Raw genomic sequence first — 144,179 nt, 5'->3', positions numbered from 1 at the left:
TAGTTTGATTTACCAAATCTAATGCCTCACACTAATCCAAACTAAACTCCATCTGCCAGCCCACAGCCCAGTGTGTGATATTACCACCTCCTCACTCTCCCCCTTTAAAATATCCTCCCCATCTCCAGGATACCTGCACACTCCGGCCTTGAGTTTCACAAAGAACCTGAGCTTGGGTTGCCTTGTGTGGTTTGGGGGAGGAGGGACAGATTGCAGACACAGTCAGTGGGGAGGATAGGCTGGACAGTAATCAGCGGCCTCGTGTCATTTCATTGTTTTAGGAAGAGGGCAGTTGCACGTTAGAGGTGGGTAATAGTGATCGATGTTTGGGACCAGAAATTATGCTTTTTCGTTGTCTGTGGTGTTCAGTGATAACATCTATTCGAAACCCTTCATTGGGCAGACTGTGACTGCAGGATTTCTTTCCTTAATATTGTAGATTACAGATAATAGCGATTGAAGACGTTCATAGTTAATTTCAGTAGCACAACACGTACACTCAATATCCTACAGTTGAGACAAATATCTTGCATTTATTTAACAATACAAAGTGTTTTGTGTAGTTCAGTAATGGTAAGCTGATTATAATAAATCCACACCGAGCAGAAAGCTGGCACTTAAAATATGACCCAAGTCTGGGTATGGTAGTGTAGTTGGTAGTGTCCCTGGCTCTGAACCAGAACTCTGGATTTGATCTTAATTCCTGAACTTGTGTGGTAGTGTTCCTAGCTCTGGACTAGTAGGACTGCATTCAAGTCCTGCCTGTTGCAGAGGTATGTCACAGCATGTCAGAACAGGCTGATGAACAAACACACAGGAGAATACTGTTACAGCTTTATGGGTATTGCCCAGTGATGCTAGTGTCCCTACCTCCGAGCGCAAAGGTCTCGGTGTAAATCCCACAGAAGTGTTTCATGATATATCTGAACAAACTGATTAAACTGGTTGTAGAATTGTGATCTGATGGAGAAAGAAGTGTCAGAATTGAATTTCAGAATTTAGGCTCAGAATGACTGAAAGCACAGCTATTCGTGTTGATTGGAGTCACATCTTGCAGCAGTAGAGGTTTATAAAATCAGAATGGTCATGGATAGAGTGAGTAGCTCGGGGTTTCCCCCAGGTTAGGGGCGTTCAAAACTAGAGGGCATTGGATGAAAGTGAGAGGGGAAAGGTTTTGAAGAGGCCTAAGAGGAACCTTTTCACGCAGAGGGTGGTGTGCATATGGAATAAGCTGCCAGAGGAAGTGGTGGAGGCTGGTACAACTACAGCATGTAAAAGGCATCTGGGTACTGACAGGCCTGCCGAGGTTTTCCAGCAATTTCTGTATTTCTTAAAATGAATGCATTTTTTAAACACAGGTATTCTAAATAAATTAAATATTTTATTTTTGTAATGACGCAGGGGCATATAAACATATTTTCAAATTGACCAAGACCATTTTCTGCTCAGGGTATGTAAGAGATGGCAACAATGATGCATCGACATGGAAAAGGGAATGTGATGGAAACATAGTTTGGACATTATACAAGGAGACCTCACATGATCCAGTTTGGGAGAGGATGACATTATTGTGTGATTCAACTCAGAGAGGGAGACAATGTCATCTTCCTGAGAAGGAATGGCCTATCACACGCTCTCTCTCCCTCATTATTCCTCATCACAGCAATGTGTGTGAGCTAAAAAAAAACACCTATACAGTCATTACCATTCTCATTTTTAAAGAATTCGTGCAGTGTGGAAGCAGGCCCTTCGGCCAAACATGTCCATACCAAACAGTAATCTTGCCAGTCCCGTTCCCTGAGATTTAATTCTGACTAATGCACCTAACCTAGAAATCCCTGAATACGACAGACAACTTAGCATGACCAATCCACCTAATGTACACAGTTTGAGCTGTGGGAGGGAACTGGAGTACCTATTAGAAGCTCACGCAGTCAAAGGGAGAATGTACAAACCCCACACAGATAGTCGCCCGAGGCTGGAATAGAACCTCTGTTCCTAGTGCTGTGAGGTAGCAGTGCTAACCACTGAGCCACTGTGCTACCCTTTGGGTGATTACTGACCAGAATTCATTGGAATCTTCTCACTGCCTAATGCAAAGTGAATTCAGCCAAATCCAACTGTCCCAGGATGAAATCCCATTGCTCGCAGCTTGTGTGAGTAGAATATCTTCAGAAGCTGAATCACATTTTGGACAATCTCTCAATTTTTCATTTTGTCATAAGTTACATAAATATTTGGACAAAGTTCTTTCAACTTCAAATTGCAGAGATTATGTGTGTGTGTGTGTGTGTCTCAGCATTTTAAACAGGGAAGTTTTGATTTTATATTTGCAATACTCAAAAAGTTAGCCATTCATCTTTCCATCATAGTTTGAGTAACATTGCTCTGGATCATAAACGTTCTATTTGAGCAGATTAAAGAAACTAGCCTGACTTGTTCCTAAAACTGACCCTGACCCAGTCTAAGACCTTTATCATCGGCCATATCACCAACCTGGTCACATTTAACATTTGTTGTGAGCAGTGGAGGGGTGGGACAAGAAAAGGAAACAGTGACCTAAAATGTCGGGGAACTATAGACCGGTGAGCCTGATGTCAGTGGTGGGTAAGTTGTTGGAGGGGATTCTGAAGGATAGGATTTACATACATTTGGGAAGGCAAGGGGCTGATTGGGGTAGACAACGTGGCTTTCTGCATAGGAAATCATGTCCCATTAATTTGGTTGAGTTTTATAAAGAGGGAAAAAAGAAGATTAATGAAGGCAATTTGGTAGACATTGTCTATATGGACTTCAGCAAGGTATTCATAACATTCCAAATTGGTAGACAGATTAAAGGTTCGGTCACATGGGACACAGAAGAAGCTCGTCACAATTGTCTTGAAGGAAGAGGGATATTTTTCAGACTGGAGGCTTGTGACCAGCAGTGTGCTGCAAGAATCAGTGCTCAGTTCACTGCATTTCATCATTTATGAAAAGAACTCAGATGTGGATATCGGGGCCATAGTTAGTAAGTTTACAGATGACATCAGAAATGTGGTATAGTAGATTATCTCAGAGTACAGCGAGACCACAATTAGATGGGACTAAGAGGCAAGGAGTCACAGATGAAGTTTATTTAGATAAATATAAGCTTTTGCATTTTAGGAAGAAATTAAACACTTAATGGCAAGGTGCTAGGGAGTGTTGTGGAACAAAGGGACCTAGGGCTGCAGGTACATTGTTCCTTGAAAGTGGAGTCGCAGGTAGACAGAGTGGTCCTGAACATATTTGGCACATTTGCCTTAATCAGACATAGCATTGAGTATAGGGTTTGTGGTGGCATGTTTCATCTGTCCACCGTGTTGGGAAGGCCATTTTAAGAAAAGTGCATACAACGCGGTTGTCTGCTGAAAAGATTTACACTGATGTCCCAGGGAGAGGTTGATTAGGTTGCGGTGTTTCTCCTTGGAGTGTCAGAGGCTGAAGGGTGACATTATAGATGTTTATAAAATCATCAGGAGAATGGATATTCTGAACAGCCACGTTCTGCTCTTCAGGGTAGAGGAGACCAGATTCAGAGGAATAGGTTGAAGGGGAGAGGGCGAATGATTTAGAAGGGACCTGAAGGTAAATGTTTCACACAGAGAGTGTTGTGTGTACAGAAAGTGCTGTCAGAGGAAGTGCTGAAGGCGGTTACGATCACACATTTAAAAAGTATCTGGAAGAGGAGAGATATTGGCCAAATGCTGTCAAATGGGACTGGATCAGATTTGATATCTGATCGGAGTGAAAAAGGTTGGACTAACGGGTCTGTTTCTGTTCTGCATGACACTCTGATTCTCTAAGAGGAACGAGGAAAAATTCTAAAATTACCTTTCAAGTGGGAATGCTCTTCACTGGAAGTTTATCATGCCTCTATGTTCACATTGATTGAAAGCTGCATTACTAAATATTTGACAGGGAAGTAAGTCACGGATATTGGGATACAGACAGGAAAGTAGGGCTGAGTCCACAACTTGATCAGCCACAATCGTAGTTCCTGGTGGAGAAGGCTCAAAGTATCTAATGTTCCACTCCTTCTCCTCAGTCCCATGTTTCTGTGTTCCATTCAGCCCCTCATATCTGCTAGACAGTTGGAGGCCACTCACTCCTATAATCTGGTGCACAGAAACAGAGGAGACCATTCAGCCTCTCAAGACTGTCACACACGCTTTGAAGTGATTTGGGAAATGTAATTGGAAAATCCAGGCACAGGTATGAAAGAGGACCCTCATCTCTCCTCACAGAGCTTCCCCTCTCTGCAACTTGGGCTTCATTTGTTGGTCATGCTGTCGACGCAGACTGACTCTGAATACAGCCCATATACTCACCAGAGATGGCTCACAAAATCATCTGGTCTCCCTGACCGCAATATTCAGTAATTGCATATTTATGACAATAATACTCACTAACTTTCCAATAACAGAATGTAAGAACATCAGAAACAGGGAAAGGTCGTTCACTCCCTAAGCCTGCCTTGCCCTTCACTAAGATCATGACTGATCTGCTGTTGGTCTCAAATCCTCTTTTATACCCAATTCTTCATCGCCCTCAACTCTCTGTCAGGTCCATACCCATCTACCTCTTCTTCAAATACTTTCAGTCGTCTTGCTCCCTAACATTCTTGAGAAGAGAAACCCTGACATTCAATACCATTTGTTTGTAGAAAACACGTGTTGTTCCTATACCATGGCCTATTGATATGGACAAAAGAAGTTGGCTCAAGGGTTCAGGTAAAAATGACTGGCCCAGATATCAAGGCAGTGGTTGGCTTTTGTTGACATCAAGGAGCTTAACAAATCTGGACTTAATGGGAATCAGAGTAACCTCTCCAGTGTTTGGAGTCAAACATGGCACAAAGGAAGATGTTCACCATCTCAGTCCTGAGTCACCTCTGTGCGAAATCCTCAGGGTAGCTTCCTCTTCACAAACAGCTTCAGCTGCTTCATCAATTTCTTCCCGCCCCCACCCTTCGCAAATTAAGATCAGAAGTGGGGATGGTCACTGAAGATTCCACAATGATCAGAACATTTGTCGCCTGTCAGCTCCTGAACCAGTCTCTGTCCATGTGCAGCAAGACCCAGACACCAGTGAGGTTTGTGCTGTTAAATGGTCTGTAACATTCATGTAACAGCACTGCCTGGCACTGCACATTGCCACAATGAAATAGAGTTCATTCAGCAGCTCACCCTGGTTTCACAGGAATATGTGGAAGTCATTCAGCCCATTGACAGTATTAGAGTAGAACAGGGACAGCACATTCAGTGCCTCCAGCCTATTACTCAGGAAGAGAAGGAGTCTAGAGACGGACCACACCAGAGCCCCTCGAAAATATTTGAAGGCGGTAGCCGAGACTCTAATGTTTTCGTATTTTAAAGGATACATGAACTGTCTGTTCCAGATACAATGTGACAGGTCAAACTACTCCGTGTAAAGCAAACGCCATTTAATTAAACACGGAAGATAAAATGAAACCAAAGAAAGAGGAATCTAGAATAACGTAATTCCATTGGGTAACTTAACAGAATAATAGACCGCGGAGCTATTACTAATGAACTCTTCCAATATAGGAAAATCCCATAAACACAGCCCTTGGCAAAAAGGAATATTCAGACACAGATCGTCACGAACATTTCTCCAATCCAGGAATTAACAACAGCAGCAAGAGAAAATTCAGAGAGAGTAGCAGCCAAGAGATAGTCACTGAAGCTTTCAACTCAGTGTAGGCCCGAATATTTTCTGATGTTACTGAGAAAGCAAAACCCAGAGATCCTAATCTGTGAGAGTTGGCCACACCCATTCAAGCTGCATTAAAATAAACCCAAGGATTCCCTTGCTGTTTACCCAGTGATCTTAACTAGCCAACTCGTTCAATCTCTCTCTTAAAAGAAACCAGGACAAAATAATCTCTTAAAGTTGCAGCAACATCACACTTGTCAGCATATCGAGCTGTCAAACAGGAACCAAGGGTAACTCAATCCGGCCCTTGGCCATGTCCAACCAGACAAGGAAGAAGTCATTCAGTCCTCTGAGTCAATTACACAGAAACAGAATGAGGCCCTTCAGCACGTTGAGCCACTTATACAGGAACAGGTGGAGGCTATTCAGTCAGTTGAGCCACTTATATAGGAACAGTAGGAGGCCATTCCCACCTCAATGCACTGACACAGGGGCAGAATAGGGTAATTGATGCTGATCCGGATGAATGGGTTATGCACAAAACGTCGACTCTCCTGCTGTGCTTTTCCAGCCAACCACTGTCTACTCTGATCTCCAGCATGGGCAGTCCTCACTGCCTCCTAATTGATGCTCTAACATGATGAACAATTGGAGCAGAGGCTGCACAGACAGACTGCTCCACGTTGCACCTCGTGGCGCCATCGCTCATGATACACACATGGGACTTTAACGTGGTTTACTCGCGGTGAGGAAGGAAGCCATATGTCTTGTGTGAAGTCTGACCTGCTGTGCTTTTCCAGCAATCGAGGTTCTACTCTGATCTCCAACATCGGCAGTCTTCAGTGTCTCCAGATTGATGCTCTAATTTGATGAACAAGTGGAGCAGAGGCTGCACAGACAGACTGCTCCACGTTGTTCCTCTTGGCTCCGTTGCTTATGATACACATGTGGGACTTTAGTTTTCTAGTGGTGAGGAGGGAAGCCTTATGTCTTGTGTGAAGTCTCAAGAAGGCATCTTCCATCTCCGAGGCGACAGCCTGGTGTTATCTATGTAGGGCGGAAGCTGGTGAGAATAGCTACCTGTTTCAGATGGAAGGTATTGTGGCTGCTGTTGGGGATTGTGAACAGTTTAACGTTCAGTACGGGTTCACACGCCGATTAGATTAGATCACTTACGGTGTGGAAACAGGCCCTTCGGAGCAACAACGCCACACTGAACCGCCGAAGTGCAACCCACACTGACCCATTCCCTACATTTACCCCTTCACCTACCACTGCGGGCAATTTAACTTGGCCAGTTCATCTAACCTGTACATGTTTGGACTGTGGGAGGAAAGCGGAGCACCTGGAGGAAACCCACGCAGACACGGGGCGAATGTGTCAACTCCACACAGAGAGTCGCTTGAGGCGATAATTGAACCTGCGTCTCGGGCGCTGTGAGGCAGCAGTGCTGACCACTGTGCCACCGTGCAGACTTCGCTTGGGGAGAGTTAATTAAGGCATATAAACTATTAGGAAAGTCACGTTCGTCTGATGAATGGACTCTCTAAGTTCAAAAAATGCTGATCTTATTCATGTTGATCTTGTCCAGTGCTTGTCCTATTCAGTGTAACCTGTGTGCCTTACTCTGTCCAAGTCTATTTCCACCCTATGATCTGTCTGGCCATGCTTACTATGATCTGCCTCCACTGCTCATAAATAAAGTGTTTCCCTGTACTGAGGTACACGTGACAATAAATCAAACCAATCAATCCTGGGTAAAGTATGGAATTTCTCACCCTATCAATGTCTCTTTTTGAAATAAGTGATCGCTGCCACTCCTCATGTTTCAGCATCACCATTTCTTCGTCTCTCACAGCTCGACAGATTAAACACTCAGCCAATGTGCCAAAAGCCTTTTTCACTGCCCTGTCGACCTGTGACCCCACTCTTAAAGAACCGTGCACTGAACACCAAGGTGTCTCTGCCCACTACACACTTTAAGACCCTTCCATTCACCATGAAACTCCTATCTTGATTTGAGTTTCCAACATTCAAGACCTCACACGTCTATATTAAACTCCATTTGACATTTCTCAACTTACATCCCCACCTGATAAAGGTCAAGCGGCAATTTCTGATAAACGACCTTCAGCTGGCATCTGTGGCTGTCCTTTCTATTCAGAAAAACCTGTTCTGTCTTAAAGTGACCGGACATGATTTCGGCTTCATAACACCTCCCCCATTCAGGAAAAAAAACATGAAACAGCAGAATGAAAAGATGGCTTCATTTCTTTTCCTCTAATTCTTAATCCCATTATTATGAATTACAAAAGTATTAATCTCGGCTATACCATACATATTAACTCTGCACACATAACTAACATTGCAATAAGTCAAATCTTATCTTAACTTTTTCCTTTAAATCTGCGATAACACAACTGCTATCACATTTTAGGAAACACAGCATGTACATTTTGTAAGTTTAAAGTCGGTAAAATAAGACTCCAATGAAATACTCTCAGATTCTGTTTTTTAAATATTCAAAAAAATGCGAGAGGTTTGTCGTTGTCCACGATCATCTCTGACAATTTGTTTATCATATAAACATTAAAATATTGTCAGTCCAGTGCGAAACTTAATCATTCTTTTTCAATAATGTAGATGTTGCATTTTCTTCTGGTGGATATTGAGTTTTTTTCGGCAAGTAGCTAATTGGCCATTCAATTCCATCATCATCTTACTGTATCAATACATCTCCGAGCCCTATATCCCGAGCATCAAATGCAATTTTGAAAGGGTTTGAAAATATTTGGTTCAGCTAAAACTGGTGCGGTGATTAATCCTGCTTTAAAATTCTCATAGCCTCCTGGCATTGTTCTGTCCACCACAATTCTGTGTTCTTCTTTAATAAATCCAGCAGTGGTGCCAATACGCTGCTGAATTTTGGAACAAACTTTCGATAGAATCCACACGGTTCCAAAAATTGAAGCACCTCTTTCTTCGAGGATGGTCGTGGAAATTCCTCAAAGCCCTTCGTCTTTGTGTTCCATGGGGTCAACCTTCCATGTCCAATGTAATGTCCCAAGAACGTCACCTCTGCCTTCAAGAATTCTGTTTTCTTTAAGTTTATTACCAAGTTTCCTTCTTGTAATCGTTCAACATGGTCTGCCAACTGTAACATGTGAGCTTACAATCACTTGCTAAAGAACACTACATCATACAGATAAACTACACAATTTGTACGTCTGGCCACAACTCTGTCCTTGAGTCTTAAATGTGTCTGGAGCATTATTCATTCACATGACGTACTCTAACTTTTTTTGTCATCTCCGGTATCTTTACCAGATAGTTGAACTGACTCAACACTTTTTTTATTTAAAAGGAGCCACTAAACCTGGCTTTGAAGGGATTTCCTACCACTGGTGGCAATACTAACACGTCATCCCCACGGGAAATCGTCAAAGTTTCAGAGTTTTTATCTGCCACCTGCTTCATTCCATGCTATGTCCTCTTCAAGTGCTGTTTAGCTAACTCACCTACTCCATCTAATCTCTCCCCCACCTCAGATACATAATCCTGGTCTGAGATTTCCGATTTCGGTCCTATCAGTTTATAGTTAATTAATTTCAAAGGACCTCTCACTTCATGTACGAATATTAACTCAAAGCAAGTAAAGTGAGTATCTGGGGCATCTCTTTTTTTTTACAGACATTTTTATAAGAGATTTAACATTTTTACAAGTTTACAAAAATAAACAAAACTCTCAAATACAAACATTGATATACAATTAAATCAAATATACAATAGCCAAAATTTAACAAAAGAAAAAATACCGAAAAAGGAAAAAAACAAAACTCAACTATCTACTAATCTAACCTACAACTAACAAGAGTGTATATTTAAGTCTCTTACATGCTCGGAATGTGTTAACATCAAATGTAACAAAATCCGTATTCGTGCGTGATTCCTCTTCTAAGAGGCCCCGGACCAGCCAGGTTTGTATTTTCAATTAAATAAAAGCCCTTGTTAGGATAGCCGAAAGATCTGTATTTAAGTAATTCAGGAAGGGCTGCCATATTTTATAAAATAACTCGGTCTTTCGGTGCACCATATTTGTAAGGATGTCAAGGGGAATACATTTCATTATTAATCTGTGCCAATTTGAAAGTCCAGGGGGGCCTTCAGCCACCCAGTTCACCAAAATATTTTTCCTTGCACAGAAAGAGAGATTAGAAAATCGTCTCTTCCCGTACATGTCCAGGGAGGGAAAGTTCGAAAAGCCCAAAAGGAGAGATACAGGGTTCTCTTTAATTTCCGTTCCCAAAATTTCTGTCAGGGTACTTGCTACTTTAGTCCAATATCTACGCATCTTATGAAAAGTCCATAGGCAATGTACAAGAGTACCCATCTCTATTTTACATTTGGGACACGTTGGAGATGCTCCTGCCTTAAATTTTGCCAATCGAACCAGTGCTATATGGGCCCTATGAAGTATCTTCCACTGGATAGCCTGGGTTCTGTTACAAATAGTCATTCTTCTAGCGTTTTCCCAAATATCATTCCATATTTCAATAGAGATTTCTAGTCCCAAATCCTGATCCCATGTTTTTAGCAGATTATCCATAACTCCCGATACTTCATCATGTAGTAATAGATAAATAGTACTGACGGAAGATACCCCCACTGGTCGTCGGACACTAAATTCGCTATCTGATTTATAAAGACTGTCTAATAACGTAGTCTTCTTCTGTATATAATCTCGAATTTGAAAGTATCGAAAGAGGTCTCCATTTGATTATCCGAATTTCTGACGCAGCTGTTCAAAAGACATCAGGACCCCATCTTTAAATAGGTCCCCTATACATGAGATACCCCTGGATCTCCAGAGTTTAAAAGCGGCATCTGTAAACCCCGGTTGGAATTCCCATGCTCCCACTATCGGTGCATAGGGGGATGTTTTATGTGAATTACCCTCATTTTGCCGCATTATATTCCAAGCATTAATTGTGTTTAGTATTATTGGGTTTTTACAGTGATCTGTAATGAATTTCCTCTTGTCTGAAAATAAGAGATTAATAAGTGGGTATTTTACTTGAGAGGCCTCGATGTCCAACCAGATTGATTGTGGATCAGACAAGACCCAATCGGCTTTGTAACATAATAGGGAACTTAACTGATATTTCCTAAAATCTGGGAAGTCCAATCCTCCCCTTGCCTGTGGAAGCTGTAGCTTCTTCAGCTTAATGAGGGGCCGTCTATGATTCCAGATAAAGGAACCCAGCCAGCCATATAATTTACATAGAGCCAGCCTCGGCAGCATCACCGGAAGCATTCTCATAGGATACAGGAGACGGGGCAGGACATTCATTTTAATTAGTGCTATTCTACCCAACCAGGAAATTGGAAGGTCACCCCATCGCTGGAGGTCATGCCTTATCCTTTCCAGTAAATGCACAAAATTAGCCTTATATAACTGACCAAATACTCGGGTAATAAAAATGCCTAAATATAAGAAGCCCTCCAGGGACCAACGAAAGGGAAAATGGGATCCGTCCACTAAGTGGGGTGTCATAGCAAGGCCACCCATTGGCATAGCCTCCGATTTTGAAAAATTAATTTTATAGCCTGAGAATGCGCTAAATGTATTAATAACTTGGATTAGGCGAGGTAGGGACATCAGAGGATTACTGAGGAATAGAAGAACATCATCCGCATAAAGGGTAATTTTATGTTTACCTGTACCAATCCTCGGGACTGTTATATTAGGATCAGCTCGTATAGCTTCTGCTAGTGATTTAATTATTAACGTAAATAACAATGGCGAGAGAGGACATCCCTGACGGCAGCCCCTACCCATTATGAAGCTATCCGAACCTAATACATTGGTAACCACACTGCTTTTGGATCACTATACAATGGTGAGAGCCATTTGATAAATACCTGTCCAACGCCAAACCTTTCCAATGTGTAAAATAAATATGACCATTCAACCCTATCAAATGCTTTTTCCGCGTCTAATGAAACTAATACTCCTGGTATCTTTCCCTGATGTCAGGCTTGAATCATATTCAAAACCCTTCTAATATTACTGGATGATCTACGGCCCTTAATAAACCCCGTTTGATCCTCCTTCATAATATGTGGCAGTACCCTTTCTAGTTTTAATACTAACGTTTTAGAAAGGATTTTAAAATCTACATTTAGCAAGGATATTGGTCTGTATGACGTGCAATCTTCTGAATCCTTTCCGTTTTTAAGGATAAGAGAGATATTTGCCTCTTTCAGCGAAGGCAGGAGACAGCCCTGACAATATGCATAGTTATACATGTCCATAAGTAGACCAGCCAATATTTCTGTGAATTCTTTATAGAATTCAGCTTGAAAACCATCTGGGCCCGGTGCCTTACTGCTCTGAAGTTGCCTAATTGCATCAAGTATTTCTTGGACTGTTAGAGGAGCATTTAGGACCGATACCTGTTCCGGAGTTAGGCCCGGAAAGGTCAAAATTTTTAAAAATGACTGCAGCCTCCTCGTCCTGTCTTCACAATCCTGCGATTTATATAACTCAGAATAAAATTCTCTAAAGATCGCATTAATCTTTTTATGATCTTGAGTCAAAATACCGGTACTTTCCTTGATAGACGTAATAGTCTGAGGGGCCTTTTTTTCCTTTGTGAGAAATGCTAATTATCTACCCGGTTTGTCGCCATATTCATATAACCTTTGTTTTGCAAATACTATTTCCCTCTTAGCCATTTGAGTAAGAGTAGTGTTTAGAGCTGCCTAACAGCCGTAATCATTTGCAATTTAATAATAGAAGGTCTATCAGTGTATGCTGTTTCAGCTGCTTTTAAGCAAGCTTCAAGCAGACGCTGTTGTTCTTCCTTCAATTTTTTCTGGGTCGCTGAATAGGAGATGATCAAACCTCGCATGTAAACTTTGATGGTCTCCCACATCATTGATGAGTTGCTAGCCGTACTTGAATTAATTTCTAAAAAAGTTCTAAATTCTTGAGAGAAGTACTTTGCAAATTTACTATCTTTCATTGGGAAGGGGTTCATACGCCAATGCCGAGGGGATGTCCCATTGTTCCTCGCCCTAGTTTCCATATATACAGCAGTGTGGTCGGAAATTGCTATACTGCCTATTTTACAGGATGATACGGAATTTAAAAAAAATCGAGGGTGCAAAAAACATATCAGTTCTGGTATGACATTAATGTGGATTGTAGTAGAAAGAAAAATCTCTGCCCTGTGGATGAAGACATCTCCATCGTAATTCTCTGTTCAGATCGACCAATTTTCTAGATCTGGGAGATACTTCTGCAGTACTGTTGGGAATCCTATCTATTTCCGGATCCATAACACAATTAAAGTCTCCCCCTATAATTGTATGACGGACACCAAAAGCCATCAATTTTGAAAAGGCTTCCGTTATAAATTTAAAGGGATGTGCCGGGGGGCAGTACAAATTTAAAATCCCATATTCCTCTCCATTTATAAGGGCTTTAATCAAAATATATCGTCCAGGTTCATCTTTTATCTGATTTAGGATTTTGAAAGGGAAATTCTTCCGAACGAGAATAAAAACTCCCCTGCTTTTTCAGCTAAAAGAAGAAAAAAAGGCCTGATCAAATCGACCCTGTCGTAATTTCAAGTGTTCTTTATCCGACAGGTGTGTCTCCTGTAGGAGAGCTATATCAATTCTCTCCTTCTTAAGATTTGATAATATTTTCTTCCTTTTGACTGACGAATTACTCCCCTTGACATTCCCGGGGCACCACTTAAACGACTGATGAGCCATAATCATCCGGGCAAATCCGAGACCCCTCGGGAGGGGAAACCCTATCCAGAACATCCCGAGCATAGAGCATATAAAATTTACAAAAATAGAGGCTCTTTAATACACTCACAACAGTATCCTAAAAAGCTATTTCTAAATAATAAAAAAAATTAAATCATATTTAAGTGGAGATATTCCCCCTTGTGCCCAGGGGGTGTCACTTCCTTTCCAAAAGGCCATCATGTCTTCTCCCAACCAATGCCCCACCGTTGACCCAGGCGCTCCTCAATAAAATGAGGAGAAAAAAGAAAAAAGTGGTTGGAGGGGATATAAACCAAAGCGGGGGGAAAGGCAAACTAACATCCATTATCTCTTACAATTTATCTAAGAGAGTCCAAGAATTCCTTAGCCTTTTCTGGCGATCCGAAGTTATACACGGATCCTTCATTGTTAAAGCACAGCGTCGCTGGGAAGCGTAAGGAGTATTGAATATTTAAGTCCCTTAAACACCTCTTCGCCTCCTCGAATGCCTTCCTCTTTCGGACCAGAGCTGGGGAAAAGTCCTGAAATTACATGATCTTGGATCCTTTATCGGTCATAGCTTGGGGGTCCTTTCCAAGATTTCTAGAAGCCTCTACGAGTATCTGCCTCTCCCTATAGCTCTACAGCCAGAACATGACCGAGCATGGGCGCTGGTTCGAGCTGGGCCCGCGAATTGCGACCCAGTCGGCCCATTCCACCCTTACCTGGTCTGATCCAGCTTCAAGATTTAAAAGCTGTGGTAGCCACTGCTCGAGGAATTTGGTAAGCTGGCCTTGCTATTCCCATTCGGGAAGGCCCAGCAAAGGAATATTTTTTCAACGACATCGATTATCGAGGTCGTCAATGTAATTCTGTAATGTCCGGACTCGCTGTTCCAGAGCTCGGACCTGATCCACGGCCGATTGTACTGTAGTTTCGGAGGTCGCGGCCTTTAGCTCTGCCCCTCCTATCGATTCGGCGCTCGATTTCCTTAATGTCTTGGTCGTGCTTCTGCAGCGCGGCCGAGAGTGAGTCCCATCGATTTCGGGACTCCTCGCTAAAAGCGTCGATCTTCGCATCCAGCTTGGAGATCATCTCCACAAGGCTTGTCATTGTAGGTAAGTCCCCCAGGGCGGCTGTGGACGCCTCAGCTACAGCTGAGGAGGGTAGGGGAGGGGTTCCTGCTTGCTGAGAGCTGCGGGTCCCTTCCCTTTGGTCATTTTTACTAAATATTAGTCTGTTTAAATGTAATACTTAGCAACTAATTGAATTAAACAGCTATTATGAATGATTTGTTGAGTGTGGTGGGGGTGGGTGACCCACTTTACTCAAGTCTTGGGAAGAGCACTATAGACTCAGACTTGCTGGATCGCCGCCATCTTGGTTCCACCATTTGGGGCATCTCTAATGGAAAACAATATAATGAGACACCTTTATTCCAATCATTCTCTGCACCGTGAGAGTGTCAGTACTGATGGAGTGCTGCCCTGTCAGAGGGTCAGTGCTGCGGGATTGTCACACTGCCAGAGGGTCAATACTGAGGGAGTGCTGCACTGTCAGACGGTCAGCACTGAGGGAGTGCTGCAATGTCAGAGGGTCAGCACTGAGGGAGTGCTGCAATGTCAGAGGGTCAGTACTGAGGGAGTGCTACAGGGCCAGAGGGCCAGTAATGAGGGAGTGCTACACTGCTGGAGGTTCAGTAATGAGGGAGTGCTACACTGTCAGTACTGAGAGAGTGTTGAAATATAAAAGGGTAAGTACTGAAGGAATGCTGCACTGCTAAACGGTCTGTACTGAGGGAGTGCTGCAATGTCACAGGGTCAGCACTGTGGGAGTGCCACACTGTCAGAGGGTCAGTACTGAGATAGTGTTGCTCTGTCAGAGGGGTCATTACTGAGCGAGTGCCACACTGTCAGAGTGTCAGCACTGGGGGAGTGTCACACTGTGAGAGGGTCAGCACTGAGGGAGTGCTGCACTGTCGGAGGGTCACATTGAGGGAGTGCTGCACTCTTAGAGGGTCAGTACTGAGGGAGTGCTGCAATGTCAGCGGTCAATACTGAAGAAGTGTCACACTGTCAGAGTGACAGTATTGAGGGAGTGTTGCACTGTGAGAGAGTCAGTACTGAGGGAATGCTGCACTGTCAGAAGGTCAGTACTGAGGGAGTGTGACACTGTCAGAGGGTCAGTGCTGAGGGAGTGCTACACTGCCAGAGGGTCAGCACTGAGGGAGTGCTGCACTGTCAGAAGGTCAGCACTGAGGGAGTGCTGCGCTGTCAGAGGGTCAGTACTGAGGGAGTGCTGCACTGTCATAAGGTCAGTACTGAGGGAGTGCTGCGCTGTCAGAGGGTCAGTACTGAGGGAGCGTTCCACAATCAGAGGGTCAGTACTGAGGGAATGCTGCAGTGTCTGAGGGTTCAGTACTGAGGGAGTGCTGCACTGTCAGTGGATCAGTATGCAAGGTGTGCAGCATTGTCTGAGGGTCAGGACGGAGGAAGCACTGCAATGTCAGATGGTCAGTACTGAGGGAGTGTTGAAATGTCAGAGAGTCATTACTGAGGGAGTGCCACACTGTCAGAGGGGTCAGTACTGAGGGAATGGCACACTGTCAGAGGGGTCAGTACTGAGGGAGTGCTACAATGTCAGAGGGGTCATTACTGAGGGAGCGCTGCGATGTCAGAGGGTCGGTCCTGAGGGAGTGCTGCAATGTCAGAGGGTCAGTACTGAAGGAGTGCTGCACTGTCAAAGGGTCATTACTGAGAGAGTGCAGCACTGTCAAATGGTCATTACTGAGGGAGTGCTGCACTGTCAAATGGTCATTACTGAGGGAGTGCTGGACTGTCAGAGGGTCAGTACTGAAGGAGTGCTGCACTGTCAGAGGGTCAGTACTGAAGGAGTGCTGCGCTGTCTGGGGGTCAGTACTGAGGGAGTGCTGTGCTGTCAGGGGGTCAGTAATGAAGGATTCCTGCAATGTCAGAGGGTCCATATGGGTGCAGCGTTGCACTGTCAGAGGGTCATTACTGAGGGAGCGCTACACTGTCAGCGCATCAGTCTGTGGGATACCTGCATTGTAAGAGAGTCAGTACTGAGTGAGTGCCACACTATCAGATGGGCTGAAAGACCTAGTTTCTGCTCCCATGTCTTGTGGTCTAAGAGGAATATCTGAAATTGTTCAGTATATTTCTGCCTCTGCTTCCTACATACCCTGCTCAGCAATGATTCCCACGTCCAGATTCCAGAGACTATGTTCAAATAGAATATCTTTAATTGGTTATTGAACCTGAAGAGGTACCACCCTCTTTTCGCAGGGATCGAGTTTTTGTTTTATTCCTCAGTTTCCATGTGCTTATCCCAAATGAATCCCACTGCTCCACACACAGCACAATTGTGTTCCTTATTTCTGAGCTTCCCAATGCTAATCCACATCCAGAATGACATCCCACACTCTTCCAAATCGTATCGCAGGCTAATTGCTTGGGAGAGAGGAGTGCTAAGAGGGGAAATAGAATTCTGAAAGTACCTTACAGTGACATTAAGGGTGAATTGCTAATGAGAGAAACACAGTGAGAATTTGTGCATGGACCCAGAGGCTACAGTGAATGGATGCATTTTGTCAATGCTCATTGGGACAGGGTTGATGTGAAATCGTGGAGATGCTCTGTGATACAATTAAATGAATTAGCATATATATAGAGAGAGATGGTTCTGAGTGGTCTGGCCTTCTTAAAACACAATAAATCTCCAAAGACGGTGGAAATCTATCTCAGTTTACCGAATGAGGTGATGGAGGAAGTAGCAGGTACACTTGCAAACATTTTCAAATCCCCTCTGGCCACAGGAGAGGTGTCGTCGGACTGACCATGTGGTACTGTTATTCAAGAAGGAGCATGAGACATACCAGGCAGCTACAGGCCAGTCAGGCTAATATCGTGGGTGGGACGTCTGTTGGAAGCAATTTTGGGAGAGAGAATTAATCAGCATTTAAAGAGACTGGAGTTCATGAAGAACAGTCAGAATGGTTGTGTTAAGGGGAGCTCAGGTCTGACCAATGGGATTGCACTTTTTATGGAGGTGACCAGGTGTGTAAATAAGGGCCATACTTTCCTGTCCCCTGCTTGGATGTCAGTAAGGCTTTTATCAGGATCCATATTGGAAACTGATAGTGAACATAAAAACTCAAGATCCAATGAATTTGGCGCAGAATGCTGAGTGGCAGGAAGCAGACAGTGATGGCCCAATTAGAAATCTCTGTCTGTTCATGTCTCACTGTTGGGGTCTTGCTGATGTGGTTGATAAAAAAGATTTCGATTTGAATGGTGGATGGTTAATCATTGGGTTCATGAATGATATGAAGATTGCTTGGGTGATAAATACTGAGGAGGATAGCCTTAGATTACAGAAGGATGTAGATGGCCTTGTCTGATGGACCGATCAGTGGCAACGGGTGAGGTACCTGAAGACTGGAGGGTGATTAATGATGTGCTATTATTGAAGTAAGGCTGCAAGGAACAGCCATTGAACAATGGAGCTGGGAGCCTGATGGCAGTGGTGGGTAAGCTGTTGGAGGGCATTCTGAGAGACAACTTACATGCATTTGGAAAAGCAAGGATTGATTAGGGATGGTCAGCTTGGCTTTGTTTGGAAATGATGTGTCCAACTTGATAGAGCTTTTGAACGGATGACCAAGGAGACAAATGAGAAGGTTTCACATTGGAGGTTGCTTCGTAAAAGTTAGATGAGTTGGCATCCAAGGAGAGAGGACAGCACAGTGCCTCAGTGGTTTGATTCTAACTCCCGGTGATTGTCTGTGTGGAGTTTACACATTCTCTCTGTATCTGTGCGGGTTTCCTCCGGGTGATACAGTTTCCTCCCACCGCCCAAAGATGCCATGGGAAATGCAGCATTACAGGGACAGAGTAGAGGATGTGAGTCTGGGTGCAAAGCTGTTCAGACAGTAAGTGTGGAGCTAATGGACGGAATGGCTTGCTTCGACACTTTAGGAATTCTAAAATTAATCGAGAGAGACAAGTAATGTTCTGGGGACCTGGGCTCCAATCTTGGACAGGGGTGGATGTGGGTCCTTACAGTCTGAAGGGGTTTGAACGCAATCTGAGGGGGGAGCTGGGCTGAGCCCTGAAGTGTTGAGGATGTGAATGTTTTGTGGAGCTACTGTCTAAGGGGCTTTGGGGGTTAAAAACAACAAAGTGATGCTTTCTTCGGTATTGAGGGAGAACTTTCTGAGGTACTGAGGGAGCACTTTCCGAGGTATTTAGGGAGTACTATCTGAGGTACTGAGGGAGCACTATCTGAGGCATTGAGGGAGCACTTTCTGAGGTATTGAGGGAGCACTTTCTGAGGTTTTGAGGGAGCAATATTTGAGATATTGAGGGAGCACTTTCTGAGGTACTGAGGGAGCACTTTCTGAGGTACTGAGGGAGCACTATCTGAGGAATTGAGGGAGCAATATCTGAGGTACTGAGGGAGAACTATCTGAGGTATTGAGGGAGCACTTTCTCAGATATTGAGGGAGCACGATCTGAGGTACTGAGGGAGAACTATCTGAGGTATTGAGGGAGTACTATCTGAGGTATTAAGGGAGCACTTTCTGAGGTATTGAGGGAGAACTATCTGAGGTATTGTGGGAGAACTATCTGAGGTATTGCGGGAGCACTATCTGAGGAACTGAGAGAGAAAAATGTGAGGTACTGAGGGAGCACTTTCTGAGGTATTGAGGGAGCACCATCTGAGGTACTGAGGGAGAACTATCTGAGGTATTGAGGGAGCACTTTCTGAGGTATTGAGGGAAAACTATCTGAGGTATTGAGGGAGTACTATCTGAGGTACAGAGGGAGAACTATCTGATGTATTGAGGGAGTACTATCTGAGGTACAGAGGGAGAACTATCTTAGATATTGAGGGAGAACTATCTGAGGTACTGAGCGAGCACTTTCTGAGGTACTGAGGGACCACTATCTGAGGTACTGAGGGAGCACTATATGACGTATTGAGGGAGAACTATCTGGGGTAATCAGGGAGAACTATCTGAGGTATTGAGGGAGCACTGTCTGAGGTACTGGCGGAGCACTATCTCGTGGTACAGAGTGCAGAGGATAGAAAGGAACAGATGCAATTCCCTGATCATTTCGTCACAGTCCCTGAGGCGCTCTGGTGTCGTAATTTGAAATGGAAGCCACTCCCCATTTCAGAAGATTCAGATCATTTTAAATAATCAGTGAAAAATAACAGCAGCATGTGTCTGAAACATGGTTTGGGGGAAAACTTTCATCAATCTATTGTCAATTGTTGCTTGGAGACGTTTTAGAAAAGCAGGCACCCAAACAGACTAACGCTGTCGATGCAAGAGGTGGTGGACAGGAAGATCCAACAAGTCATCTGTAGCTGCTGTCTGTCTCCCTGGAGCAGTCATCATGTGAGATCAGGGTTCAGTCCTCGGAGAAATCATTTCTTCATCAATACCTCAACCATGCCTTTACAGCCGTGTGTGTGTGTGTGTGTGTGTGTGTGTGTGTGTGTGTGTGTAATACGAGTGAGGGTGTGTGTGAGAGAGTGTGTATGTGTGTGAGAGAGAATGTGTCTGTATGTCTATGTGTGTGTGTGTCTGTGTGTCTATGTGTCTGTGTGTCTTATGTGAGAAATAGTGTGAATGTGTGTGTGAGAGAGTGTGTGTCTGTGTGCATGTGTGTGTGTCAGTGTGTGTGAGAGGGAGAGTGTGTGTCCATGTGTGTATGTGAGAGAGAGTGTGTCTGTGTGTGTTTGAGGGAGCGTGTGTCTGCGTGCGTATGTGTGTGTGAGAGAGAGTAACTGTGTATTTATGTGTGAGTGTGAGAGAGTGTGTCTGTGTGTCTGTCTGTGTGTATGTGTGTGAGAGAGAATGTCTATCTGTTTGAGAGACAGAGTGTGTGAGAGAGAGAGAGAGAGTGTGTGCGTGCGAGTGAGTGGGTGTGTGATATAATGAGAGAGTGTGTGTGAGAGTGTGTGTAAATGTGAGAGAGGGTGTCTGTGTGAGAGAGAGTGTATGTCTGTGTGTGCGTGAGAGAGAGAGTTCTGTGTGTGTGAGAGAGACTGTGTCTGTGTGAGAGAGATTGTGTGTCTGTGTGTGCGTGAGAGAGTGTGTCTCTGTGTGTGTACGTGTGTGTGAGAGAGAGAGTGTGTGTCCGTGTGTGTATTTGAGGGAGCGTATGTCTGTGTGTGTATGTGTGTGAGAGATATAGTGTGTGCTTGTGTGTGTATGTGTGTGAGAGAGTTGTGCCTGTATGGATGTGTGTGTGATAGTGTATCTGTGTTTGTGTTTGAGGGAGTGTGTGTGTGTGTGTGTGTCTGTGTTTGAGGGAGCGTGTGTCTGTGTGTGAGAGAGCCTGTGTATGGCGGGGTCCTTTGTTTATGTGTGTGTGACAGTGTGTGTTTGAGGGAGTGTGTGTGTGAGCGTGTCTGTGTTTGAGGGAGTGTGTGTGTATGTGTGTGTGATTGTGTCTGTGTGTGTTTGAGGGTGTGTATGTGTGTGTATGTAAATAACCAATCTTATTGGGTGCTCATGAATATAAAATCCAACTGCTGTTTCGGGTGAATTGGTCCTTGTGTCTCCAAAGACACAAAGGCTGCAAGAGTGAATTAACTGGGGGAAAGAGAGTGCTGTTCATTCCAGTGGGGATTCATCCAGTAAACCTTCCCCACACACTAACATCCCTCTGGCAATGCAGTGACTAGTCCTGCACACTGAGCTCTAGGTACAAACCAATGTAATGTTACCGTAGTCTTACCAGAGCATGGGACAGCTCCTCATTACAGAGCGGTGTCTGGTGTGGGAATTAAACACACGCTATTGGTTTTACTCTGCATTATAGACCAACTGTCCAGCCAACTGAGCTAACTGACTTCACTCCAGGGGCATGCCCTCTATAAACCAATCATAGCCAGCCTGCACCTCAATAAGAGCCAGGAGCAAGGCCATTCGGCCCCGACTCTAACCCAGAAGGGAGAGCACGGGAAGCTGATGAAGGAAACAAGCCCCTCCTATGTGGCCTTCTGAAATGGAGCTGGAGGACATGGCAGACCTGGCCTGCTGTTTGCTTCCCTGAGACTGGCCTGCTCCACCTTACAGTGAGAGACTGAGGGGAACCTCAAGGAGATTTCACTTCTCACTGAGAGGCTGCAACTCCAATCCAAATCAGGCTGGTTCCCTCCGAGACTCACGGAAGAGTGCAGCACTCTACAGATCAGGGCCTTGTGGAGTCATAACCTCCAGTGTGGGGGCCAAGAGCTGGGAGGTAGTGTTAAGAATATAAGACCATCCGAAATAGGAACAGGAGCAGACCATTCAGCCCCTCGAGCCTGCTCTACTATTCAATAGGATCGTGGATGATTTAGCATTTGATTTGGGATTGAAACCCGGACAGTAGAGAGACAGAGAATCAAATTATTCTGCTATACGGAATCATCAGGCAGGAGCTGGAACCAGAGAGAGTGAACACACACACACACACACACACACACACACATTGTGGGATTCAGGCTGTCTGGGAATTTTACCACAAGATGTGAGCTCTACACTGAGGAGAGACAAAGGCACAAAATGCTAGAATGGGCAGCTGCACAGTCTGATCCCACCGATCTCACTGCTTCCCACTCCCATGAGAGCTCTTATGTATATTTCTGTGTTCCCAGCTGTATCTCCCACATTTTCCCTTCAATCCCTATCTCACACCATCCTCCATATCTCTGCCCTGTTGCCATTTCCCTGCAGATTCCCTTCCTCCAACACTCTGCCCCTTTCACACCCCATCTTGTTTTTCAGGAATGTTTCATCATTCAATCTTCCCCAAAACCAACACCTTGCTCATCTCTCTCTGTATCTTTCTCTCAGCTCTGGGGGATCTTGCCGTTCTTGTCTGTAAATCATTCTCATTGCATCACAGCAGCCCCCCCCCGCCACACCCCCCACTCCACTCTCTCACCTCTATGCTGCTGCTGCAACTCCTCTCTCTCTCGACCCTATATCTCTCCCTGGGTTTTCACTCTTTTGCTGTCTATTTGACCTTCACTCCCTGTCTTTGCCTCCCCTTTTCCCCCTTGTATCTGTCTGACATTGTATTTCTCTTCCTGGGGTTTTACACTCTCTCTCTCGCCCTTTCTCTCTCTGCCTCTCTCCTGCTCTTTTCAGTTCTTCTCACTTTCTCTCCCACCTTCTGCCTGCCCGTCTTTCTCTTATTCTCTCCCTCCCTCTCACTGTCTGTCTACCCATCTCTCTTTCTCTCTTGTAGTTTCTCTCCCTCTGTCTCCCTAGACCTCTGTCCCAGTGACTGGGGAAGGGACATGGGAAGAGTTTGTCTCTGTGTCCTTGGATGCTGTACAGTTAATGCGGGGGATCAACCTTTTCCTGTTCTCTCCCGAACGTTACCCCGACTGTGGGGAGGGGGTTAGTGTAAGGGACATAAAAGTACTTTTCTCATTGAGTCTGAAATGAAGAAAAAGAGAAGGGGAGGGTGACAAAAAGAGAAAGAGAGACATGGAGAGAGTGGGGATGGAGAAATTGAGGAGAGAGAGAGAGATGGACAGTGAGAAACAGGGAGAGGAAGAAGGACACATATGAAGGGAAAAGGACAGTGTGTGTGGCTGGGGAATGGTTGCAGAGTGGGATCTTTCTGTGCATGACAGCAGTCAGTCAAAAGGTGTGTTAGTCTCTGAACCATGTCCTCCAGCCCAGGAGCTGTGGGTCTACATGGGAAGGGGGAGATTGGGAGACAAGGGGGGAGTGGGACAGCCAGAGATGGGAGACTGTTTGATGGGGTTTTGGGGTTGGTGGAGAAAGGAGAGGCTGCTTTGAGAGACAGAGAGATTGAGGGAGGGACAGCATGAGACGCAAAGTCTGAGACAGGATGGAGAAGAGGTGTTCAAAGTTTGTGAGAAGATTTGTAGCTCGGGTGCTCGTTGTTGTGATTCTGTTCACCGAGCTGAGAATTTGTGCTGCAGACGTTTCGTCCCCTGTCTAGGTGACATCCTCAGTGCTTGGGATCCTCCTGTGAAACACTTCTGTGTTGGTCTCTCCGACATTTATAATGGTTTGTCTCTACCGCTTCCGGTTGTCAGTTCCAGCAGTCCGCTGCAGTGGCCGGTATATTGGGTCCAGGTTGATGTGGTCAACAAAGTCAGACTAAGACTGAGGAGTTAAAACATGGACAGACTGAAGGGGTGACACTCGTTATTGTGTTTGTTAACACAGCAGACAGCTGGAACTGACAACCAGAAGCGGCAGAGGCAAATCAGTATAAATGTCGGAGGAAACAGCACAGAAGCGCTTCACAGGAGGCTCCCAAGCACTGAGGATGTCACCTGGACAGGGGACGAAACGTCTGCAACACAAATTCCCAGCTCGGCGAATAGAACCACAACATGGAGAAGAGATCTCCACAGAAAGGATAGTCAGTGAGGCCATTCAGGAGACAATCCTGAGGATCCTGAACAGGACCAGGATCATTTAATGGGGGAGGGGGGGAATGTGCAGAAAGGACTCCATCTGTGGTATAAGCCTTCTATAATTCTGGGACTGGGATCTTGCTGTGCATTTAAACAGCGACAGGCCAGTCAGTCTACCCAGACTCATTTACCTGCGTGAGAAAGTGAGGACTGCAGATGCTGGAAAGTCAGAGTTACAAAGCGTGGAGCTGGGGAAGCACAGCGGGTCAGCCAGGAGAGTCGACGGTTCTGGCCTGACCTGCTGGGCTTTTCCAGCTCCACACTTTTCCACTCATTTCCCTCTGCCCCAGGGAGTGGGGCTCACAGCAATGTTGGGGGCAGCAAAATATTTGAGGGGAGCTAATTTGGTGAGGTAATTATTTGGGAGGGAAGATATTTGGGAAAGGGGATAAATTTGGGAGAACAGTGAAAATGAAGGGCATAGTATTTTTGAGGGGGGACAAAATTGGATGAGATCTTTAAGGTGATAAATAGCGAAAAACAGAAAGGGAGGGTGAGAAAAAGAGAGAAATGGAGAGTGGGGATGGAGAAGGGGATGGGAGAAAGATGGGCAGAGGTAGATAGGGAGAGGGAGGGAGTGAGAGAAAGAGTGTGTGTGAGAGAGAGACACGGACAGAAGGACAGAGAGAGGGAGAGGAGGGGAAGTCAGACTATGACTGAGGAGTTAAAACATGGACAAACTGAAGGGATGACACTCGTTATTCCAGTTGGTTCCAACTCTCTCTCTCAATGGATTTTCACATTCCCTCTCTCCCATGCCCCTGGGTTTTGCTTCAGCCTGTCTCTCTCTCTCTCTTTCTCTCTCTCTCTCTCTCTCTCTCTGATTCTGCTTCTGGGTCTGCAAAACTGTTATCTCTCGCCCTCTCTCTCTCTGGATGGTCAGATGGTCTCTGTCTCTTGCCATGCTGGTCTCCTCAGAAGGCCTCCAGAGATTCAGGCAATCAGTCTGCAGATAAACCCTGTTTTTGTTCATTTCTGGATGGTTTTCCGGAACATTCTATGTTGTGGCCAATTAGGAGAATCCGTTAATATTTTGAAGCATTGCCAATCATTTGGATGGCTTGTTGCTGTTAGTTTCTTTGTGTAGCCGGTGCCTTCCTGTCTGGGCCCTCATTTGTTTGGTGGATACGTCTGTCCAGAATAACTGTTGCCTTTTACATTATGCTGTGTTTGCGCTGTGCCTGGTGTGTGGGTTTTGTGATTTGGGAGATTTCCTTGGCCAATAAAACATGGCTGTCTCTGTGTGTTTTAGCCAGGAGGTTATGACATCTCCCCCAACTCATCCACTTGAATGGAAAGACAAGAAGCTTATGCAATAAATTACAAACCTAATTTTAAAAGCTGGTTATGCTTGTTGTCAGAGTAGACAGCTGTCTGTGCAAAAGCAATTGTGTACGTTTTCCAAACTGATGGTCTTATAGCTGATAAGTGATATCATAAAATCTTGACAGAACAGAATCAGGCCATTCGGCCCACTGAGTCCACAATGACCCTCTGAAGAGATTCCAACTCAGACCCACTCCCCCAATGATATCCCTGAAACCCTGCATTTCCTATGGCTATTCCAGCTAGCCCGAATATCCCTTGACACCATGGGCAATTTAACATGGCCAATCTGTCGTAATGGCAACTATGGGCAGGAAATCAATACTGGCCCAGCCAGCAACACTCAAACACTGCAAATGAATGAAACTAAGGTGATCACCCGGGGAGTTCCATCTACCTTCCAGCCCCTGGGGGGTGTATCCAGGCATTATTCACCATGATCGTACCAATCTGTTAGAGCCTGCAATCCTAACCACCGGTATCCCGAGATATATCAAGGTGAGTGCGGTTAGGACCACAGCTGATGTGAGAGGAGCCGAATTCTTGGATAACAGACTATGGGAATGTCATGGTATGACCTGGTCCTTCCCATTTACGTAAGTATGGTCCCTGTCAATGTTCCCTCTATCTCCACAATAAGTGGGAGGTAATCATGGTAGCCCATCCAAATACATTTTTGATACAACTCCGATAATTTGGACTTCGTCCGACCTTTGGTCACTTGGGTTAAGTGGAATCCCTCATACCAAGCCCAGGTGTCCCACCGACAGTGTCCTTACAGCTGTTATTAACCCAGCCATTGGTGAGCTGCTGTCACTGATAGTGAGAGACGTTGGTGTGGGTGTTCTCCTGGAACAAATATTTATGCTGTTTGTCAGTAACCCGGGATGGGACTTTCCCTTGGCTGGCCTGCCTGAGCTCCTCCCTCAGCTGTTCCATCATCCCGTTACTGCACAGGGTGTGGTTTCACTGCTCACCATAATCTCTGAATGGGCCGTGGATTATCTGGTTAATCGTGTTGGCGTGACCCTCCAGTTTGGTCACGAAGTGATGGTTAGCCTGATTCTCCACGAGTTGTCCCATGATCTCCTCTGGGTTTTCTGTATTAAGTCTTTCTCAGGCTCATTAGAGAGTTGTTGGGTCAGGATCCTGAGTTTATTCTCCAAATTAGCCAAGTCAGCGTACTGACCAGTAACACTCCTGCCCTGGGGGTGGACTCGTATACTGTGGTTCAATCATTAAGGAGTTCCCTTTTCTTTTGTCTGTTAATTACTTTTCTGGGTTCTGTGTTTTCCCTCAAATATCCCTGTCTTTTGTCCCATTATCCTGTGGGTCAGTTGGGAACATGACTATTTTAATGGGGAAGGACGCCAATCTGATTACTGTATCCCTGATACATTCATTATGATTAGTGTCAGTTTGTGATAAATGTTCGTGAACAAGGAATTCCCTGTGAGTTTAATGCCTAGTCCATTGTGAGAGCCTGGTATGTGTGGGACAAGCTGGGGGAGGAGCCTTCCCTCCTGGTCACAGCCCGTTTTAAATTTTGTTTCTGAGGAATTCTCCCTGGTGGGCTTCCTTGGATATCACTGTCTGAAAGTGACCCCGAGTCCAGGCAGGGTGCTTGGTATCCGACTACCATTCTCAGGCACACCCTACCAATCGCTTCTGATCCCTGAGCTCCTGTCACACAATGTGGAAATCCCTAAAGTCTATTTCGTATTCAGCAATTATTTAGCAGAGAGCCCAAGCCTCATTACGGGCGCGATATTGGGTCGAATCCCAGGTGTCCCTCCTCCTTTCTGAGACATGGGAGACAAAGGGTCTGGCCCTGTTTCTCATCGCTAAGAGAGGTGCAGGTCATAACCCCAAAAATCCAGACAAATTGGACCCAGAGTCTCCGGGTGAAGCTGACCGTGGGAGGGGAGGGGCATTCCCCTGGTTGTTGTTCTGCAGTTATGTAGCGCCTCTGCAGGATATGCCTTATCCTGCCCTCGAGCAGTGAGGATCGCTGCTTTCATCTCATCTTGGATGCCCCTCCCAAGCTATTGGCCCTCAGGGAGGGCTGAATGGCCTGCTGGACTAAGGCACATGGCGATTCATTTGGTTTGTCCCTCAGCGTCCACTCTGTGTATGACAGACTGTCAGTCAATCTCATCCAAACATGTATCTGGGTCAGAGACGGGATCTTTTTTGTGCTGCCCACCAGCTGGGTGGCTGGAATGGCTGTTGTGTACGGAGTGAGACCATAAGCTGCTTTACACTAGGTAACCACATGATTCATGGAATCTGAGTTCAGCTGTGGGTCAGGGCTGGGGACAAAAGGTGCAGTTACCTGGGAGACAGGCAGTTGGAGTCCCCATCTGTGAGCAGGTGTGGATGTGTCACTGTGGGGCCTGTCATTATCTCCCTGGGGAGGTAGAACCCCAAAAGCACACATTATCCCATTCTGGGAGGAGTCCTAATTCCCTAGGGATTGTATTTGCTCCTGGCACCTCCTACTAGGGCCTGATGTGTGTTGCTCCATGTTGCAGGTGTACAGGACCCATGCAGCTGCTTGGAGCTCCATACACTGTCCTTCCAGTTTGTCAATGTATCCTGAGGCTGCCTCCCCATCCCCAGAGACCCTCCTTTCACTGGATTGGGCTCTGCCCAATTGGAACCGGAGTAGTCCCATGTGGGTGAGATTTTCCTGCACCCTTCTATCCTGCTCATTGTGTAGGAGACCTAGCTCGGTCACAGCCTGTAGTTTTCCCTGGGGTGACCGGATCCCAGCTGCCTTATCCCAGCCAGGGGTCCTCCAGGCTATCAGCAGTGGAGTGAGCTTTCCAGTTTCCTTCCCCAACTCTCTATGGGCATCTCACCACAGCTCCTGTACCAGGAATCCTTCACTGCAAGGCCAGGCTGGCTTCCTGCCAAATTCTGCAGGACTGTTTCACATTTGTACCGGCTCGTGTTCGTGTTGCATTGGCCGCTTCTGGATGATGGGACGCTTAGGTATGTTCATAGAGTTCTACAGCATGGAGACAGGCTCTTTGGCCCAAACTGGTCCATCCACACTAACCCCGTTTCCCTGCACTTGGCCCATATCTTTCCAATACGTTCCTCTCCATGTATTTGTCTAAGTGCATTTTAAATGTTATTAAATGTATCCTCCTTGACCACTTGCACTGGTAGTTCATTCCGTATGTGTACCACCCTCTGGGTAAAAGCATTGTCCCTCAGGTTCCCTTTTAATTGTTCCCCTTTCAACTTAAACTGATGCCCTTTCATCCTTGATTCCCCAAGCCTTGGATAAAGACTGAGTGCATTCACCCTATCCATGCCTCCCATGACCTTATACACCTCTATAAGGACACCCCCTCAGTCTCCTACACATGAAAGAAAATGACCTTGCTTGTCCAACTTCTCTCTATAACTCTAGTTGAGTTCTGTCAATATCCTTGTAAATTTGTTCTGCACTCTTTCCAGTTTAATAACATCCTTCCTATAGCAAGGTGGGTAAAACTGAACACAATATTCCAAGTGTGGCCTCACCAACATCCTGCCCAATTCCAACAGACCTTCCCACCTTCGATATTCCATGCCCTGACTGGTGAAGGGCTCAATGTGCCAAAAGCCTTCTTCACTGCCCTGTCTCCCTGAGTTCAGAGAGCCGTGCTCCTGGAATCCAAGGTCCCTCTGTTCCACCACACTCCTTCAGGCCCTACCATTCACCATGAAACCCCTGTCTTGATGTGACTTTCCAAAATGCTAGATCTCACACTTGTCTGTATTAAACTCCATTTGCCATTTCTCAGCCCAATTCCCCAGCTGATCAAGGCCCTGTTGCAATTTCTGAGAACCTTCCTCACTTATTTTAGTTTAATCTGCAAACTTACTAATCATGCCTTAAACATCCTCATCCAAATCACTGATATAGATGACAAACAGCAATGGGCCTAGCACTGACCAGCTCAGTGGCACAATGGCTCAGTGGTTAGCACTGCTGCCTCACAGCACCGTGGATCTGGGTTCAATTCCAACCTCACAGGATGGTCTGTGTGGGTTAGATCCTGTTCGGGTTAGATTTCCTACAGTATGGAAACAGGCCATTTGGCCCAACAAACCACACCGACCTGCTGAAAAATAACCCACCCAGATCCATTCTCCCTACCCAACATTTACCCTTAACGAATGCACCTAGCAATATGGGCAATTTAGCCCTGCCAATTCATCTGACCTGCACATTGTTGGAATGTGGAGGAAACCAGAGCACCCAAAGGAAACCCATGCAGACACAGGGAGAATGTGCAAACTCCACACAGTCACCCGAGGCTGGGGTCGAACCCCGGTCCCTGGCGCTGTGAGGCAGCAGTGCCAACCACTGAGCCACCATGCCAGACCAACTGAGTTTGTACGTTCTCCCCATGTCTGTGTGGGTTTCGTCTGGATGCACCGGTTTCCTCCCACAGTCCAAAGCTCTGCAGGTCAAGTAAATTAGTCATGCTCAATTGCCGAGAATGTTCATGGATGTGTAAGTAAGTTGCATTACTCAGGGGAAAATGTAGAGTAATAAAGTAGGGGAATGGGTTTGGGTGGAATAAATTTCAGAGAGCCAGTGACTTGTTGGGCCGAAGGGCCTGTTTCCACAGAGGGGGGATTCTATGATTCAATGACCGCTGAGGCACACCACGAGTCACAGGCCTCCAGTCTGACTGTTACCCTCTGCTCCCTACCATCAAGCCAATTGTGTACTCAGCTTGCCAACGCCCCCTGGATTCCATGCGATCTAACCTTCCAGAGCAAGGTACCATGTGGAACCTTATCAAAGGCCTTCCTGAAATCTGTAGAGTCTACATGTACTGGCCTGCCCTCGTCAAACTTCCTGATCACTTCAATAAAGAACGCTAACAAATTTATGAGGCATGGTCTCCCATGCACAAGGCTTTGCTGACTACTCCCAATCAAATGTTGTATTTCCAAATGCATGTCTATCTAATCTCTCAGCATCTTCTCAAGTAACTTACTTACCACGGATGTTAGGTTTACTGATCTATAGTTCCCAGGTTTATCTTTGCAGCCATTCTTGAATAAGGGCGCAACATATACTGTCCTCCAGTCTTCCGGGACCTCACCCGTGGCTAACGGTGAGGCAAAAAGATCAGCAGGGACCCCACAAGTACTTCCCTCGCCTCTTGAGGTGCAGTTCAATATGTTTGGTCAGGTCCAGGAGATTTATCCACCTTCATACATTCTAATGCATTCAACACATCCTCTCCTGTGATATGGTCTGACCACAAGAGATCATCACTAACTTTCCCAAGTTCCCAAGCCTTCATGTCCTTCTCCAAGGTCAACACAGAGGAGAAATAACTCCTGCGATTCTGCACAAACATGTCCACTCTGATCCTTGAAGGGTCCTATTTTCTCTCTAGTTATTCTTTTTTCCATGGGAGGGGGAGATTGCAGTGTTGAGTAGGGATCAGTCAGGGGGGATATTGCAGTGTTGGGTAGGGATCAGTAAGGGAGGGGAGATTGCAGTGTTGGGTAAGGATCAGTCAGGGGGGATATTGCAGTGTTGGGTAGGGATCAGTCAGCGAGGGGAGATTGCAGTGCTGGGTATGGATCAGTCGGGGGGATAGTGCAGTGTTGGGTAGGGATCAGTAAGGGAGGGGAGATTGCAGTGTTGGGTAAGGATCAGTCAGGGGGGATATTGCAGTGTTGGGTAGGGATCAGTCAGCGAGGGGAGATTGCAGTGCTGGGTATGGATCAGTCGGGGGGATAGTGCAGTGTTGGGTAGGGATCAGTCAGGGAGGGGGTGAGTGCAGTGTTGGGTAGGGATCAGTCAGGGCGGGGAGATTGCAGTGTTGGGTAGGGATCAGTCAGGGAGGGGGAGATTGCAGTGTTGGGTAGGGATCAGTCAGGGAGGGGGAGATTGCAGTGTTGGGTAGGGATCAGTCAGGGAGGGGGTGAGCGCAGTTTTGGGTAGGGATCCCAGAAATGTTCTCGTTCTCACAGTCTCTGGTTAGAGAATTCAAGACTTGACAGATTGCCCTCCTGGTCTCTGTACGTTGAGGTGTTTGTCATGTACAGATGTGTAGATTTAGAGTGCAAATATCACCACAGTGCAAACACTCCCTTGTTGTCACTAAGGGAGTCCTGAATGCTCTGATATACTGCACTTAGTCATAGAGATGTACAGCTTGGAAACAAACCCTTCGGTCCACCTCATTCATGCCAACCAGATATCCTAACCTCATCTAGTCTCTTTTTCCATCACCTGACCTGTATCCCTCTATTCATATACCTGTCCAGAGGCCTTTTAAATGCTGTAATTGTACCAATCTCCACTACTTCCTCTGGTAGCTCATTCCATACACACACCATCCTTTTTGTGAAAAAGTTGTCTCCTTAGGTCCATTTTATATCTTTCCCTCTTACTCTAAGCCTATGCCCTCCAATTTGGGACTCTCTCACCCCAGGGAAAAGACTTTGTCCGATCCATGCCCCTCGTGATTTTATGAAACTTGAGAAGCCTCCGATGCTCCAGGGAAAACAGCCTCAGCCTATTTCAGCCTCTACCTATAGCTCAAATCCTCCACCCTGGCAATATCTTTGGAAATATTTTCTGAACCCTTTCAAGATTCACCACATTCTTCGTTTGGAAAGAGACCATAATTGCACATGGCCTAACCAATGTCCTGTACAGCCACAACATGACCTCCTAATTCCGATACTCAATCATCTGACCAATAAAGGAATGCATGCCAAATGCCTTCTTCACTATCCTATCTGCCTGCAACTCTACTTACAAAGAACTATGAACTTGCACTCCAAGGTCTCTTTGTTCAGCAACGCACCCTTACCATTAAGTAGATATGACGTGCTCTGATTTGCTTTTCCAAAATGCAGTACCTCGTAATTATCTAAACTAAACTCCAACAGCCACTGCTCGGCCCATTGGCCCGTCTGATCAAGATCCCATTGTACTCTGAGGTAACCTTCTTCACTGTCCACTGCACCTCCAATTTTGTTGCCCCCTGCAAACTTGCTAACTATACCTCCTACGTTTGAATCCAAATCATTTATATAAATGATGAAAAGCAGTGGATTCAACACCGATCCTTGTAGCACATCAGTGGGCATAGGCGTCCAGTCTGAAAAGCAACTTTACACCAACACCTCTTGCCTTCGAGCCAATTCAAATGGCTATTTCTCCCTGTATTCCATATGATCTAAGCTTGCTAACCAGTATCCCATGGGAAACCTTGTCAAACACCTTACTGAAGTCCATACAGAACCCGTTCACCGCTCTGCCCTCATCAATCCTCTTTGTTACTTCTTCAAAACAATCAGTCAAGTTCGTGTGACATGATTTTCCACACACAAAACCATTGCTACTTTAAATTTAATCAAACTTTGGTCACTGGCCAGAAAGTATTCCCCCACTGACACCTCAGTCACCTGTCCTCAGTCTGTTATCATTGTGAGAGGCTGCTTCATTGCTGTGAATTTGAATTAAAATGAGAAAAACCTGGACTGACTGGACGCTGCTCCTCCATCAGGTAGCGAGTGGGGCAGGATCACAGGACACCGAATTTATAGTAAATTCTGTGTTCCATGATCTTGCCCCACTAACTACCCAATGAAGCTCTCGAAAGGTAGTATACTTCCAAATAAACCAGTTGGACTATAACCAGGCGTTGTGTGATTTTTAACTTTGGCCAGTCCAACACTGCCACATCTATGTCCTCATAGAATCCCTACAGTGTGGAAACAGGCCGTTCGGCCCAATAAGTACACACCAAATGAATTTGATTGATTCACTCATTGATTAGAGTGAAGGGATGTTTCAGCACCTTCTTCAGATGGTGCCTGAACTTTGTCAGGGTAAGGGCAAAAATACTATGCAGCAACTGAGAAACTGCATCATGAATCCCAATTCCAGCACAATTCATGTTGATTCGTAGACCAATAGCCTATCACAAACATTTGGCTCCATATTGAATACATTGTTAACACTAACAGTAACAAGATGGATTTACTTCAGCATTGCATTTCGGTGTCCCTGTGAGACTCTCCACTGGTCTCCTGTGGGCTCTGCTGGTCATTAACATGTGTCTAGTGATGAAATCATTGAGCAGCAGAATCGGGGAAATTGGAAAATCAGGTTTGAATGTGGTGGAGGAACTCAATTATGACCCAGTCTCAAGAGTAATAAACACCGATTGTTATATCACAAATCCAGGAGGTGTTATCCAGCCAATACCGAGCTGGGAGAATAAAATACCAGAAGATGTTCTTTAAACAGCTCAGCACAGTCGCTGTTCCCAGAACAGTTTTCTAACTGGAATATTTAAATTCAGCTTCTGGCAACAAATGGCCACAAATCAATCGAAGGTGAAAGTGATGGCCAACAAGACAGGACCGTCCGCCCCAATATAAAGCATTACAGCATAGATATTACACATCGGGACGCCCAAGAGGAAACTGTGGTGTTTTCAATCAACAATCAGAATGTGTCTCAGGATCAGATTGAGGATAACGACCAGTCGACCTGCCACTACCATGGCCACCAAGTAATGGGTATCACATCGAGACAATCCACATTCTTTATCAAGCAGCATGAAGATCATCACTACATTAACTGTGAGGAAGGCAAGCAAACAAGTTATACATTAATTTGGAGGTAAGGTTACAGTACCTTAATGGTTAGTCCTACTGCCTCACAGCGCCAGTGACGGGGCCTTGATTCCAGTCTGGGTCAACAGTCTGTGTGGAGTTTGTACATTCTCCCTGTGTCTGCATGGGTTTCTACTCAGTACTCCAGTCCGAAAATGTACATGTTAGATGATTGGCCATGGTGTATTTGTCCTAGAGTGACCAGTATTGTGCAGGTTCATTGGATTAGCTCTGGGAAATGCAGGGATAGGATGGGGTGCTGGGCTTGAGGTCAGTGAAGACTTGAGGGGCAACTTGGCATCTTGTGCACTGTAAGGATTCTATTCTGTAACTCTATGCCTCACAGCACATTGAGAAAAGCAGAAAAATCTCTTCATCTCTTTCGCCAATCAAAGTTGCCTAACTTCAGAGAAAACAACAAGTGCCCTCTAGCTATTGTCACAATTTTAATGTTTCTTGCAAGGAGTCACCCATGAAGGAAGCGTTGCTGTAGCTGTTCCCAGTTTTACTGAGATCGCAGCTGGAAGACTGTATGAGACTGTTTTTATCTCCTTGCCTCAGAAAGAATTTAATTACATGAGAAAGGGTATGGACACAGCTCACTTGGTTGATTCCTGGGATGACGAGTTCATCCCATGCGCAGTTTGGATGTATACCCTTTGAAGTTCAGCAGAAACAGACATGATCATACTGAGATATAACTGACCCTGAGAGGACTTCACAGGCTGGATGCTGAGATGATGCATCCCCACATGAGGTTGTGTCGAACTAGGGGAACTGGAGAATGTTTGAAAATGTAGCCTCTTCCATTTCAGACCGAGATAAGGATGAATCTGATAATGTGTTGCCCAGAGAGCAGTGAAGGCTGAATTTGATAGATATTTGATCAACTAGACAGCCAGTGCTTATGGGGGCCAGGTTTGAGGGGGTTGAATGGTCTATGTCTGTTCTGATTTGTTGTGCATCATGTCACAAATAGGAGGTGACTTGGTCCAAGGACAATCACTTTAAATGTAAGGGTGCTCCCATTTCAGATTGAGATGAGGATGCTCCTTTGTCCTGAGGGATGTGCTAACTGTGGCATTCTCATCTGCAGGGAGCAGTGCAGATATTCAAGGCTGAGCTCAGTAGCTCCTTGATAGTAAAAGGAGCCCGTGGCTATTGGGAACAGAGATGGACAGGGGGTTCAGCCACAGTCAGATCAGCTCTGGTCTGTCTGAATGGTGTATCAGAGACCGAATGGCCAACTGGTGCTCCTACCTCCCGTGTAATGCCACACAACACGTCTCTGACAGAATTCCTCAAGGCTATTACTGAGGCACAGGAATAAACCATTCAGCCCGTCTAAAGAGTTGCATAGTTACTTGTATTCAGCACTTAGAACGTACTGCACAGTGTACCAAGGAGATGATTTAACTATTTTAAACAACTCCTCCTCATCTGACCAGATTCTGTGTATGTTTAGGGCTTGTCCATAGGGTCTGCATGTTTTAATATGTTGTGGGTGGAAGCTGGAGAAGTGTAGCATTGTGAGGTTATCTGTGGGTTTGCGGTAGAGTGAGGTGCCCATCCTTGATGGAGATACATTTGTCCAAGAATGAGACAGTAGAGATTAGTCCATTGTGAGTGTGATGGTGGGATAAAACTTGTTGATATCACTGTGTAGTTTTATCAGTGACTCCTCGCCATGGGTCCAGAGGAAGAAAATGTCATTGATGTACCTGGTGTATAGTGTTGGTTGGAGGTCCTGCGTAGAGAAGAAATCTTGTTCAAACATGTGCCTAAAGATGTTGGTATATTGGGGTGCAAATTTGGTCCCCATGGTTGAACCGTGTGCCTGGATGAAGAACCTGTTGTCAAAGGTGAAGACATTGTAATTGAGGATAAAGCGGATGAGTTGTAGGATGGTGCTCGGAAATTGGCAGTTGTTGCTCGTCTTTAAAGAACTCCCAAACCGCAAACAGGTGAAGGGGTAAATGTAGGGGAATTGGTTGGTGTGGACTTGTTGGGCCGAAGGGCCTGTTTCCACACTGTAAGTAATCTAATCTAATCTAAACTATAGAGGAAACAGAGAGTAATGAATAACGACCAGTACAGCACAGGAACAGTCCCTTCAGCCCACCAAGACTGTGCTCACACTTGATGCCTTCCCAAATGAAAAACCATTTATCTTTTCATGGTCCATATCACTCGATTCCCTACCTATTCAAGAAATTGCTATTGTATCCACCTCCACCATTACCTTTCAGAAGCACATTTCAGGTAGCAATCACCATCGGTGTAAAAAAGCTGTCTCACATCTCCTTTAAACTTTCCCTTCTTACCTTAAATCTATGTCCCCTTGTAATTGAGATGAGTATCCTGGGATAAAAGGCTCTGACTATCCACAGTAATAGCCTGGGGCTCTGATTGCAAGTGTAGTGATATTATCACAATCCCACTGACTCTCCTGAAGTCAGCACCTTTCAGGGAGAACACACAATATTTCTAGTCAAATTATTTGTGGCAGGAAGAGAATAGGAACCGTTGAATCTGGATAGAACAAAGGTGCAGATGATGGTTTATTCAGCAGCTAGACTGAGACAAAATGGTAGACCTGAGATATTGCGGAGTTGATAGTGAACAGGATTGGTGCAGGAGAGAATATGGAAATAGATATCAGCTTAGAGCCGAAGTACATGTTTGAGTTATACGCAGTTTGATTCCACTTCAGATATTGGCATTAAAATTGTTTGGTTAGGAATAGAGTTTGTGGACAGAAGTCATGGCAACAGCTTCCTTTTTTTCAGTATTTAAATTATGAGGACAGTAAGTTAGTTCAACAAAGTTTATTGAATTCATAGTCAGATAGAAAGACTTACCAGGAATAATAGTGAGGAGAGGATAGAAATCAGCTTGAATCAGCCAAAGCACTCTTAAGGTCCACCCAATCTTGAGGAAGATTGTGAAGACCCAAATGTAAACCCCTGGTCAGTATTGGAACATTCCAGTCTATTGTTCTCATATTCTGGTCCATTGTTGGAACAATCCAGTGCATTGTTCTCAGACTCTGATCTCTTCTCTCCCTCACTCTTGAACTGTTGATCCTGGTTAGTGCTGCAAGTGAAGTTCCTACTGATACTATGTGATAATATTGTAAGACCCCTCCTTATTAATATGAAGTAAACCTTTTCGTGAAATAATTTGATGCATGGAGACTGACATTAACTACAGTCACTGAACGAGCAGGTTCACTTAACCCCATTCAAACCAATTTGTTCTATACCATGGTAAATTAATACATTTGCTCAGTCTGGATGGGATGTCTGAGTGTTTCTGAGGAATGGACACAACAGCAAAGTGATTGATCTTAACTATTTAATGCTCCATAGATAGGGAAGTGTTGTCAGAGGACTGAAGAGTTTTCAATTACCATCTCTTTTCATAAAAGAAGAGACAAACCCTGTAATAAAGAATAGCCAATATAATATAATTAAAATATTGAGGAGACTTCTAGAGTCTACCATTTGGGGAGAATAATTTGTTCCTCAGAAATATTGGATTTGCAAGAAGCAACTAGAATAGAGACACAAATAGAAAACACATGTATAGACAAGAAAGGTCAGTTTATTAAGCTAGTATCAGAGCAGATCAATGAAGATGGTCCTGTAAATTTTCTCAACTAAAATATAATCAAGGGTCATTGTCGTGGAAATTAAATCTACTCAACTATTAGCAGGAGCAAAGAAAGGATCCTTATTTTGAATCTTGCATGATTGACTCACTACGCTACGCCAGATGCCTTAATGCAAAGAGCACTGAAACATTGTACAGATGCTTGCCATATAGTGTTCCTTATCACACTCTCAAGGGCAACTCCCTGGTCTTTCAGACATAATGGTTCTTCAGCCTTCGCTGAGTTTTACTATTGCAAGGTCAAGTAGAATGTTTACAGAATTCACACTGAGTTAAGCTGACGGCAACCCTTCATCAAAGCATCGTTTACAAAGATCAGTACAGTGTTGAATTAAAGAAAAGCATTCTCTTTAAATTTCATAGTAAATGGATAATTAATTTCACAGAAAATGGATAATTTCCCATTTCATTTTCCCCCTTTTTGTCATTTTATGACATCAAGCCCAACTACAAAGAAATACAGAGCCATAATAGCTATACATCAAAAAAAGTTTAGGAAACACCAGGCCTTTCCTCAGACACCACCTCCCCGAAACACAGCTTTGTGGTAGTATCTTCCCGTGCTCTGGTGTGCCCTGTACATAGCCCATGTGTGAGCTGCGGCAGCCCCATAACCGTATGAGACTTCTAATCACTACTTGCACTAAATTGGTTCTGGTACTGTCCGATATCTCCTCGGGCCCAGCTACACGCTTGTAATGCCTGGTGTGTACCCACGTGGCTCTTTCTGCGATCTTAACTGCTGTCTGTGTTACAAGGAGCACTTGAAACGGTCCAAGCCACCTGTTCGCCTTCCAGTTGTTCCTCCTGAAGTCTTTCACCACAGTCCAGTCTCCAGGTTCGAGATCATGCAGCTTCCCTCCTGCTATCTGGGGTAGTTCTACTTTCACTTGATTCTGTATTTGAGACAAAAGTGCAGCGAGTTTTATACAGTATCACAACATCTCATCCTCACAGCGGCCTGTTATCTGTCTTACCTTAGGTCTTGGGTCCATTCCTGTGTTGGGCGGTCTACCAAACAAAATCTCAAACGGTCTAGGATTAACTCTTCCTCTCCTCCTCGATCTCATATACATTAGCACAACCGGAAGTGCCTTTGTCCATGTCACCCCTAATTCCTCACAACATTTTGTCCATTTATTTTTTAGGGTAGCGTTTTCACTTTCCACTGCCCCACTACTCACTGGGTGGTAGGCACAGGGTTGTCTCATATATTTTACCAAATAATCACTGATCTGTTGTAAGACATTATTGACAAATGGTGTCCCATTGTCACTATTGATCCTTTCAGGGATGTCCCATCTCAGAATTATCTCAGTTAGCAAAGCCTTGCCTACTGCACTGACATCCTGTTTAGACGTGGGGAATGCTTCCACCCATTTGGAAAACATATCAACTATTACCAGACAATAGCTTTTCACTTCGCTGGGCGTTAGCTCAATGAAATCCGTCTGTAAATGTACTAAAGGTTTTTGGGGTTGGGGGTGTGCTGCATGACTTATCTGTTTTCCCCTTCCCATATTATTAGTGACACAGATAAAACAATATTTCTGGGATTAATAAGTAAATCCCTTAGTGTACCAGTGTGCCAAAATACTGTCGTACGCCCACCCTTTGGACACATGGCCCTTACCGTGTGTCAGTTTGGCATATAATGGAAATAATGATGGTGGTAGACAGGGTTTCCCATTGGGACCACCCCATACTCCTTCCCTCACACTGCATCCTGCTTTCGTCCACTCACGAGTTTCTTCTGGTGTGGCCTGTGACTGTAACTCCCATACATCTGCTGTTGGAGTACAAATTTTTATCATAAACATGTCAATCTGCTCAGTTGGCGGCTGCTGGGCTGCCGTTCTTGCTGCTGAGTCTGCCCTCGCATTGCCTTGGGAAATAAGATCATTATTTTTTGTGTGAGCTTCACACTTACACACAGCGATTGATTTAGGCAACAGGGCTGCTTCCAGGAGGTCGGAAATCAGGTCGCGGTGTGTGATGGGCTTTCTGGTGGAGGCCAAGAATCCCCTGTGTTTCCACAGGGTTCCAAAATCATGTACAACCCCAAAGGCATATCTGCTATCGGTGTAAATATTCACTGTCCTTCCCTCAGCCAACTTACGCCTCAGTCAAGGCAATCAGCTCTACTGCTGGCCCTGACAGATGAGAAGGGAGTGATCCCACTTTGACTACCTCGTAGATAGTCACTGCATCATACCCAACACAATCCTGGCCTGTCCCCTTGCTCCTGAATGCTGACCCAACCACAAACAAACTCCATGTCTGGATTCTGACATGGTCAATCCTGCAAATCTGGTCTGGGGCTACAAATTTCATTAGTTACAGCAACACAATCGCGTGGGTCTCTGTCTCCTTCTGTGGGGAGAAGGCTAGCAGGGTTAAGGGCGTTACATCGCTTTATTGTAATATTAGGCGTCTCCAATAACACAGTATTGTATCGGAGCCAACGTGCTGCTGACATGTGTGCGGTCTTTTGCTCGGACAGCAGTCAGGATCCTGCATGTGGGACCAGGAGGGTTAATTCACCACAGCCGACTATATCCCTGGATGCTGCAACAGTCTTTTCAGCTGCGGCCACAGCTCACAGGCATTGAGGCAATCCTGCCACTACAGGGTCAAGTTTACCTGAAAAATATGCTACCGGCCTCAATCTTCCCCAATGATCCTGGAACAGCACAGATGTCATGCAGCCACGCTAATCATCTACCGTTTGTACAAAAGGCTGGTTTGGGTTCAGAATCCCCAGTGTAGGTGTAGTTTGGAGCGCCCCTTTTTAATTCAGCAAAGGCACTCTCGGCCTCTGGGGTCCACTCTGGTTCTGCAACCCTTTTCCATGGGCTATGTCACTTAGGAGACCCTCAAGGGTTGTGTAATGTGTGATAAACATCATACAGTAGGAGCACATACCCAAAAAGGAGAGCAATTGTCTCTTCGTGTGAGGCTTTGGAATACTTGCTGGATTGCTTGAACTCTGTCTTGACCAATAGCCTTCCCTTATTCAGATATTAGGTGACCTATGAACTTCACCTGTTGTTGCACAAATTGTAGCTTTGCGAGACTGGCTTTGTGCCCTTCCCGCGCTAGATGGCAGAGCAATGCAAAGGTCTCCTTCCACATTGTTCCTTTGTTGGTGCCGCAGTCAAGCAATCATCTCCATACTGCAGCAGCACTGACCCCGGGATTTGAACAAGAGTCTCCAGACTCCTGCGTAGAGCCACATTCTATATGGTGGGAGACTCGCAGTAACCTGGCGTGAAGGTATATGATTTCCTTTTGAATGAAAAAGTGAACCACAATTGACTATCTGGGTGTACCGGTACACTAAAGAAGGCATTTGTTAAATCCACAACAGGGAACCATTTCCTGTCCGGTGGAATTTGAGCCAATATAGTACAGGGATTGGGAACGTTTGGGGCATGTGGAACAACAGCGTCATTGACAGCCTGCAGGTCTTGAACAAATCTCCATTCCTCCGGTTCACCGGGAATGTTTGTCTTTTTGAATGGATAAATGGGGGTTCTCACCGGTGAGTTTTCACAGGGGATTATCACTCCAGCCTTTAGGAGGGATTCAAAGACTGGAGTAATTCCTTCTATGGCTTTGGGTTTTAACAGGTATTGTGCTCTGCGAGGACGATGCTCAGACTTCGGGGTTATCCTTATGGGCTCACAGCCCATATGAGCCCCATATCATGTTTGCCCTTTGTTCACAACACAGTAGGGACCATTTCTAATCTTGGGTTTGAGACTTCTATTTTCGGGAAACGCCAGGCTATCCCCCTCGGCTTCTCAGGGCGAGCGGGCGTTACCTGGACTGTCCTATCTGCCTGAGTTAGCCAATTTAATTTCTTCTTATATGTCCGCATATCTGCATTTAACCAGATACCCACATCGTCCCTGAAGACCCAACCTTTCATTCTTTGTGCCTTTAGCACTCATGCTCCTCAATCCTACCACCTGTCACTAGACGCCTTCGCCAGTGACACGTGAGACCAGAACTTTCCACATCAACAAGATAGGGTCTACTTGCCGTCACAGATACTTTAGATAAGTTCACACTGATTGCACATCTGTGATAACTCCAATAAAATTCACACAATAACAACTGATCTGGTTTCACCAATCTCCTGAAACAATCCTTCTCATATGGTTCGTCAGGGCCATCACGGTGTATGTGTTCTTTGCAGTGCAGCATGTCTCCAGCAAGAAAATCGGTGTTAGTAGGATTAACATAGTTAATTGCTTCCAGGGTGAGTGAATTGCTGACTGAACTTTTCTCTCTCTGGATTAATAGCCACTTATAGACATGCATCGGGGTCGTAGGTCATATTTTACAGCCTGCACTGGGTAAATCGTTTCTTTGAATTATCTGCAAGCCCGTTGGAGTACTGACCAAATCCAATCCCAGTCTCCGTATGAGATCCCGGCCCATCAAATTTAAAGGACAAAATTCCAATAACAAGAAGGAGAATTGGAATGTTTCCCCTTTACTAGAGCTGCAGAAAATCTCTCCCGCACCATGACTCCTGATGCACCCATTGTGTTCAGGAACCTTTCACTCATCTTTATTTGTGTCGATTGTCTAAACGGGCCTAATGTAAGGATTGAGTGTGTTGCCCCTGTATCTACCAAAAAGGGAACTGATGTACTTTCACATAAAACATAGAGGTGGGCATCGGCTTATCCACATCATTGTGATATAGGACATACCGTCCACAGTTTGCAATCTCAGTGCTGAACATTGAGGTGTGGTATGTCTCAGTGTGTGAAAGGTTAGTAGAAGAGATTAGCAAAAGCGAGTCTTCGTTGCCAAGCATAAAGGAAAGAGGCTTACCTGTACCTTGTGGGCTGCCCACGCCTACCTCAGCCTTCCCCTGTTAGTCACCCTCATGTCCCACCTCTAGGGCCGAGTGAGGCTGTCTGTGTGGGCACCGTCTCACCCAGTGGTCCATTGCTCTGCAAACAAAGCACCCGCCAGATCTCCCTCTATCAGTGCCTCTTTTGTGACCTCTTCCTCTTCCGTGACCTCCCCGTCTGCCTCTCTCTCTTCCTGCAGCACCTCCCTCCAACAGCTGGGTGACCATTTGCATCATAGTAAGCTGAGCTTTATGCGTTTGCTGTTCCATCTTTAGTTTCTGATTATCCTTCTCTTGGGTAAGCAATATTTCAGCATGTATTGCATGTTGTTCTATCAAATTCAGCTTTCCCGTGTCCCAGGTCTTTTACCTTTTTCGCTATTTCTTCCTTCTTTCCATTGATGAAGCTGTTCCTCAGGTGTGCCTCATACAGTGTGATTTCTGCAGTCGTTATGTCCTCATGTCGTCTCAGTGCACTATGGGTGTTATGGACTTCAGTGAGGTACTGGGACACTTTCTCACATTCCCATTGTTTTCACATTGCTGTTTTGGTCATGTCTATTTTGCACTGGGAATGCATCCCGACAGGCGGTTGCCAGCGCTGCAACAAAAGCATTAAAGTCTCCCTTCTCTTTCACTTGCGGGTTGGCTGCTCTTGCATGGACGTTTGCAGCTGGCCAGGTATCCTTGTGTTTGGTGACATTGGCACCTAGTTTTCATCCCAGGAGACGTCTCATATCTTGTGATGTGGGACGGAACTCAGTACAGAACTTTGTCACTTCTTATTAGCTCCAACCTCGTGTGGGTCAGGCAACTGCCCACAGGCACTTTCCAGATCCGTCATGGTCCATGGCTGGTGGGCCAACACTGTGCGCCCTTCTGGACCTGCAACTTCAACCATTGGGGCTTGCAGAACGACCTGGTTAGATAATCGTACACCAGTGCACTCACGGACTCATCATCCGTCGGGGGGTGATCACGGACAGGCCTTGGATGCCTTTCCATCTTGGAGTGGTCGTCCTTCTTTTGGCCTTCTTGCTTCGGTCTGTTGCGGGTATGGTGGGCTATCGGTGATCTAGCAGGCCCTGAGGTGGTGGTCGCTGACGTGGAACTTTCACCTGGCAGATCCCGTTGGGGGGCTGCAGGTCTCGGAGGGAAGTCATCAAGGTCAGGGTCTGAAACAGATTTAAGACACTGTACAGCTTCTTTAGGTTGTTTCCCACATGGGCACTGGTGGTTGTACGTTTATTTGATCTATCCTTTACTTGAGAATTCCTTTCTCTGATATCAGCCTCAGAATTCCACATACAAGAAGCACTCCAATTCATAGCTTCGATCTTTCCGTCCCTTTTCTCCTTCTCTCTCTCCTCCTACCTCAACCTTCATATTTCCAGCTGATTTTTACTAAAACGTCCTCCCTCCGGAAAACCACATTCCTTTATCCACGATTCTAACTGCTTTACACATTCTGGGCGGTACTTATTTAGCATGTATTGTATTTTTGGTTGGCTATTCCAAATTTTGTGAGGACTCCCCCTTTGTTTGCTCTTGCCAGAACCCATTTTTAGTGTAATTGGAAAAGTGTTCAGCTCTCTTTCTCTCTCTCTCTCTCTGTCTCTCACTCTCGTGGTACGGTTATCTTTTCCCTTTTGCCTTGCTTTTACCTCCAGATTTTCCCCTCTCACAATGAGCACGTCCACCTCAAGGCCTTGGTTTTCGTAAACCAAGAAACCACATACCTGGTACGTCTTCGGTGAGTCCAACTCAGCCAGTGGTGGTTCCAAGTCTAAAACCACCCTTAACCTTGCTGTCTCCTAAACACTCTTCAGACAGCAATCCCCTTCCCTTGGGGTTTTACTCTAATACCACGTGAGAGTTCACTGGACCCTTTTCCTGCTGTATTTATTCTCTATGAATGACTCTCTATGTAGGATTATACAAACCATGACTCTTAACCGACCTTAATTGATTTGAAACCCCGGCGCTAGGGCAATCTACAGATTCCCAGTCCTCTCACGCAAAAGGGCCAATTCAGCGCTCGAGATGAAGTGAAAGACCTTCAAGGCGCTGGCACCTGCGCTTCCTGGGAATCTTCAGAATTTCATCCAATCGCGGGATCCCAGGACGAGCCCCCAAGTTTACTGTCATGGAAATTAAATCGACTTGACTCAATAATTAGCAAGAGCAAAGCAAAGGTCTTTATTAAAAATTTTACAAGATTGACCTATTACACTAAGTCAGATGCTCAATGCAATAAGTACCCAAACATTTACACAGACACCTGCCTTATAGCGTTCCTTACCACACTCTCAAGGGCAGAGACTGGGGAAACTCAAGTTGTTAACCTCTCATCCCCTGGTGCTAGACGTAACAATTATTCAGCTTTCGCTGAGTTCGACTATCGCAAGGTCGAGTTGAATGCTTACAGAATTCAAACAGAGATAAGCTAACTGCAACCCTTCATCAAAGCATCGTTTACAAAGCTCAACACAGCATTGATTTAAACAAAGCATTCCCTTTAAACTTTACAGTAAATGGATAATTAATTTCACAGTAAATGGGTAGTTTTCTATTATAGTCACGGTGTGTTCAGAGAGTCAGAGGGTGTCACAATGTGTCTCAGAGAGAGTCACAGTGAGTCAGAGTGTCATAGTGTGTCTCAGGGTGTGTCTTAGAGAGGGTCTCAGTGTGTCCCATTGTGTCTCAGAGAGTGTCACAGTGTTTCAGAGAGAGGCAGGGAATGTCATAGTGTGTCAGAGAGTGTCGCAGTGTGTCAGAGAATGTCACAGTGTGTCTCAAAGACAGTCAGAGAGTGTCAAAGTATATCAGAGAGTGGCACAGTATGTCCCAGACAATGCCAGAGAGTGTCACAGTAGGACTCAGAGATTGTCAGAGAGAGTCGGATAGTGTCACAGTTCGTTACAGAGAGTGTCAAAGAGGGTCAGACAGTGTAACAGTGTGTCTCAGAGAGTGTCACAGTGTGTCTCAGGGAGTGTCAGAGAGTGTCAGGGAGTGCCACAGTGTGTTTCAGAGAGTGTCACAGTGTGTCTCAGAGAGTGTCACAGCATCTCAGAGAACGTCACCCAGTGTCAGAGAGTGTCACAGTGTGTTTCTGAGGGTCAGACAGAGAGACAGAATGTGTCACAGTGCGTCTCAGAGAGTGTCACAGCATCTCAGAGAACTTCACCGTGTGTCAGAGAGTGTCACAGTGTGTTACAGAGAGTGTCAAAGAGGGTCAGACAGTGTAACAGTGTGTCCCAGAGAGTGTCACAGTGTGTCTCAGGGAGTGACAGAGAGAGTCAGGGAGTGTCACAGTGTGTCACTGTCTGTTAGAGAGTGTCACAGTATGTCTCAGAGAGCATCAGAGATTATCACAGTGTCTTAGAGAGGTATACAGGATGTCTCTGAGAGTGTCAGAAAGTGTCACAGTCTCTTAGAGAGTGTCACAGTGTGTCAGAGATTGTCATAGTGTGTCAGATAGATTCAGACAGTGTCACAGTGTGTCAGAGAGTGCCACAGTTTGTCTCACAGAGTGTCAGAAAGTGTCACAGCGTCTCAGTGGGTATCACAGTGTGTCAGGGATTGTCACAGTGTGTCGGAGAGAGTCAGAGAATGTCACAGTGTGTCAGAGAGTGTCATAGTGTGTCTCAGAGAGTCAGAGAGTGCTTCATACAGAGTCAAACAGTATCACAGTGTGTCACAGTCTTTCAGAGAATGTCACAGTGTTTCTCAGAGAGTGACAGAGAGAGTTGGAGAGTGGCACAGTGTGTTTCAGAGAGTGTCAGAGAGAGTCAGAGAGAGTCAGAGAGTGTCAAAACTTGTCACAGTGTGTCACAGTCTGTCGGAGAGTGTCACAGTACGTTTCGGAGAGTGTCAGAGAGTGCCACAGTGTGTTTCAGATCGTGTCAGAGAGAGTCAGAGACAGTCAAAACTTGTCACAGTGTGTCTCAGTCTGTCAGAGAGAGCCACAGTGTGTTTCAGAGAGTGTCACAGTGTGTCTCAGAGAGTGTCACAGTGTATCAGAGATTGTCACAGTGTCTCACAGTCGGTCAGAGAGTGTCAGAGAGAGTCAGAGAGTATCACAGTGTGTCTCAGAGAGTGTCAGTGAGAGTCAGATAGTGTCACAGTTTGCCAGAGAGTGTCACAGTGTGTCTCGGAGATTTTCAGGGAGTGTCTCAGTGTGTCACAGTCTGTCAGAGAGAGTCAGTGTGTCTCAGAGAGTGTCAGGGAGAGTCAGAGAGTGTCACAGTGTGTCTCTGAGAGTGTCAGAGCGATTCAGAGAGTGTCACAGTGTGTACCAGTCTGTTAGGGAGTGTTACATCGTGCATCAGAGAGTGTCAGAATGTGTCACAGTTTGTCACAATCTGTCAGAGAGTGTCACAGTGTGTTGTGTTGTTCCTCAGAGAGGGTCAGAGAGTGTCACCGTGTGTTGTGTTGTTCCTCAGAGAGGGTCAGAGAGGGTCAGAGAGTGTCACAGTCTGTCTCAGATAGAGTCAGATAGTTTCACTTTGTGTCTCAGAGAGAGTCACAGTGTCACAGTCTGTTTCAGAGAGTGTCAGAGAGTGTCACAGTCGTCTCAGAGAGGGTCAGAGTGTGTCACAGTGTGTCACAGTCAGTCAAAGAGCGTCATAGTATGTCTTAGAGAGTGTCACAGTGTCACAGTCTGTCCGAGAATGTGACAGTGTGTTTCAGAGAGTGTCACAGTCTGCCTCAGAGAGTGTCAGAGAAAGACAGAGAGTGTCAGAGTTTGTCACAGTCTGTCAGAGAGTGTCACAGTGTGTTACAGAGTGCATCAGAGAGTGTCAGAGAGTGTCACAGTCTATCTCAAAGCGGGTCAGAATATGTCACAGTGTGTCACAACATGTCAAAGAGTGTCATAGTAGGTCTCAGAGTATGTCAGAGAGAGTCAGAGAGTGTTACAGTGTGTCTCAGAGAGTGTCACAGTGTATTTCAGAGAATCAGAGAAAGTCAGAAAGTGTCACAGTGTGTCTCAGAGAGTTTCACAGTATCTCAGAGAATGTCACAGTGTGTCAGAAAGTGTCACAGTGTGTCTCAGAGTGAGTCAGAGAGTGTCACAGTGTGTCACAATCTGTCAGAGAGAGTCACAGTGTGTCTCAGAGAGTGTGAGAGAGAGTCAGAAGATGTCACAGTGTGTCACACTCTGTCTCAGAAAGTGATCGAGTGTCTCAGAGAGAGAGGCAGGGAGTGTCACAGTGTGTGTCAGAGAGTGTCACAGTGTGTTTCTGAGGGTCAAAGAGAGAGACAGAATGTGTCACAGTGTGTCTCAGAGAGTGTCACAGCATCTCAGAGAACGTCACCGTGTGTCATAGAGTGTCACAGTGTGTTACAGAGAGTGCCAATGAGGGTCAGACAGTGTAACAATGTGTCCCAGAGAGTGTCACAGTGTGTTTCTGAGGGTCAGACAGAGGTAGAATGTGTCACAGTGCGTCTCAGAGAGTGTCACAGCATCTCAGAGAACGTCACCGTGTCTCAGAAAGTCTCACAGTGTGTTTCTGAGGGTCAGACAGAGAGATAGAATGTGTCACAGTGCGTCTAGGAGAGTGTCACAACATCTCAGAGAACTTCACCGTGTATCAGAGAGTGTCACAGTGTGTTACAGAGAGTGTCAAAGAGGGTCAGACAGTGTAACAGTGTGTGTCCGAGAGTGTCACAGTGTGTCTCAGGGAGTGACAGAGAGAGTCATGGAGTGTCACAGTGTGTCACAGTCTGTCAGAGAGTGTTACAGTATGTCTCAGAGAGCGTCAGAGATTATCACAGTGTCTTAGAGAGGGATACAGTATGTCTCTGAGAGTGTCAGAAAGTGTCACAGTCTCTTAGAGAGTGTCACAGTGTGTCAGAGATTGTCATAGTGTGTCAGATAGATTCAGACAGTGTCACAGTGTGTCAGAGAGTGCCACAGTTTGTCTCACAGAGTGTCAGAAAGTGTCACAGCGTCTCAGGGGGTGTCACAGTGTGTCAGGGATTGTCACAGTGTGTCAGAGAGAGAGAGTCAACGAGTTTCACAGTGTGTCAGAGAGTGTCATAGTGTGTCTCAGAGAGTCAGAGAGTGCTTCATACAGAGTCAAACAGTATCACAGTGTGTCACAGTCTATCAGAGAATGTCACAGTGTTTCTCAGAGAGTGACAGAGAGAGTTGGAGAGTGGCACAGTGTGTTTCAGAGAGTGTCAGAGAGTGCCAAAACGTGTCACAGTGTGTCACAGTCTGTCAGAGAGTGTCACGGTGCGTTTCAGAGAGTGTCAATGATAGTCAGCGAGTGTCAGAGAGAGTCAAAACGTGTCACAGTGTGTCACAGCCTGTCAGAGAATGTCACCGTACGTTTCAGAGAGTGTCAGAGTGAGCCACAGTATGTTTCACAGAGTGTCACAGTGTATCAGAGATTGTCACTGTGTATCAGAGATTGTCATAGTGTCTCACAGTCGGTCAGAGAGTGTCAGAGAGAGTCAGAGAGTGTCTCAGTATGTATGAGAGTGTCAGAGAGAGTCAGAAAGTATCACAGTGTGTCTCAGAGAGTGTCACATTGTCTCAGAGAATGTCACAGTGTGTCAGAAAGTGTCACAGTGTGTCTCAGAGTGAGTCAGAGAGTGTCACAGTGTGTCACAATCTGTCAGAGAGAGTTACAGCGTGTCTCAGAGAGTTTCACAGTGTGCTACAGTCTGTCAGAGAAGGTTACAGTGTATTTCAGAGTGTCTCAGAGAGTGTCAGAGAGTGTCAGTGTTTGTCTCAGAGAATGTCACAGTCTGTCAGAGAGTGTTACAGTGTGTCTCAGAAAGTGTCAGAGAGGGTCAGCATTTGCCTCAGAGAGGGTCGCCATTTGTCACAGAGTGTTGCAGTGCGTCTCAGAGAATGACAGAGAGGTTCAGAGAGTGTCATAGTGTGACTCAGAGAGTGTCATAGAGGGTCAGAGAGTGACACAGTGTCTCTGAAAATGTCACCGTGTGTCAGAGAGTGTTGTAGTGTTTCACATGTGTTTCAGAGTGTGTCAGAGAGAGTCTGAGAATGTCATAGTGTGTCATACTATATCTCAGAGAGTGTCAGAGAGAGTCAGAGAGTGTCTCAGTATGTATGAGAGTGTCAGAGAGAGTCAGAAAGTGTCACAGTGTGTCTCAGAGAGTGTCACATTGTCTCAGAGAATGTCACAGTGTGTCAGAAAGTGTCACAGTGTGTCTCAGAGTGAGTCAGAGAGTGTCACATTGTGTCACAATCTGTCAGAGAGAGTTCCAGTGTGTCTCAGAGAGTGTGAGAGAGAGTCAGAAAATGTGACAGTGTGTCACACTGTGTCTCAGAGAGTGACTGAGTGTCTCAGAGAGAGGCAGGGAGTGTCACAGTGTGTCTCAGAGAGTGTCACAGTGTCTCTGAGAACATCACCGTGTGTCAGAGAGTGTCACAGTGTGTCTCAGACAGTGTTGAAGCAAGTCAAACAGTGTTATAGTGTGTCTCAGAGTGTCAGAGAGAGTCACAGAGTGACACGGTGTGTCTCAGAGTGTCAGAGAGAGTCAGAGAGTCTCATAGTGTGTCTCAGACAGAGTCAGAGAGGGCAGTGAGTTTCACAGTATGTCTCTGAGAGCGTCAGAGTGTGCCTCATAGTGGCAGAGTGAGTCAGAAAGTGTCACAGTGCGTCTCAGGGAGTTTCGCAGTCTGTCAGAGAAGGTTACAGTGTATTTCAAAGTGTGTCAGAGAAAGTCAGTGAGTATCACATTGAGTCGTACTGTGTCTCAGAGACTGTCAGAGTGGGTCAGCGTTTGTCCCAGAGTGAGTTGCAGTCTGTCAGAAAGTGTCACAGTGTGTCTCATAGGGTGTCAGGGAGAGTCAGAGAGAGTCATAGACTGTCACACTGAGTTTCAGAGAATGTCAGAGAGAGGCAGAGCGTGTCACAGTTTGTCACAATCTGTCAGAGAGTGTCACAGTGTGTCTCAGAGAGTGTCACAGTCTGTCTCAGAGATTGTCTGAGAGTGTCACAATGTGTCTCAGATAGTGTGAGAGAGAGTCATAAGATGTCACAGTGTGTCTCAGAGTCAGAGAGAGACAGAAAGTGTCACAGAGATTGTCATAGTCTCTCAGAGAGTGTCACAGTGTGTCTCAGTGAGTGTCAGAGAGAGTCAGTGAGTATCACAGTGTGTCTCAGAGAGTGTCAGAATGTGTCACAGTGTTTCACAGTCTGTCAGAGAGTGTCATAGAGTGTTACAGTGTGTCTCAGAGAGGGTCAGAGAGTTTTACAGTGTGTCTCAGAGAGTCAGAGACTGTCTCAGTGTGTCACAGTCTGTCAGGGATTGTCACAGTGTGCCTCAGAGAGTGTCAGAGAAAGTCAGCGAATGTCACAGTGTGTCATAGACTGTCAAAAAATGTCACAGTTTGTCTCAGAGCGTCAGAGAGAGTCAGAAAGTGTCGCAGTGTGTCTCAGAGAGTGTCACAGTATGTCACAGTCTGTCAGAGAAGGTTGCAGTGTATTTCAGAGTGAATCAGAGAGAGTCAGAAAGTGTCAAAGTGTGTCATACTGTGTCTCATAGAGTGTCAGAGAGTGTCAGTGTTTGTCTCAGAGAGTGTCACAGTCCATGAGAGAGTGTGACAGTGTGTCTCAGAGATTGACAGAAAAAGTCAGAGAGTGTCACATTGTGCCTCAGTGTCAGAGAGTGTCACAGTCTGTCTCAGAGAGTGTCAGAGAGAGACAGAAGTTGTCACAGTGTGTCTCAGAGAGTGTGACAGTGTCTCAGATAATTTCACCATGTGTCAGATCGCAACGCAGTCGGGCAGAGAGTGTCAGAGAGTGTCACAGAGAGTGTCACAGTGTGTCAGAGAGTGTCAGAAAGATCAGAAAGTGTCACAGTGTGTCTAAGTGAGAAAATGTCACCGTGTGTCAGAGAGTGTCACAGTAGGTCAGATAGTGTCATCGTGTGTCTCAGAAATTGTCACAGTCTGTCAGAGAGTGTCACAGCATGCCTAAGAGAGTGTCATAGTGTGTCACAGTGTGTCTAAGAACCAGTCAGAGACTATCACAGTGTGTCTCAGAGAGAGTCAGAGAGTATCACAGTGTGTCACAGTCTGTCAGATAGTGTCACAGTGTGTCTCAGAGAGTGTCATAGAGAATCAGAGAGCGTCACAGTGTGTCACAATCTGTCAGAGACAGTCACAGTGCGTCTCAGAAAATGTAAGTGAGTGTCAGATAGCGTAACAGTGTGTCTCAGAGAGTGCCACATGTGTTTCAGAGAATGCCCGAGAGCGTCAAAGAGTGTCATAGTGTGTCATACTGTGTCTCAGAGCGTGTTAGGGAGTGTCACAGTCTGTCTCAGACAGTGTCACAGTGTGTCTCAGAGTGTCAGATAGAGTCAATGAGTGTCATAATGTGTCTCAGACAGAGTCAAATAGGTCAGAGAGTGTCACAGTGTGCCTTTGAGAGCGTCAGAGTGTGCCTCAGAGTGGCAGAGTGAGTCAGAAAGTGTCACAGTGTGTCTCAGGGAGTGTCAAAGTTTGTCAGAGAAGGTTACAGTGCATTTCAGAGTGTGTCAGAGAGAGTCAGTGAGTGTCACACTGAGTCGGACTGTGACTCAGAGAGGGTCAGAGAGGGTCAGCGTTTGTCTCAGAAAGTGTCACAGAGAGTGTCACAGCCTGTCAGAGAGTGTGACAGTGTGTTTCAGAGAGTGTCAGAAAGATCAGAAAGTGTCACAGTGTGTCTAAGTGAGAAAATGTCACCGTGTGTCAGAGAGTGTCCCAGTCGGTCAGAGAGTGTCATCGTGCGCCTCAGAAATTGTCACAGTCTGTCAGAGAGTGTCACAGCATGTCTAAGAGACTATCACTGTGTGTCCCAGAGAGAGTCACATTGTGCTTCAGAGAGTGTCAGAGAGAGTCTGAGAGTGTTACACTGTGTCTCAGAGCGTGACAGAGGGGGTCAGAGAGTGTCACAGTGTGTCTCAGAGAGTGTCAGAGGGTGTCACAGTCTGTCTGAGAAGGTTACAGTTTATTTCAGAGTGTATCAGACAGTGTCAGAGAGGGTCAGCATTTGTCTCAAAGAGGGTCACAGTCTGTCAGAGGGTGTTACTGTGTGTCTCAGAGAGAGTCAAAAGTGTCGCAGTATGTCTCCAACAGTGTCACAGTGTCTCAGAGAATATCACCGTGTGTCTGAGAGTGTCACAGTGTGTCAGAGTGTGTCATAGTTTGTCAGAGAGTTTCATAGTGCGTCATAGTGTGTTTCAGAGAGTGTCAGAGAGAGTCGGAGAGTGTCACAGTCTGTCTTAGAGAGTGTCAGAGAATCCACAGTATGTCTCGGAGAGCATCACAGTGTGTCAACGAGTGTCACAGTCTGTCTCAGAGTGAGTCAGATAGAGTCAGTGTCTCACAGTGTGTCACAGTCTGTCAGAGAGTGTCACAGGGTGTCTCAGTGTGTCAGAGAGAGTCACACAGTGTCACAGCATGTCGAAGACAGTGTCACAGAGCGTCAGAGAGTGTCATAGTGTGTCTCAGAGAGTGTCAGACAGAGTCAGAGAATGTAATACTGAGTCTCAGAGAGTGTCACCTGTCTCAGAGAGTGTCACAGTCTGTCAGAGAAGGTTATAGTGTATTTCCAAGTGTGTCAGAGAGAGTCTGAGAGTGTCATAGTGAGTCATACTGTGTCTCTGAGAGTGTCAGACAGGGTCAGCAATGGTCTCAGAGAATGTCACAGTCTGTCGCAGAGAGGATCACAGTGTGTCACAGAGAGTGACAGAATGAGTCAGAAAGTGTCACAGTATGTCTCAGAGAGTTTCTCCGTGTGTCACAATCTGTAAGAGAAGGCTACACTGTATTTCCGAGTGGGTCAGAGAGAGTCAGACGTTGGCATAGAGCGTCATACTGTGTCTCAGAGATTTTCCGAGACAGTCAGCATTTGTCTCCAAGAGGGTCACCGTCTGTGAGAGAGTGTTATAGTGTGTCTCAGAGAGTGAGAGAAAGGGTCAGAGAGTGTCACAGTGTGTCTAAGAGTGTGTCAGAGAAAGTCAGAGAATGTCACAATGTGTCACAGTCTGTCAGAGAGTATCATAGTGTGTTTCAGAGATTGTCAGAGAAAGTCAGAGAATGACACACTCAGTCACAGTCTGTCAGACATTGTTACAGTGTGTTTCAGAGAGTGTCAGAGAGAGTCAGAGAGCATCACAGTACATCGTACTATGCCTCAGAGGGAGTCAGAGTGTGTCACAGTCTGTCTCAGAGAGGGTCAGAGAGTGTCACACTGTCTCAGAGTATGTCACAGAGTGTCGGAGTGAGTAACAGTGTGTCTCAGAGTCAGTCAGAGAGTGCCACAGTGCGTCTCAGAGCGAGTCAGAGAGAATCAGAGAGTGTCACAGACTGTCAGAGAGTGTCACAGTGTATCTCAGAGAGAGTCATTGAGAATCCGAGAGTGTCACAGTGTGTCACAGTCTGTCAGGGCGTGTCACAGTGCATCTCAGAGAGTTTTATTGAGAATCAGAGTGTCACAATGTGTCACAGTCTGTCAGGGAGAGTCAGTGTGTGTCTCAGAGAATGGCAGACAGTGTCAGATAGAGTCACAGTTTGTCTCAGAGAGTGTCACAGTGTGTCATACTGTCTCTCAGAGCGTGTCAGAGTGTGTCACAGTCTGTGTCAGAGAGTTTCAGAGGGGGTCGGAGTGTGTAACAGTGAGTCACAAAGTGTCCGAGAGTCAGAGAGAGTTACAATGTGTCTCAGAGAGAGTTAGAGAGTTTCACAGTGTGTGTCAGAAAGTGTCAGAAAGTGTCACGGTCTGTCAGAGAGTGTCATAGCGTGTCTCAGAGAGTGTCAGAGAGGGTCAGAGAGTGTCACAATGTGTCTTAGATAGACAGAGATAGTCAGAAAGTGTCACAATTTGTCTCAGAATGTGTCAAAGTGTGTCTCAGAGAATGTCACAGTGTTTCACAGTCTGTAAGAGAAGGTTACAGTGCATTTCAGAGTGTATCAGAGAGAGTCAGAGAGTGTGACATTGTGTCATACTGTGTCTCAGAGAGTGTCAGAGAGTGTCAGCATTTCTCTTAGAGAATGTCACAGTCTGTGAGAGAGTGTCTCAGTGCGTCTAAGAGTGTTAAATAGAGTCACAGTGTGTCTCAGAGAGAGTAAGAGAATGCCACAGTGTGTCTCAGAGATTGTGAGAGAGATTCAAAAAATGTCACAGTGTGTCTCAGAGTGTCAGAGATAGACAGAGAGTCTCACAGTGTGTCTAGGAGAGTGTCACAATGTGTCAGAGAGTGTCAGAGTGTGCCTCAGAGAGAGTGAGATAAAGTCAGAGAATGTCATAGTGTGTCTCAGAGAGTGTCAGAGAGTGTCACAGTGTGTCACAGAAAATGTCACAGTCTATCACAGTGAGAGAGTGTCACAGTGTCTCAGAGAATGTCACCATGAGTGAGAGAGTGTCACAGTTGGTCAGAGGGTGTCACAGTCTGTTACAGAGAGTGTCACAGTCCGTCACAGTCTGGCAAAGAGTGTCACAGTGTGTCTCAGAGAGTTAGAGAGAGTCAAAGAATGTCACAGAGTGTCACAGTCTGTCAGAGAGTGTCACAGTGTATCTCAGAGAGAGTCAGAGAGAGTCAGAGATTGACACACTCAGTCACAGTCTGTCAGAAATTGTTACAGTGTGTTTCAGAGAGTGTCAGAGAGAGTCAGAGAGCATCACAGGGCATTGTACTATGCATCAGAGGGAGTCAGAGTTAGTCAGAGAGTGTCACAGTCTGTCTCAGAAAGGGTCGGAGAGTGTCACACTGTCTCAGAGTATGTCACAGAGTGTCGGAGTGAGTAATAGTGTGTCTCAGAGTCAGTCAGAGAGTGCCACAGTGCGTCTCAGTGCGAGTCGGAGAGAATCAGAGAGTGTCACAGTCTGTCAGAGAGTGTCACAGTGTATCTCAGAGAGTGTCATTGAGAATCAGAGAGTGTCACAGTGTGTCACAGTCTGTCAGGGAGTGTCACAGTGCATCGCAGAGAATGTCATTGAGAATCAGAGAGTGTCACAGTGTGTCACAGTCTGTCAGGGAGAGTCAGTGTGTGTCTCAGAGAATGGCAGAGTGTGTCAGGTAGAGTCACAGTTTGTCTCAGAGAGTGTCACAGTGTGTCATACTGTCTCTCAGAGCGTGTCAGAGTGTGTCACAGTCTGTGTCAGAGAGTTTCAGAGGGGGTCCGAGTGTGTGACAGTGTGTCACAAAGTGTCCGAGAGTCAGAGAGTGTTACAATGTGTCTCAGAGAGAGTTAGAGAGTTTCACAGTGTGTGTCAGAAAGTGTCACAGTTTCTCAGAAATTGGCAGAGAGAGTCAGAGAATCTCATAGTGTTTCTCAGAGAGTGTCAGAGAGTGTTACAATGTGTCCCAGAGAGTGTCATAGTGTTTCCCTAAGAGTTTTACACTGTGTCTCAGAGAGGGTCAGAGTGAGTCAGAGAGTGTCATATTGTGCCCCAGAGAGTGTCAGGGAGAGTGTGAAAGGGTCACACGGTGTCTCAGAGAGTGCCAGAGAGTGTCATAGTGTGTCTGAGTGTCAGAGCGATTCAGAGAGTGTTACAGAGTGTCTCACAGAGTGTCAGAGTACGTCTCAGAGTGTCAGAGATAGTCAGAGAGTGTCACAGTGTGCCTAGGAGCGTGTCACAGTCTGTCACGGTCTGTCAGAGAGTGTCACAGTGCGCCTCAGAGAGAGTCAGAGAATGTCACAGAGTTTCATAGTCTGTCAGAGAATGTCATGCTTTGTCATAATGTGTCTCAGAGCGTGTCACAGAGTCTTACAGTGCGTCTCAGAGAGTGTCAGAGAGTGTCAGAAAGTGTCACAGTCTGTCAGAGAGTGTCGCAGTGTGTCACAGAAAATGTCACAGTCTATCACAGTCGGTCAGAGAGTGTCCAAGTGTGTCAGAGGGTGTCACAGTGTCTCAGAGAATGTCACCATGTGTGAGAGAGTGTCACAGTCGGTCAGAGAGTGTCACAGTGTGTCTCAGAGAGTGTCAGAGAATGTCACCGTGTCTCATCATCTGTCAGAGAGTGTCATAGTGTGTCTCAGAAAGGGTCAGAGAGGGTCATAGAGGGTCACAGTGTGTCTCAGATAGACAGAGATCGTCAGAAAGTGTAAAGTGTGTCTCAGAGAATGTCACAGTGTGTCACAGTCTGTAAGAGAAGGTTACAGTATATTACAGAGTGTATCAGAAAGTGTGAGAGAGTGTGACAGTGTGTCATACTCTGTCTCAGAGAGTGTCAGGCAGGGTCAGCATTTGGCTCAGAGAATGTCACAGTCTGTGAGAGAGTGTCACAGTGCATCTCAGAAAGTCAGAGAGAGTCAGAAAGTGTGTCACAGTGCATCTCAGATTGTCACAGAGTGCCACAGTGTGTCACAGAGTGTGTGAGAGAGATTCAAAAAATGTCACAGTGTGTCTCAGAGAGTGACCGAGTATCTCAGCGAAAGAGACAGAGAGAGTAACAGTGTGTCTCAAAGAGTGTCACAGTGTGTATCAGAGTGTCAGAGAGGAAAGGTAAGTGTCACAGTGAGTCTCAGAGAGTGTCTCAGTGTCTCAGAAAATGTCACCGTGTGTCAGAGAGTGTAACAGTGTGTCAAAGAGTATCACAGTGTGTCAGAGAGAGTCAGAGAGTTCCACAGTGTGTCTCAGAGAGTGCCAGAGAGTGTCATAGTGTGTCTCAGAGAGACTCAGAGAATGTCACAGCGTGTCTCAGAGTGTCAGAGAGAGACAGAGACTGTCACAGTGTCTCAGAGAATGTCACCATGTGTGAGAGAGAGTCTCAGTCAGTCCGAAAGTGTCACAGCGTGTCTCAGAGAATCAGAGAATGTCACAGTGTGTCACAGTCTATCAGAGAGTGTCACAGTGTGTCGCAGAGAATCAGAGAATGCCACAGTGTGTCACAGTCTGTCAGAGCGTCTCACAGTCTGTTATGAGAGTGTCACAGTGTGCCTCAGAGAGTGTCAGAGAATGTCACAGCGTGCCAACGTCTGTCAGAAAGTGTCATAGCGTATCTCGGAGAGTGTCAGAGAGTGTCAGAGAGTGTCACAATGTGTTCTAGATAGACAGAGATAGTCAGAAAGTGTCACAATGTGTGTCAGACAGTGTCACAGTGTGTCTCAGAGAGTATCACAGTGTGACACAGTCTGTAAGAGAAGGTTACAGTGTGTTTCAGAGTGTATCAGAGAGAGTCAGAGAGCATCACAGTGCATCGTACTATGCCTCAGAGGGAGTCAGAGTGTGTAATACTGAGTCTCAGAGAGTGTCACATGTCTCAGAGAGTGTCACAGTCTGTCAGAGAAGGTTATAGTGTATTTCCAAGTGTGTCAGAGAGAGTCTGAGAGTGTCATAGTGAGTCATACTGTGTCTCTGAGAGTGTCAGACAGGGTCAGCAATGGTCTCAGAGAATGTCACAGTCTGTGAGAGAGTGTCACAGTCTGTCGCAGAGAGGATCACAGAGAGTGACAGAATGAGTCAGAAAGTGTCACAGTATGTCTCAGAGAGTTTCTCCGTGTGTCACAATCTGTAAGAGAAGGCTACACTGTATTTCCGAGTGGGTCAGAGAGAGTCAGACATTGTCATAGAGTGTCATACTGTGTCTCAGAGATTTTCCGAGACAGTCAGCATTTGTCTCCAAGAGGGTCACCGTCTGTGAGAGAGTGTTATAGTGTGTCTCAGAGAGTGAGAGAAAGGGTCAGAGAGTGTCACAGTGTGTCTAAGAGTGTGTCAGAGAAAGTCAGAGAATGTCACAATGTGTCACAGTCTGTCAGAGAGTACCATAGTGTGTTTCAGAGATTGTCAGAGAAAGTCAGAGAATGACACACTCAGTCACAGTCTGTCAGACAATGTTACAGTGTGTTTCAGAGAGTGTCAGAGAGAGTCAGAGAGCATCACAGTGCATCGTACTATGCCTCAGAGGGAGTCAGAGTGTGTCACAGTCTGTCTCAGAGAGGGACAAAGAGTGTCACACTGTCTCAGAGTCTGTCACAGAGTGTCGGAGTGAGTAACAGTGTGTCTCAGAGTCAGTCAGAGAGTGCCACAGTGCGTCTCAGAGCGAGTCAGTGAGAATCCGAGAGTTTCTCCGTGTGTCACAATCTGTAAGAGAAGGCTACACTGTATTTCCGAGTGGGTCAGAGAGAGTCAGACATTGTCATAGAGTGTCATACTGTGTCTCAGAGATTTTCCGAGACAGTCAGCATTTGTCTCCAAGAGGGTCACCGTCTGTGAGAGAGTGTTATAGTGTGTCTCAGAGAATGGCAGACAGTGTCAGATAGAGTCACAGTTTGTCTCAGAGAGTGTCACAGTGTGTCATACTGTCTCTCAGAGCGTGTCAGAGTGTGTCACAGTCTGTGTCAGAGAGTTTCAGAGGGGGTCCGAGTGTGTAACAGTGTGTCACAAAGTGTCCGAGAGTCAGAGAGAGTTACAATGTGTCTCAGAGAGAGTTAGAGAGTTTCACAGTGTGTGTCAGAAAGTGTCAGAAAGTGTCACAGTTTCTCAGAAATTGGCAGTGAGAGTCAGAGAATCTCATAGTGTTTCTCAGAGCGTGTCACAGAGTCTTACAGTGCGTCTCAGAGAGTGTCAGAGAGTGTCAGAAAGTGTCACAATCTGTCAGAGAGTGTCGCAGTGTGTCACAGAAAATGTCACAGTCTATCACAGTCGGTCAGAGAGTGTCCAAGTGTGTCAGAGAGTGTCACAGTGTCTCAGAGAATGTCACCATGTGTGAGAGAGTGTCACAGTCGATCAGAGAGTGTCACAGTGTGTCTCAGAGAGTGTCAGAGAATGTCACCGTGTGTCATCGTCTGTCAGAGAGTGTCATAGTGTGTCTCAGAAAGGGTCAGAGAGGGTCATAGAGGGTCACAGTGTTTCTCAGATAGACAGAGATAGTCAGAAAGTGTAACAGTGTGTCTCCGAGAATGTTACAGTGTGTCACAGTCTGTAAGAGAAGGTTACAGTATATTACAGAGTGTATCAGAAAGTGTGAGAGAGTGTGACAGTGTGTCATACTCTGTCTCAGCGATTGTCAGGCAGGGTCAGCATTTGGCTCAGAGAATGTCACAGTCTGTGAGAGAGTGTCACAGTGCATTAAGAGTGTCAAAGAGAGTCACAGTGTGTCACAGAGAGAGTAAGAGAATGTCACAGCGTGTCTCAGAATTTGTGAGAGAGATCCAAAAAATGTCACAGTGTGTCTCAGACTGTCAGAAATAGTCAGAGAGTGTCACAGTGAGTCTCAGAGAGTGTCACAGTGTCTCAGAAAATGTCACCATGTGTCAGAGAGTGTAACAGTCTGTCAAAGAGTATCACTGTGTGTCAGAGAGAGTGTCAGAGAGAGTCAGTGAGTGTCACAGCGTGTCTCAGAGAGTGTCATAGTGTGTCATAGTGTGTATTTGTGAGTGTCAGAGCGATTCAGAGTGTGTTACAGTGTGTCTCAGAGAGGTTCAGAAAGTGTCACAGCGTGTCTCAGAGTGTCAGAGAGAGACAGAGTGTGTCACAGTGTCTCAGTGAGTGTCACCATGTGTGAGAGAGCGTCTCTGTCAGTCAGAGAGTGTCAAAATGTGTCTCAGAGAATTCAGAGAATGTCACAGTGTGTCACAGTGTGTCAGGGAGTGTCACAGTGCGTCTCAGAGAATCAGAGAATGTCACAGAGTGTCAGTCTGTCAGAAAGTGTCACAGTCTGTCAGAGAGTGTCACGGTGTGCCTCAGAGAGTGTTAGAGAATGTCACAGTGTGTCACAGTCTGTCAGAGAGTGTCGCAGTGTGTCTCAGAGAATCAGAGAATGTCACAGAGTGTCGCAATCTGTCAGAAAGTGTCGCAGTCTGTCAGAGAGTGTTATAGTATGTGTCAGAGAGGGTCCGAGAGTGTCACAATGTGTCTTAGATAGACAGAGATAGTCAGAAAGTGTCACAATTTGTCTCAGAATGTGTCAAAGTGTGTCTCAGAGAGTGTCACAGTGTGTCACAGTCTGTAAGAGAAGGTTGCAGTGTATTTCAGACTGTATCAGAGAGAGTCAGAGAGTGTGACATTGTGTCATACTGTGTCTCAGAGAGTGTCAGACAGGGTCAGCATTTGTCTCAGAGAATGTCACAGTCTGTGACAGAGTGTCTCAGAACGTCTAAGAGTTTCAGAGAGAGTCACAGTGTGTCTCAGAGATTTAGAGAGTGATTCAAAAAATGTCACAGTGTGTCTCAGAGTGTCAGAGATAGACAGAGAGTGTCACAGTGTGTCTAGGAGAGTGTCACAGTCAGTCACAGTCTGTCAGAGAGTGTCAGAGTGTGCCTCAGAGAGTGTGAGATAAAGTCAGAGAATGTCATAGTGTGTCTCAGAGAGTGTCAGAGAGTGTCACAGTGTGTCACAGAAAATGTCGCAGTCTATCACAGTCAGTCAGAGAGTGTCACAGTGTCTCAGAGAATGTCACCATGAGTGAGAGAGTGTCACAGTTGGTCAGAGGGTGTCACAGTCTGTAACAGAGAGTGTCACAGTCCGTCACAGTCTGGCAAAGAGTGTCACAGTGTGTCTCAGAGAGTCAGAGAGAGTCAAAGAATGTCACAGTGTGTCACAGTCTGTCAGAGAGCATCATAGTATGTTTCAGAGATTGTCAGAGAAAGTCAGAGATTGACACACTCAGTCACAGTCTGTCAGAAATTGTTACAGTGTGTTTCAGAGAGTGTCAGAGAGCATCACAGTGCATCGTACTATGCCTCAGAGGGAGTCAGAGTGTGTCACAGTCTGTCCCAGAGAGGGTCAGAGAGTGTAACACTGTCTCAGAGTATGTCACAGTGTGTCGGAGTGAGTCACAGTGTGTCTCAGAGTCAGTCAGAGAGTGCCACAGTGCGTCTCAGAGCGAGTCAGAAAGAATCAGAGATTGTCACAGTCTGTCAGAGAGTGTCACAGTGTATCTCAGAAAGTGTCATTGAGAATCAGAGAGTGTCACAGTGTGTCACAGTCTGTCAGGGAGAGTCAGTGTGTGTCTGAGAGAATGGCAGAGAGTGTCAGATAGAGTCACAGTTTGTCTCAGAGAGTGTCACAGTGTGTCATACTGTCTCTCAGAGCGTGTCAGAGCGTGTCACAGTCTGTGTCAGAGAGATTCAGAGAGGGTGCGAGTGTGTGACAGTGTGTCACAAAGTGTCCGAGAGTCAGAGAGTGTTACAATGTGTCCTAGAGAGAGTTAGAGAGTTTCACAGTGTGTGTCAGAAAGTGTCACAGTTTCTCAGAGAGTGGCAGAGAGAGTCAGAGAATCTCGTAGTGTTTCTCAGAGAGTGTCAGAGAGTGTTACAATGTGTCTCAGAGAGTGTCGTAGTGTTCTCTAAGAGTTTTACCCTGTGTCTCAGAGACGGTCAGAGTGAGGCAGAGAGTGTCATATTGTGCCCCAGGGAGTGTCGGCGAGAGTGTGAAAGTGTTATAGTGAGTCTCAGAGAGTGTCAGAGTGTGTCATAGTGAGTCTGAGTGAGTGTCAGAGCGATTCACAGAGTGTTACAGAGTGTCTCACAGTGTCAGAGTATGTCTCAGTGTGTCAGAGATAGTATAGAGTATCACAGTGTGCCTAGGAGGGCGTCACATTGTGTCACAGTCTGTCAGAGAATGTCACAGTGTGCCTCAGAGAGAGTCAGAGAATTTCACAGAGTTTCATAGTCTGTCAGAGAATGTCATACTGTGCCATAATGTGTCACAGAGAGTGCCACAGAGACTTACAGTGCGTCTCAGAGAGTGTCAGAGAGTGTCAGAAAGTGTCACAGTCTGTCAGAGAGTGTCGCAGTGTGTCACAGAAAATGTCACAGTCTATCACAGTCGGTCAGAGAGTGTCAAAGTGTGTCAGAGAGTGTCACAGTGTCTCTCAGAGAGTGTCACAGTGTCTCAGAGAATGTCACCATGTGTGAGAGAGTGCCACAGTCGGTCAGAGAGTGTCACAGTGTGTCTCAGAGAGTGTCAGAGAATGTCACAGTGTGTCTCAGATAGACAGAGATAGTCAGAAAGTGTAACAGTGTGTCTCAGAGAATGTCACAGTGTGTCACAGTCTGTAAGAGAAAGTTACAGTGTATTATAGATTGTATCAGAAAGTGTGAGAGAGTGTGACAGTGTGTCATACTCTGTCTCAGAGAGTGTCAGGCAGGGTCAGCATTTGGCTCAGAGAATGTCACAGTCTGTGAGAGAGTGTCACAGTGCATCTCAGAGAATCAGAGAGAGTCAGTAAGTGTGTCACAGTGCATCTCAGATTGTCACAGAGTGCCACAGTGTGTCTCAGAGAGTGTGAGAGAGAGTCAAAAAATGTCACAGTGTGTCTCAGAGAGTGACCGAGTGTCTCAGCGAAAGAGACAGAGAGTGTCACAGTGTGTCTCAGAGAGTGTCACAGTGTGTATCAGAGTGTCAGAGAGGAAAGGTAAGTGTCACAGTGAGTCTCAGAGTGTGTCTCAGTGTCTCCGAAAATGTCACCGTGTGTCAGACAGTGTAACAGTGTGTCAAAGAGTATCACAGTGTGTCAGAGAGAGTTAGAGAGTGCCACAGTGTGTCTCAGAGAGTGCCAGAGAGTGTCATAGTGTGTCTCAGAGAGACTCAGAGAATGTCACAGTGTGTCTCACAGAGTGTCAGAGTGTCATAGTGTGTCTTAGTGAGTGTCAGAGCGATTCCGAGTGTGTTACAGCGTGTCTCAGAGAGGTTCAGAGAGTGTCACAGCGTGTCTCAGAGTGTCAGAGAGAGACAGAGACTATCACAGTGTCTCAGAGAATGTCACCATGTGTGAGAGAGAGTCTCAGTCAGTCAGAAAGTGTCACAATGTGTCTCAGAGAATCAGAGAATGTCACAGTGTGTCACAGTCTATCAGAGAGTGTCACAGTGTGTCGCAGAGAATCAGAGAATGCCAGAGTGTGTCACAGTCTGTCAGAGCGTCTCACAGTCTGTTATGAGAGTGTCACAGTGTGCCTCAGAGAGTGTCAGAGAATGTCACAGCGTGCCAAAGTCTGTCAGAAAGTGTCATGGCATGTCTCAGAGAGTGTCAGAGAGGGTCAGAGAGTGTCACAATGTGTCCTAGATAGACAGAGATAGTCAGAAAGTGTCACAATGTGTGTCAGACCGTGTCACAGTGTGTCTCAGAGAGTATCACAGTGTGACACAGTCTGGAAGAGAAGGTTACAGTGTGTTTCAGAGGGTATCAGAGAGAGTCAGGGAGTGTGACTTTGTGTCATACTCTGTCTCATAGAGTGTCAGACAGGGTCAGCATTTGTCTCAGAGAATGTCACAGTCTGTCAGAGAGTGTCACAGTGAGTTAAGAGTGTCAGAGAGAGTCACAGTGTGTCACAGAGAGAGTAAGAGAATGTCACAGCGTCTCTCAGAGATTGTGAGAGAGATCCAAAAAATGTCAGTGTGTGTCTCAGAGTGTAAGAGATAGACAGAGAGTGTCACAGTGTGTCTAGGAGAGTGTCACAGTGTGTCACCGAGAGTGTCACAGTGTGTCTAGGAGAGTTTCACAGTGTGTCACAGTCTGTCAGAGAGTGTCACAGTGTCTCTCACAGGGTGTCAGAGAGTGTCACAGAAAATTCACAGTCTATCAGTCAGTAAGAGAGTGTCACAGTGTCTCAGAGAATGTCACCATGAGTGAGAGAGTGTCACAGTTGGTCAGAGAGTGTCACAGCGTGTCAGAGAGTGTCACAGTTTGTCACAGAGAGTGTCACAGTCCGTCACAGTCTGTCAAAGAGTGCCACAGTGTATCTCGGAGAGTCAGAGAGAGTCAAAGAATGTCACAGAGTGTCACAGTCTGTCAGAGAGTGTCACAGTGTATCTCAGAGAGAGTCAGAGAGAGCCAGAGATTGACACACTCAGTCTCAGTCTGTCAGAAATTGTTACAGTGTGTTTCATAGAGTGTCAGAGAGGGTCAGAGAGCATCATAATGCATTGTACTATGCCTTAGAGGGAGTCAGAGGGAGTCAGAGAGTGTCACAGTCTGTCTCAGAAAGGGTCGAAGAGTGTCAGACTGTCTCAGAGTATGTCACAGAGAGTCGGGGTGAGTAACAGTGTGTCTCAGAGTCAGTCAGAGAGTGCCAAAGTGCGTCTCAGAGCGAGTCAGAGAGAATCAGAGAATGTCACAGTCTGTCAGAGAGTGTCACAGTGTATCTCAGAGCTTGTCATTGAGAATCCGAGAGTGTCACAGTGTGTCAGGGAGAGTCAGTGTGTGTCTCAGAGAATGGCAGAGTGTGTCAGGTAGAGTCACAGTTTGTCTCAGAGAGTGTCACAGTGTGTCATACTGTCTCTCAGAGCGTGTCAGAGTGTGTCACAGTCTGTGTCAGAGAGTTTCAGAGGGAGTCCGAGTGTGTGACAGTGTGTCACAAAGTGTCCGAGAGTCAGAGAGTGTTACAATGTGTCTCAGAGAGAGTTAGAGAGTTTCACAGTGTGTGTCAGAAAGTGTCACAGTTTCTCAGAAATTGGCAGAGAGAGTCAGAGAATCTCATAGTGTTTCTCAGAGAGTGTCAGAGAGTGTTACAATGTGTCCCAGAGAGTGTCATAGTGTTTCCCTAAGAGTTTTACACTGTGTCTCAGAGAGGGTCAGAGTGAGTCAGAGAGTGTCATATTGTGCCCCAGAGAGTGTCAGGGAGAGTGTGAAAGGGTCACACGGTGTCTCAGAGAGTGCCAGAGAGTGTCATAGTGTGTCTGAGTGTCAGAGCGATTCAGAGAGTGTTACAGAGTGTCTCACAGAGTGTCAGAGTACGTCTCAGAGTGTCAGAGATAGTCAGAGAGTGTCACAGTGTGCCTAGGAGCGTGTCACAGTCTGTCACGGTCTGTCAGAGAGTGTCACAGTGCGCCTCAGAGAGAGTCAGAGAATGTCACAGAGTTTCATAGTCTGTCAGAGAATGTCATGCTTTGTCATAATGTGTCTCAGAGCGTGTCACAGAGTCTTACAATGCGTCTCAGAGAGTGTCAGAGAGTGTCAGAAAGTGTCACAGTCTGTCAGAGAGTGTCGCAGTGTGTCACAGAAAATGTCACAGTCTATCACAGTCGGTCAGAGAGTGACCAAGTGTGTCAGAGAGTGTCACAGTGTCTCAGAGAATGTCACCATGTGTGAGAGAGTGTCACAGTCGGTCAGAGAGTGTCACAGTGTGTCTCAGAGTGTGTCAGAGAATGTCACCGTGTGTAATCGTCTGTCAGAGAGTGTCATAGTGTGTCTCAGAAAGGGTCAGAGAGGGTCATAGAGGGTCATAGTGTGTCTCAGATAGACAGAGATAGTCAGAAAGTGTAACAGTGTGTCTCTGAGAATGTCACAGTGTGTCACAGTCTGAAAGAGAAGGTTACAGTATATTACAGAGTGTATCAGAAATGTGTGAGAGAGTGTGACAGTGTGTCATACTCTGTCGAAGAGAGTGTCAGGCAGGGTCAGCATATGGCTCAGCGAATGTCACTGTCTGTGAGAGAGTGTCACAGTGCATCTCAGAGAGTCAGAGAGAGTCAGAAAGTGTGTCACAGTGCATCTCAGATTGTCACAGAGTGCCACAGTGTGTCTCAGAGAGTGTGAGAGAGAGTCAAAAAATGTCACAGTGTGTCTCAGAGAGTGACCGAGTGTCTCAGCGAAAGAGACAGAGAGTGTCACAGTGTGTCTCAGAGAGTGTCACAGTGTGTATCAGAGTGTCAGAGAGGAAAGGTAAGTGTCACAGTGAGTCTCAGAGAGTGTCACAGTGTCTCAGAAAATGTCACCGTGTGTCAGAGTGTAACAGTGTGTCAAAGAGTATCACAGTGTGTCAGAGAGAGTTAGAGAGTGCCACAGTGTGTCTCAGAGAGTGCCAGAAAGTGTCATAGTGCGTCTCAGAGAGACTCAGAGAATGTCACAGTGTGTCTCACAGAGTGTCAGAGTGTCATAGTGTGTCTTAGTGAGTGTCAGAGCGATTCCGAGTGTGTTACAGCGTGTCTCAGAGAGGTTCAGAGAGTGTCACAGCGTGTCTCAGAGTGTCAGAGAGAGACAGAGACTGTCACAGTGTCTCGGAGAATGTTACCATGTGTGAGAGAGAGTCTCAGTCAGTCAGAAAGTGTCACAATGTGTCTCAGAGAATCAGAGAATGTCACAGTGTGTCACAGTCTATCAGAGAGTGTCACAGTGTGTCGCAGAGAATCAGAGAATGCCAGAGTGTGTCACAGTCTGTCAGAGCGTCTCACAGTCTGTTATGAGAGTGTCACAGTGTGCCTCAGAGAGTGTCAGAGAATGTCACAGCGTGCCAAAGTCTGTCAGAAAGTGTCATGGTATGTCTCAGAGAGTGTCAGAGAGGGTCAGAGAGTGTCACAATGTGTCCTAGATAGACAGAGATAGTCAGAAAGTGTCACAATGTGTGTCAGACCGTGTCACAGTGTGTCTCAGAGAGTATCACAGTCTGACACAGTCTGGAAGAGAAGGTTACAGTGTGTTTCAGAGTGTATCAGAGAGAGTCAGAGAGTGTGACTTTGTGTCATACTCTGTCTCATAGAGTGTCAGACAGGGTCAGCATTTGTCTCAGAGAATGTCACAGTCTGTCAGAGAGTGTCACAGTGCGTTAAGAGTGTCAGAGAGAGTCACAGTGTGTCACAGAGAGAGTAAGAGAATGTCACAGCGTCTCTCAGAGATTGTGAGAGAGATCCAAAAAATGTCACAGTGTGTCTCAGAGTGTCAGAGATCGACAGAGAGTGTCACAGTGTGTCTAGGAGAGTGTCACAGTCTGTCACAGTCTGTCAGAGAGTGTCAGCGTGTGCCTCAGAGAAAGTGAGATAAAGTCAGAGAATGTCATAGTGTGTGTCAGAGAGTGTCAGAGAGTGTCACAGTGTGTCACAGAAAATGTCGCAGTCTATCACAGTCAGTCAGAGAGTGTCACAGTGTCTCAGAGAATGTCACCATGAGTGAGAGAGTGTCACAGTTGGTCAGAGGGTGTCACAGTCTGTTATAGAGAGTGTCACAGTCCGTCACAGTCTGGCAAAGAGTGTCACTCAGAGAGTTAGAGAGAGTCAAAGAATGTCACAGTGTGTCACAGTCTGTCAGAGAGTATCATAGTGTGTTTCAAAGATTGTCAGAGAAAGTCAGAGATTGACACACTCAGTTACAGTCTGTCAGAAATTGTTACAGTGTCTTTCGGAGAGTGTCAGAGAGAGTCAGAGAGCATCACAGTGCATCGTACTGTGCCTCAGAGGGAGACAGAGTGTGTCACAGTCTGTCTCAGAGAGGGTCAGAGAGTGTCACTCTGTCTCAGAGTATGTCACAGTGTGTCGGAGTGAGTCACAGTGTGTCTCAGAGTCAGTCAGAGAGTGTCGCAGTGTATCTCAGAGAGTGTCATTGAGAATCAGAGAGTGTCACAGTGTGTCACAGTCTGTCAGGGAGTGTCACAGTGCATCTCAGAGAGTTTCATTGAGAATCAGAGAGTGTCACAGTGTGTCACAGTGTGTCAGGGAGAGTCAGTGTGTGTCTGAGAGAATGGCAGAGAGTGTCAGATAGAGTCACAGTTTGCCCCAGAGAGTGTCACAGTGTGTCATACTGTCTCTCAGAGCGTGTCAGAGCGTGTCACAGTCTGTGTCCGAATGTTTCAGAGAGGGTGCGAGTGTGTGACAGTGTGTCACAAAGTGTCCGAGTGTCAGAGAGTGTTACAATGTGTCCTAGAGTGAGTTAGAGAGTTTCACAGTGTGTGTCAGAAAGTGTCACAGTTTCTCAGAGAGTGGCAGAGAGAGTCAGAGAATCTCGTAGTGTTTCTCAGAGAGTGTCAGAGAGTGTTACAATGTGTCTCAGAGAGTGTCGTAGTGTTAAGAGTGTCAGAGAGAGTCACAGTGTGTCACAGAGAGAGTAGGAGAATGTCACAGCGTGTCTCAGAGATTGTGAGAGAGATCCAAGAAATGTCACAGTGTGTCTCAGAGTGTCAGAAATAGTCAGAGAGTGTCACAGTGTGTCTAGGAGAGTGTCACAGTGTGACACCGAGAGTGTCACAGTGTGTCTAGGAGAGTTTCACAGTGTGTCACAGTCTGTCAGAGAGTGTCACAGTGTCTCTCACAGGGTGTCAGAGAGTGTCACAGCAAATTCACAGTCTATCAGTCAGTCAGAGAGTGTCACAGTGTCTCAGAGAATGTCACCATGAGTGAGAGAGTGTCACAGTTGGTCAGAGTGTCACAGCGTGTCAGAGAGTGTCACAGTTTGTCACAAAGAGTGTCACAGTCCATCACAGTCTGTCAAAGAGCATCACAGTGTATCTCAGAGAGTCAGAGAGAGTCAAAGAATGTCACAGAGTGTCACAGTCTGTCAGAGAGTGTCACAGTGTATCTCAGAGAGAGTCAGAGAGAGCCAGAGATTGACACACTCAGTCTCAGTCTGTCAGAAATTGTTACAGTGTGTTTCAGAGAGTATCAGAGAGAGTCAGAGAGCATCACAGTGCATTGTACTATGCCTCAGAGGGAGTCAGAGGGAGTCAGAGAGTGTCACAGTCTGTCTCAGAAAGGGTCGGAGAGTGTCACACTGTCTCAGAGTATGTCACAGAGTGTCGGAGTGAGTAACAGTGTGTCTCAGAGTCTGTCAGAGAGTGTAACAGTGTATCTCAGAGAGTGTCATTGAGAATCCGAGAGTGTCACAGCAACTTCACTGTCTATCAGTCATTCAGAGAGTGTCACAGTGTCTCAGAGAATGTCACCATGAGTGAGAGGGTGTCACAGTTGTTCAGAGAGTGTCACAGCGTGTCAGAGAGTGTCACAGTTTGTCACAGAGAGTGTCACAGTCCGTCACAGTCTGTCAAAGAGTGTCACAGTGTATCTCAGAGAGTCAGAGAGAGTCAAAGAATGTCACAGTGTGTCACAGTCTGCCAGCGTGTGTCACACGATGTTTCAGACAGGGTCAGAGATTTTCACAGTGTGTCTAAGATAGATTCAGAGAGAGATTCAGAGTGTGTCACTGGGTGCCACAGTCTGTCAGACAGTGTCACAGTGTGCCTCAAAGAGAGTCAGAGATTGTCTCAGCGTGTCTGAGAGTGTCAGAATGAGTCAGAGAGTGTCACAGTCTGTCAGAGAGTCTCACAGTGTATTTCAAAGAGTGTCAGAGAGAGTCAGAAAGTGTCACAATGTGTCATACCGTGTCTCAGAGAGTGTCAGTGAGGGTAGGCATTTGACTCAGAGAGGGTCCCAGTCCGTGAGAGAGTGTCACAGTGTGTCTCAGAGAGTATCAGAGTGAGTCAGAGAGGGTCACAGTATGTCATACTGTGCCTCAAAGAGTGTCGGAGAGTCAGACTGCATCACAGTGTGTCTCAGAGAGTGTCAGAGAGTGTCACAGTGTGTCACGGCGTGTCACAGTCTGTCAGAGAGTGTCACATTGTGCCTCAGAGAGTGTGACAGTGTGTCACAGTCTGTCAGAGAGTGTCACATTGTGCCTCAGAGAGTGTCACAGTGTGTCACAGTCTGTCAGAGAGGATCACAGTGTGCCTCAGAGAGTGCCAGAGAGAGTCAGAGAGTGTCACAGTATGTCATACTGTGCCTAACAGAGTGTCAGAGTGGGATAACGAGTGTGACAGTGCGTCACAGAAAGAGTCAGAGAGTCAGAGCAGATCAGAGAGTGTCACAGTGAGTCTCAAAGAGTGTTACAGTGCGTCTAAGAGAGTGTCAGAGAGAGTCAAAGAGTGTCACAGTCTGTCAGAGAGTGTCACAGTGTACCTCAGAGAGTGTCGCAGTGTGTCTCAGAGAGAGACAGAGAGTGTCACAGTGTGTCACAGTGTGTCACAGTCTGTCAGAGTGTCGCAGTGTGCCTCAGAGAGTGTCACAGTGTGTCTCATAGAGTGTCAGAGAGTGTCACAGTGTGTCACGGCGTGTCACAGTCTGTCAGAGAGTGTCACATTGTGCCTCAGAGAGTGTGACAGTGTGTCACAGTCTGTCAGAGAGTGTCACATTGTGCCTCGGAGAGTGTCACAGTGTGTCACAGTCTGTCAGAGAGGATCACAGTGTGCCTCAGAGAGTGCCAGAGAGAGTCAGAGAGTGTCACAGTATGTCATACTGTGCCTCACAGAGTGTCAGAGTGGGACAACGAGTGTGACAGTGCGTCACAGAAAGACTCAGATAGTCAGAGCAGATCAGAGAGTGTCACAGTGAGTCTCAAAGAGTGTTACAGTGCGTCTAAGAGAGTGTCAGAGAGAGTCAGAGAGTGTCAAAGTCTGTCGGAGAGTGTCACAGTGTACCTCAGAGAGTGTCGCAGTATGTCTCAGAGAGAGACAGAGAACGTCAAAGTGTGTCTGAGAGAGAGTTAGTGAGTGTCACAGTGTGTCTAAAAGAGTGTGAGATAGAGTCACAGAGTGTCGCAGTGTGTCTCAGAGAGTCAGAGAGAGTCAGAAAGTGTCAAAATGTGTTTCAGAGAGAGTCAGAGAAGGTCACAGTGTGTGTACGTAAGTGTCAGAGAGAGTCATAGAGTGTCACAGTCTGTCAGCGAGTGTCACAGTGTGTCTCAGAGAGTCAGAGATGGTTAGAGTCTGTCTCAGAGAGGTTCACAGTCTGTGAGAGAGTGTCACAGTGTGTCTCAGAGTGTGTCAGAGTGAGTCAGAGAGTGTCGTAGTGTGTCATACTGTTTCTCACAGAATGTCATACAGAGTCAGACTGTATCACAGTGTGTCTCAGAGAGCCAGAGTGTGTCACAGTCTGTCTCAGAGAGTGACACCGGGGGTCACGGTCTGTCATAGAAGGCTGCAGTATATTTTCGAGTGAGTCAGAGGGAGTCATAAAGTGTCACATTCTGTCTTTGAGAGTGACAGTGTGTCACAGTCTGTCAGAGAGTGTCACAGTGTGTCTCAGATAGGATAAGAGAGTGTCACAGTGCATCTCAAATTGTCAGAGTGAGTCAGAGAGTGTCCCACTGTGTCTCAGCGAGTGTCAGAGTGTGTCGCAGTGTGTCACAGTCTGACAGAGCGTGTCGCAGTGTGTTTGAGAGAGTGTCAGACAGTGTCACAGTGTGTCTCAGAGTGTGTCAGAGTGTGTCTCAGAGAGTGTCCGCGTGTGTCACAGTGTGTCTAAAAGTGTAAGAGAGAGTTAAAGAGTGTCTCAGGGTCAGCGAGCATCACAGTGTGTCTCAAAGTATCAGAGAGAGTCAAAGAGTGTCACAGTGTGTCTCTGAGAATGTCAGATAGGATCAGAGAGTGTCACAGTGCATCTTAAAGTTTCAGAGAGTGTCAGAGAGGGTCACAGTGTGTAATAGCCTGTCAGAGAGTGTCACGGTGTGTCTCAGAGAGTGTCTCAGTGTGTAACAGCCTGTAAGAGAGTGTCACACTGTGCCTCAGAGAGTGTCAGAGTGTGTCACAGTCTGTCAGACAGTGTCACAGTGTGTTTCAAAGAATGTCAGAGAGAGTCACAATGTGTCTCAGAGAGTGACAGAGTGTGGCAGAGTGTGTCACAGTCTGTCAGAGAGCATCACAGTGCGTCTCAAATTGTCAGAGAGGGTCCCAGTGTGTCTCAGAGAGTGTCACAGTGTGTCAGAGTGCGTCACGGTCTGTCAGAGAGTGTCACAGTGGGTCTCCATTTGTCAGAGAGGGTCCCAATGTCTCAGAGAGTCTCAGAGAGTGTCACAGTGTGTCACAGTCTCTCAGAGAGTGTCACAGTGTGTCACAGTCTGTCAGAAAAGGCTACAGTATATTTCAGAGTGAGTTAGAGAGTCAGAAAGTGTCACAGTCTGTATTTGAGAGTGCCTAAGTGTGTCACAGTCTGTCAAAGAGTGTCACAGTGTGCCTCAGAGAGTGTCCGAGAGAGTCAGAAAGTGTCACAGTCTGTCTTTGAGAGTGTCTCAGTTTGCCACAGTCGTTCAGAGAGTGTCATAGTGTGTCACAGAAATTGTCTCAGTCTGTCAGAGCGTGACACAGTGTGCCTCAGAGAGTGACAGAGAGAGTCAGAGAGTGTCACAGTGTGTCTAAGAGAGTGTCAGAAAAATTCAGAGAATGTCACTGTTTGTCACAACCTGTCAGAGAGTGTCACAGTGTGTCGTGCTGTGCCTCAGAGAGTATCAGAGAGTGTCACATTCTGTCTCAGAGAGTGTCAGAGAGAATCAGTATGTGTCTCAGAGAGTCAGAGAGTGTCACAGTGTGTCACAGTCTGTCACAGAGTGTCTCAAAAAGTGTCATAGAGTCTCACAGTGTGTTTCAGAGAGTCAGAGCGTGCCCCAGTGTGTCTCAGGGAGTGTCAGAGTGTCACAGTCTGACAGTTCATGTCACAGTGTGTTTGAGAGAGTTTCAGAGAGTGTCACAGTGTGTCTCGGCATTTGTCGGAGAGTGTCACAGTGTGTTTCAGAGAGAGTCAGACAGTGTCACAATGTGTCTCAGAGAGTGTCACAGTGTGTTTCAGAGAGTGTCACAGTGCCTTGCAGAGAGAGTCAGCGAGTGTCACAGTGTGTCTCTGAGAATGTCCGATAGGATCAGAGAGTGTCACAGTGTTTCTCAAAGTGTTAGAGTGTCAGAGTGTCACAGTGTGTAACAGCCTGTCAGAGAGTGTCACGTTGTGCCTCAGAGAGTGTCACAGTGTGTCACAGTATGTCAGAGAGTGTCACCGTGTGTTTCAGAGAGAGTTAGAGAGTGCCACAGTGTGTCTCAGCATTTGTCGGAGAGTGTTACAGTGTGTTTCAGAGAGAGTCAGAGAGTGTCACAGTGTGTCTCAGAGAGTGTCACAGTGCCTTTCGGAGAGAGTCAAAGAGTGTCACAGTGTGTCTCTGAGAATGTCAGATAGGATCAGAGAGTGTCACAGTGCGTCTCAAAGTGTCAGAGAGTGTCAGAGTGTCACAGTGTGTATCAACCTGTCAGAGAGTGTCACGTTGTGCCTCAGAGAGTGTCACAGTGTGTCACAGTATGTCAGAGAGTGTCACCGTGTGTTTCAGAGAGAGTTAGAGAGTGCCACAGTGTGTCTCAGCATTTGTCGGAGAGTGTCACAGTGTGTTTCAGAGAGAGTCAGACAGTGTCACAATGTGTCTCAGAGAGTGTCACAGTGTGTTTCAGAGAGTGTCACAGTGCCTTGCAGAGAGAGTCAGCGAGTGTCACAGTGTGTCTCTGAGAATGTCCGATAGGATCAGAGAGTGTCACAGCGTTTCTCAAAGTGTTAGAGTGTCAGAGTGTCACAGTGTGTAACAGCCTGTCAGAGAGTGTCACGTTGTGCCTCAGAGAGTGTCACAGTGTGTCACAGTATGTCAGAGAGTGTCACCGTGCGTTTCAGAGAGAGTTAGAGAGTGCCACAGTGTGTCTCAGCATTTGTCGGAGAGTGTTACAGTGTGTTTCAGAGAGAGTCAGAGAGTGTCACAGTGTGTCTCAGAGAGTGTCACAGTGCCTTTCGGAGAGAGTCAAAGAGTGTCACAGTGTGTCTCTGAGAATGTCAGATAGGATCAGAGAGTGTCACAGTGCGTCTCAAAGTGTCAGAGAGTGTCAGAGTGTCACAGTGTGTAACAGCCTGTCAGAGAGTGTCACGTTGTGCCTCAGAGAGTGTCACAGTGTGTCACAGTATGTCAGAGAGTGTCACCGTGTGTTTCAGAGAGAGTTAGAGAGTGCCACAGTGTGTCTCAGCATTTGTCGGAGAGTGATACAGTGTGTTTCAGAGAGAGTCAGAGAGTGTCACAGTGTGTCTCAGAGAGTGTCACAGTGCCTTTCGGAGAGAGTCAAAGAGTGTCACAGTGTGTCTCTGAGAATGTCAGATAGGATCAGAGAGTGTCACAGTGCGTCTCAAAGTGTCAGAGAGTGTCAGAGTGTCACAGTGTGTATCAACCTGTCAGAGAGTGTCACAGTGTATTTCAGAGAGAGTTAGAGAGTGTCTCAGTGTGTCACATTCTGTCAGAGAGTGTCACAGTGCTTTTCAGATAGTGTCGGAGTGTGTGACAGTGTGTCTCAGAGAGTGTCGGATAGGATCAGAGAGTGTCACAGTGAGTCTCAAATTGTCAGAGAGGGTCTAAATGTATCTCAGAGAGTGTCACAGTGACACAGTCTCTCAACGAGTGTCACCTTGTGTTTCAGAGAGAGTCAGAAAGTGTCACAGTCTGGCTCAGAGTGGGTCATAGTGTGTCACAGTCTAGCAGAGAAGGCTACAGTATATTTCAGAGTGAGTCAGAGAGAGTCAGAAAGTGTCACAGTCTGTCTTTGAGAGTGTCTCAGTGTGTCGCAATCTGTCAGAGAGTGTCACAGTGTGTCTCAGAGAGTGTCAGAGAGAGTCAGAAAATGTCACAGATTGTCACAACCTGTCAGAGAGTGTCACAGTCTGTCATGCTGTGCCTCAGAGAGTGTCAGAGTGTCACATTCTGTCTCAGAGAGTGTCACACTCTGTCTCAGAGAGTGTCAGAGAGAATCAGCAAGTGTCTCAAAGATTCAGTGTCACAGTGTGTCACAGTCTGTCACAGAGTGTCATAGTGTGTCTCAGAGAGTGTCAGAGAGTGTCACATGGGGTCTCAGAGAGACAAAGAGTGTCCCAGTGTGCATCAGAGAGTGTCAGGTAGGATCAGAGAGTGTCACAATGCATCTCAGAGAGTGTCAGATAGGATCAGAGAGTGTCACAGTGTGTCTAAGAGAGAGCCAGAGAGTGTCACAGTGTGCCTGAGAGTATCACAGTATGTCTCAGTGAGTGGCACAGTGTGTCTAAGAGAGTCTCAGAGAGTGTCAGAGAGAATCAGCAAGTGTCTCAAAGAGTCAGAGTGTCACAATGTGTCACAGTCAGTCACAAAGTGTCACAGTGTGTCTCAGAGAGTGTCAGAGAGTGTCACAGTTTGTCTTTGAGAGTGTCACAGTGTGCCACAGAGAGATTAAGAGAGAGTAAGAGAGTGTCTAAGAGAGAGTCACAGCGTGTCTCAGAGAGAGTCACAGTGTGTCTCCGAGAGTGAGAACGTGTCACAGTCTGTCTCATAGAGTGTCACAGTGTGTCACAGTCTGTCAGAAAAGGTTACATGTATTTCATAGTGTGTCAGAGATTGTCACAGTGAGTTCTACTGTGTCTCAGAGAGTGCCAAAGTTGGTCAGTGTTTGTCTCTGAGAGGATGACAGTCTGTGAGAGAGTGTTATAGTGTGTCTCAGAGTGACAGAATGACTCAGAAAGTGTTACAGAGTGTCTCAGAAGGGTGTCAGAGAGTGTCAAAGTGTATCTAAGAGAGTGTCAGAGAAAGTCAGAGAATGTAACAGATTGTCACAACCTGTCAGAGAGTGTCACAGTGTGTCGTGCTGTGCCTCAGAGTGTCAGAGAGTGTCACATTCTGTCTCAGAGAGTGTCACATTCTGTCTCAGAGAGTGTCAGAGAGAATCAGCAAGTGTCTCAAAGAGTCAGTGTCACAGTGTGTCACAGTCTGTCACAGAGTGTCATAGTGTGTCTCAGAGAGTGTCAGAGAGTGTCACATGGGGTTCCAGAGAGTCAAAGAGTGTCCCAGTGTGCCTCAGAGAGTGCCAGGTAGGATCAGAGAGCGTCACAATGCATCTCAGAGAGTGTCAGATAGGATCAGAGAGTGTCACAGTGTATCTAAGAGAGTGTCAGAGAGAGCCAGAGAGTGTCACACTGTGTCAGAGAGTATCACAGAATGTCTCAGTGAGTGTCACAGTGTGTCTAAGAGAGTCTCAGAGAGTGTCAGAGAGAATCAGCAAGTGTCTCAAAGAGTCAGAGTGTCACAATGTGTCACAGTCAGTCATAAAGTGTCACAGTGTGTCTCAAAGAGTGTCAGAGAGTGTCACAGTCTGTCTTTGAGAGTGTCACAGTGTGCCACAGAGAGATTAAGAGAGAGTAAGAGAGTGTCTAAGAGAGAGTCACAGCGTGTCTCAGAGAGAGTCACAGTGTGTCTCCGAGAGTCTGAACGTGTCACAGTCTGTCTCATAGAGTGTCACACAGTCTGTCTCATAGAGTGTCACAGTGTGTCACAGTCTGTCAGAAAAGGTTACATGTATTTCATAGTGTGTCAGAGATTGTCACAGTGAGTTCTACTGTGTCTCAGAGAGTGCCAGAGTTGGTCAGTGTTTGTCTCTGAGAGGATCACAGTCTGTGAGAGAGTGTTATAGTGTGTCTCAGAGAGTGACAGAATGACTCAGAAAGTGTTACAGAGTGTCTCAGAATGGTGTCAGAGAGTGTCAAAGTGTGTCTAAGAAAGTGTCAGAGAAAGTCAGAGAATGTCACAGATTGTCACAACCTGTCAGAGAGTGTCACAGTGTGTCGTGCTGTGCCTCAGAGTGTCAGAGAGTGTCACATTGTGTCTCAGAGAGTGTCACATTCTGTCTCAGAGAGTGTCAGAGAGAATCAGCAAGTGTCTCAAAGAGTCAGTGTCACAGTGTGTCACAGTCTGTCACAGAGTGTCATAGTGTGTCTCGGAGAGTGTCAGAGAGTGTCACATGGGGTCTCAGAGAGTCAAAGAGTGTCACAGTGTGCCTCAGAGAGTGTCAGGTAGGATCAGAGAGTGTCACAGTGTATCTAAGAGAGTGTCAGAGAGAGCCAGAGAGTGTCACAGTGTGTCAGAGAGTATCACAGAATGTCTCAGTGAGTGTCATAGTGTGTCTAAGAGAGACTCTGAGACCTACAGAGAGAATCAGCAAGTGTCTCAAAGAGTCAGAGTGTCACAGTGTGTCAGAGTCAGTCACAAAGGGTCACAGTGTGTCTCAGAGAGTGTCAGAGAGTGTCACAGTCTGTCTTTGAGAGTGTCACAGTGTGCCTAAGAGAGTGTCAGAGAAAGTCAGAGAGTGTCACAGTGTGTCTCTGAGAGTGTCACAGTGCGTCACAGTCTCTCAGAGAAGGTTACAGTATATTTTGGAGTGAGTCAGAGAGAGTCAGAGAGTGTCACAGTTTGTCACAATCTGTCAGAGAGGATCACAGATGTCGTGCTGTGCCTCAGAGAGTGTCAGGGAGAGGCAGAGAATGTCGCGGTCAGTCTCAGAGAGGGTCAGAGTGTGTCACAGTGTGTCACAGTCTGTCAGAGTATGTCAGAGAGTTTCACAGTCTGTGAGATAGTGTCACAGTGTGTTTCAGAGAGTGTCTCAGTCTGCCTCAGAGAGTGTCAGAGAGAGTCAGAGAGAGTCACAGTGTGTCAAAGAGAGAGTCACAGCGTGTCTCAGAGAGTCAGAGAGAGTCGGAACGTGTCACTGTCTGCCTCTGAGAGTGTCACAGTGTGTCACAGTCTGTCAGAGAGTGTCACAGTTTGGCTCAGAGAGTGTCACAGTGTGTCTCAGAAAGTCAGAGAGAGTCGGAACGTGTCACAGTCTGTCTCTGAGAGTGTCACAGTATGTCACAGTCTGTCAGAGAAGGTTACAGTGTATTTCGCAGTGAGTCAGAGAGGGTCAGAAGTGTTACAGTCTGTCAGAGAGTGTCACAGTGTGCCTCAGAGAGTGCCAGAGAGAGTCAGAGAGTGTCACAGGATGTCATACTGTGTCTCACAGAGTGTCAGAGTGGGTCGCATTTCACAGTGCATCTCAGATAGTCAGAGAGTCAGAGCAGATCAGAGAGTGTCACAGTGTGTCTTAAAGAGTGTTACAGTGTGTCTAAGAGAATGTCAGAGAGGGTCAGAGAGTGTCACAGTGTGCCTCAGAGAGTGTCACAGTGTGCCTCAGAGAGAGTCAGAGAGTGCCAGAGCGGGTCAGAGAGTGTCACAGTGTGCCTCAGGGAGTCAGCGAGAGACAGAAAGTGTCAAATACTGTCTCAGAGGGTGTCACAGTGTGTCACAGTCTGTCAGAGAGTGTCACAGTGTGCCTCAAAGAGTGTCAGAGAGAGACAGAAAGTGTCACAGTCTGTCTTTGAGAGTGCCTCAGTGTGTCACAGTCGTTCAGAGAGTATGCAAGTGTGCCTTAGAGAGTGTCAGAGAGAGTCAGAGAATGTCAATGTGTGTTTAAGAGAGTGTCAGAGAGGGTCACAGTGTGTATCAGACAGTCAGAAAGAGTCAGAAAGTGTCACAGTATTTCTCAGAGAGTGACACTATGAGATACAATCTGTCAGAGAATCTTACAGTGTATTGCAGAGTGTCTCAGAGAGAGTCAGAAAGTGTCACAGTATGTCTCAGAGATTCAGAGGGAGTCAGAAAGTGTCACAGTCTGTCTCAGAGAATATTACAGTGTGTCACAGTGTGTCAGAGAGTGTCATAGCGTGTCTCAGAGAGTATCAGAAAGTGTCACAGTGTGTCACCGACAGTAAGAGCGCGTCACAGTGTGTCGCAGAGATTCAGAGGGAGTCAGAAAGTGTCACAGTCTGTCTTTGAGAGTGTCTCAGTCTGTCAGAGAGTGTCACAGTGTGTCTCAAGAGTGTCAGATAGGATCAGAGAGTGTCGCACTGCGTCTCAGTGAGCGTTAGATAGGAACAGTACGTGCCACAGTGTGTCTAAGGGAGTGTTAGAGAGTGTCACAGTGTGTCACAGTCTGTCACAGAGTTCCTCAGAGAGTGTCCGATAGGATCAGAGATTTTCACAGCGTGTGTCAGTGTCAGAGTCAGAAAATGTCACAGTCTGTCTTTGAGAGTGTCACAATGTGTCACAGTCTGTCAGAGAGTGTCACAGTGTGTGTCAGAGACTGTCACAGTCTGTCAGTGAGTGTCAGAGCGGGTCAGAGAGTGTCACAGTGTGTCTCAGAGAGAGTCACAGTGTCTCAGAAAATGTCACCGTGTCTCAGAGAGTGTCACAGTCGTTCAGAGAGTTGCATAGTGTGTCACAGAAATTGTCACAGTTTGTCAGAGCGTGACACAGTGTATCTCAGAGAGTGACACAGAGAGTTAGCGAGTGTCACAGCGTGTTTAAGAGACTGTCAGAGCGGGTCAGAAAGTGTCACAGTGTGTCTCCGAGAGAGTCAGAGAATGTCACAGTGTGTCTAAGAGAGTGTCAGAGAATGTCACAGTTTGTCACAAACTGTCAGCGTGTGTCACAGTGTATTTCAGAGTGAGTCAGAGAGTGTCACAGTGTGTCTCAGAGAGTGTGAGATAGACTCAGAGAGTGTCTCAGTCTGAGTGTGCCTCAGGCAGAGTGTGCCTCAGAGAGTGTCAGAGAGTGTCACAGTGTGTGTCAGGGAATCAGAGAGGGACAGGAAGTGTCACAGTGTGTCTCGGAGAGAGTCACAGTGTCTTAGAAAATGTCACCGTGTGTCAGAGAGTGTCACAGTCGTTCAGAGAGTGTCATCGTGTGTCACAGAAAGTGTCACAGTTTGTCAGAGCGTGACACAGTGTATCTCAGAGGGTGACAGAGAGAGTCAGAGAGTGTCACAGTTTGTCTAAGAGAGTGTCAGAGAATGTCACAGTTTGTCACAACCTATCAGAGTGTGTCGCAGTGTGTCATGCTGTGCCAAAGAGGCTATCAGAGAGAGTCAGAGAGTGTCACAGTCTGTCTCAGAGAGTGTCAGAGAGAGTCAGCGTGTGTCTCAGAGAGTCAGAAAGTGTCACAATGTGTCACAGTCTGTCACAGAGTGTCACATAGTGTCTCAGAGAGTTTCAGAGAGCATCACAGTGTGTCTCAGAGAGTGACAGACAGGATCAGAGTGTCACAATGTATCTCAGCGTGTCAGACAGGATAAGAGAGTGTAACAGTGTGTCTAAGAGAGTTCAGAGAGTGTCACAGTGTGTCACAGTCTCTCAGAGAGTGTCACAGTGTATTTCAGAGAGAGTCAGAGAGTGTCACAGTGTGTCTATGAGATTGTCAGAGAGTGTCACAGTCTGTCAGAGAATGTCACATTGTGTCTCAGTGAGTTTCACCGTGTGTCTCAGAGAGTCAGAGAGAGTCAGTGAGTGTCACAGTCTGTCTCAGAGAGTATCACAGTGTGTCACAGCCTGTCAGAGAGTGTCATAGTGTGTCTCAGTTAGTTTCACATTGTGTCTCAGCGCGACAGAGAGAGTCAGAAAATGTCACAGTCTGTCTCAGAGAGTGTCACAGTGTGTCAGAGCGTGGCACAGTGTGCCTCAGAGAGTGTCAGAGAGTGTCACAGTGTGTCTATTATAGTCTCAGAGAGAGTCAGAGAGTGTCACAGTCTGTCAGAGATTGACTCAGTGTGTCTCAGTGACTGTCACGTGTGTCTCAGAGAATCAGAGAGAGTCAGAAAAAGTCACAGTCTCTCCCAAAGAGTATCACAGTGTGTCACAGTCTGTCACAGAGTGTCACAGTGTGTCTCAGGGTGTGTCAGAGAGCATCACAGTGTGTCTCAGAAGGTGACAGGCAGGATCAGAGAGTGTCACAATGCATCTCAGAATGTCTGACAGGATAAGAGAGTGTCACAGTGTGTCTAAGAGAGTTCAGAGAGTGTCACAGTGTGTCACAGTCACTCAGAGAGTGTCACAGTGTATTTCAGAGAGAGTCAGAGAGTGTCACAGTGTGTCTATGAGATTGTCAGAGAGTGTCACAGTCTGTCAGAGAATGTCACATTGTGTCTCAGTGAATTTCAGAGAGTGTCACAGTGTGTCACAGTCTGTCAGAGAAGTCTACAGTATATTTCAGAGTGAGTCAGAGAGAGTCAGAAAGTGTCACAATCTGTCTTTGAGAGTGCCTCACTGTGTCACAGTCTGTCAGAGAGTGTGACAGAGTGCCTCAGTGAGATTAGATTACAGATTAGATTAGATTACTTACAGTGTGGAAACAGGCCCTTCGGCCCAACAAGTCCACACCGCCCCGCCGAAGTGCAACCCACCCATACCCCTACATCTACCCCTTACCTAATACTGCGGGCAATTTTGCATGGCCAATTCACCTGACCTGCACACCTTTGGACTGTGGGACGAAATCGGAGCACCCGGAGGAAACCCACGCAGACACGGGGTGAATGTGTCACCGTGCCGCCCACTTGCCAGAGTGTCAGAGAGAGTCAGAAAGTGTCGCAGTCTGTCTTTGAGAGTCTCTCAGTGTGTCACAGTCTGTCAGAGAGTGTCACAGAGGGTCACAGTGAGTCTGAGAGTTTCACAGGCTGTCTCAGAGTGTCAGAGAGAGTCAGAAAGTGTCACAGTTTTTCTCAGAGATTGTCACAGTGTGACACAATCTGTCAGAGAATATTACAGTGTATTGCAGAGTGTCTCAGAGAGAGTCAGAAAAGTCACAGTGTGTCAGACTGTGTCTCAGAGAGTGTCAGCATTTGGCTCAGAAACAGTCACAGTCTGTGAGAGAGTGTTACAGTGTGTCTCGGAGAAAGACAGAGAGTGCCACAGTGTGTCATACTGTGTCTCAGAGAGTGTCAGAGTGTCAGCATTTGGCTCAAAGATGGTCACGGTCTGTGAGAGAGTGTCACAGTGTGTCTCAGAAATGTCAGAGTGAGTCAGAGAGTGTTACAGTACGTCATACTGTGCCTCAGAGAGTGTAATAGAGAGTCAGACTGTATTCCAGTATGTCTGCGAGAGTGTCAGATAAGATCAGAGACTGTCACAGTCCATCTCAGAGAGTGTCACAGTGTGTCACAGTCCATCAGAGAGTGTCACAGTGCCTCTCAAATTGTCAGAGAGTGTCCCAGTGTGTCTCAGAGAGTCCCAGAGAGAGTCAGAAAGTGTCGCAGTCTGTCTTTCAGAGTGTCTCAGTATGTCACAGTCTTTCAGACAGTGTCACAGAGGGTCACAGTGAGTCTAAGAGAGTTTCACAGTGTGTCTGAGAGTGTCAGAGAGAGTCAGAAAGTGTCACAGTGTGCCTCAGAGAGTGACACAGTGTGTCTCAGAGAGTCAGAGAGAGTCGGAACGTGTCACAGTCTGCCTCTGAGAGTGTCACAGTATGTCACAGTCTGTCAGAGAAGGTTACAGTGTAATTCGCAGTGAGTCAGAGAGGGTCAGAAGTGTTACAGTCTGTCAGAGAGTGTCACAGCGTGCCTCAGAGAGTGTCAGAGAGTGTCACAGTGTGTCTATGATAGTCTCAGAGAGAGTCAGAGAGTGTCACAGTCTGTCAGAGATTGTCTCAGTGTGTCTCAGTGACTGTCACGTGTGTCTCAGAGAATCAGAGAGAGTCAGAAAAAGTCACAGTCTCTCCCAAAGAGTATCACAGTGTGTCACAGTCTGTCACAGAGTGTCACAGTGTGTCTCAGGGTGTGTCAGAGAGCATCACAGTGTGTCTCAGAAGGTGACAGGCAGGATCAGAGAGTGTCACAATGCATCTCAGAATGTCTGACAGGATAAGAGAGTGTCACAGTGTGTCTAAGAGAGTTCAGAGAGTGTCACAGTGTGTCACAGTCACTCAGAGAGTGTCACAGTGTATTTCAGAGAGAGTCAGAGAGTGTCACAGTGTGTCTATGAGATTGTCAGAGAGTGTCACAGTCTGTCAGAGAATGTCACATTGTGTCTCAGTGAATTTCAGAGAGTGTCACAGTGTGTCACAGTCTGTCAGAGAAGTCTACAGTATATTTCAGAGTGAGTCAGAGAGAGTCAGAAAGTGTCACAATCTGTCTTTGAGAGTGCCTCACTGTGTCACAGTCTGTCAGAGAGTGTGACAGAGTGCCTCAGAGAGATTAGATTACAGATTAGATTAGATTACTTACAGTGTGGAAACAGGCCCTTCGGCCCAACAAGTCCACACCGCCCCGCCGAAGTGCAACCCACCCATACCCCTACATCTCAGAGATTGTCACAGTGTGACACAATCTGTCAGAGAATCTTACAGTGTATTGCAGAGTGTCTCAGAGAGAGTCAGAAAAGTCACAGTGTGTCAGACTGTGTCTCAGAGAGTGTCAGCATTTGACTCAGAAACAGTCACAGTCTGTGAGAGAGTGTTACAGTGTAATTCGCAGTGAGTCAGAGAGGGTCAGAAGTGTTACAGTCTGTCAGAGAGTGTCACAGCGTGCCTCAGAGGGTGGCAGAGAGAGTCAGAGAGTTTCACAGTGTGTCATACTGTGCCTCACAGAGTGTCAGAGTAGGTCAGCGAGTGTCACAGTGCATCTCAGAAAGAGTCAGAGAGTCAGAGCAGATCAGAGAGTGTCACAGTGTGTCTCAAAGAGTCTTACAGTGTGTCTAAGAGAGTGTCAGAGCGAGTCAGAGAGTGTCACAGTGTGCCTCAGGGAGTCAGCGAGAGACAGAAAGTGTCACAGTCTGTCTTTGAGAGTGCCTCAGTGTGTCACAGTCGTTCGGAGAGTATGAAAAGTGTGCCTTAGAGAGTGTCAGAGAGAGTCAGAGAATGTCAATGTGTGTTTAATAGAGTGTCAGAGAGGGTCACAGTGTGTCTCAGAGAGTCAGAAAGAGTCAAAAAGTGTCACAGTATTTCTCAGAGTGTGTCACTGTGAGATACAATCTGTCAGAGAATCTTACAGTGTATTACAGAGTGTCTCAGAGAGAGTCAGAAAGTGTCACAGTCTGTCTCAGAGAGTGTCACAGTGTGTCATAGTGTGTCAGAGAGTGTCTCAGAGAGTATCAGAAAGTGTCACAGTGTGTCACCGACTGTAAGAGCGTGTCACAGTGTGTCTCAGAGATTCAGAGGGAGTCAGAAAGTGTCAAAGTCTGTCTTTGAGAGTGTGACAATGTGTCACAGTCTGTCAGAGAGTGTCACAGTGTGTCTCAGAGAGTGTCACATAGGATCAGAGAGTGTCACAGTGCTTCTCAGAGAGTGTCAGATAGGCTCAGAGAGAGTCGCAGTGCGTCTCAGAGAGCGTTAGATAGGAACAGTGCGTGCCACAGTGTGTCTAAGGGAGTGTCGGAGAGTGTAACAGTGTGTCACAGTCTGTCACAGAGTTCCTCAGAGAGTGTCCGATAGGATCAGAGATTTTCACAGCGTATGTCAGAGTCAGAGTCAGAAAATGTCACAGTCTGTCTGTGAGAGTGTCACAATGTGTCACAGTCTGTCAGAGGGTGTCACAGTGTGTCTCAGAGAGTGTCAGAGAGAGTCACAGCGTGTCACAGTCTGTCGGAGCCTGTCACAGTGTGCCTCAGAGATTCAGAGGGAGTCAGAAAGTGTCACAGTCTGTCTCTGAGAGTGTCACAGTGTGTCAGAGAGTGTCATAGTGTGTCTCAGATAATATCCGAAAGTGTCACAGTGTGTCACAGTCTGTCAGACCGTGTCACAGTGTGTCTCAGAGATTCAGAGGGAGTCAGAAAGTGTCACAGTCTTTCTTTGAGAGTGTCACGGTGTGTCACAGTCTGTCACAGAGTGTCACAGTGTGTCTCCCAGAGTGACAGATAGGATCAGAGTGTGTCACAGTGCATCTGAAATTGTTAGAGGGAGTGAGACAGTGTCCCAGTGTGTCTCAACGAGTGTCAAAGTTTTTCACAGTGTGTCACAGTCTGTCAGAGCGTGTCACAGTGTGTTTCAGAGAGAGTCAGAGAGTGTTACAGTGTGTCTCAGAGATTGTCAGATAGGATCAGAAAGTGTCTCAGTGCATCTCAAAGTGTCAGAGAGAATCAGACCCTCTGACAGTGTGTCTCAGAGAGTGTCAGGTAGGGTCAGAGAGTGCCACAGTGCGTCATAAAATGTCGCAGTGTGTCACAGTCTGTCAGAGAGTGTGCAAGTCTGTCTCAGAGCATGTCAGATAAGATCAGACAGTGTCACAGTGCGTCTCAGAGAGTGTCTCAGTGTGCCTCAGAGAGTCTCAGAGAGAGTCAGAAACTGTCAGTCTGTCTTTGAGAGTGTCTCAGTTTGTCACAGTCTGTCAGAGAGTGTCACAGAGGGTCACAGTGAGTCTAAGAGAGATTCACAGTGTGTCTCAGAGTGTCAGAGAGAGTAAGAAAGTGTCACAGTTTTTCTCAGAGATTGTCACAGTGTGACACAATCTGTCAGAAAATCTTACAGTGTATTGCAGAGTGTCTCAGCGAGAGTCAGAATGTGTCACAGTGTGTCATACTGTGTCTCAGAGAATGTCAGAGTGTCAGCATTTGGCTCAGAGATGGTCACAGTCTGTGAGAGACTGTCAGTGTGTCTTAGAAATGTCAGAGTGAGTCAGAGTGTTACAGTACGTCATACTGTGCCTTAGAGAGTGTAATAGAGAGTCAGACTGTATTCCAGTATGTCTGCGAGAGTGTCAGATAAGATCCAAGACTGTCACATTCCATCTCAGAGAGTGTCCCAGTGTGTCACAGTCCATCAGAGAGTGTCACAGTGCCTCTCAAATTGTCAGAGAGTGTCCCAGTGTGTCTCAGAGAGTACCGGAGAGTGTCACAGTGTGTCACAATCTCTCAGAGTGTCAAAGCGTGTTTCAGAGAGAGTCAGAAAGTGTCACAGTCTGTCAGAGAGTGTCACAGTGTGCCTCAGAGAGTCCCAGAGAGAGTCAGAAAGTGTCGCAATCTGTCTTTCAGAGTGTCTCAGTATGTCACAGTCTTTCAGAGAGTATCACAGAGGGTCACAGTTAGTCTGAGAGAGTTTCACAGTGTGTCTCAGATTGTTAGAGGGAGTCAGAAAGTGTCACGGTTATTCTCCGAGAGTGTCATAGTATGACACAATCTGTCAGAGAATCTTATTGTGTATTGCAGAGTGTCTCAGAGAGAGTCAGAAAGTGTCACAGTGTGTCATCCTGTGTCTCAGACAGTGTCAGAGTGTCAGCATTTTGCTCAGAGATGGTCACAGTCTGTGAGAGAATGTCAGTGTGTCTCAGAAATGTCAGAGTGAGTCAGAGAGTGTAACAGTACGTCATACAGTGCCTCAGAGAGTGTAATAGAGAGTCAGACTGTATCACAGTGTGTCTCAGAGAAAGTCAGAAAGTGTCACAGTGTGTGTCAGAGACTGTCACAGTCTGTCAGTGAGTGTCAGTGCGGGTCAGAGAGTGTCACAATGTGTCTCAGGGAGTCAGAGAGAGACAGAAAGTGTCACAGTGTGTCTCAGAGAGAGTCACAGTGTCTCAGAAAATGTCACCGTGTCTCAGAGAGTGTAACAGTCGTTCAGCGAGTGTCACAGTGTCTAAGAGAGTGTCAGAGAATGTCACACTTTGCCACAACCTGTCAGCGTGTGTCACAGTGTATTTCAGAGTGAGTCAGAGAGTGTCACAGTGTGTCTCAGAGAGTGTCAGATAGACTCAGAGAGTGTCTCAGTCTGAGTGTGCCTCAGGCAGAGTGTGCCTCAGAGAGTGTCAGAGAGTGTCACAGTGTGAGCCAGAGAATCAGAGAGGGACAGAAAGTGTCACAGTGTGTCTCGGAGAAAGTCACAGTGTCTAAGAAAATGTCACCGTGTGTCAGAGAGTGTCACAGTTGTTCAGAGAGTGTCATCGTGTGTCACAGAAAGTGTCACAGTTTGTCAGAGAGTGACACAGTGTATGTCAGAGAGTGACAGAGAGCGTCAGAGAGTCACAGTTTGTCTAAGAGAGTGTCAGAGAATGTCACAGTTTGTCACAACCTATCAGAGTGTGTCACAGCGTGTCGTGCTGTGCCTCAGAGGGGATAAGAGAGAGTCAGAGAGTGTCACAGTCTGTCTCGGAGAGTGTCAGAGAGAGTCAGCGTGTATCTCAGAGAGTCAGAGAGTGTCACAATGCGTCACAGTCTGTCACAGAGTGTCACAGTGTGTCTCAGAGAGCGTCAGAGTGCATCACAGTGTGTCTCAGAGTGACAGGCAGGATCAGAGAGTGTCACAATGCATCTCAGAGTGTCAGACAGGATAAGAGAGTGTAACAGTGTGTCTAAGAGAGTTCAGAGAGTGTCACAGTGTGTCACAGTCTCTCAGAGAGTGTCACAGTGTATTTCAGAGAGAGTCAGAGAGTGTCACAGTGTGTCTATGAGATTGTCAGAGAGTGTCACAGTCTGTCAGAGAATGTCACATCGTGTCTCAGTGAGTTTCACCGTGTGTCTCAGAGACTCAGAGAGAGTCAGTGAGTGTCACAGTCTGTCTAAGAGAGTATCACAATGTGTCACAGTCTGTCAGAGAGTGTCATAGAGTGTCTCAGTTAGTTTCACAGCGTGTCTCAGAGCGACAGAGAGAGTCAGAAAATGTCACAGTCTGTATCAGAGTGTGTCACGGTGTGTCAGAGCGTGGCACAGTGTGCCTCAGAGAGTGTCAGAGAGTGTTACAGTGTGTCTAAGACAGTCTCAGAGAGAGTCAGAGAGTGTCACAGTCTGTCAGAGAGTGTCTCAGTGTGTCTCAGTGACTGTCACGTGTGTCTCAGAGAATCAGAGAGAGTCAGAAAAAGTCACAGTCTCTCCCAAAGAGTGTCACAGTGTGTCACAGTCTGTCACAGTCTGGCAGAGAGCATCACAGTGTGTCTCAGAGAGTGACAGGCAGGATCAGAGAGTGTCACAATGCATCTCAGAGTTTCAGGCAGGATAAGAGAGTGTCACAGTGTGTCTAAGAGAGTTCAGAGAGTGTCACAGTGTGTCACGGTCTGTCACAGAGTGTCACAGTGTGTCTCCCAGAGTGACAGATAGGATCAGAGTGTGTCACAGTGCATCTGAATTTGTTAGAGGGAGTGAGACAGTGTCCCAGTGTGTCTCAACGAGTGTCAAAGTTTTTCACAGTGTGTCACAGTCTGTCAGAGCGTGTCACAGTGTGTTTCAGAGAGATTCAGAGAGTGTCACAATGTGTCTCAGAGATTGTCAGATTGGGTCAGAAAGTGTCTCAGTGCATCTCAAAGTATCAGAGAGAATCAGACACTCTGACAGTGTGTCTCAGAGAGTGTCAGGTAGGGTCAGAGAGTGCCACAGTGCGTCATAAAATGTCGCAGTGTGTCACAGTCTGTCAGAGAGTGTGCCAGTCTGTCTCAGAGCATGTCAGATAAGATCAGACAGTGTCACAGTGCGTCTCAGAGAGTGTCTCAGTGTGCCTCAGAGAGTCTCAGAGAGAGTCAGAAACTGTCAGTCTGTCTTTGAGAGTGTCTCAGTTTGTCACAGTCTGTCAGAGAGTGTCACAGAGGGTCACAGTGAGTCTAAGAGAGATTCACAGTGTGTCTCAGAGTGTCAGAGAGAGTAAGAAAGTGTCACAGTTTTTCTCAGAGATTGTCACAGTGTGACACAATCTGTCAGAAAATCTTACAGTGTATTGCAGAGTGTCTCAGCGAGAGTCAGAATGTGTCACAGTGTGTCAAACTGTGTCTCAGAGAATGTCAGAGTGTCAGCATTTGGCTCAGAGATGGTCACAGTCTGTGAGAGACTGTCAGTGTGTCTTAGAAATGTCAGAGTGAGTCAGAGTGTTACAGTACGTCATACTGTGCCTCAGAGAGTGTAATAGAGAGTCAGACTGTATTCCAGTATATCTGCGAAAGTGTCAGATATGATCCGAGACTGTCACATTCCATCTCAGAGAGTGTCCCAGTGTGTCACAGTCCATCAGAGAGTGTCACAGTGTCTCTCAAATTGTCAGAGAGTGTCCCAGTGTGTCTCAGAGAGTACCGGAGAGTGTCACAGTGTGTCACAATCTCTCAGAGTGTCAAAGCGTGTTTCAGAGAGAGTCAGAAAGTGTCACAGTCTGTCAGAGAGTGTCACAGTGTGCCTCAGAGAGTCCCAGAGAGAGTCAGAAAGTGTCGCAGTCTGTCTTTCAGAGTGTCTCAGTATGTCACAGTCTTTCAGAGAGTATCACAGAGGGTCACAGTGAGTCTGAGAGAGTTTCACAGTGTGTCTCAGATTGTTAGAGGGAGTCAGAAAGTGTCACGGTTATTCTCCGAGAGTGTCATAGTATGACACAATCTGTCAGAGAATCTTATTGTGTATTGCAGAGTGTCTCAGAGAGAGTCAGAAAGTGTCACAGTGTGTCATCCTGTGTCTCAGAGAGTGTCAGAGTGTCAGCATTTGGCTCAGAGATGGTCACAGTCTGTGAGAGAATGTCAGTGTGCCTCAGAAATGTCAGAGTGAGTCAGAGAGTGTAACAGTACGTCATACAGTGCCTCAGAGAGTGTAATAGAGAGTCAGACTGTATTCCAGTATGTCTGCGAGAGTGTCAGATAAGATCAGAGACTGTCACATTCCATCTCAGAGAGTGTCACAGTCCATCAGAGAGTGTCACAGAGCCTCTCAAATTGTCATACTGTGCCTCAGAGAGTGTCAGATAGAGTTAGACTGTATCACAGTGTGTCTCAGAGAAAGTCAGAAAGTGTCACAGTGTGTGTCAGAGACTGTCACAGTCTGTCAGTGAGTGTCAGTGCGGGTCAGAGAGTGTCACAATGTGTCTCAGGGAGTCAGAGAGAGACAGAAAGTGTCACAGTGTGTCTCAGAGAGAGTCACAGTGTCTCAGAAAATGTCACCGTGTCTCAGAGAGTGTAACAGTCGTTCAGCGAGTGTCACAGTGTCTAAGAGAGTGTCAGAGAATGTCACAGTTTGCCACAACCTGTCAGCGTGTGTCACAGTGTATTTCAGAGTGAGTCAGAGAGTGTCACAGTGTGTCTCAGAGAGTGTCAGATAGACTCAGAGAGTGTCTCAGTCTGAGTGTGCCTCAGGCAGAGTGTGCCTCAGAGAGTGTCAGAGAGTGTCACAGTGTGTCTCGGAGAGAGTCACAGTGTCTAAGAAAATGTCACCGTGTGTCAGAGAGTGTCACAGTTGTTCAGAGAGTGTCATCGTGTGTCACAGAAAGTGTCACAGTTTGTCAGAGAGTGACACAGTGTATGTCAGAGAGTGACAGAGAGCGTCAGAGAGTCACAGTTTGTCTAAGAGAGTGTCAGAGAATGTCACAGTTTGTCACAACCTATCAGAGTGTGTCACAGTGTGTCGTGCTGTGCCTCAGAGGGTATCAGAGAGAGTCAGAGAGTGTCACAGTCTGTCTCGGAGAGTGTCAGAGAGAGTCAGCGTGTATCTCAGAGAGTCAGAGAGTGTCACAATGCGTCACAGTCTGTCACAGAGTGTCACAGTGTGTCTCAGAGAGCGTCAGAGTGCATCACAGTGTGTCTCAGAGTGACAGGCAGGATCAGAGAGTGTCACAATGCATCTCAGAGTGTCAGACAGGATAAGAGAGTGTAACAGTGTGTCTAAGAGAGTTCAGAGAGTGTCACAGTGTGTCACAGTCTCTCAGAGAGTGTCACAGTGTATTTCAGAGAGAGTCAGAAAGTGTCACAGTGTGTCTATGAGATTGTCAGAGAGTGTCACAGTCTGTCAGAGAATGTCACATTGTGTCTCAGTGAGTTTCACCGTGTGTCTCAGAGAGTCAGAGAGAGTCAGTGAGTGTCACAGTCTGTCTCAGAGAGTATCACAATGTGTCACAGTCTGTCAGAGAGTGTCATAGAGTGTCTCAGTTAGTTTCACAGCGTGTCTCAGAGCGACAGAGAGAGTCAGAAAATGTCACAGTCTGTATCAGAGTGTGTCACAGTGTGTCAGAGCGTGGCACAGTGTGCCTCAGTGAGTGTCAGAGAGTGTCACAGTGTGTCTAAGATAGTTTCAGAGAGAGAGTCAGAGAGTGTCACAGTCTGTCAGAGAGTGTCTCAGTGTGTCTCAGTGACTGTCACGTGTGTCTCAGAGAGTCAGAGAGAGTCAGAAAAAGTCACAGTCTCTCCCAAAGAGTGTCACAGTGTGTCACAGTCTCTCAGAGAGTGTCACAGTGTATTTCAGAGAGAGTCAGAGAGTGTAACAGTGTGTCTATGAGATTGTCAGAGAGTGTCACAGTCTGTCAGAGAGTTTCACAGTCTGTCAGAGAATGTCACATTGTGTCTCAGTGAGTTTCACCGTGTGTCTCAGAGAGTCAGAGAGAGTCAGTGAGTGTCGCAGTCTGTCTCAGAGAGTATAACAGTGTGTCACAGTCTGTCAGAGAGTGACATAGTGTGTCTCAGTGAGTTTCACAGTGTGTCTCAGAGCGACAGAGAGAGTCAGAAAATGTCACAGTATGTCTCAGAGTGTGTCACAGTGTGTCAGAGCGTGGCACAGTGTACCTCAGAGAGTGTCAGAGAGTGTCACAGTGTGTCTAAGATAGTTTCAGAGAGAGTCAGAGAGTGTCACAGTCTGTCAGAGATTGTCTCAGTGTGTATCAGTGAGTGTCACAGTGTGTCACAGTGTGTCACAGTCTGTCAGAGAGTGTAACAGTGTATTTCTGAGAGAGTCAGCGAGTGTCACAGCGTGTCTCAGAGAGTGGCACAGTGCCATTCAGAGAGAGTCAGAGTGTCGCAGTGTGTCTCAGAGAGTGTCACAGTGTGTCTCAGAGTGTGTCAGATAAGATCAGAGAGTGTCACACTGCATCTCAAAATGCCACAGTGTGTCACAGTCTGTTAGAGAGTGTCACAGTGCGTCTCAGAGAGTGTCTCAGTGTATCTAAGAGAGTCTCAGAGACTCTCACACTCTCACAGTCTGTCAGAGAGTGTCACATTGTGTCTCAGAGAGTTCAGTGTGTCACAGTCTGTCAGAGAGTGTCACCGTTTGTCACAGTCTGTCAGAGAGTGTCACAGTGCTTTTCAGAGAGTGTCAGAGAGTGTAACAGTGTGTCTCAGAGTTTGTCAGATAAGATTAGAGAGTGTCACAGTGCATTTCAAAATGCCACAGTGTGTCACAGTCTGTTAGAGAGTGTCACAGTGCGTCTCAGAGAGTGTGTCAGTGTATCTGAGAGATTCTCAGGGACTCTCACACTCTCACAGTCTGTAAGAGAGTGTCACATTGTGTCTCAGAGAGTTCACAGTGTGTCACAGTTTGTCAGAGTGTGTCACAGTCTCTTTCAGAGAGTGTCACAGTTTGTCACAGTCTGTCAGAGAGTGTCACAGTGCTTTTCAGAGAGTGTCAGAGAGTGTCACAGTGTGTCTCAGAGTGGGTTGGATAGGATCAGAGAGTGTCCCAGTGCATGTCAAATTGTCAGAGAGGGTCCCGCTCTGTCGCAGAGTGTGTCACAGTCTGTCAGAGAGTGTCACAGTGTGTTTCAAAAATGTCAGAGTGTCACAGTGTGTCTTATAGAGAGTCAGAGTGTGTCACAGTGTGTCACTTTCTGTCAGAGAGTGTCACAGTGCATCTCAAAATCTCAGAGTGTCCCAGCATGTCTCAGAGAGTCTCAGAGAGTGTCACAGTGTGTCACAGACTTTCAGAGGGTGTAACAGTGTGTTTCAGAGAGAGTCAGAGAGTGTCACAGTGTGTCTCAAAGAGAGTCAGATAGGATCAGAGCGTGTCATAGTGCGTCTCAAAGTGTCAGCGAGAGTCAGAGAGTGGCACAGTGTCTCTCAGAGAGTGTCAGAGAGTCAGAGAGTGTCAGAGAGTGTCACAGTGTGTCTAAGAGAGTGTCAGAGAGAGTCAGAGCGTGTTTCAGTATGTCTCAGTCTGTCAGAGAGTGTCACAGTGTGCCTCAGATAGAGTCAGAGAGTTTCACAGTCTCTCTCAGAGAGTGTCACAGTGTGTCACCGTTTGTCAGAGAAGTTTACAGTATATTTTAGTGTGAGTCAGAGAGAGTGTGTCACACTCTGTCTTTGAGACAGTCTCAGTGTGTCACAGTCGGTCATAGAGTGTCACAGCTTGCCTCAGGGAGTGTCAGTGGGAGTCAAAACGTGTCACAAACTGTCTAAGAGAGTATCACAGTTTGTCTCAGAGAGTCAGAGAGAGTCCAAAAGTGTCACAGTGTGTCTACGAAAGTGTCAGAGTGTCAGCATTTGGCTCAGAGATGGTCACAGTCTGTGAGAGAATGTCAGTGTGCCTCAGAAATGTCAGAGTGAGTCAGAGAGTGTTACAGTACGTCATACAGTGCCTCAGAGAGTGTAATAGAGAGTCAGACTGTATTCCAGTATGTCTGCGAGAGTGTCAGATAAGATCAGAGACTGTCACATTCCATCTCAGAGAGTGTCACAGTCCATCAGAGAGTGTCACAGAGCCTCTCAAATTGTCATACTGTGCCTCAGAGAGTGTCAGATAGAGTCAGACTGTATCACAGTGTGTCTCAGAGAAAGTCAGAAAGTGTCACAGTGTGTGTCAGAGACTGTCACAGTCTGTCAGTGAGTGTCAGTGCGGGTCAGAGAGTGTCACAATGTGTCTCAGGGAGTCAGAGAGAGACAGAAAGTGTCACAGTGTGTCTCAGAGAGAGTCACAGTGTCTCAGAAAATGTCACCGTGTCTCAGAGAGTGTAACAGTCGTTCAGCGAGTGTCACAGTGTCTAAGAGAGTGTCAGAGAATGTCACAGTTTGCCACAACCTGTCAGCGTGTGTCACAGTGTATTTCAGAGTGAGTCAGAGAGTGTCACAGTGTGTCTCAGAGAGTGTCAGATAGACTCAGAGAGTGTCTCAGTCTGAGTGTGCCTCAGGCAGAGTGTGCCTCAGAGAGTGTCAGAGAGTGTCACAGTGTGAGCCAGAGAATCAGAGAGGGACAGAAAGTGTCACAGTGTGTCTCGGAGAGAGTCACAGTGTCTAAGAAAATGTCACCGTGTGTCAGAGAGTGTCACAGTTGTTCAGAGAGTGTCATCGTGTGTCACAGAAAGTGTCACAGTTTGTCAGAGAGTGACACAGTGTATCTCAGAGAGTGACAGAGAGCGTCAGAGAGTCACAGTTTGTCTAAGAGAGTGTCAGAGAATGTCACAGTTTGTCACAACCTATCAGAGTGTGTCACAGTGTGTCGTGCTGTGCCTCAGAGTGTATCAGAGAGAGTCAGAGAGTGTCACAGTCTGTCTCGGAGAGTGTCAGAGAGAGTCAGCGTGTATCTCAGAGAGTCAGAGAGTGTCACAATGCGTCACAGTCTGTCACAGAGTGTCACAGTGTGTCTCAGAGAGCGTCAGAGTGCATCACAGTGTGTCTCAGAGTGACAGGCAGGATCAGAGAGTGTCACAATGCATCTCAGAGTGTCAGACAGGATAAGAGAGTGTAACAGTGTGTCTAAGAGAGTTCAGAGAGTGTCACAGTGTGTCACAGTCTCTCAGAGAGTGTCACAGTGTATTTCAGAGAGAGTCAGAAAGTGTCACAGTGTGTCTATGAGATTGTCAGAGAGTGTCACAGTCTGTCAGAGAATGTCACATTGTGTCTCAGTGAGTTTCACCGTGTGTCTCAGAGAGTCAGAGAGAGTCAGTGAGTGTCACAGTCTGTCTCAGAGAGTATCACAATGTGTCACAGTCTGTCAGAGAGTGTCATAGAGTGTCTCAGTTAGTTTCACAGCGTGTCTCAGAGCGACAGAGAGAGTCAGAAAATGTCACAGTCTGTATCAGAGTGTGTCACAGTGTGTCAGAGCGTGGCACAGTGTGCCTCAGTGAGTGTCAGAGAGTGTCACAGTGTGTCTAAGATAGTTTCACAGAGAGAGTCAGAGAGTGTCACAGTCTGTCAGAGAGTGTCTCAGTGTGTCTCAGTGACTGTCACGTGTGTCTCAGAGAGTCAGAGAGAGTCAGAAAAAGTCACAGTCTCTCCCAAAGAGTGTCACAGTGTGTCACAGTCTCTCAGAGAGTGTCACAGTGTGTCAGAGCGTGGCACAGTGTACCTCAGAGAGTGTCAGAGAGTGTCACAGTGTGTCTAAGATAGTTTCAGAGAGAGTCAGAGAGTGTCACAGTCTGTCAGAGATTGTCTCAGTGTTTATCAGTGAGTGTCACAGTGTGTCACAGTGTGTCACAGTCTGTCAGAGAGTGTAACAGTGTATTTCTGAGAGAGTCAGCGAGTGTCACAGCGTGTCTCAGAGAGTGGCACAGTGCCATTCAGAGAGAGTCAGAGTGTCGCAGTGTGTCTCAGAGAGTGTCACAGTGTGTCTCAGAGTGTGTCAGATAAGATCAGAGAGTGTCACACTGCATCTCAAAATGCCACAGTGTGTCACAGTCTGTTAGAGAGTGTCACAGTGCGTCTCAGAGAGTGTCTCAGTGTATCTAAGAGAGTCTCAGAGACTCTCACACTCTCACAGTCTGTCAGAGAGTGTCACATTGTGTCTCAGAGAGTTCAGTGTGTCACAGTCTGTCAGAGAGTGTCACCGTTTGTCACAGTCTGTCAGAGAGTGTCACAGTGCTTTTCAGAGAGTGTCAGAGAGTGTAACAGTGTGTCTCAGAGTTTGTCAGATAAGATTAGAGAGTGTCACAGTGCATCTCAAAATGCCACAGTGTGTCACAGTCTGTTAGAGAGTGTCACAGTGCGTCTCAGAGAGTGTGTCAGTGTATCTGAGAGATTCTCAGGGACTCTCACACTCTCACAGTCTGTAAGAGAGTGTCACATTGTGTCTCAGAGAGTTCACAGTGTGTCACAGTTTGTCAGAGTGTGTCACAGTCTCTTTCAGAGAGTGTCACAGTTTGTCACAGTCTGTCAGAGAGTGTTACAGTGCTTTTCAGAGAGTGTCAGAGAGTGTCACAGTGTGTCTCAGAGTGGGTTGGATAGGATCAGAGAGTGTCCCAGTGCATGTCAAATTGTCAGAGAGGGTCCCGCTCTGTCGCAGAGTGTGTCACAGTCTGTCAGAGAGTGTCACAGTGTGTTTCAAAAATGTCAGAGTGTCACAGTGTGTCTTATAGAGAGTCAGAGTGTGTCACAGTGTGTCACTTTCTGTCAGAGAGTGTCACAGTGCATCTCAAAATCTCAGAGTGTCCCAGCATGTCTCAGAGAGTGTCACAGTGTGTCACAGACTTTCAGAGGGTGTAACAGTGTGTTTCAGAGAGAGTCAGAGAGTGTCACAGTGTGTCTCAAAGAGAGTCAGATAGGATCAGAGCGTGTCATAGTGCGTCTCAAAGTGTCAGCGAGAGTCAGAGAGTGGCACAGTGTCTCTCAGAGAGTGTCAGAGAGTCAGAGAGTGTCAGAGAGTGTCACAGTGTGTCTAAGAGAGTGTCAGAGAGAGTCAGAGCGTGTTTCAGTATGTCTCAGTCTGTCAGAGAGTGTCACAGTGTGCCTCAGATAGAGTCAGAGAGTTTCACAGTCTCTCTCAGAGAGTGTCACAGTGTGTCACCGTTTGTCAGAGAAGTTTACAGTATATTTTAGTGTGAGTCAGAGAGAGTGTGTCACACTCTGTCTTTGAGACAGTCTCAGTGTGTCACAGTCGGTCATAGAGTGTCACAGCTTGCCTCAGGGAGTGTCAGTGGGAGTCAAAACGTGTCACAAACTGTCTAAGAGAGTATCACAGTTTGTCTCAGAGAGTCAGAGAGAGTCCAAAAGTGTCACAGTGTGTCTACGAAAGTGTCAGAGAGTGTCACAGTGTATCACAGTCTGTCAGAGAGGGCCACAGTGTGCCTCAGAGAGAGTGCGATAGGATCAGAGAGTTTCACATTGTGTGTCAGTGAGACAGGGAGTGTCAGAAAATGCCACAGTCTGTCAGAGAGTGTAATATTGTGTTTCAGAGAAAGTCAGCGAGTGTCACAGTGTGTCTCAGAGACTGTCACAGTGTGTTTCAGAGAGTGTCAGAGTGCATCACAGTGTGTCTCAGAGAGTGACAGGCAGGATCAGAGAGTGTCACAATGCATCTCAGAATGTCAGACAGGATAAGAGAGTGTCACAGTGTGTGTAAGCGAGTTCAGAGAGTGTCACAGCGTGTCACAGTCTCTCAGAGAGTGTCACTGTGTATTTCAGAGAGAGTCAGAGAGTGTCACAGTGTGTCTATGAGATTGTTAGAGAGTGCCACAGTCTGTCAGAGAATGTCACATTGTGTCTCAGTGAGTTTCACCGTTTGTCTCAGAGTCAGAGAGAGTCAGCGAGTGTCACAGTCTGTCTCAGAGAGTATCACAGTGTGTCACAGTCTGTCAGAGAGTGTCGGAGTGCGTCTCAGTGAGTTTCACAGTGTGTCTCAGAGTGACAGAGAGAGTCAGAAAATATCACAATCTGTCTCAGAGAGTGTCACAGTGTGTCAGAGCGTAGCACAGTGTGCCTCAGAGAGTGTCAGAGAGTGTCACAGTGTGTCTAAAATAGTCTCGGAGAGAGTCAGGGAGTGTCACAGTCTGTCTCAGAGAGTGTCCCAGCATGTCTCAGAGAGTCTCAGGGAGTGTCACAGTTTGTCACAGTTTCTCGGAGAGTGTCACAGTGTGTTTCAGAGAGAGTCAGAGTGAGTCACAGTGTGTCACTTTCTGTCAGAGAGTGTCACAGTGCATCACAAAAACTCAGAGAGTCCCAGCGTGTCCCCTAGGGTCTCAGAGAGTGTCACAGTTTGTCAGTTTCTCAGAGAGTGTCACAGTGTGTTTCAGAGAGAGTCAGATAGGATTAGAGAGTGTCATAGTGCATCCTAAAGTGTCCGCGAGAGTCAGAGTGTCACAGTGTGTCTAAGAGAGTGTCAGAGAGAGTCATAGCGTGTTCCAGTGTGTTAGTCTGTCAGAGTGTCTAGTGTGCCTCAGGGAGAGTCAGAGAGTGTCACAGATTTTCATACTGTGTCTCAGAGAGTGGCAGAGAGTGTCAGCATTTGGCTCAGAGATGGCTACTGTCTGACAGAGTGTCTCAGTGTGTCTCAGAGATGTCAGAGTGAGTCAGCGAGTGTCAAAGTACGTCATACTGTGCCTCAGAGAGTGTCAGATAGAGTCAGACTGTATCCCAGTGTGTCTCCGAAAGCGTCAGATAGGAACAGAGAGTGTCACAGTGCTTCTCAAAGTGCCGGAGAATGTCAGAGAGCATCACAGTGTGTCACAGTCTGTCTGAGAGTATCACAGTGTGTGTCAGAGAGTGTCAGATAAGATCGGAGAGTGTCACAGTGCGTCTCAGAGAGTTTCTCAGTGTGTCACAGTCTGTCAGAGATTGTCACATTGTGTCTCAGAGAGTGACAGACTGTATCACAGCATGTGTCAGAGATTCTGAGAGAATCTGAAAGTGTAACTATCTGTGAGAGAGTGTCACAGTGTGTCACAGTCTGTCAGAGAGTGTCACAGTGCTTTTGAGAGAGTTTTAGAGAGTGTCACAGTTTGTCTCAGAGAGTGTCAGATAGGATCAGAGAGTGTTACAGTGCGTCTGAAATTGTCAGAGAGGTTCCCAGTGTGTCTTAGAGAGTGTCAGAGTGTGTCACAGTTTGTCAGAGAGTGTCACAGTGTGTATCAAAGAATGTCAGCGAATGTCAGTGTGTGTCAGAGTGTGTCACAGTCTGTCAGAGAGTGTCACAATGCGTCTCAAATTGTCAGAGAGGGTCACAGTGTGTCTCCGAGACTCTCAGAGAGTGTCACAGTGTGTTTCAGAGAGTGTCACAGTGTGTATCAGAGAGTGTCATAGTGCATCTCAAAGTGTCAGCGAGAGTCAGAGAGTGTCGCAGTGTGTCTCAGAGAGTGTTGGATTGGATCAGAGAGTGTCCCAGTGCATGTAAAATTGTCGGAGAGGGTCTCGCTGTGTCGCAGAGTGTGTCAGAGTGTGTCACAGTCTGTCAGAGATTCTCACAGTGTGTTTCAAAGAATGTCAGAGAGTGTCACAGTGTGTCCTATAGAGTGTCAGGGTGTGTCACAGTGTGTCACTTTCTGTCAGAGAGTGTCACAGTGCGTCTCAAAATCTCAGAGAGGGTCCCAGTGTGTCTCAGAGAGTCTCAGAGAGTGTCACAGTGTGTCTCAGCATGTGTTGGATACGATTAGAGAGTGTCCTAGTGCGTGTCAAATTGTGGGAGAGCGTCCCACTGTGTCACACAGTGTGTCAGAGTGTGTCACAGTTTGTCAGAGATTGTCACAGTGTGTTTCAAAGATTGTCAGCGCGTGTCACAGTGTGTGTCAGAGTGTGTCACAGTGTGTCGCAGTCTGTCAGAGAGTGTCACCGAGCGTCTCAAATTGTCAGATAGGGTCCCTGTGTGTCTCAGAGAGTGTCACAGTGTATCACTGTCTCTCAGAGAGTGTCGCAGTGTGTTTCAGAGTGAGTCAAAGAGTGTCACAGTGTGTCTCAGAGAGTGTCAGATAGGATCAGAGAGATTCATAATGCGTCTCAAAGTGTCAGCGAGAGTCAGAGAGTGGCACAGTGTGTCTAGGAGTGTGTCAGAGAGAGTCATAGCGTGTTTCAGTGTGTCACAGTCTGTCAGAGAGTGTCACAGTGTGACTCAGAGAGAGTCAGAGAGTGTCACAGTGTGTCATACTGTGTCTCAGAGAGTGTTAGCGAGTGTCAGCATTTGGCTCAGAGATGGTCACAGTCTGTGAGAGAGTGTCACAGTGTGTCTCAGAGATGTCAGAGTGAATCAGAGAATGTCTCAGTACGTCATTCTGTGCTTCAGAGAGTGTCAGATAGAGTCAGACTGTATCCCAGTGTGTCTCCGAGAGTGTCAGATAGGATCAGAGAGTGTCAAAGTGCGTCTCAAAGTGTCAGAGAGTATCAGAAAATGTCACAGTGTGTCTCAGAGTGTGTTTGATAGGCTCAGGGAGTGTCATAGTGCGTGTCAGATTGGCAGAGAGGGTCCCCGTGTGTCGCAGAGTGTGTCGAGTGTGTCACAGTCAGTCAGAGAGTATCACACTGTGTTTCAAAGAATGTCAGAGAGTGTCACAATGTGTGTCAGAGTGTGTCAGAGAGTGTCACAGTGCGTCTCAAATTGTCAGAGAGGGTCCCAGTGCTTCGCAGATAAAGTCAGAGTGTGTCACAGTCTGAGTATCACTGTGTGTTTCAAAGAATGTCAGAGAGTGTCACAGTGTGTCTTATAGAGTGTCAGAGTGTGTCACAGTGTGTCACCTTCTGGCAGAGAGTGTCACAGTGCATCTCAAAATCTCAGAGTGGGTCCCAGTGTGTCTCAGAGAGTGTCACAGTGTGTCACAGTCTGTCAGAGAGTGTCACAGTGTATTTCAGAGATAGTCAGAGAGTGTCACAGTGTGTCTCTGAGAGTGTCCGATAGGATCAGAGAGTGTCACAGCGCAACTCAAAATGTCAGAGAGTATCAGAGAGTGTTACAGTTTGTCTGAGAGAGTGTCAGATAGGATCAGAGAGTGTCACAGTGCGTCTCAAAGTGTGAGAGAGTGTCAGAGAGTGTCAAAGTGTGTCACAGTCTGTCAGAGAGTGTCACAGTGCTTTTCAGAGAGTTTTCTGAGAGTGTCACAGTGTGTCTCAGAGAGTGTCAGATAGGATCAGAGACTGTTACAGTGCATCTCAAATTGTCAGAGAGGGTCCCAGTGTGTCGCAGATAGTGTCAGAGTGTGTCACAGTTTGTTAGGGAGTGTAATAGTGTGTTTCAAAGAATGTCAGATAGTATCTCAGTGTGTGTCAGAGTGTGTCAGAGTGTGGCACAGTCTATCAAAGAGTGTCACAGTGCGTTTCAAAGAATGTCAGTGAGTGACACAGTGTGTGTCAGAGTGTGTCACAGTGTGTCACAGTCTGTCAGAGAGTGTTACAGTGCGTCTCAAATTTTCAGAGAGGGTCCCAGTGTGTCTCAGAGAGTCTCAGAGAGTGTCACAGTGTATCACAGTCTCTCAGAGAGTGTCGCAGTGTGTTTCAGAGAGAGTCAAAGAGTGTCACAGTGTGTCTCAGAGAGTGTCAGATAGGATCGGAGAGTGTCACAGTGCGTCTCAAAGTGTCAGCGAGTGTCAGAGAGTGTCGCAGTGTGTCTCAGAGAGTGGCAGATAGGATCAGAGAGTGTCACAGTGCGTGTGAAATTGTCAGATAGGGTCCCGGTGTGTCGCAGAGTGTGTCAGAGTTTGTCACATTCAGTCATAGAGTGTCACAGTGTGTCTTATAGAGTGTCAGATTGTGTCACAGTGTGTCACTTTCTGTCAGAGTGTGTCACAGTGCATCTGAAAATCTCAGAGAGGGTCCCAGTGTGTCTCAGAGAGTCTCAGAGAGTGTCACAGTGTGTTTCAGAGAGAGAGTCACAGAGTGTCACAATGTGTCTCCGAGTGTGTTAGATAGGATCAGAGAGTGTCACAGTGCATCTCAAAATGTCAGAGAGAGTCAGTGTGTTACAGTGTGTCTGAGAGAGTGTCAGAGAGAGTCAGAGAGTGTCACAGTACGTCATACTGTGCCTCAGAGAGTGTCAGATAGGATCAGAGTATCATAGTGCGTCTCAAAGTGTCAGAGAGTGACACAGTGTGTCTAAGAGAGTGTCAGAGAGAGTCAGAGCGTGTTTCAGTGTGTCACAGTCTGTCAGAGAGTGCCACAGTGTGCCTCAAAGAGAGTCAGAGAGGGTCCCGCTGTGTCGCAGAGTGTGTCACAGTCTGTCAGAGATTGTCACAGTGTATTTCAAATAATGTCAGAGAGTGTCACAGTGTGTGTTATAGAGAGTCAGAGTGTGTCACAGTGTGTCACTTTCTGTCAGAGAGTGTTAGCGAGTGTCAGCACTTGGCTCAGAGATGGTCACAGTCTGTGAGAGAGTATCACAGTGTGTCTCAGAGATGCCAGAAGAGTCAGAGTGTCTAGGTATGTCATTCTGTGCCTCAGAGAGTGTCAGATAGAGTCAGACTGTATCCCAGTGTGTCTCCGAGAGTGTCAGATAGGATCAGAGAGTGTCACAGTGTGTCTCAAAGTGTCAGAGAGTGTCAGAGAATGTCACAGTGTGTCACAGTCTGTCAGTGAGTGTCACAGTGTGTCTCAGAGTGTGTTGGATCGGATCAGAGAGTGTCCCAGTGCGTGTCAAATTGTAAGAGAGCGTCCCACTGTGTCGCAGAGTGTGTCAGAGTTTGTCACAGGCTGTCAGAGATTGTAACAGTGTGTTTCAAAGAATGTCAGAGGGTGTCACAGTGTGTCTTATAGAGTGTCAGAGTGTGTCACAATGCGTCTAAGAGAGTGTCAGCGAGAGTCAGAGCGTGTTTCAGTGTGTCTGAGAGAGGGTCAGAGAGTATCACAGTGTGTCTCAGAGAGCGGCACAGTGTGTCACAATCTCTCAGAGAGTGTAAAAGCGTGATTCAAAAACAGTCAGAGAGTGTCACGGTGTGTCTCAGAGTGCCAGAGAGAGTCAGAGAATGTCACAGTGTGTCTCAGTGAGTGTCACAGTGTGTCTCAGAGAGTCAGGGAGAGTCAGAAAGTGTCGCAGTCTGTCTGAGAGAGTGTCACAGAGTGTTTCAGATGTGGTAGAAGGTGTCGCAGAATGTCACAGAGAGTGTCACAGTGTGTTTGAGAGTGTCAGAGAGAGTCACAGTGCGCCTCAGAGAGAGTCAGAGAGTGTCACAGTGTGTCTCAGAGAGTGTCACAGTGTGTCTCAGAGAGTCAGAGATAGCCAGAAAGTGTCACAGGCTGTCTCAGAGAGTGTCAGATAAGATCCGAGAGTGTCACAGTGTGTTGGAGAAAGTGCCAGAGACTGTCACAGTGTGTCTCAGCATGTGTCAGAGAGTGTCACAGTGTGTCTCAGAGATTCAGGGAGAATCAGAAAGTGTCACAATCTGTCGGCGAGTGCCACAGTGTGTTTCAGAGAGAGTCAGAGAGTATCACAGTGTGTCTCAAAGCGTCAGATAGGATCAGAGAGTGTCACAGTGCGTCTCAAAGCGTCAGATAGGATCAGAGAGTGTCACAGTGCGTCTCAAAGTGTCATAGAGAGTCAGAGAGTGTCACATTGTGTCTCAGTGAGTCTCACAGTGTGTCTCAGAGAGTGAGAGAGAGAGAGACAGAAAGTGACACAATCTGTCTTTGAAAGTGTCTCAGTGTGACCTAGTCTGTCAGAGAGTGTCACAGTGTATCTCAGAGAGTCAGAGAGAGTCAGAAAGTGTCACAGTTTGTCTCAGAGAGTGCCACATTGTGACAGTCTGTCAGAGAATGTTACATTGTATTTCAGAGTGTGTCAGAGAGAGTCAGAAAGTGTCACAGTGTGTCATACCGTGTCTCAGAGAGTGTCAGAGAGTGTCAGCATTTGGCTCAGAGAGGGTCACAGTCAGTGAGAGAGTGTCACAGTGTGTCTCAGAGAGTGTCAGTACGAGTCAGAGAGTGTCACAGTATGTCATACTGTACCTCAGAGAGTGCCATAGAGAGTCAGACTGTATCACAGTGTGTCTCAGAGAGTGTCAGAGAGTGTCACAGTGTGTCTCAGAGAGTGTCAGAGTAAGTCAGACAGTGTCACAATATGTCATACTGTGCCTCAGAGAGAGTCAGTGAGTGTCACAGTGTGTCTCAGAGAGAGTCAGAGATTGTCACAGTCTATCTCAGACAGTGTTGCAGTGTGTCTCAGAGAGTGTCACAGTGTCGCAGAAAATGTCACCGTGTGTCAGTGAGTGTCACAGTAGGTCAGAGAGTGTCATCGTGTGTCTCAGATATTGTCACAGTCTTTCAGAGAGTGTCACAGTGTTTCTCAGAGAGTGTCAGAGAGCGTCACAGTGTATCTCAGTGTGTCAGAGAGAGTCACATTGTGTCTCAGAGAGAGTCAGAGCGTCAAAAAATGTTACAGTGTGTCTCAGAGATTGACCGAGTTTCTCAGAGAGTCAGAGAGAGACAGCAAGTCTCACAGTGTGTCTCAGAGAGTGTCTCAGTGTCTCAGAAAATGTCACCATCTGTCAGAGAGTGTCACAGTGGGTCAGAGAGTGTCTCAGTGTGTCCCAGAGAGTGTCGTAGTCTTTCAGAGTGTGTCACAGTGTGTCTCAGAGAGGGACAGAGAGTGTCATAGTGTGTTCCAGTGTGGCAGATAGAGTCACAGAGTGTCACTGTGTGTCACAGTCTGACTCAGAGAGAGTCAGATAGTGTCACAGTGTGTCTCAGACAGTGTCAGAGAGAGTCAGGAAGTGTCACAGTGTGTCTAAGAAAGGATGACAGTGTGTCTCAGAGAGTTTCAGAGAGTCAGAAAGTGTCACAGTTTGTCTCTGAGAGTGTCACATATTGACAATCTATCAGAAAATGTTACATTGTATTTCAGATTGTGTCAAAGAGATTCAGAAAATGTCACAGTGTGTCATACTGTGTTTCAGAGAGTGTCAGTGTGTGTCAGCATTTGGCTCAGAGACGGTCACAGTCTGTGATAGAGTGTCACAGTGTGTCTCAGAGAGTGTCAGAGTGTGTCAGAGAGTGTCACATTATGTCATACTGTACCTCAGAGAGTGTCATAGAGAGTCAGACTGTATCACAGTGTGTCTCAGAGAGTATCAGAGAGTGTCACAGTGTGTCTCAGAGAGTGTCAGAGTAAGTCAGAGAGTGTCACAGTATGTCTAAGAGAGTTTCAGAGAGAGTCAGAGAGTGCCACTTTGCGTCTCAGTGAGTGTCACAGTGTGTCTTAGAGAGTCAGAGAGAGTCAGAAAGTGTCAAAGTTTGTCTCAGAGAGTGTCACATTGTGACAGTCTGTCAGAGAATGTTATATTGTGTTTCAGAGTGTGTCAGAGAGAGTCAGAAAGTGTCACAGTGTGTCATACCGTGTCACAGAGAGTGTCAGAGAGTGTCAGCATTTGGCTCAGAGAGGGTCACAGTCTGTGAGAGAGTGTCACAGTGTGTCTCAGAGAGTATCAGAGTGTGTCAGAGAGTGTCACATTATGTCATACTGTGCCTCAGAGAGTGTCATAGAGAGTCAGACTGTATCACAGGGTGTCTCAGAGAATGTCATAGTGTGTCTCAGACAGTGTCAGAGTAAGTCAGAGAGTGTCACAGTATGTCATACTGTGCCTCAGAGAAAGTCAATGAGTGTCACAGTCTATCTCAGAGAGTGTCACAGTGTGTCTCAGAGAATGTTGCAGTGTCGCAGAAAATGTCACCGTGTGTCAGAGAGTGTCACAGTAGGTCAGAGAGTATCATCGTGTGTCTCAGAAATTGTCACAGTCTGTCAGAGTCTGTCAGAGAGTGTCACAGTGTTTCTCAGAGAGTGTCAGAGAGCGTCACAGTGTATCTCAGTGTGTCAGAAAGTCACATTGTGTCTCAGAGAGAGTCAGAGAGTGACACAGTGTGTCTCAGAGAGTGTGAGAGAGAGTCTAAAAATGTTACAGTGTGTCTCAGAGAGTGACCGAGTGTCTCAGAGAGTCAGAGAGAGACAGCAATTCTTACAATGTGTCTCAGAGAGTGTCACAGTGACTCAGAAAAAGTCACCGTATATGAGAGAGTGTCACAGTTTGTTTCAGAGAATGTCAGAGAGTGTCACAGTGTGTCTCGGAGAGTGTCAGAGAGTGTCTCAGTGTGTCACCGTCTGTCAGAAAGTGTCACAGAGCATTTCAAATGTGCTTGAAAGTGTCACAGTATGTCACAGAGAGTGTCAGAGTGTGACACAGAGTGTCTCAGAAAGTGTCACAGTGTGTTGGAGAGTGTCAGAGAGTGTCACATTGTGTCACCGTCTGTCAGAGATTGTCATAGTGTGTTTCAGAGAATGTCAGAGAGTGTCACAGTGTGTCTCAGAGAGTGTCAGAGAGGGTCACAGTGTGTTTCAGTGTGTCGCAGTCTGTCAGAGAGTGTCACAGTGTGTCTCAGTGAGTGTCACAGTGTGTCTCATAGAGTCAGAGAGAGTCAGAAAGTGTCACAATCTGTCTCAGAGAGTGTCAGATAGGATCAGAGAGTGTCACAGTGTGTTTGAGAAAGTGCCAGAGTGTCACATTGCGTCTCAGCGTGTGTAAGAGAGTGCCAAAGAGAGTTTCAGAGAGAGTCATAGAGTGTCACAGTGTGTCTTAGAGATTCAGGGACAGTCAGAAAGTGTCACAATCTGTCAGTGAGTGTCACAGTGTGTTTCAGAGAGAGTCAGAGAGTGTCACAGTGTGTCTCAGAGAGTGTCAGAGAAAGTCAGAGAGTGTCACAGTGTGTCTGAGAGAGTTTCAGAGAGAGTAAGAAAGTCTCACATTGTGTCTCAGTGAGTGTGACAGTATGTTCCAGTGTGGCAGATAGAGTCACAGAGTGTCACAGTGTGTCTCGGAAAGGATGACAGTGTGTCTCAGAGAGTCCGAAAGTGTCACCGTTTGTCTCAGTGAGTGTCATATTGTGACAATCGGTCAGAGAATGTTACACTGTATTTCAGAGTGTGTCAGAGAGAGTCAAAATGTGTCACAGTGTGTCATACTGTGTTCAGGGAGTGTCAGTGAGTGTCAGCATTTGGCTCAGAGACGGTCACAATCGGTCAGAGAATGTTACATTATATTTCAGTGTGTCAGAGAGAGTCAGGAAGTGTCACAGTGTGTCATAGTGTGACTGAGAGAGTGACATAGAAAGTCAGACTGCATCACAGTGTGCCTCGGAGAGTGTCAGATCGAGTCAGAAGTTTTTACAGTATGTCTGAGAGAGGGTCAGAGAGTGTCACAGTGTGTCTCAGAGAGCGGCACAGTGTGTCACAATCTATCAGAGAGTGCAACAGTGTGTTTCAAAAACAGTCAGAGAGTGTCACGGTGTGTCTCAGAGTGCCAGAGAGAGTCAGAGAGTGTCACAGTGTGCCTCAGAGAGTCAGAGAGTGTCACAGTGTGTCTCAGTGAGTGTCACAGTGTGTCTCAGAGAGTCAAGGAGAGTCAGAAAGTGTCGCAGTCTGTCTGAGAAAGTGTCACAGAGTGTTTCAGATGTGGTAGAAAGTGTCACAGTATGTCACAGAGAGTGTCACAGTGTGTTGGAGAGTGTCAGAGAGTGTCACAGTGCGCCTCAGAGAGAGAGAGAGAGTGTCACAGTGTGTCTCAGAGAGTGTCACAGTGTCGCAGAAAATGTCACCGTGTGTCAGTGAGTGTCACAGTAGGTCAGAGAGTGTCATCGTGTGTCTCAGAAATTGTCACAGTCTGTCAGAGAGTGTCACAGTGTTTCTCAGAGTGTCAGAGAGCGTCACAGTGTGTTTCAGTGTATCACCGTCTGACAGAGAGTGTCACAGTGTGCCTCAGAGAGTCAGAGAGTGTCACTGTATGTTTCAGTGAGTGTCGCAGTGTGTCTCAGAGAGTCAGAGAGAGTCAGAAAGTGTCACATTGGGTCTCTGTGAATGCTAAAGAGTGTCTCATAGAGTCAGAGAGAGAGAGTCAGAAAGTGTAACAATCTGTCTTTGAGAGTGTCTCAGTGTGACACAGTCTGTCAGAGTGTGTCACAGTGTGCCTCAGAGAGTGTCAGAGAGTGTCACAGTGTGTCTAGGAGAGGATGACAGTGTGTCTCAGAGAGTCAGAGAGAGTCAGAAAGAGTCACAGTTTGTCTCAGAGAGTGTCACATTGTGACAGTCTGTCAGAGAATGTTACATTGTATTTCAGAGTGTGTCAGAGAGAGTCAGAAAGTGTCACAGTGTGTCATACTGTGTCTCAGAGAGTGTCAGAGAGTGTCAGCATTTGGCTCAGAGAGGGTCACAGTCTGTGAGAGAGTGTCACCGTGTGTGTCAGAGAATGTCAGAGTGAGTCAGAGAGTGTCACAGTATGTCATACTGTGCCTCAGAGAGTGTCATAGAGAGTGAGACCGTGTCACAGTGTGTCTCAGAGAGTGTCAGAGTAAGTCAGAGAGTGTCACAGTATGTCATACTGTGCCTCAGAGAGAGTCAGTGAGTGTCACAGTGTGTCTCAGATAGAGTCAGAGAGTGTCGCAGTCAATCTCAGAGAGCGTCACAGTGTGTCTCAGGGAGTCAGAAAGAGACGGAAAATGTCACGGTGTGTCTCAGAGAGAATCGCTGTGTCGCAGAAAATGTCACCGTTTGTCAGAGAGTGTCACGGTAGGTCAGGCAGTGTCATCGTGTGTCTCAGAAATTGTCACAGTCTGTCAGAGAGTGTCACAGTGTTTCTAAGAGAGAGTCAGAGAGTGACACAGTGTGTCTCAGAGAGTGAGAGAGAGAGTCAAAAAATGTCACAGAGAGAGGCAAAGAGGGTCACATTGTCTCTCAGAGAGTATTACAGTGTGTCTCAGAGCGTCAGAGAGAGACAGAAAGTGTGACAGTGTCTCTCAGAGAGTGTCACAGTGTGTCTTAGAGAGTGTCACAGTGTCACAGAGAATTTCACGCTGTGTCAGAATGTGTCACAGTCGGTCAGAGAGTGTTTCTATGTGTCAGGGAGTGTCACAGTCTGTCACAGTCTGTCAGAGAGTGCCACATTGTGTTTCAGTAAGTGACAGAGAGAGTCACAGAGTGTCACAGCCAGTCTCTGAGTGTCAGAGAGAGACAGAGAGTATCACAGTGTGTCTCAGAGTGTCACAGTGTCATAGAGAATTTCACCATGTGTCAGAGTGTGTCACAGCCGGTCAGAGAGTATTACAGTGTGTCAGGGAGTGTCACAGTCTGTCACCGTCTGTCAGAGAGTGCCACATTGCGTTTTGGAGAGTGTCAGAGAGAGAGTCAGAATCACAGTGTATCACAGTGTGTCTTAGAGTGTCACAGTGTCACAGAGAATTGCACAATGCGTCAGAGTGTGTCACAGTCGGTTAGGGAGTTTTACAGTGTGTCAGGGAGTATCACAGTCTGTCAGAGAGTGCCACATTGTGTTTCGGAGAGTGTCAGAGAGAGTCACAGTGTATCACAGTGTGTCTCAGAGTGTCAGAGAGAGACAGAGAGTGTCACAGTGTGTCACAGTTTGTTAGAGAGTGTCACAGTGCATCTCAGAGAGTGTCACAGTTGTCCCAGAGAGTGTCACAATGTCTCAGGAAATGTCATCGTGTGTCAGGGAGTGTCACAGTCAGTCAGTGTAACAATGTGTCAGAGAGTGTCGAAGTGTGTCTCAGGGAATCAGAGAGAGAGATGGAACGTGTCACAGTGTCACAGAGAGCATCTCCGTATCGCAGAATATTTCACCATGTGTCAGAGAGTGTCACAGTCTGTCAGAGTGTCACAGTGTGTCTCAGAGAGTGTCAGAGAGAGTCAGAGAGTGTCACCGTGTGTCTAAGAGTGTCAGAGAATGTCATAGTGTATCACAGTCTGTCCGAGAATGTCACAGTGTGTTTCAGAGAGAGTCAGAGAGTGTGACAGTGTGTCTAAGAGAGTGTCAGAGAGTGTCACAGTGTGTCTAAGAGAGTGTCAGAGAGCATCAGAGAGGGTCACAGTCTGTCTCAGAGAGGGTCAGAGTGCGTCACAGTGTGTCACAGTCTGTCAGAGAGTCTCACAGTTTGCCTCAGAGGGTGTCAGAGAAAGACAGAGAATGTTAGAGAGGATCATAGTGTGACTCAGCGATAGTCAGAGAAAGTCAGAGATTGTCACAGTGTGTCTCCAGGTGTCAGAGAGAGTCACATACTGTCACAGTGTGTCTCAAAGTGTCAGAGAGAGTCAGAGAGTGTCACAGTGTGTCACAGAGAGTCTCACACTGTGTATCAGAGAGTGTCACAGTGTGTCACAGTCTGTCAGAGAAGGTTACAGTGTATTTCAAAGTGTGTCAGAGTGAGTCACAGTGAATCATACTGTGTCTCAGAGAGTGTCAGAGAGGGTTAGTGTTTGTCTCAGAGAGGGTCACAGTCTGTCAGAGAGTGTTATAGTGTGTCTCAGAGAGTGACAGAAAGAGTCAGAAAGTGTCACAGTTTTTCTCAGAGACTGTCAGAGAGTGTCAAATTGTGTCACAGTGTGTCTCAGAGTATCAGAGAGTGTCACTGTGTGTCAGAGAGTGTCACAGTCTGTCGCAGAGAGGGTCAGAGTGTGTCATTGTGTGTCACAGACTGTCAGAGAGTGTCACAGTGTGTCATAGTCTGTCAGAGAGAATTATAGGGTGACTCAGAGATAGTCAGCGAGTGTCACAGTGTGTCTTAAAGAGTGTCACAGTGTCACAGAGAATTACACCATGTGTCAGAGTGTGTCACAGTTGGTCAGACAGTGTTATAATGTGTCAGGGAGTGCCATAGTCTGCCACAGTCTGTCAGAGAGTGTCATATTGTGTTTCGGGGAGTGTCAAAGCGAGTCAGAGAGTGTCACAGTGTGTCTCAGAGTCTCAGAGAGAGTCACAGAGTGTCACAATGTGTGTCAGAGTGTCAGAGAGAGACAGAGAGTGTCACAGTGTGTCTAAGAGAGTGTTACAGTGTGTCTGAGAGCGGGTCAGAGTGTGTCACAGTCTGTCAGAGAGTGTCACAGTGTGTCATCGCCGGCCACACACCGGCGCCTGCCTGACCCTCACTGCCGTCCACACACCACACACAGCCTGATGCTCACCGACATCTACACACCGCCCCCGGCCTGACCCTCCCTGCCATCCGCAAACCGCTCCCAGCCTGACCCTCACAGCCATTCACAAACTGCCCCCAGCCTGACCCTCACAGCCATCTACACACCGCTCCCAGCCTGACCGTCACAGCCATCCACAACTGTCCTCAACCTGACTCTCACCGACGTCCCGCACAACCCCAGCCTGACCCTCACCACCATCCACACACCACCACCAGCCTGACTCCACCGCTGTCCACCAACTGCCTCCAGCCTGACCCCCACCACCATACAACACTGCCACAGCCTGACCCACACTGTCGCCCTTACACTGCTCCTAGCCTGACCCTCACCACCTCCACACACCGCCACCAGCCTGGCCCTCACCGCCACCCACACAATATCTCAAGCATGACCCTCATTGCTGCCCGCACACTGCTCCCATCCTGAACCCCACTGCCGTCCACACACCGCACCCAGCCTCACCCTCACTGCTTTCTACACACTGCTCCCAACCTGACCCTCACTTCCGTCCACACACCGCTACCAGCCTGACCCTCATCACCGCCCACACACTGACTCCAACCGGACCCTCAACATCACCCACACACCATCCCCAGGCTGACCCACATTGATGCCGAACACACCATCCCCAGCCTGACCCTCACCACCTCCCACACATCCACCCCAAATTGACCCTCACCGCCGTCCAACACCGCCCCAGCCTGAACCTCACCACCATCTACACACAACCTTCAGCCTGACTACTGCCGCTGTCCACCCTCTGCGCCAAACCTGATCCCCACCACTGTCCACACACCGCAACCAGCCACACCCTCCCCGCCGTCCACACATCGCCCCTAGCCTTACCCTCAACGCCATCAACACACCACCCCCAGCCTGACCCTCACCACCGTCCACCAACCGCCCCCAGCCTGACCCTCACCGCTCTCCTCACACCCCCCCAGCCTGGAATTCACCACCATCCACACGCCGCCCGCAGCCTGACCCTCACTGCCGTCCACACACTGCCCCCAGCCTGAACCTGACCACCGTCCACACGCCGCCTCCAGCCTGAACCTGACCACCGTCCACACACTACCCCGAGCCTGACCCGCACCATCGTACACACACCGCCCCAGCCTGACCCTCACCACCATCCACTCACCACCCGCAGCCTGACCCCCACCATCGTTCACACGCTGCCACTAGCCCGATTCTCCCTTCCGAACACACAGCAACACCTGCCTGACACCCATCGTCACACAACACCGCCCCCAGCCTGACACCCACCGCAACACAACACTGCCCCTAGCCTGAACCTCAAAGCCACCCACCCACCACCCCCAGCCTGACCCTCACTGCAGTCCACACAATGCCCCCAGCCTGATGCTCACCGCCATCTACATACTGCCCTCATCCTGACCCTCACCGCCGCCCACACACCGCCCCCAGAATGATCCTCGCCACCATCCAGACACCGTTCCCAGCCTGACACTCAACGCCGTTTACACACCGCCCCCAGCTTGACCCTTAATGCCATCTACACACCACCCCCAGCCTGACCTACTCTGCCGTTTACACGCCCACCCCAGCCGGACCCTCACCGCTGTCCACCAACCGCCCCCAGCCTGACACCACGTCGTCCAACACTGCCACAAGCCTGACCATCACGGCCGCCCACACACCGGCCCTAGCTTTATCCTCATGCTGTGGCCCAACGCACCACCAACAGCATGACCATCACCGAGAACACACAACGCCCCGAGCCAGACCCTCACCACCGCTCACACGCCGCCCCCAGCCTGATGCTCACCACCGTCCAACACTGACCCAAGCCTGACCCTCACCACAGTCCACACGCCGCCTCCAGCCTTTCCCTCACTGCCGTCCACACGCTGCCCCGAGCCTGTCCCTCACTTCCATCCACACATCGCCACCAGTCTGACCCTCAATGCCATCCTCACACCGCCCCAGCCTGACCCACACTGCTGTCCACACACCGTCCCCGGGCTGACTCTCACCGCCATCCAGCACCGCTCCAGCCTGACCCTCACTGCCGTCAACACACCGCCACCAGCCTGTCCCTCACCACCATCCACACACCACCCTCAGCCTGACCCTCACAGCCACCCACACACCGTCACCAGCCTGACCCCCCCACTGTCATTCACACATTGACCACAGCCTGACCGTCCCCTTCAAACACACACCACCCCCTGCCTGACACCCATCGCCACCCAACACCGCCCCCTGCCTGAAACTCACCGCCGCCCACACACCACCCCCAGACTGAACCCCACCACTGTCCACACACCGCACCTAGCCTGACACCCACCGCCACCCAACACCACCCCCAGCCTGAACCTCACAAACACCCACACACCATTCCCAGCCTGACCCTCACCGCAGTCCACACAACGCCCCCAGCCTGAAGCTCACTGCTGTCTACCTACCACCCCCAGTCTGACCCTCACCGTTGCCCACACACTGCCCCGAGAATGACCCTCACCACCGTCTAGACACCGCCCCCAGCCCGACACTTAATGGTGTTCCCACACCGCCGCCAGCCTGACCCTGAAAACCATCTACACGCCACTCCCAGCCTGACCTTCATTACCATATATATGCCGACCCCAGCCTGCCCCTCACTGCTGTCCACCAACCGCCCCCAGGCTGACACCACCGCCGTCCAACACTGCCACAAGCCTGACCCTCACGACCGCCCACACAACGCCTCTAGCTTTATCCTCACTGCCGTCCACACACCACCCACAGCATGACCCTCACCACAAACACACAACACCCCGAGCCAGACCCTCACCACCGCCCACACGCCGCCCCGAGCCTGACGCTCACGGCCGTAGAACGCTCACCCAAACCTGACCCTCACCGCCGTCCACACACCACACCCAGCCTGACCCTCATCGCTGTCCACACGCCACCTCCAGCCTTTCCATCACCGCCGTCCACACACCGCCCCCAGCCTCACACTCACAGCCGTCCACACGCTGCCGCCAGCCTGACCCTCACTGCCGTCCACACACCGCCCCCAGCCTGACCCTCACTGCCATCCATACACTGCACCCAGACTGTCCCTCAATGCCATCCGCATACCGCCCCCAGCCTGACACTCATTACTCTCCACACACCGTCCCCAGGCTGACTCTCACCACCGTCCAGCACCGCCCCAGCCTGACCCTCACTGCGGTCAACACACCGCCACCAGCCTGTCCCTCACCACAGTCCAACACCGTCAGCAGCCTCTCGCTCAGCACCATCCACACACCACCCACAGCCTGACCCGCACCACCATCCACACACCACTCCCAGTCTGACCCTCACCGCCACCCACACACTGTCAACAGCCCGTCCCTCACGGTCACCAACACACTGCCCTCACCCTGAACCCCACTGCCATCCACACACCGCACCCAGACGTACCCTCACTGCTGTCTACACACCGCATCCAGCCTGACACTCTCCACCGTCCACACACTACCCTAGCCTGACCCTCACCACCACCAACACACAGCCCCCACAATGACCCTCAGTACCGTCCACACACCACCACTAGCCTGACCCTCACCGCCATCGACACACCACCCCAAGGCTGACCCTCAGCACTGTCCACACACTGTCTCCAACCTGACCCTCACCAACATCCACACACCGTCCACAGCCTGACCTTCTCCGCCGTCAACCAACCGCCCCAGCCTGACCCTCACTGCCGTCAACCAACCAGCCACCTCCTGATCCTCACTGCCGTCCAATAACGCACCAGCCTGATCCTCACCACTGTCCAATAACTCCCCAGCCTGACACTCACTGCCGTCCAATAATGCCCCAGACTGACCCTCGCCACTGTCCAATAATGCCCCAGCCTGACCCTCGCCACTGTCCAATAATGCCCCAGCCTGACCCTCGCCACTGTCCAATAATGCCCCAGCCTGACCCTCGCCACTGTCCAATAATGCCCCAGCCTGACCCTCGCCACTGTCCAATAATGCCCCAGCCTGACCCTCGCCACTGTCCAATAATGCCCCAGCCTGACCCTCGCCACTGTCCAATAATGCCCCAGCCTGACCCTCGCCACTGTCCAATAACGCCCCAGCCTGACCCTCACCACCATCCAATAATGCCCCAGCCTGACCCTCGCCACTGTCCAATAATGCCCCAGCCTGACCCTCGCCACTGTCCAATAATGCCCCAGCCTGACCCTCGCCACTGTCCAATAACGCCCCAGCCTGACCCTCACCACCATCCAATAACGCCCCAGCCTGACCCTCACCACCGTCCAATAACGCCCCAGCCTCACCCTCACCACCGTCCAATAACGCCCCAGCCTCACCCTCACTGCCGTCCAATAACTCCCCAGCCTGACCCTCACTGCTGTCCAATAACGCCCCAGCCTGACCCTCACTGCCGTCCAATAACTCCCCAGCCTGACCCTCACTGCTGTCCAATCACGCCCCAGCCTGACCCTCATTGCAGCCCACACACCGGCCCTAGCCTTATCCTCACAGCCATTCACACTCCACCCCCAGCCTGACCCTCACCTCCATCCACACACCGCCCCAGCCTAACCCTCACTGCCATTCACCCACCGTACCCAGCCTGACACTCACCGCCGTCCACACGCCACCACCAGTCTGTTCCTCACTGCCATCCACAAACCGTCTGGCACCGCCCCAGCCTGACCCTCACCACCTTCCACACACCTCCACCAGCCTGTCCCTCACCGTCGTCCCGCACTGCCCCAGCCTGATCCACACCACCGTTCATCAACCACCCACAGCCTGACCCCACCGCTGTCAACCAACCACCTGCAGCCTGACCTCCATCGCCCCCCAACAGTACCACAGCCTGACACTCAACCCCGCCCATACGCCTCCCCTAGCCTGACCCTCAACACTGTCCAAACACCACCACCAGCGTGACCTGCACCGCGTCCACACACCACCCAATTCTGACCCTCACCACTGCCCACACACTGCCCACAGCCTGACCCTCACCGCCACCCACACACCACATCCAGCCTGACCCTCACCCCTGTCTACACACCGCCCCTTAGCCTGACACTCTCCACCGTCCACACCCCACCCCCAGCCTGAACCTCACTGCCATCCAATAACTCCCCAGCCTCAGCCTCACTGCTGCCCACACACTGGCCCTAGCCTAATCCTCACAGCCGTTCACACTCCACCCCCAACCTGACCCTTACTGCCATCCACACACCGCCTCCAGCCTGTCCCTCACTGCCATCCACACATCAACCCAGCCTTAGCCTCACCACCGTCCAACACCATAACAAGCCTATCCATCACCGCCGGCCACACGCCAACCCCAGTCTAACCCTCAGCGCCATCCACACGCCGCCACCTGTGGGTCCCTCACTGCCATCCGCACACCTCCCCCACCCTGATCCTCACTGCCATCCACAAACCGTCCCCAACCTGACTCCCACCGCCGTCCACACACCGCCACCAACCTGACCCTCACCACCATCCAACAACCATCCCCAGCCTGACCTCACTGCTGTACACCAACCGCCCCCAGCCTGTCCCCCACCGCCGTCCAACACTGCCACAGCCTGACACTCGCTGCCACCCTCACACCACAACTAGCCTGACCCTTACCACCGTCCACACACGACCACCAGCCTGACCCTCACCGCTGTCCCACACCGCCCCAACCTGACCCACACCACCGTCCACCAACCATCCCCAGCCTGACCCCATCGCTGTACACCAACCGCCCCCAGCCTATCCCCCACCACCGTCCAACACTGCCACAGCCTGACTCTCACTGCCACCCTCACACCGCAACTAGTCTGACCCTCATCACCATCCACACACCACCACCAGCCTGACCCTCACCGCTGTCCCACACCGCCCCAACCTGACCCACACCACCGTCCACCAACCATCCCCAGCCTGACCCCATCGCTGTACACCAACCGCCCCCAGCCTATCCCCCACCGCCGTCCAACACTGCCACAGACTGACTCTCACTGCCACCCTCACACCGCAACTAACCTAACCCTCACCACCGTCCACACACGACCACCAGCCTGACCCTCACCGCTGTCCCACACTGCCCCAGCCTGACCCACACCACCGTCCACCAAGCACACCCAGCCAGACCGACTGATGTACACCAACTGCCCCCAGCCTGACCCCCACTGCCGTCCAACACTGCCACACCATGACCCTCACTGCCGCCCACACACCGCCCCGAACCTGACCATCACAACCGTGCACACACCGCCACCAGCTTGATCCTCACTGCTGTCCACAGACCACCCCAAGGTTGACCCTCGCCACTGCCCACACAGCGCCCACCGCCTGACCGTCACCACCACCCACACACTGTCTCCAGCCTGACACTCACTGCCACCTGTACACTGCCCCCAGCATGAACCCCACCGCTGACCACACACCACACCCAGCCTGATGCTCACCACTGTTGACACACTGCGCCAAGCCTGACACTCTCCACCGTCCACACACTGCCCTGAGCCTGACCCTCACCACCGTACACACACCGTCTCCAGCCTGACACTCACTGCCATCCAACAATGACCCCAGCCTGACCACCACCACCGACCACACACTACCCCCAGCCTGACCACCCCCCCCACCGTCCAACACTGCCACAAGCCTGACCCTCACTGTCGTCCACACAGTGGCCCTAGCCTTATCCTAACAGCCGTTCACACACGACCCCCAGCCTGACCCTCACCGCAGTCCACACAACGCCCCCAGCCTGATGCTCACTGCCGTCTACATACCGCCCCAGCATGACCCTCACTGTCGCCCACACACTGCCCACAGAATGATCATCACCACCGTCCAGACACCGCCCCCAGCCTGACCCTCACTGCTATCCAAACACCGCCCCCAGCCTGATGCTCACGGCCGTCCATACGCCGCCCACAGCCTGACCCTCACCACCATCCAGTCACCACTGCCAGCCTGACCCTCACTGCTATCCACACACCGACCCGGCCTGACTCTCATCACCGTGCACACACACCACCTGCAGCTTGACCCTAACCACTGCCCAATACAGCCCCAGCCTGACGTCACCACTATCCACCAACCTCGCCCTGCCTAACACCCACTGCCGTCCAACACTGCCACAAAACTAACCCTCACCACCGTCCAACACTGCCCCCTGCCTGACCCTCCCCACTGTCCACAGACCCCCCGCAGCCTGACCCTCACCACCGTCCAAACACCGCCCACAGCCTGACAATCATTGCCGTCCACACACCGCACCCAAACTGACCCTCACTGCCATCCACACACCGCACCCAGACTGACCTTCACTGCCATCCGCACAGCGCACCCAGACTGACCCTCACTGCCATACACACAGAGCACCCAAACTGACCCTCACTGCCGTCCACACACCGCACCCAGACTGACCCTCACTGCCATCCACACACCGCACCCAGACTGACCCTCACTGCCATCCACACACCGCACCCAGACTGACCCTCACTGCCATCCACACAACGTACCCAGACTGACCCTCACTGCCATCCACACACCGTGCACAGACTGACCCTCACTGCCATCCGCACACCTCACCCAGACTGACCCTCACTGCTGCCTACACACTGCCCCCAGCCTGACCCTCCTCTCCGCCCATGCACCACACCCAGCCAGATGATCACCACCTTCCACACGCTGCCCACAGCCTGATGCTCACCACCATCCACACACCACCCCCAGTCTGATCCTCAATGCCGTCAAACACAGCACCCCACCTGACCCTCACTGCCGTCTGCACACCGCCCCCATCCTGACCCCTCTGCCGAACACGCACCACCCACATCCTGACCATCACTGGCGTCCACACACCGCCCAGCCTGACCCTCATTGATGTCAAACATACTGCCCCCAGCCTGACCCTCACTGCCGACCACCAGTAACCCCAACCTGACCCTCACCACAGTCCACCAACCGTCCACAGCCTGAACCCCACCACCGACGAAAACTGCAACAAGCCTGATCTTCACTGCCGACCTCACACCACCCCCAGCCTGACCCTCACTGCTGTCCACACACCGCACCCAGGCTGACCCTCACTGCCATCCCCAAACCGCACGCAGACTGACCCTCACTGCCATCCACACACCGTACCCTGACTGACCCTCACTGCCATCCACACACCGCACGCAGACTGACCTTCACTGCTATCCACACACCGCACCCAGATGGACCCTCAATGCCGTCCACACACCGCACCAAGACTGACCCTCACTACCATCCGCACACCGCACCGAGACTGACCCTGACTGCCATCCGCACACCACACACAGACTGACCCTCACTGCCATCCACACACCACACCCAGACTAACCCTCACTGCTGTGCACACACCGCACCCAGACTGACCCTCACTGCCGTCCGCTCACCACACCCAGACTGACCCTCACTGCCATCCACACACCGCACCCAGACTGACCCTCACTGCCATCCACTCACCGTACCCAGACTGACCCTCAATGGCGTCCAAACACCGCACCCAGACTGACCCTCACTGCCATCCACACACCTCACCCAGACTGACCCTCACTGCTGCCTACGCACTGCTCCCAGCCTGACCCTCCTCTCCGCCCATGCACCGCACCAAGCCAGATGATCACCACCTTCCACACGCTGCCCACAGCCTGACGCTGACCTCCGTCCACACACTGCGCACAGCCTGATGCTCACCACCATCGACACATCACCCCCAGTCTGATCCTTAATTCCGTCAAGCACAGCACCCCACCTGACCTTCACTGCCGTCTGCACACCGCCCCCATCCTGACCCCTCCGCCGTCCACACACCCCCCCCAGCCTGACCCTCATTGTCTTCAAACACACTGCCCCCAGAATGACCCTCACTGCCGTCCACACACCACACCCAGACTGACCCTCATTGCCATCCGCACACCACACCCAGACTGACCCTCACTGCCGTCCACACACCGCACCCAGAATGACCCTCACTGCAATCCGCACACCACACCCAGACTGACCCTCATTGCCATCCGCACTCAGTACCCAGACTGACCCTCACTGCCGTCCACAAACCGCACCCAGAATGACCCTCACTGCCATCCGCACACCGCACCCAGAATGACCCTCACTGCCATCCACACACCACACCCAGACTGACCCTCACTGCAATCCGCACACCACACCCAGACTGACCCTCACTACCATCCACACACCGCACCCAGACTGACCCTCACTGCCATCCACACACTGTACCCAGACTGACCCTCACTGCCTTCCACACACCGCTCCCAGACTGACCCTCACTGCCGTCCACACACCACACCCAGAATGACCCTCACTGCCATCCACACTCCGTACCCAGACTGACCCTCACTACCATCCACACACCGCACCCAGACTGACCCTCACTGCCATCCACACACCGCACCCAGACTGACCCTCACTGCCATCCACACACTGTACCCAGACTGACCCTCACTACCGTCCACACACCGCACCCAGACTGACCCTCACTGCCATCCACACATCATACCCAGACAGATCCTCACTCCTGTCCGCACTCCGTACCCAGACTGACCCTCACTGCCATCCACACACTGCACCAGCCTGACCCTCACCACCATCTGCAAACCACACCAAGCCTGACCCTCACCTCCAACCACACACCACCCCTAGCCTGGCACTCACCACCATCTACACACCACCCCGAGCCTGACCCTCACCACCGCCCACACAAACTCCCCAGCCGAACTCTCACCACCGCCCACACACCACTCCCAAAATGTCACTCACCGCCGTCCACATAACACCTCCACCCTAACCGTCATTGACGTCAAACACAACACCCCCAGCCTAACCCCCACCACCGTCCACCAACTGCCCTGGCCTGAATCCCACCGCAGTCCAACACTGCCACAAGCCTGGCCTTCACCGTCATCCAATCCCGCCATAGTCTGACCCTCATCGCTGCACACACACCGCCCCTAGACATACCCTCACCATCGTCCACACACCACCCACAGCCTGACCCTCACTGCCGACAACACACCTCCCCTATCCTGACCCTCACCTCCACCCACACACCGCCCATAGCTTGACGTTCTCTGCCATCCAACAATGACCAAAGCCTGACCTCATCGCCATTCACATGCCCTCCCCAGACGGACACTCACCGCCATCTGCCCACTGCCACCAGCCTGACTCTCACCACTATCCACACACTGCACCCAGCCTGACTCTCACCGCCATCCAACATCGCACCTGGCCTGACCCTCACTGCCATCTACACACCGCCATCGGCCTGATCCTCACCATCGCCCACACACCACCCCAGACTGACCCTCATTAATGTCGAACACACTGCCCCCAGCCTGACCCTCACTGCAATCCAACAATGACCCCAGCCTGACCGTCATCGGCATCAAACACACCGTCACCAGCCTGACCCTCACCATCGTCCAACCACCGCCCCCAGCCTGACCCACATCACTGCCCACACACTGCCCTCAGCCTGACCCTCACCATCGCCCAAACACTGTCCCCAGACTGACCCTAATTGAAGTCAAACACACTGCCCCGAGTCTGACCCTTCACCGCCGTCCACCAATGACGCCAGCCTGACGATCTCCACCGTCCACACACAAAACCTCAGCCTGACCATCATCGACATCAAACGCACTGCCCACAGCCTGACCCTCACCGCTGTCCACCAACCGCCCCCAGCCTCACCCCCACCACCGTCCACCAAACGCACCAGCCTGAAACCCACTGCTGTCCTACACTGCCACAAGCCTGACCCTCACTGCTGCACAATACCGCCCCAGCCTGACCCTCACCGCCGTCCACCAATGATCCAAGCCTGACCATCTCCACCGTCCACACACAACCCCTGCCTGACCATCATCGACATCAAACACACTGCCCCCAGCCTAATCCCCACCACCGTCCACCAACTGCCCCCAGCCTGATGCCCACGGCTGTCCACCAACCGCGCCCTGCCTGACACCCACTGCCATCCAACACTGCCACAAAAGTGACACTCACTGCCATCCAATACTGCCCCCGCCTGACCCTCATCACCGCCCACAGACCACCCCCAGCCTGACCCCCACCGTCATTCACACACTGACCCCAGCCTGACCGTCCCCTCAAAACACACAGCGCCCACAGCCTTACCCCCACCACAGTCCAACAGTGCCCCCAGCCTGAAGCTCACCGCTGTCCACACACTGCCCCAATCTGACCCTCATCACCGACCACAGACCGCCTAAAGCCTGATCCTCACCACCGCCCACACGCAGCCCCCCGCCTGACCCTCACTGCTGTCCAACACCGCCCCAACCCTAACCCTCACTGCCGTCAACACACCGCCCCAGCCTGACCCTCACCACCGTCACACACTGCCCCCAGCCTGACCCTCACTCCCGTCCAACACCGCCCCAACCCTAACCCTCACTGCCGCCCACACCTGCCCCCAGCCTGAACCTCACGGCCGCCCACACACCGTCCCAGCCTGACCCTCACCTCTGTCCATACACCGCTCCAAATCTGACCACGACTGATGCCCATTCGCCGCCTCCATCCTGACCCACACCACCGCACAACACCACCCCAAGCTGACCCTCACCACCGTACACACAACGCCCCCACCCTGACCTTCAACGCCATCCAACACCACCCACAGCATGAACCTCACTGCCCCCCAACACACTGCCCCCAGCCTGACCCCTACCACCGTCCAAACCTGCACCCAGCCTGACTCTCACCAGCATTCAACACCACTCCCAGTCTGACCCTCACTGCCATCCACACACCTCCCCCAGTCTGACCCTCACCACCGTCCACACAGCACCCTCATCTTGACTCACTACCGTCCACACACCACCCCCAGCTTGATCCTCACTGCTGTTCACACACAACACCCAGCCTGACCCTCACCGCCATCCACACACCGCCCCAGCCTGACTTTCACCACCGTCCACACATACCACAGCCTGACCCTCACCGCCGTCCAACATGAGTCCCGCCTCCCGCACTCAGCACCACACCCCACACCCAAACCCATGCCCGCTGCTCCCATCCAACACTGCTACCCTGCCACGAATCCACTCCCCAACTCCGTCCATCACCGCCATCTCCCCTACCCCGTCCAACACTGCCCTCTCCCACAACCCTGTCCAACACAGCCCCCTAACCCAAACACATCCAACACTGCCCTCTCCCATAACCCCATCCAACACTGCCCCCTCCCACGTCCCCGTCCAACACCGTCCTTTCCCCCAACCCCATCAAACATTGCCCCCTCCCCAAACCCGTCCAACACCGTTCCCTTCCCCAACCCAATCAAACACTGCCTCCTTCCCCCAACCCCGTCCAACACCACACCCTCCCCAACCCAATCCAACACCACGCCCTCCCCAAACCCGGCCAACATCGCCCCCTCCCCAATCTCATCCAACATTGCCCCCTGCCTCAACCCCCTCTCTCACACTCCCTCTCCCCTCTCTCCACCCCTCTCTTCCCCTCTCGCTCTTCCCTCTCTCTTCCCCTCTCTCTCTCCCACTCACTCTCTCGCCCCCCTCTCTCTCACCCACCTCTCTCGCCCACACTCGCTCTTGCCCTCTCTCTCTCGACCCCCTCGCTCCCCTCTCTCTCAACCCCCTCTCTCTCTCTCCACCCCGTTTCTCCCTCTCTCTCAACTCCCTCTCACTCTCTCGTCCTCACTCTCTCTCTCACTCGCCCCCCACTTTCGCCCCCCTTTTGCCCCCCTTTCGTCCCCCTCTTTTGCCCCTCCTTTCGCCCCCCTCTCTTTCGCCACACCCTCTTTTGCCCCTCCTTTCGCACACTCTCTCTTTCACTCCCCCTCTCTTTGCCCCCCCCTCTTTCGAGCCCCTCTCCTTTCGCATCCCCTCTTTTGCCCCCTCTCTTTCTTCCCTGTCTCTTTCGCCATTCCTTGCCTCCGCTCTCTCTCGCCCCCCTCTCTCTCTCGCCCCCTCTCTCTCGTCCACTCTCTCTATCATTCCCCTCTCTCTTGCCCTACTCTCTCTCTGCCCCGTCTCGCTTGCGCCCCTCTCTCTCCCCCTCACTCTATCTCTCCCTGCTCATTCACTCTCCCTGCACATTCTCTCTCTCTCGCCCACTCTCACTCTGTCGCTCTCTACCCACCATCTCGTCCCTCTGTCTTTCTCTCTCTATCTCTTTCTCTCTCTGTCACTCTCTCTCTCTCTTTCTCTCTCACTTTCTCTCTCTCTCTGGACCCATCTCCCCCTTGCTCATTCTCTCTCTCTCTCTCAAGTCACTATCGCCTCATCTCTCTCTCTCTCTCCCCCCTTCTCTCTCTCGTTATCGCCCCCTGTCTCGATTTCACTTGCTACCATCCCCTCCCTCTCTTGCCCCCCCCCCCCCACCGTATTGCTCAGCTCCTCTCTTTCTCTCGCTCAGCCTCTCTCTCTCAATCTCTCTCTCTCTCATTCTCTGTCTCACCCTCTCTCTCTCTACTGTTCGCCTTCTGTCTGTCCTTCTCTCTCGCTCTCTCTCCTTGCATGTCTCTCTCTCACTATCTCCCTCTCTCAGCTCCTCTCTCTTGCCCCACTTTTTCGCTCCCTGGCTCCCACCCTCTCTCTTCCGCTGCCCCCCTCGTCCCTTCTCTCTCACTCTAGAAAACCCTCTCGCAGACTTCTCTCCTTCTCACCCATCCTCTCTCTTTCCTCTCTCTCACCATCGCTCCATAATTCTCTCACTCGCCCTGTCTCTTTATCTCTCCCCTAACTCATTCTCTCTCTTTACCTTGCTCTCGCTGACTCTTCGGTCCCCTTATTCTCTCTCTCCCGTTTCTTTTCTCCCTCTTTCTCACTCTGTCTCTCTCTCTTTCTGTCTCTCCCTGTCTTGCCCCTGCGCTCTCGCTGTCACCCTTTCTCTCTCCCACCCCCTCTCTGTCACACCCCCTCTCACGGAGACCTCTCTGCTTCTTGACCTTCCTCTCTCTCTCTCGTCTCTCTCTTACCCTCGCTCTCTCCCAACAAAACACTCTCTCTCTTGTCCTCTCTCTCTCGCGCGCGCGCCCTCACTCTCTTTCTTGCCCTCGCTCTCTTTCTTGCCCTCGCGCTCTCTCTCGACCCCTTTCTCTCTCCCTCGCACCCTCTGTCTTACCCCCTCTATCTCTCTTTTGCCTCCATCTCTCTCAAACCCCGTTACTCTCTCTCTTGCTCCTTCTGTCTCTCTTGCTCCCTCTCCCTCTCTCGCCCCTCAATCTCTGTTACTTTTCTCTCTTTCTTGATCTCTTAATGCCTCCCCCTCTCACTTCTTCTTTCTCTCACTGCCCTGTCTCCTTGCCCCTCCTTCTCTCTGTCTTGCCCTCCCCTCTCTCACTCCCTCTCTCTCACCTCTATGTCTCTCTCATCCCGTTTTTCTCTCTCACTCATCTCATCATTCTCTCACCCACTCTAACTCTCTCTTGCCCGTTTTCTCTCGCCCTCACAAACTCTCTCTCACTCGCCCTCTCACTCACTCTCCCGCCTGCTTCCTTGCCCCTCTCTCTCTCGATCCCCTCCTCTCTCTCTAGATCCCCTCTTTCTCGACCCTCTCTCTTGCCGCCTCTATCTCTCTCAACCTCCCGCTTTTTTGCCCCTCCCTATATCTCTCACCCCTGCCTCTCTCTCATTCTCTCAGCCCTCATTTTCTCTCTCTCTTCCCTCTCTCCTCTTCTCTCTCTCTCTCGCCTCCCCATCTCTCTCATCCACTTTCTCTCTCCTTTTCCCTTCTCTCTAAGACTTGCCACTTTTCTCTCTCGTTCCTTCCCTCGCACCTCTCTGTCTCTCTCTCTCTCTCTCTCTTGCCTTTGTCTCTCGTTATCTTCTCCCCTGTCTCTCTCTCTCCCTACTTCACCCTATCTCTCTCTTGCCCCCTGCTCTCTCCCTGCTCCTTCACTCTCTCCCCGTTCTCTCACACTCGATCCCCCGCCCTCGGTGTCTCTCTCTCCCCACCTCCCTCAGTTTCTCTCTGACTAAATCTCTCTTTCTTCTGTCCCTCCCTCTCTCTGACACAATCTGTCTCCCTGGTCCTTCCCTCTCCCTCTAACCCAGAGACTGGGGGTTGGTCGGGAGTCTGCGTGTGGGAGGTGTGGTGAGATGATAGAGAGATGTGGGAAATGGCAGGAGGGGAAAATAGGGTAGAGACGGAATTGCGGGAGGGACACAGAGACGGCAGGAGAGAGAGAGTAAGGGTGAGGGGGAGAGGGAAGAGTGGAGGCAGGTGGAGTATCTCGTGTTGGGGGTGTGAGAGGGAGAGGGGGAGGGTAAGGGAGAAACAATATTTAAGGCAGGTGGAGAAATCGGGGTTGAGGGGTGTCTGACAGGGGACAAGAGAATGAAAGGGAGAGGAGGTGAGAAAGAGACTGTGCAGAAAGAGAGAGAGAGGGAGAGAAGTGATGAGAAACAGTAGGGGAGAGGAAATGGGAAGGCCAGGTTAGAGTGGGAGGGGGCAGAGGGAGTTGAACACAGCTTCTAAGCTCAGGGCGCGGTGCCCTCCCCTTCACTGAGGACCAGGACTTGGGGCTGAGTCTGTCTCTCTCCAGCTCAGCTTCTCCAACACAAAGACACACAACAACATCGGTCACTCTGCTGCTCGGCACGCTTTAATCAACATTTTTATTGTTTACAAATGGAAGTGATGGATACAGTCAGTGGGATGGTGCCTTTTCTCACTGGCCCCTGAGTTGTGAGAAACATTGAAATGTTTCCCTGTAACCCCACTGTGGGATAAGGATGGACAAACCAGCGCTACCCTCAGTCTGTTACCATATCGAGAGGCTGCTCCATCGCTGAAACATTGAACTGAAATGAGAAAATCCTGGATGGATTGATTAATGAGGGAATTTGATGGATGGATGGATTTGGGTGAAGGGATATTTCAGCACATTTTTCAGTTGCTGCCTGAACTTAGTCTGGGTCACGGCATAAATCACGGTGTTTGTGCAGCAACTGAGGAGCTGCAGCATGAAGCCCAAGTCCCCCACAAACCAATCGAGATACACAGAGTAATACCCAATATCATACATCCGTGCCCATATAGAATACAGCATGAACGTTGACCATAACAGGATGAAATTGGCCGAGATCACAAACAGTAAAATGATGGATTTTTTTCGGTTCCTCATTTCAGTGTCAGACTGAGCGTCCCCATTGGTGTGAGTGCGGAGTCTCCTGCGGGCTCTGCTGGTCACTAAAATGTGTCTGATGGTGAGAACATTGAGCAGCAGAATCAGGAGAAATGGGACACACGGGGTTAGAATGTAGTGGAGGAACTCGATTGTGACCCAGACACTGGAGGATTGAACAGCGAATGTTAACTCACAAAACCAGGGGGCGTTATCCAGCCGATACCGAGCCGTGAGCATAAAATACCAGCAAATGTTCTTTAAACAGCTCAGCACAGTCACTGCTCCCAGAACCACAGCCGCCGTTTTCTCACTGCAATATTTACTTTTCAGCTTCTGGCAACAAATGGCCACAAACCGATCGAAGGTGAAAGTGACGGTGAACCAGACGGAGCAGTCAGTGGCTGCATAAAGCAGGACGGCGTGGATATTACACACGGGGACGGTGTACATCAGGAAAGAAAACTGTTCCTCATAAACAATGGGAATGTGTCTCAGTATCAGGTCGAGGATAATGACCAGGAGATCCGCCGCTGCCATGGCCCCCAGGTAACGTCTGACACATGGAGACAATCCACAATCTTTATAAAGCAGGACGTAGATGGTCACTACGTTAACTGTGAGGAAGGAAAACAAACCCATTATCCATCAGCCTGGAGGCAAAGGGACTGTTTGATTGGGGACACAGTGATATTTTCAAATGTGTCCCTGTATTCAGGGATTTATTAAAATAATTGGAGCTGGAATAACAAATGGGAAGGTCGGAATTACTGACAAAAATGTGACATAAACCACAAAAAACCCTTCTCCCCCCAAAAAAGAGACACATCCATTAGGACAGATGGTTTCTAGAACATTCCAACACTCTCCATCACTCGAGAGCAGACACAGGTCACTCCTCCCCAGTTCCTTATACAGAGGGTGGGAATTTTGCTGTCCTGAAGGATTCTCTCCCAGTTTCCTGAAGACAAACGGAGTTTGGGAATTTCTGTATTTTGGTCTAATTTGTGGTCGATCCTGTGTCGTGAAGAAATGTAAACGCAGGGAAAATGTATTCAACCCTTTAACTGCCTGAGGGGCGTTCGGAACAGTGTCTCCTTCTCTCTGAAATGGGATCTCTTCCCTCGGGATCTTATCGTTTGTTCAATTCACTGACGTCCGGACGTTCACAAACAATGTCAGGGACAGAACGTTCCGGGGAATGTCAGTTATAGAATTTCGTGGACAGAACGTTCCGGGGAATTGCAGTTATAGAATGTTGGGGACAGAACGTTCCGAGGAATTCCTTGACCTGTACATGACCTTTCCCCCATCCATCCCACCAACATGATGTACTGTGCAAAGGCTACTTATCCATCCGGCGTGGGGAGCTGCACTGACCACATCATTGCATTCTCTATCAACCGCAGATAGTCTGACCTGCACAGCAGGATGTGCAGTGATCGCACGGGAATTAATCTGCAACCCAGGAGCAGTTACCCTCCCAACATGTAGGACTGTGTACACTACCCCAGTGCATTGATCTGTAAACCAGGAGCAGTTACCTTCCCAACATGTAGGACTGTTTACCCCACCCCAGTGCATTGATGTGTAACCCAGGAGCAGTTACCCTCCCAGCATGTAGGACTGTGTATCCCACCCCAGTGCATTGATCTGTAAACCAGGAGCAGTTACCCTCCCAGCATGTAGGACTGTGTACCCCACCCCAGTGCATTGATCTGTAACCCAGAAGCAGTTACCCTCCCACCATGTAGAGCTCTGTACACCACCCCAGTGCATTGCTCTTTAACACTGTGTGAGATCCCTGCCCAGTGTGGGGAAACTTGCAGCCTTGGCTGGAAGTGACAGGATGTGCAGCTTCCATTCATTTACAGCTCCATATCTCCATTGTTGCCATGACAAGGGGTGCTGTGGGTGTGAACATCACTGCCACTGAGAGGTGTCGGGGGAATCAGTTTAAATATCACCACATGGGAGGGGTTTAGGAAATAGACAGAGAGGGGGAGACTGAGAGACAGTGTCATGGAAGGATGTGTTCCCAGGTTGCAGAATGCTGAAATGTAGACACTTTGATAGCATCCTGTAACATGAGCCTGTCTTCCCAGGAAAGATGGGAAAAAAGGATCTTGGTGTGAGGTCAGATGAAACAACAGCTGCTGTGTGGGTTTGAAATTACGTTTATGTAATTTTAATAAGTGTCTTTTTGAAACAGTACATTGCTGTAGAGTTGGAGTAGGGTAATAAGCAGTTAAGAGAAAGGGGGTCTCAGAATTGTGAATAGTTGATGTAAATTGTTCAGTTTCATAGTTAAAAAAATAAATTGATGTTTTTATTTAAACAGTGGAATTTGAGAGTTCTCTGTCACTCATATTTTAACAGTTTACAAGGCCAATTGAGCATTTCTTTATATTTAGTTTATATTACCAGATGAGCTCAATGTTGTGTCCTAACAATTGCTGTGTGTATCCGTGTGTCTGTGTGTGGGCAGGTCTGGCAGTCTCTGTGGTGCTTAAAGTGATACAATGCCACCCTCTGCTGTCCTCCACACGCCACTGCGCAGGCATTGGCAGAGGGTGAAAACCAACAGGGATTCATTCAGAGAGGGGGAGGAAGAGGGCAGCTGCTCACAGCACCATCCAAACTGATGCCTTATCCATGGACTGATCTAAATGTCCTTTAAATGTTGTAACTGTCCCTGCTTTCACCACTTCCTCTGGAAGTTCATTCCACACCCAAGCCAGCTTCTGTCTAAAATATTTACCTCTCGTTACTTTTGTGAATCTTTTTCCTCGCACCTTAAAGTATCCCTCAGTTTTGAATCCCCAACTCTAGGAAAAAGACGTCAGCCCTCCCTTCAGCTTCTCTGTACCCCCCCTTATTTTATAAACCTCTGTAAAGTTGCCACTTAATCTCATATTCTTCAGTTTAAAAAAATCCCAACCGATCCAGTCTCTCCTTATAGATCAATCCCAGCATCATCCAGGTTAATCTCTTCTGAACCCTCTCCAGCTTAATAATATCAAGGTCAGTAATATCAATATGAATAGTCAAGGTATTTTCTTAGGGTACAGGGAGACCAAAACTAGCGGACATCGGCTTAAGGTGAGAGGGGAAACATTTAAATGTGACCTAAGGGACAGCTGTTTCACCCAGAGGGTGGTGTGCCTATGGAATGAGCGGACAGAATGACCAGACTGGACACAGTATTCCAGTAGAGGTCTCACCCATATCCTGCACAACCTCATCATGACGTCACGATTCCGATACTCAAAGGACTGACCAATGAAGACAAGTGTGCTAAACACCTTCTTAACCACGCTATCAATATGAGATGCAAACTTTAAAGAATTAGACCTGACGACCTAGGTTTCTGTTCTACAGCACTGCCAAAGGCCCTGCATTTAATTGTATAGGTCCTGCTGTTGTTTGATTTACCAAATCCAATGCCTCGCATTAATCCAAACGAAACTCCATCTGCCACCCCTCAGCCCAGTCTGTGATATTACTGCCACCTCACCCTCCCCCTTCAATTTTAAAATGCCCATCCCCCTCTCCAGACGGCCTGCACACTCTGGCCTTGATTTTCACAAAGACCCTGAGCTTGGTTTGCCTTGTGTGGTTAGGGGGAGGAGGGACAGATTGCAGATACAGTCAGTGGGGAGGAGAGACTGGGCAATAATCAGCGGCCTGGTATCATTTCATGGTTTTAGGAAGAGGGCAGTCGCACGTTAGAGGTGCGTAAGAGTGATCGGTGTTTTGGGGTCAGAAATTAAGCTCTTCCTTCGTCTCTGGTGTTCAGTAATAAATATCCATTTGAGACCTTTCATTGTGCAGAGTGTGTCTGCAGGATTTCTTTCCTTAATATTGCAGACTTCAGGTAATAGCAATTAAAGATAGTCATACTTAATTTCGATAGCATAGCATATACACTCAATATCCTACAGTTGAGACAAATATCTTGCATTTGTTTAATAATACAAAGTGTTTTTTGTAATTCAGTAATGGCAACCTGATTATAATCATCCACACCGAGCTGAAAATGGGCACTAAAATATGACCCAAAATCTGGGTATCGTAGTTGTATTGGGTAGTGTCCCTGTCTCTGAGCCAGAGCTCTTGGATTTTATTCCAATTCCTGAACATGTGTGGTAGTGTTCCTAGCTCTGGACCAGAAGGCCTGGATTTGAGTCCTGCCTGTTGCAGAGATATGTCCCAGCATGTCAGTGCAGTCTGATGAACAAACACACAGGAGACTACTGTTACAGCTTTATGGGTATTGCTGAGTGATGCGAGGTTAGGTGGCAGTAATATTGCACATTGGGCTGAGGGGTGGCAGATGGAGTTTAGTTTGCATTAATGCGAGGCATTGGATTTGGTAAATCAAACAAGAACAGGACCAATACAATTAAAAGCAGGGCCTTTGGCAGTGCTGTAGTACAGAAAACCTAGGGCCGTCAGGTTTACATCTTTAAAATTTGCATCTTTTATAGATAGTGGGGTTAAGAAAGTGTTTAACACACTTGTCTTCATTGGTCAGACATTTGAGTATCGGAATGGGGACGTCAATGTTGAGGTTGTACAGGATATTGGTGAGACCTCTTCTGGGCACAAAGGTCGAGGTGTAAAACCCACAGAAATGTCTCAGGATACATCTGAAAAAACTGATTAAAATGGATTTAGAATTGTGACCTGATGGAGAAGGAAGAGGTGTCAGTATTGCATTTCAGAATTTAGGCCCAGAATGACTGAAAGTACAGCCATTCGTGTTGATTGAAGTCACATTTCGCAGCAGTAAAGGTTTATATAATCAGAATGGTCATGGATAGGGTGAGTAGTCAGGGGTTTTTCCCCAGGTTAGGGGCGTCCAAAACTAGAGGGCATTGGTGGAAAGTGAGAGGGGAAAAGTTATGATGAGGCCGAAAGGGCCCCTTTTCACACAGACGGTGGTGTGCGTATGGAATGAGCTGCCAGAGGAAGTGGTGGAGGCTGGTACAACTACAGCATGTAAAAGGTATCTGGATGCTTACAGACTTGCCGAGATCTTCCAGCAATTTCTGTATTTCTTGAAAAAATGCATTCATTTTAACACAGGTATTCTGAATAAATTAAACATTTTTATTTTTTAATGACACAGGGACATATAAACATATCTTCAAATTGACCGAGACCATTTTCTCCTCAGGGTATTGCTCTGTGTATGACAGCAGCAATGATGCACCTACATGGAACAGGGAATGTGATGGAGACATAGTTTGGACAATGTACAAGGAGACCTCACATGGTCCAGTTTGGGAGAGGATGACATTACTGTGTGATTCAACTCAGAGAGGGAGAAAATGTAATCTGCCTGAGAAGGAATGGCCTATTACACTCTCTCTCCTTCATTGTTCCTCATCACAGTAATATGTGCGAGCTAACAAAAACTCTAAAGTCATCGTTACCATTCTTATTTTTATGGAATCCCTACAGTGCTGAAACAGGCCCTTCGGTCCAACAAGTCCATACCAACCTTCCCAACCCATTTCCCTATATTTACCCCTGACTATTGCACATAACCTAGAATTCCCTGAACACTACAGACAATTTAGCATGACCAATCCACCTAACCTACATAGTTTGTGGTAGGAAACTGGATCACCCATTAGAAGCTCACACAGACAAGGGGAGAATGTGCAAACTCCACACAGACAGTCACCCAAGGCTGGAATCGACCCCAAGTCCCTGGTGCTGTGAGGTAGCAGTGCTAACCTTTGGGTGATCCCTGACCACAATTCACTAGAATCTCCTCACTGCCTAAAGCAAAGGGAATTCAGCCAAATCCAACTCTCCCAGGATGAAATCCCATTGCTAGCAGCTGTGTAAGTACAATATCTTCAGAAGCAGAATAACGTTTTGGCCAATCTTGCAATTTTTCCTTTGTCACGTGTTCCAATAATATCTGGACAAAGTTCTATCAAGTTAAAATTGCAGAGATTTTGTGTGTGTGTGTGTGTTTAGAAAGGGAAATATTGATTACATATTTGCGAAACCCAAACAGATTGCCGTTCATCTTTCCATCATAGTTTGAGTAACATTGCTCTGGATCATAAACGTGTTGTTTTAGCAGATTAAAGAAACTAGCCTGACTTTTTCCTAAAACTGACCCTGACCCAGTCTGAGACAAATATCATCGGCCATATCACCGACCTGGTTACATTTAACATTTGTTGTGAGCAGTGGAGGGGTGGGACTAGAAAAGGAAACAGTGCCCAAAAAGCCAGGGAACTATAGACGGGTGAGCCTGATGTCAGTGGTGGGTAAGTTGTTGGAGGGGATTCTGAGGGACACGATTTACATACATTTGGGAAGCCTAGGGCTGATCGGGGTAGACAACGTGTCTTTCTGCATGGGAAATCATGTCTCATTAATTTGATTGAGTTTTTTGAAGAGGTGACAAAGAAGATTGATGAAGGCAGTTTGGGTAGACATTGTCTATATGGACTTCAGCAAGGTGTTCATTTAAAGAACAAAGACCAAAGAAAATTTACAGTCCAGGAACAGGCCCTTCGCCCTCCAAGCCTGAACCGATCCAAATGTACAGTCTAAACCTGTCGGTCAATTCCTAAGCAACTGTATCCCTCTGCTCCCCACCTACTCATGCATCTGTCCAGACGCATCTTAAATGAATCTACCGGGCCTGCCTCTACCACCTCTGCTGGCAACGTGTTCCAAACGCCCACCACCCTCTGTGTGAAGTACTTACCGCGTGTATCCCCCTTAAATATTCCACCTCTCACCTTGAAAGCACGACCTCTCGTTATTGAAGAATCCTTCACCCTGGGAAAAAGCTTGTCTCTATCCACCCTGGCGATACCCTTCATGATTTTGTAAATCTCAATCAGGTCTCCCCTCAATCTCCTTTTTTCTAGGAAAATAAACCTAACCTACTCAGCTTCTCTTCATAGCTAGTATTTCATTCTGACTGGTAGACAGATTAGTAAGTTTCAGTCACATGGGATACAGAAGAAGCTCGTCACAATTGGCTTGAAGGAAGAGGGGTATTTTTCAGACTGGAAGCTTGTGAGCAGCAGTGTGCTGTAAGAATCAGTACTGAGTTCACTGGATTTCATCATTTATGTAAAGTATTTAGATGTGTATATTGGGGCAATAGTTAGTAAGTTTACAGATGACATCAGAAAGGTGGTGTAGTAGATTATCTCAGAGTACAACAAGACCGCAATTAGATGGGACAAAGGGGCAAGGATGGGCAGATGAAGTTTGATTTAGATAAAGACGAGGTTTTGCAGTTTGGGAAGGTAAATCAGGGCAGAAATTATACACTTAATGGTGAGATCCTGGGGAGTGTTGTGGAAAAAAGGGACATAGGGCTGCTGGTATATTGTTCCTTGAATGTGGAATCGCAGGTAGACAGAGTCGTGCTGAACACATTTAGCACATTTGCCTTAATCAGTCAGAGCATTGAGTATAGGAGTTGTGGTGGTATTTTGTATCTGTACAGGATGTTAGTGAGGCCACTTTAAGAATACTGCGTACAATTCGGTTTTCTGCAGAAATAACTTACCCGGATATTCCAGGACTGGAGGTTTGAGCTTTAGGGAGAGGTTGATTAGTTTGAGGTGCTATCTCCTGGAGTTTCAGATTTTGAGGGGTGACATTATAGAGGTTTATAAAATCATCAGGGGCATGGATATTCTGAAAAGCCACACTCTGCTCCACCAGGATAGGGGGTTCCAAAACAAGAGGACATAGGTTGAAGGTGAGGAGGATTGATTTAGAAGGGACCTGAAGATAAATGTTTCACACGGAGAGTGGTGTGTGTACAGAAAGTGCTGTCAGAGAAAGTGCTGAAGGCGGTTACAATCGCACATTTAAAAAGTATCTGAGTGAAGGGATATTGACCAAATGCTGGCAAATGGGACTAGATCAGATTTGATATCTGATCGGAGTGGACAGATTGGACTAACGGGTCTGTTTCCGTTCTGCATGACTCTCTGAGTCTATAAGAGGAATGACAAAAAATTCTGAAAGGACCTTTCAAGTCATAATTCTCTTTGCTGGAAGTTTATCGTGCCTTGATGTTCATGTTGATTGAAAGCTGCGTTAGGTAAATATTTGACAGAGAAGTCAGTCATGCATAATGGGATGGAGACAGGAAAGTGAGGCTGAGTCCACAACCTGATCAGCCACAATCTTAGTGCCAGGTGGAGAAGGCTCAACGTATCTAATGCCCCACTCCTGCGCCTCAGTCCCATGTTCCTGTGTTCCATTCAGCCCATCAAACCTACTAGACAGGAGCAGTTGGAGGCTATTTACTCCTATAACCTGGTGCACAGAAGCAGAGGAGACCATTCGACCCTTCAAGACTGTCCCACACGGTTTGACATGATTTGGGAAATGTAATTGGAAAGCCCAGGCTGGGTATGAAAGGGGCCCGTCATCTCTCTTTACAGAGCTTCTCCTCTCTGCAACTTGTGCTTCATTTGTTGGTCATGTTGTAGACCCAAAATCACTGTGAATACAGCCCCCATGCCTCACCCAGAGATGGTTCACAAAATCCTCTGGTCTCCGTGACTGCAACATTCAATAACAGAACATCCATGAAAATAACACCCACTAACTTTCCAATAACAGAATGGGAGAACATCAGAAACAGGGGAAGGTCATTCACTCCCCAAGCCTGCCTTGCCCTTCACTAAGATCATGGCTGATCTGCTCTTGGTCTGAAATCCTCTTCAATACCCAATTCTTCATCGCCCTCAACTCTCTGACAGGTCAATATCCATCTCCCTCCTCTTCAAATACTTTCAGTCGTCTTGCTCCCTAACATTCTTGAGAAGAGAAACCCTGACATTCAATACCATTTGTTTGAAGAAAACACGTGTTGTTCCTATACCATGGCCTATTGATATGAACAAAAGAGGTTGACTCAAGGGTTCAAAAAAAATCAGACTGGCCCTGATATCAAGGCAGTTGTTGACTTGTATTAACATAAAGGAGCTTAACAAAACTGGAATTAATGGGAATCAGAGTAACCCCTCCAGTGTTTGGGGTCAAACATGGCACAAAGGAAGATGTTCATCATCTCCGTCCTGGGTCACCTCTGTACGAGATCCTCAGGGTAGCTTCCTTTTCACAAACATCTTCAGCTGCTTCATCAATGTCTCCCCACCGCCACCCTCCCCACCATAAGATCAGAAAGTGGGGATGGTCACTGAAGATTCCACAATGTTCAGAACATTTTGTCCCCCGTCAGCCCCTGAACTGGTTTGTGTCCATGTGCAACAAGACCCAGACTCCATTGAGGCGTGTGCTGTTAAAATGTCCACAACATTCATGTAACAGCACTTCCTGACACTGCACATTGCCACAGTATAACAAGAGTTCATTCAGCACCTCACGCTGTTTTCACAGGAAGCCATTTAGTCCATTGAAACTGTTGGAGAAGAACAAGGACAGCCCAATCAGTGCCTCCAGCCTATCACTCAGGAAGAGAAGGAGTCCAGTGTGATGGTCCACACCAGCGCCCCTCGAAAATATTTGAAGGCGGTAACCTAGACTCTAATGTTTTCTTATTTTAAAGGAAATATAAAGTGTCTGTCCCAGATGCAATGTGACTGGTCAAAATACTCGGTGTGAAGAAAACGACATTTATTTAAACACGGAAGATAAAATAAAACCAAATAAAGAGGAATTTAGAATAACGTAATTGTATTGGGCAACTAAACAGAATAATCGATTTAGGAGCTATTACTAATGAACTAGTCCAACATAAGAAATTCCCATAAACACAGCCCTTAGCAAAAAGGAAAATTCAGGAATTGAAAACAGCATCAAGAGAAAATTCAGATAGAGTAGCAGCCAGGAGACATTCCCTGAGGCTTCCAACTCTGTCTAGACCACTATAGTTTTTGATGTTACTGAGAAACCAAAACCCACAGATCCTAATCTGTGAGAGCTGGCCACACCCATTCAGGCTGCATTAAAACTAACCTAAGGCCTCCCTAGCTGTTACTCAAGTGGTCTTAACTAGCCAGCTTGGTAACGATCGTTAAATCTCTCTCTTAAAAGAAACCAGGATAAAAATAACCTCTTAAAGCTGCAGCATTGTCACACTTGTCAGCACATCAAGCTGTTAAACAGGAACCAGGGGTAACCAGTCAGGCCCTTGGCCCTATCCAATGGACGAGGAAGAAGCCAGTCAGTCCCTTGAGTCACTTATACAGGAACAGCAGGAGGCCATTCCCACCTCAATGCACTTACACGGGCGCAGAATGAGGTAATTGATGCTGATTCCTGATCAATGTCTTATGCCCGAAACATCGATTCTCCTGCTTCTCGGATGCTGCCTGAACTGCTGTGCTTTTCCAGCAATCGAAACTCTACTCTGATCTCCAACATCGGCAGTCTTCAGTGTCTCCAGATTAATGCTCTAACTTGATGAACAAGTGGAGCAGAGGCTGCACAGACAGACTGCTTCACGTTGTTCCTCTTGGCTCCGTTGCTTATGATACACATGTAGGACTTTAGTTTTCTAGTGGTGAGGAGGGAAGCCTTATGTCTTGTGTGAAGTCTCAAGAAGGCATCTTCCATCTCCAAGAAGACAGCCTGGTGTTCTTTATGCAGGGCGGAAGCTGGCGGGAATGGCTACCTGTTTCAGACGGAAGATATTGTGGCTGCTGTTGGGGATTGTGAATAACCTGATGTTCAGTACAGGGTTCACACGCCGACTGCACAATAACGTGGGGAGAGTTAATTTAGGCATATAAACTATGAGGAAAGTCACAATAGACTGATGAATGGACTTTCTAAGTTCAAATAATACTGATCTTGTTCATGTTGATCTTGTCTAGTGCATGTCCTGTGCAGTTTAACCTGTATGCCTTACTCTGTCCAAGTCTATTTCCACCCTATGATCTGTCTGGCCATGTTTACTGTGATCTGTCTCCACTGCTCATAAATAAAGTTTTTCCCTGTACTGAGGTACACGTGACAATAAATCACACCAATAAATCCTGGGTAAAGTATGGCATTTCTCACCCTATCAATGTCTCTTTTCGAAATAAGTGATCGCTGCCCCTCCTCGTGTTTCAGCATCACAATTTCTTCATCTCTCACAGCTCTACAGGTTAAACACTCAGCTTATTCACTCTATCCTCATGTTACCATCACCCGTGTCTGTGGTAAGGAGATCATGCCTTACAAAGAAGATCAAATCTGTACAGAGTGCCCCAAATGCTCTCTCAGCAACGTTCTACAACAGCAGGAAGATGGCTTTACTTATGTACTCGAATCATCTTCCAATGAAGGACAGCATACCATTGACTGCACCCATTACTTGCACAGGGTTTGATTCGGAGGAATCAGCATAGTCTCGTGAGTGGGAGACCATGCTTCCCAAATTTCTTAGAGTCCTTTGGTGAAGTGACCAAGAATGTTGATGAGGGCAGAGCGGTTAACGTAGTCTCTATGGATTTCAGGAAGACCTTTGATCAGCTTCCACATGGCAGGCTGCTCTGGAAGGTTCCATCACGTAGAATACTGGGGGGAACTGGCCAATTGGATACACAGTTGGCTTGTTGATAGGAAGCAGAGGGTTTAGTGGAAGGATGCTTGTTACACTGGAGGTTGGGTCCATAGCTTTTTGTTATCGATGATTTGGTTGAGAATGTACAAGGCATGATTAGAAAGTTTGCAGACGACAGTAAAATAAGTGGGAGCATGATCAGTGAGGAAGTTTATCAGAAATTGCAGCAGGACCTTAATCAGGTGGGAAAGTGGGCCGAGAAATGGCAAATGGAATTTAATATAGATGTGTGAGATCTTGCAGCTTGGAATCTCAAATCAAGGTAAGAGTTTCACGGTGAAGGGGAGGGCCTTAAGGGGTGTAGTGGGCAGAGAGACCTTGGTGTTCAGGAGCACGGTTCCCTGAGGTTGGAGTCACAGGTAGGCAGGGCAGTGAAGAAGGCTTTTGGCACATTGGCCTTCATCAGGTAGGATATTGAGAATAGCTGTTGGGAATTTATGTTGCAGTTACACAGGACTTTGGTAAGGCCGCACTTGGAGTATTGTGTTGAGTTTTGTCACCTTGTTATAGGGAGGATGTTATTAAATTAGAAAGAGTGCAGAAGAAATTTACAAGGGTATTGCCAGGACCCAATGGTCTGAGTTATAGGGAGAGGTTGGACAAGCTAGGACCTTTTCTTTAGATTGTAAGAGACTGAGGGGGGACCTTATAGAGCTGTATAAGATCATGAGGGATATGGATGGGGTGAATGCTCTCAGTCTTTTCCAAAGTTTAGAGAATCGAGGACGAGAGGGGATCGGTTTAAGGTTAAAGGGGAAGGAATAAAAGGGAACCTGAGGTAACACTTATTTACATAAATGGCTGGTACGTGGATGAGCTGCCAGAAGATGTAGCTGAGTGGGGTACATGAACAACATTTCAAAAGCATTTGGATAAATATGTGGATAGGAAAGGACTGGAAGGATGTGGGCCAACTGCAGGGAATTGAGGTTAGCGTGGATGGATATTTACAATGTGGAGTCGAACCTCTCTGTTAATTAAAATAAAACACCCAGAAAAGCTCACCTCACATTGAATGTTAACATACGAGTGACACAGATCTCCTACGTTCCACTATTTAAACAAAAATTAGCAAGTTAGTTTCTTAACTTTAATAGTGAACACTAAACAAAAACTATTCGCAAACACAAGCCCCTCTTTTCTTAGCTACTTACTATCTGACTCCAACTCTGTAAAAATATGCTGTTCCAACAACACACATATTAATCGTTACAATCTCAAGACCACACAGTCTCTATCTTCTCCGCTGTCTTCACTCTTTCAGCTGCTGATCTCCCTGGGTCATTTTCTTATTGCAAATAGGTTTACATGAACATGTGTCTTTGATGGAGAGTGTTTGAGATGGTCAGTTAGCACTCCTGCTCTACAGCAGTTACTCTGCTGTTGGATGGCAGTGGCTCTCCCTCTAGAGTTCAAAATGCTGGAATTATATACTTCCCATGATACAATAATTCTCATACTTTGATTGTTTTCCAAGTGTACAAACAATAATATTCAAATTCCATTGGCTTCTGGTATCCTGAGCGTTATTTCAACTCTTTGGTTGCATTTGAATTGCTGTCAAAACAGCAACCAAAACTCCGGCTTCAATTTCGCAGCGAATTGTTATATTTGGAACAGTCTGACCTTTAACTGGCATCTGTGGCTGTACTTTCGATTCAGCAAAACCCGTCCTATCTTAAAGTGAACAGATATTGATTAGATTCCAGGCAGTAACACACCCCGGGCTGTCCGTTATTCTGTATACTAACCTCCTTGAACCCCTCGATTAGATTCCAGGTTGTAACACACCCCAGAATATCTGTTATTCTGTTTATAAACCACCCTGAACACCTCGATTTGATAGCAGGCTGTAACTCACTCCATCGTGTCTGCTGTTCTGTATATCAACTACCCTGATCCGCACAATTAGATTCCAGGCTGTAACTCACTTCGGGCTATCTGCTATTCTGTATATAAACCACCCTGAACCCCTAGATTCGATTCCAGCCTGTAACTCACTCCGGGCTATCTGTTATTCTGTATAACAACCACCCTGAACCCTGCGATTAGATTCCACGCTGTAACTTCCTGTCAGGGTTGAAAGGGAAGGCTGGTAGTTATAGGGAATGCTGGCTGACTAAAGTAATTGAGGGTTTCGTTCAGAAAAAGAAGGAAGCATATATCAGGTATAGACAGGATAGATGGAGTGAATCCTTTGAAGAGCATAAAGGAAGTTGGAGTATTTTAAGAGGGAAATCAGGAAGACAAAATGCGGACATGAGATGGCTTTGGCAAATAGAATTAAGGAGGATCCAAAGTGCTTTTACAAATATATTAAGGACAAAGGGTAACTAGGGAGAGAATAGGACCCCTCTAAAATCAGTAAGGCGGCCTTGGTGTGGAGCCACAGAAAATGGGGGAGATACTAAATGAATATTTTGCATCGTATTTACTGTGGAAAAGGATATGGAAGATATAGGCTGCAGGGAAATATATAGTGACATCTTTCAAAATGTTGCAGATATACAGAGGAGGAAGTTCTGGATGTCTTGAAATGGTTAAAGGTGGATAAATCCCCAGGACCTGATCAGGTGTACCTGAGAACTCTGTGGGAAGCAAGAGAAGTGATCGCTGGGCCTCTTTTTGAGATATTTGTATCATCGATTGTTAGAGGTGAAGACTGGAGTTTGGCAAATGTGGTGCCACTGTTTAAGAAGGGTAGTAAGGACAAGCCAGGGAACTATAGACCGGTGAGCCTGAACTCGGCGGTGGGAAAGTTTTTGGAGGGAATCCTGAGGGACAGGATGCACATGAATTTGGAAAGGCAGGGACTGATTCGGGATAGTCAACATGGTTTTGTACTTGGGAAATCATGTCTCACAAACTTGATTGAGTTTTTTGAAGAACTAACAAAGAAGATTGATGACGGCAGAGCAGTGCATGTGATCCATATGAACTTCAGTAAGGCGTTCAACAAGATTCCCCATGGGAGACTGATTAGCAAGGTTAGATCTCATGAAATACAGGGAGATGTAGCCATTTGGATACAGAACTGGCTCAAAGATAGAGGGTGGTGGTGGAGAGTTGTTTTTCCAGACTGGAGGCCTGTGACCAGTGAAGTGCCACAAGGATCAGTGTTGGGCCCTCTACTTTTTGTCATTTATATAAATGATTTGGATGCGAGCATAAGAGGTAGATAGTAAGTTTGCAGATGACACCAAAATTGCATGTGTAGTGGACAGGGTTTCCTCAGATTACAACAGGATCTGGACCAGATGGGCCAATGGGCTGAGAAGTGGCAGATGGAGCTTAATTCAGATAAATGCGATGGTGCTGCACTTTGGGAAAGCAAATCTTCGCAGGACTTCTACATTTATGGTAAGGTCCTAGAGTGTGTTGCTGAACAAAGACACCTTGGAGAGCAGGTTCATAGCTCCTTGAAAGTGGAGTTGCGGGTAGATAGGATAGTGAAGAAGGAGTTTGATATACTTTCCTTTATTGGTCAGAGTACAGTGAACAGGAGTTGCGAGGTCATGTTGTGGCTATACAGCACATTGTTTAGGTCATACTTCGAATATTGCGTGCAATTCTGGTCCCCTTCCTATCGGAAATATGTTGTGAAACTTGAAAGGGTTCAGAAAAGATTTACAAGGATGTTACCAGGGTTAGAGGATTTGAGCTACAGGGAGAGGCTGAACAGTCTGGGGCTGTTTTCCCTGGAGTGTCGAAGGCTGAGGGGTGAACTTATCGAGGTTTACCCTGGGGTAAGGGAGTGCAGAATTAGAGGGCATAGTTTTAGTTTGAGAGGGGAAAGATATAAAAGAGACCTAAGGGACAACTTTTTCATGCAGAAGGTGGTACGTGTATGGAGTGAGCTGCCAGTGGAAGTGGTGGAGGCTGGTACAATTGCAACATTTAAGAGGAATTTGGATGAGTATATTAATAGGAAGGGTTTGGAGGGACATAGGCGAGGTGCTGGCGGGTGGAACTAGATTGGGTTAGTATATCTGGTCGGCATGGACAGGTTGGACAGAAGGGTCTGTTTCCATGCTGAATATCTCTATGATTCTCTGACTCTATAACTCACTCCGGGCTATCTGTTGTTCTGCATATAAACCACCCTGAAACCCTCGATTAGATTCCAGTCTGTAACTCACTCTGGGGTTTCTATTATTGTACACATAATCGTACCGCATCCCCTTGATAAAATTCAAATCTGTAACTGACTTCCAATTTTAAGGGACTCTGTACATTAGCCACCTCAATCCTTTGATTAGATTCCAGTCTGTATCACACTCCTGGGTATCTGTTAGTCTGCATATTAACCATCCAATCCAAACCCTGTTAAAATTGCCCATGGTGTTCAGGGATGTGTAGGTGAGTTGCATTAGTCAGGGGTAAATGTGGGGAAATGGGCCTGGATGGGTTATTGTTCTGAGGGTCAGTGTGGTCTTGTTGGGCTGAAGGGCTTGTTTCCCCACTGTCAGGATTTTATGAATCACCTGGAACCCTCTCGATTAGATTCCAATGTGTAACTCACTTCCATCTATGTGTGACTGGCACGTTTCAAAAACACCCCAAAACCTTCAATTCTATTCCACTTGATGGATTTTAATTTCGATAAACACGAGGTGCTGCATTTTGGGAAAGCAAATTTGAGCAGGACTTATACCTTAATGGTCAGGTCCGAGAGAGAGAGTTGCTGAACAAAGAGACATTGAAGTGCAGGTTCGTAGCTCCGTGAGAGTAGAGTGGCAGGTGGTTAAGATAATGAAGGCAGCGTTTGGTATGCTTTCCTTTAATGGTCAGAGTTTTGAGTATAGGCATTGAGAGGTCATGTTGTGGCTGGACTGGACATGGGCTAGGCCACTGTTGGAATATGGCGTGCAATTCTGGTCTCCTTCCTATCGGAAGGATGTTGTGAAACTTGGAAGGGTTCAGAAAAGATTTACAAGGAGGATGCTAGGGTTAGAGGATTTGAGCTGAAGTGGCTGAATAAGCTGGGGTTGTTTTCGGTGAAGCATCAGAGGCTGAGGGGTGACCTTATCGAGGTTTATACAATCATGACGGGCATGGATAGGATAAATAGACAAAGTCTTTTCCTTGGGGTGGGGAGTCCAGAACTAGAGGGCATAGGTTTAGTGTGAGAGGTAATATGAAAGAGACCTAAGGGGCAACTTGTTCACTCAGAGGGTGGTATATGAATGGAATGAACTGTCAGAGGAAGTGGTGGAGGCTGGTACAATTGCAACATTTAAAATGCAGCCCAATGGGTATATGAATGGGAAGGTTTGGAGGGAGATGGGCCAAGTGCTTGAACAAGAAAGACTAGAGTAGGTTAGGATATCTGGTTGGCATGGATGGGTTGGACCAAAGGGTCTGTTTTCATGCTGTACATCTCTATGACTGTATGACTCCGCGATTTTGTGACTCACTACTTGTTATCTGTTATTCTGTATGTAAACCACCTCAAACCTCTCGATTAGATTCCACTCTATCCCTCACTCCTGGGTGTCTCTTATGCTGTATGTAAACCCTAAACCCCTCAATTAGATTCCAGGCTGTAACTCACTGCTGGGGATCTGTTATTGGATCTGTGAAGTGATCCTTGTTGGATGTTAGACTGAAGATAACATAAACTAAATGGTCAAATGTTACATTGGGAGCAGGAACACAGAAAGCTGCTGGTTCATTTCTGCTCTGTTACATATCTCCAAGTTTCAGATTGGGGCTGAATTTCTGTCACAATGGGGAAAGTCTCAAAAGCTGTTTACTGTCCTGCATGAATGCATCATCATAACATGAATCCCCTTGCAAGAAAGGAAATGGAGACAGCTTCTGGAAGGTGTCTGTATCCCTGTGTGTGTGATTCTATGTGTCTGCGATTCTGTGAGCATGTTCAATGTTTTCTTTATTTTCAAACTGTATTGATGTTGCCAGTCTCTCTTGCTTTTCCTTATTTATAAACTCAATGTCATCGTTTTGTTGATATACAATGATGGCTGTGGACAAATCTAAAATGTCTGCCTGACTGTTTTGTGTCAGGAATACTTCAGCAAGGGAGAGGGGGCAATGTGTCAAAAGCCATTTCCATTCATTGATGCTAGCAGAGATAGGCAATGGAGACAGCTCTTTGAAGGTGATTAAAATGCAAATCCCAGAACCTGTTTACAGTGAATGCGGAGAGACAATGTGACATTCCAGTAAGGTCTGCCTTACTTTCCAAGCTCCTAATATATGAGAGAAACATAATATACAAAACCTGAAAGAGCTCAGACACTGAATTGTAGATTTGGAGCATTGGATCAGAATAATGCCTGGAGAGGCGTTATCCCAAATTGAAGGGTTTCTCAAATCCCACACTGACCTTCTGTGGATTCAAATTGTGTTTTGTCTACAAATAAAAGAAAATAATGCACCTGCAATTGAACAAATCTCTTTCTGGAACTTTGTGTGTCTGTTGGTTTAAGTATGTTTCAACAGGATTGAAGATAAATGAGACAGTGAGAGATAGGTAGCACTGTAACCAGAATGGCAGTGCATTATAAATGATATGTTAATATCTTCAGTGAAAGGGGAAACAGAGGAGGATAGTCCTCAAACTAGGAAAGTTGGGAGTCAGTAAAGTTGTGTAGTTTGTGACTGCATTGTGTTTATGTGAGTC

This window comes from Chiloscyllium punctatum, chromosome 28 (genome assembly GCF_047496795.1).
Source record: "Chiloscyllium punctatum isolate Juve2018m chromosome 28, sChiPun1.3, whole genome shotgun sequence".
NCBI lineage: Eukaryota > Metazoa > Chordata > Chondrichthyes > Orectolobiformes > Hemiscylliidae > Chiloscyllium > Chiloscyllium punctatum.
This window is presented reverse-complemented; position numbering follows the sequence as displayed.